Source organism: Phocoena sinus, chromosome 13, assembly GCF_008692025.1.
Source record: "Phocoena sinus isolate mPhoSin1 chromosome 13, mPhoSin1.pri, whole genome shotgun sequence".
NCBI lineage: Eukaryota > Metazoa > Chordata > Mammalia > Artiodactyla > Phocoenidae > Phocoena > Phocoena sinus.
In genome coordinates, this window is record NC_045775.1 from 60,691,547 (window position 1) to 60,810,708 (window position 119,162).

Below are 119,162 nucleotides of genomic sequence, written 5' to 3' on the forward strand. Positions count from 1 at the left end.
AATGTACAGATCAGGGCTTCCCTGGTGGCGCAGTGGTTGAGAGTCCGCCTGCCGCTGCAGGGGACACGGGTTCGTGCCCCGGTCTGGGAAGATCCCACATGCCGCGGAGCGGCTGGGCCCGTGAGCCATGGCCGCTGGGCCTGCGCGTCCGGAGCCTGTGCTCCGCAATGGGAGAGGCCACAACAGTGAGAGGCCCGCGTACGGCAAAAAAAAAACAAAAACAAAAACATAAGATTACAAAGCAAAGAAATTACACTGAAATACAGATATCAAAAAGTTTTTTAGAAAACTGTGTGATATAATAATATATATGTTTCTTTATTAAAGTGTAACATAACCCAATCTAACAGAAAGTCTAATAACTACCTCCCAGTGACATAATAAGAAACATATATTTGGTCTCTGCCCCCAGTTCCTGACACAGAACTCCTAAATTCCTCGGAATTTCCTGGGTGATAGGAGCATCTTCTGTTCTAATGAGGTGACTCTTGGTGGGTCCTGGTTAGCTTCAGTAAGGGGGCTGGTCACCAGATTGGAAGCTTGGAACTGTTTCTTCTTTGGCCACACTGCGTGACTCGTGGGATTTTAGTTCCCCGACCAGGGATCGAGCCTGGGCCATCAGCAGTGAGAGCGAGGATTCCTAATCACTGGACCATCAGGGAATGCCCTAGAAGCTTGGAACTTTCAATCCTACCCTCCATCCTCCAGGTAGGGGAGAGGCACTGGAGATTGACTTAATAATCATGAGGAAGCCTCCATGAAAATCTCGAAACCATAGGGTTCGGAATGGTGAATACATCCACATGCCGGGAGGGTGGTGCACCCCAACTCCACGAGGACGGAAGTTCCCGAGCTCAACCCTTCCAGACCTCACCTCTTCTCTGGCTGTTCATCTGTGTCCTTTATAATATCCTTTACGATAAACTGGTAAACTAAGTAAATATTTCTGAGTTTGGTGAGCCATTGTAGCAAATTATCGAACCTGAGGGGAGGTATGTGGGAACCCCCAATTTTGTAGCCAAGTCAGACAGAAGTATGGTACCACAGGGACCCATGACTGTGACTGGAATCCGAATTGAAGGCAGTGTTGTGGGACTGGGGTCTTAAAGCTGTGGAGTCTGACGATACCTCCAGGTAGATAGTCTCAGAATTGAATAAAATTATAGGACACCCAGGTGGTGCCCAGAGAGTTGGAAAATTGATTGATGTGGGGGGAAAAACCACACATTTGGTGTCAGAAGTGTGGTGAGTAAAGAGACAGTTTTCCTTTACTACCACAATGACAAAGGAGGGATGAGTGTAAATATTTTCAAAATATCTTCAATCATATAAGAAGAGAGAGTCACAGATACTGCCAACTACTGAGTTTGTTGCCTGCATTCATAATGGAAGGAAATGTTAAATTTCAGTTAGACCTTAGTGTAAATAAAGAGGGGAACTTTTTCCCTTCCAACTTTCTAGAGTCCTTCAGTTTGTCTCCCTGAATTTTATATCTGCTGACTTCTTAGGGGTCCCCACACCCCTGGTTAAGAATTTCTGAGGGTTGTGTATAAGGAGAAGTGGGACCTTAAATGACTGTGTGCTTGGACTTCCCTAGCAGTCCAGTGGTTAAGACTCCACACTTCCACTGCAGGGGGTGCAGTGGGTGCGGGTTCAATCCCTGGTCAGAGAAGGGGAAGTTCCTTGTGCCGCCATGCAATGCGGCCAAAAAAAAAAAAAAAGACTGTGTGCTTATTTACAAGGCTCTTCATTACAGCACCGGGAGAGACTGAAAACAACCTAAATGTTCATTATTAGAAAACTGGACAAGTACGTTTTGGTACATTATAAAGCAGAGCCATAAAAAAAATTGAGGATGTTCTTTAGGTACCCATAGAGGAGGATCCTCTTTTGAAAAAAGCAAAAAAATCTGCATAGATATTTCTTCATATGGAATATCCCTGGAAGAGTCCATTAAAAAATGGTAACTTTGCTTGCCTCCTAGGAAGAGAAAGAGTGGGGTTCAAGAGTAAGAGGGCATTTCCTCCATATTCCTTTTTATATCCTTAAAGCATTGAACTATGTAAATGTATTACCTATTCATGAATTAAGTTTAAAATTTAAATGTTTGTAGTATGCTGGACCTGCCAGGATGTCTCAAATTGTCTGTCATGATAATCAGTCCCTTTGTGAGAAAAGCATGTGGCGCCTTACGAGTAAGTCAGCTAACCTTGGATCACGTGACCTGGCCACCCCTGATTGGCCCAATAGGGGAGCTTCATGGTTAGGTCTTTTCTGTCGCGGAGTTTGTATTTGAGACACAGAAGCATCAGTGAGTAGAAGCACAATAAAATCTCAATTCGTCTTAGTTTTTCCTAAACGTTATCCTCCCAAGGAGGAAGGAAAATATAAAAGTATTCTCCCACTCCTCCCCAGAATTGTAGATAAGGGAAACTTGAGGCTGGAAAATGTTAAGGGCATTCAGATGGCTGACCCAGGACTGTTATTCCAGAGCTGGGCATTTTTACTTCCCCACAGTCTCAGAGCCAAAACTGGCCCCAGGTACCAAGGCTGAGAATTCATGTTTCCTCTGGACAGCAGGAAGAAGCCATGATTTCCCAAGAAGGTGGGGCAGGCCTCATGAAGGCTCTTTGGGACCTGTGCTTAGGCAGGAGGTCACCAGGATGAAAAAAAAAACCTCTCTTGAAGGAGGGATGGGGTGAAGCAGAAGGGCTTCCATGCTCAATTCAAGGAACTCAAGAGTGAAAAGATTTGTAGATTCAAAGGTTTGTTGATTTACATATGGACAGACCTCAGTAACTACATACACTCATACCAATGTTACACATACTCCTCTTTTACTGATTCGCAAGCTCATACGTTACCATTTGATTTCCACGTGTGTGGGGATCAGTTCCCATACATCTCAGGATGGTGTTCTAGGGAAACTAGCTCTTTCAGCATCACGTGGATCTCTTCCTCATAAGACAATCATTTCCTTCTGTTTCTTTTTATAGTTTCTGTAAGTGCACTCTAGTGCACGTATAGTGTTCTTACTCTGTGCCAGACACTGTTCTGAGTGATTTGTATGTTTTAACCCATTTAACACTCACATCTAGCATAGAACATAATGCTATTACTGTCTCCATTTCACAGATGAGAAACCGAGGCTCAGAGAGGTTCAATACCTTATCTAAGGTCACACAGCTAGTACTTGGAGGAGCTGGGGTTTGAATCTGGACAGTCTGGCTCCAGACCCACATGGTTTTCTCTGGTCTCTTTAACTAACCTGCTGTCAGGGTGATTCTGCCTGCCTGGTCGTGGGCTGGGCCCCGCTTTATCTCCCTGAAGGCTGTCTGGTCCCCTGGCTCTTCCTTGTATCCCTCTACCTTTATCCTTATAGGAGCTAATGAATACACATCAGGGTTCTGGCTTTGGCCACCTCTGTTCACCTCTGGTCCCCTTCAGCATCCTCCCTAGCTAACCTTCTCACATTCTCACACACTTACACCTTCACTGCACCCAAGGCTGGGGACTGGCTTTAGTTTGTTCTGTGGTCCCAGTGGTTATATGGCCGGGGCCTGAGCATCCCTAGGTGCTCAGAAGGGCGGGGAAGCGTGGAATGAAGAGGCTGGGCAGTGCGGGACCCTGCAGCTCCAGTTCCCCTGACCTGGCTATGTTCGCTGCCGCCCTCTAGTGGCGACCAGAGGACCTGAAGAGGACCAAAGCCAGGGCCGGTTCGAGAGAGCGAGCGCACACGTGCACACTTATACTACACACAGTTGGAGACAGGGTCCCCCTCAGCATCCGGGCCTCTGCTGCCCCTGCCTGGATTGGCTACAGACAATGACTGTTGTGTGAGAGACACCATGGAGTCAGAGACAGGCAGGGACAGGCCCGGAGATCCAGGCCCCTCTTCCGTCCTCTTCCTCTCCTCCCGCTGTGTAGCTCTTGCCCCTCTCCTGGCCAGCTCCCCAGTGCCAACAGAAGCACAGTGTTGGGGTAGGTACCTGTCGCCCCCCTCCCACTCTATCCCTAACACGTACAAAGTCCCCTCTCTAAGGTGCCCACACCGTAGAGGAACACCTTTCCTGTGACAGTCCATGTAAGTCAGCAGGTTTCTCGTTTGCAAGCTCACCTCTTAGGCCTTGGTTCTGCAGCAGGTCGGCCAGAGGAAAATTCTAGGAAGAGACGAACCAGAAACAGTGAAAAACAATGGCCACTCCTATGTCCCCATAATCCACAGGCCTCCCGACCCTGTTTCTCTGCTATGCCTCTGCCCCCACCCAGGCAGCTGCCCTGGTGTTCCTGGCACCCCTCCCCCATCCCTGTCACATGCCTGGGGCCCCAATTCAGGTGGCTGAGTTAAAGAGCTTTCTAGTGACAAGTCCTCAAAAGGCTCTGTTAATTGCCTCAGCTAAGCTGCCGGGCCTGCGAGCTGAGAGGACGGGATTGGGGGTGGGGAAGTGTGTGTGTGTGTGTGTGTGTGTGTGTGTGTGTGTGTGTGTGTGTGTGGCTGGAGAATGACAGGAAAGAACAAGGCAGGGGAAAGCAAGCACTCTGGGATTCGGCACATACCAACTGAGACCCTTGCAGATGTCTCCCTCTCCCTCTCCCTCTCTCTCTCTCTCATGCAAACACACACACACACACACACACACACACACACACACACACAGAGAAGAGCCCCTGAGCAGGGCTGTGGGACCTCCTCTGATGGAAGTCCACCCAGAGCTGGGAGCTCCTCTCCAAGGAGAGGAGGTGGCCCCAGGAGCCCGGACAGCAGCCAGCCATTCACATTCACTCCACCTTTACCCACACAGATAGCTGGAGTGTGTCCCTGTCTTGATTCAAGCAGCTCTGAGTGGTCCCCCGTGATAGGAAATCCTGATTAGAAGAAGAGGGACAGCTCTCTCTGATGATCTAACTCCCCTCGTGGGGGGAAAGAGGAGGCTGAGATGAATATATCAAAGGACTAAGGAGGGTCAGGGCCAGGAGGAAGTTCTACCTCCCACTTCACAAAGCAGGCCCAACATGGGCCTTTATTTGAACACCTTGAAAATTCACTACCCCATGATCTGTGAGGAAATATTTCTTTGTACTGAAGAGAGTGGTCCAGTTTTCCCCTTTGGGACTACCCAGAAAAAGTCTATACACCTGCTATGATATTGTTATTAATGGCTAAGATTTGTTGAACATGTCTTTGTGCCAGGCATCGAGCTAGGTCCTTTATACAAACTCTCTTGTTTAATCCTCAAAGTCTTTAAAGTAGGTATTATTTTTATACCCATTTTACGGAGGAGGAACCCAGGGCACAGAGAGGTTAGGTAACTTTATCAAGGTCACACAGCTAAGAAGCCCCAGATTGGATGGCCAACCATGCTGCTCTGCCCAGGATACAGGACTTTCTGGGCCACAACCAGGAAAGTCACGGGCTAACTGGATTGAGTTGGTCACCCCCAGTCCCTCGTCTTCCTGGCACCGGTACCCACGTGCTTAACCCCAGAACATCTTGTACCCGTAACCAGTGCCAGAGGAGGACTCCAACTATGGGGATCATCACAAAGGTCATCACAGCGTCAGCCACTGGAACAAAAGTCCAAACACTTCTGCCCGCTGTATCTGGGTGTTGGAGTCGCCAAGGAAAACACAGCGCGGTCAAGCACTGAACGGCCCAATGCTTTCTTTACTCATGTGAAGACAGAGCAAGGGCAGCTTCAGCCGTGGGCCTTGGTTCCTCATGGCCAGCAGGTGGCCCTGATGGCAGGTGCAGCCATCGCGGGGCAGCTGGCCTCTGTGCACCCCTCTTGTGCTGAATCAGAAGCATCCCAACCCCTCCTTCCTGGAGTCCGGAATACTGAAAGCTGGGGGCATGCCGGAGGGGCACTGATGTGCACGTATAAGTGGGACAAAGGAGCACACGCTGAGCTTGAAACGGGGAAGGATATTCCCACACAAGGTGATAAGCCCGGCACAGGCTGTATGGGCTCTTTATCTCTTGGGGAGGAAATGTTCCAGGCCCAAGGCCTGTCCTTAGGCCCAGTTAGGGTAGAAAGACTGCGCACAGGAGAATGCCTTTCCCAACAGATACACTGCCTCCGAATATCCACTCTTCAGATATTTCTCACACACACACACACACACACACACACACACTCCCCCCAGCCCTCTCCTTCCAGTCGTTCTCATATGGAACACTTTCGTCTCCTATGCCAGCCTCCTCCGCTTCTGCAGGCTTTTCGTATCACCTCCTGTGATGGGCAGAGTCAGGTGCTTACCATACAAGGGAACGAGGATGTGCAGGCTGAAGGGCTGCTGCCCGATCACCCTCTTTTCCTTTTTCCTTCCTAACAGAACATCTATTTTGCTTAGGGCAGCGATGTGTCCTGCTTTTCAAACAAAACAAAACAAAGCTCTCTGCTATCAACTTCAGCCCAACCATTGGGGGATTGGGTGGTAGCAGTAGGCAGGGGAAATACGGTGCATATCAAACCCAAACTGCACCATAGCGTGCTGCCCTATTAAGGGTCCCTCCTTGCGCAGGCGTTCTCTCTCTCTGTTCACACAGAGTTAAGAGAGTTGGAGGTTCCTTCTCTTTCTGTGGTGTTCTTGTCTGAGACGCAGACTCCCCAGCCTCACCCGTTACACCCTGTCCCACCTTTCCACCTGGCAAACTCCTACTCATTCTTCAAGACCCAGCTCAAATGTTTCCTGAGACGGCGATGAGCGTGTGCTCATTTCCTTGTCCCCAGTGCCCAGCACAGGGCCTGGCACGCAAGAACCATCCTGCCTACAGGGCTGGCCCCTGCAGCAATATTTAGCCAGATCACACTAGGGGTGGATCCTTAAGGACAGCCAGATTCTCTTTCCCAGAAGTGGAAAGGCGGCCTGAGAGAAAGCTGGGCCAGCCTGTGTGTAGCACGTAGCACTTAGCCAATAAGATGTCAACCTGAGAGCCCACTATGTGGGTGACAACGAAGGAAGCTAGGCTGTGGTGAGAAGGCCCCGGGCTGATGTGTGAGAAGATATGGTCAGTGGGGTGTGGCTTAGTCTTTCTGGATCCCAGTTCCAATCCCTTCCCATCCCAGCTTCCTCTTATCGAAGTTTCTGTTTCTTGCAACTCAAGAGTCCTAACTGCCCCAGGGGAAGAGGTTACCAGGGCTCAAAAGACACTGATGCGAAGTTTGCCCACCCCCCCACCGCCTTCTCCGAAGTCAGCTGCATCTACTCCCCCCTCGTTGTTTAACCCTCAGTCAGGGGGTTCTTGGTCCGGCTGCACAGCGTAATGACTTCAGACCAAGTGGGATCAGACTCTGGGCTGGGGCCCCGGCTGCGGCAGTTTTTCAAATGCCCCCTTTGCACCGGATACCCCACTGTTTGCACAGGGCTTCCACAGGGCAGCCAGGATGGGATCCACTGCCCTGGGGGAGAGAAGTACACAGGGCACTAGAGTCTGGAGTATCCACCCCCCTCAGGTAAGACAGCAGTGACGTTGGCCGTGGAGGGGCCTGCCTGTGTGGCCAGCCGTGCCCAGCCTGCTCTTCTTCTCCTTCCCCTTCCTTCCAGCCCCTACTCAGCAAAGGGCAATCCCTGAAGCTTTCCCGGCCCTATGCCGCAGCCCTACACAACACTGAGTCATGGCCCTGGAGCCCTAAAGGACCTTGTTCCTCCTGGCTGCCTGCTCTGCACAGACCCTCCTCGCCCCACTCACAGTGCTCTTCCTGCCCTTTCTCTCTGCCCATCCAGTCCCTACCAGTTTTTCAAGACCCACTTAATATTCCTCCTCCAGGAAGTCTTTCTGAGTGTTCCAGCCCATTCTAGCCCCCATCTTCTCTGGCCTCCTGTTTGCATCCAGAGTCCATGGTCCTCACCGGGCTCATTTACTGCCTCCTGGTGACTTTCCCAGGAGCAGACATTTTGCCTCCGCAGCCAGCGTGTGAGACCCACGCCTGCCCTCCCCCAGTCTGGCCAAACCCCGGGGAAAGCACGTGGACAGGCTCAGAAGCCAGGGCCCTGGTTGCCGCCCCCAGCCCCTCCCTCTCGCCTCCTCACTCCTGAGTTTCAGTGAAGGTCCACCCTTAGGAGGGTCCAGAGAGAGTCAGGTTGGAGGGGAGCACACAAAGATGGAACTGTGCCGCTGCGTGGATACACTGGGAGGGGGCTAGATTCCCTCTGAATTGCCTCCCGAATCTGAAATCTCTGAGCCCCGCCCACCAGCTGTCGTCCAACCAACCCACCTCCTCTCCTCGCCGCCACACTCCGTGCCCCTTCAGGGTCGGCGGTGGCAGTGACGAGAGTCTGAGACCACAGCCAGAGGTCAGTAAGAGGCCACGATCAGTGCGGGACTGGTTTGGGGGCCGCCGGCCTGGCCAGCCATGCAGCGGCGGGCGACAGTGACAGCAAAGGCAGAGCTAGGTGCGGGTCTGTGCCCACCAGCCCAGCACTGCCGCATCCCCCAAGAGCTGCTTGTCTCCCACCACCCAGGCCACCGCCTGGACGAGAACGCAGGAGGCGGTTTCTCCCCGAGAGCTTGGGGGTCATGCTAGGGAGCAGGGTGTTACAGCTTCAGAGGCTGACAGGCGACGTACCGCAAGACCCCTCACACACTCACACCCAGAAAGGTACGTACCCAGAGAGGCCCCCACACAGCCGGCACGTGCGGGGGCCACGGAGGTGCTCACGGGTGCAGAGGCACGGGTACTCGCCCACAGACACACAACCAGGAAGGACCCAGACTGGCCCAGACATGCGATGCGCACCTGTACACACACACACAAACAGACCCGCAGACGCAGCTTCCCAGCAAGACACACGGACACAGGCCCCATGCCTGCCGTCATCCCAAGACACCCCAATCCGTCTGCCCCCCTGGAAGGAAGCCTTTGGCTGGTTTGATGGGGTGACAACAGTTTTCCCGCCTAACAACCTCCCTTTCCTTTCATCCACCCAACGTCTGCCGGAGGCCTTCTGCAGCGGGGCCGCTAAGCTTCCCCTCCTGGGCCTGCGAGGCTCTCTGGCCAGGGCTGCGAGGTTTGGGAAATGGAGGACAAGGTCTGAGAGCAGCTTCTGGAACCTTTGCTGGGGTCTAGAGCCTGCCCTTCCCACGGAGAGGCGGGGTGAGGGGCAGTGAGGCCTCCAGCTTTCCCAAGGCCCAGCCCTGGTTGCTGCACCCGCCAGGCCTCCCAAGGGAAAGTCTGGGCTGAGAGAGCCTGGTCCAGGGTCTCCAGTGTCTCCAGCAGCCTCTTAGCAGTCCCATCATGCCATCTGCTAGTGGGTTCCACACATCAGGGCACCCACAAGCAGCCTTGCCTCTGGTCACTAGGATGCATCTTCAAGGCCAGTTTTGAGCCTGGCTGTGAGAGCCCTGTTCTCTTTCCCTGGGCAGTGGCTTCTCTTGTTGCTGGTCACCATGCAGACACATTGGCAGAGCTGAGGGGCCTACCTGGGGATGGTGCCTCGTTGTGCTGGACAGTGGGATTGGACTTAGGGAGGGTGTCAGAGCTGCCCCTCAGAGCCGAGTCGGGCAGGTAGGTTCTCGCTGACGGAGGTCCCCAGGCCTGGTCATCCCAGACATGCGGTCTCCCTTTTCCTCCCATCCACACCACGCCCACTGGCCACGTGGTGGAATTCCAGCTCCCTCACTCTGGCCCCCCCCCCCCCCCCCCCCCCCCCCCCCGCCCTCTGTCTAAGGCCCTCCTCCAGATATTCACAGGATGTCTCCTCCGCACTAGGTCAAGGTCGTGTCCACAGGGGACCCTCCCTGATCCCAGTGCAAAATAGGAACCCCATCCCATTTCCTGCTTTGCCTCTCCTCGCAGCACTTTCCACTACACGTCAATATAGTAGGTGTTTACTTGGTTCTTTTCGGTCTCTCCCACTAAAATGTAAGCCCCGTGAGGGCCGGGACTTTGGCAGGCTCAGTCCTAGAGTTCCCAGCTTTTGCCAGGTAGGCCCACAAAGCACGCACTAAACATGCTGAAGGAACGTGAGCAGGTGTACACACGCACACTGACACACGAGCCCTGGGTGACGCATGTGTCACACGCACCACGCGCATGTACACACACAGGCAGGGGCACACGTGCTCGTGCATCTCACTTGGCCCAGCTCCTCCGAGCCCCGGAGAAGTGTCATCACCCACGTTCCCCCACGCAGGCAGCCTCCAGCCAGATTCCACTCAGCCCTCCTGGTGCTAACTTGGCCTGACATGCCAGTTGCACGTGGGGCTTCTCGCGGAAGCCGAGGCAAGCCCACTACCACTGTGGTGGCTGCTAATTGGCTCTGTGTTGGGCCCTGGGTCACCGCTCGGTCAGCCATGGCTGATACCTTCTTCCCACTTGTCTCAGGAAAGGCGCTGCTGTCCCCTCTGCTTAGGCCTCAGACAGGCACTGAACCGCACATGCCCGGCCGCGTGGGACTTCTGATGGTGGGCCCTGCCCCTCTCACTCTTGGGAGAGAGCAGAGATGGCTCAGCACACAGGACTGCCCTGGGGAGGGGTGAGGTGTGATGACAAGGGTATGAGGAAGGCCCCGAGCCCAAATGTCTATGTAGGATGACCTGTTAACAGTGACCTGTTACAGGACGTCCAGGGAAGTCCCTCTTCCAGAGTTTTTCAAGCTGGAATTAAGAGAAAATCGGGGGACTTCCCTGGTAGCTCAGTGGTTAAGAATGTGCCTGCCAATGCAGGGGACACGGGTTCGAGCCCTGGTCCAGGAAGATCCCACATGCCGCGTAGAAACTAAGCCCGGGTGCCACAACTACTGAGCCTGCGCTCTAGACCCATGAGCCACAACTACCGAAGCCCGTATATCTAGAGCCCGTCTTCTGCAACAAGAGAAGCCACTGCAGTGAGAGGCCCTACAGCAAGGAAGGGTAGCCCCCGCTCGCCATAACTAGAGAAAGCCCATGTGCAGCGACGAAGACCCAATGCAGCCAAAAATAAATATTTTTTTTTTAAAAAAAGAGAGAGAAAATCTATGTGTGTGTGTGTGTGTGCACGCGCGCGTGTGTTGGCGGGGGCAGATGTATTAGGGGCTTAATACCTCTTGTGAGAAAAGACTCCCTTGGTGCCACCTTGTTTATTGAGCCATTAAACAGGACAAAACAGGTTTCTCTCCTTTGGGGCTTTTCTGAGCCTTAATGTACTGATGGGCAGCCGGACTCTCCAAGAAGGGTGGAGCAGGAAGACTGAAGAGGACTCAGCCCAGGGACCACAGGAACCCTTTGTTCTGGAAGCACCAATTAAACCTTCCAGGAAACACCATTTGGGAAACAATACAGAATTGATCTGTGGAACAATACCTCATTCTGTTATCGGCAGTGACAGGTAAATCCCGCTCCGAAATAATTGGGAGGACAGTTTTATAGAACTGAAAACCAAACACTTCTCCTTCTAAAGACATTTGAGCCATATAACCTGTCATGGGTCATTGGGGCGACTGACAGAGTTGCCCTAGGACTCCTCTCCAGAAATGTTTTTTTTTTTTTTTTTTTTGCGGTACGCGGGCCTCTCACTGATGAGGCCCCTCCCGCTGCGGAGCACAGGCTCCGGACGCGCAGGCTCAGCGGCCATGGCTCACGGGCCCAGCTTCTCCGCGGCACGTGGGATCCTCCCGGACCGGGGAACGAACCCGCGTCCTCTGCATCGGCAGGCGGACTCTCAACCACTGCGCCACCAGGGAAGCCCCCAGAAGTGATTTTTTGATAGAGCAACCAATTCATCCCATTTCTAAAGCTGAAAGTCCCATGTCACAGGAACGCCATCAGTCCTGAGCAAACCAGACCATTGGTCTCCCTATTTCTTAGCAGGTATTGAAATAGGGGGGATTGGCTCCAAGGAGCCCTTTGAGACCTGCAGGGCACCATGAAAGGGACTGCTTTAACTGATTAAGCTGTTGCAGGAAAGAGTGTCAGGGGAGAGAAGACGGTGGTGTCCCAGGTCTCAGGGCCTGGGACGGCCGCCACATGTGAGTTCTTGGCTTCTTGCAGGATAGAATTCAAGAGTGAGCCATAAAGTACAAGAAGTTTTATTCAGGGAGATACACACTCCACAGACAGAGTGTGAGCCATCCCAGAAGGTGAGAGGGGCCCCCCAGATCTGAAGTGGTTAGTTTTTATAGGCTGGGTAATTTCATAGGCTAATGAGTGGGAGGATTATTCCAACTATTTTGGGGAAGGGGTGGAGATTTCCAGGAACTGGGTCACCGCCCACTTTTTGGCCTTTTATGGTCGGCCTCGGAACTGTCATAGCGCCTGTGGATGTGTCATTTAGCGCGCTGATGTATTACAATGAGCGTATACTAAGGTTCAAGATCTAGCGGAAGTCGACTTGTCCACCTTCTTGGACTTAGTTGGTTCTAACCCGTTTATGTCGTGTCCTCAACAGCTATGTCATTCTTTTCAAGGTTGTGCCCGGCCCTCTTCCTGTCTCAAAGCTACCAGCCGGCCCTTCCTCTTCCATCTGTCCAGTCTCCCACCCTGCCGGTCACACTGGCCGGGTCTCCTGGGCAGGTGGAGAAGAAAAGGAAAGCTGCCTGGCTCCACCCCTTGCCCCCACACGTGACACTCTGAGTCATGGCTCTGGAACCCTAAAGGACCTTGCTCCTCCTGGCTCCCTGCCCTGCACAGACCCTCCTCCCCCGACTCACAGTGCTCTTCCTGCCCTTTCTCTCTGCCCAGGCTTTTAAGATCTACTTAACATCCCTCCTCCAGGAAGCCTCCCTGGGTGCTCCAGCCCATTCTAACCACCGTCTTCTCTGGCCTCCTCTTTGTACCTGGAGTCCACAATACTCACTGGACTCCCTGACCACCTCCCTGTGACTTCCTGGTGAAACCAAGCAGGACCATGTGGGGCTCCTGGGCACAAAAGTCTTTCTGTGTCTCCCGTTTCTTGTTTGTAGGAAGTAGGCTTCGTTCGGCCTCCATGACCTTTGCTGAGTTCCAAAGGGCAATTTTAAATGGTTGCTAATCAGGGAAGGGAGGGGATGCAGAGACAAGGGAGGGGCAGTCAACAAACAGTAGTGCAGCCTTGGGGCAGGGTCCTGGTTCCCCCTCAAGGGATCTATACAACTGTATCTTTAAAACCACCTGACTCTGGATGATCTCTGGATTGAAGAAATGCAGGCCCTGCAGGTACCCTGATCCTTATCAGCAACCCATCCCCTTGACTATAAAGCTCCTCACAACGCAAGGAATTCCCTGGTGGTCCAGTGGTTAGGACTTTGCGCTTCCACTGCAGGGGCTGAGGGTTCAATCTCTGGTGGGGGAACTAAGACGCCCCCATGCCGCACAGCACGGCCAAAAAGCAAAACAAAACTCCTCACAACACCTCCCCATATCCCCCTGTCAGGACACACAGTTTTGTTTTAATATTTATTTATTTATTTGGCTGCACCGGGTCTTTGTTGAGGCATGCAGGATCTTCAGTTGAGGCATGCGAGCCCTTAGTTACAGCATGGGGGATCTAGTTCCCTGACCAGGGATCAAATCCGGGCCCCCTGCATTGGGAGCATGGAGTCTTAACCACTGGACCACCAGGGAAGTCTCAGGACACACAGTTTTCTGGGCATTAGCCCCCTGTGGCCCCCTTTGCCTGACAAAGCAATAAAGCTGTTCTCTTCTACTTCACCCAAACTCTGTCTCTGAGATTCAATTCCGTGCTGGTATACAGAGGCCGATTTTCGGTATCACTGGCTTATTGAACTCTCCAGCGGTTGACTCCTTGCCTCCCCAGCCCGTCTGGGAGACCCATGTCTGTCCTCCCCCAGGCCTGGCCAAACCCTGAATGAGGCACCTGGAAAGGCTCAGAAGCCAGTGTCCTGGTTGCCCCTCCCAGCTCCTCTCTCTCACCTCCCCACTCCTGAGTTTCAGTGAGGGTCCACCCTTAGGAGGGTCCAGAGAGAGTCAAGTTGGAGGGGAGCACACAAAGATGGAATTGTGCCACTGGGATGGATAAGTTGGGAAGTGGTTTGCAAGCCCTCAGGATTCTGGGAGGAAGGCACTCAGCCTGGAAGGAGAGTCTTTGGGGCATGTGGTAGGGAGTGGCCAAGCCAGTCAGGACAGCGGTGCCCTGAGCAAGTCTCCCAGCCTCTGATTTCCTCACACACTTTGTCTCCCGCAGGCTCCAGGTCCCTTCTCTCAGCTGGGATCTCCCTGGGGCCCTGACCAGTCCAAGACTCCAGCTGCCTGCGTATACCCAAAGCAGAGACTTAGTGCTTGCTAAGGAAGTCCTAGCCAGGATCAGCTCCAGGAGTTGAGGATAAAGCTTCCGAGGTGTCTCTGCTGATTTCCCACCTCCTCCAGGGAACCCTCCTGGCAGAGGTCTGTCTGATCCTGGCACTGCCTCTGTGCTCATCTTGCCCCTGGTAACAGATGGTGCTGGAACAGGTGGTGACTTGCGCTGAGAAGAGTCTCTGCCCAGCCCCCACCAGCAGCTGTCTGCTCCAGCCTCTTCACACCACAGGTCTGAGCATAAAGGGAGGCCCTACTCTAGGCAGGCACTAGTCTGGCCCCAGGCCTGGTTTGCCTCCTCTTTTCATCCTGAGGCTCTCATCAGCCCCCTCTCCCTGCAGACAGTCCCTCCAGACCCAAGGAGGGATTCTCACATGCAAGGGCTCGAGGGTCGGTACCAAAACAGAGTTTCTCCTCATTTCCCAGGTTCTTCTGTGAGGCTCAAGAGTTTGCAGATAAGGATCCATGACTTTATAACCTTTATGTACATTGCATAGATTTTTGTACTAGTGAAATATTTAACTAAAAGGAAATACAGCAGCACTATTTACAATAGCCAAGACATGGAAGCAACAATAGTGTCCATCAACAGATGAATGGATAAAGAAGATGTGGTGTATATATACAATGGAATATTACTCAACCATGAAAAAGAAATAATGCCATTTGCAGCAACATGAATGGACATAGATACTATCATACAAAGTGAAGTAAGTCAGACAGAGATGACTTACATGATATCACTTATATGTGGAATCTTAAAAAAGGATACAAATGCACTTATTTACACAACGGAAACTGACTCACAGACATTGAAAACAAATTTATGGTTACCAAAAGGGAAAGGAGAGGGGGTAAATTAGGAGTTTGGGAATCAACAGATACACACCACTATATATAAAATAGATAAACAGCAAGGACCTACTGTATAGCACAAGGAACTATTTTAATACCTTGTAATAACCTATAATGGAAAAGAATCTGAAAATATATATGTGTGTGTGTGTGTGTGTGTGTGTGTATATAACTGAATCACTTTGCTGTAGAATCACCTGAAACCAGCACGACATTGTAAATCACCTATACTTCAATTAAAAAATATATAAGAGGGCTTCCCTGGTGGCACAGTGGTTAAGAATCCACCTGCCCATGCAGGGGACACGGGTTCGAGCCCTGGTCCTGGAAGATCCCACATGATGTGAAGCAACCAAGCCCGCGCACCACAAATACTGAGGCTGCGCTCTAGAGCCCGCAAGCCACAACCACTGAGCCCACACGCCACGACTACTGAAGCCCACGTGCCTAGAGCCCATGCTCCGCAACAAGAGAAGCCACCACAATGAGAAGCCTGCGCACCTAGACGAAGAGTAGCCCCCGTTCGCCACAAATAGGGAAAGCCCATGTGCAGCAATGAAGACCCAATGCAGCCAAAAATCAATGAATAAAATAATAAATTTTTAAAAATATATGTATATAACAACAAAAAAGAAATATACAATAGCCACACCATAGAATACTACTCAGCAACGAAAAGGAACTATGGGACATGCCACAGCTTGGATGAACCTCCTGGGAATTACGCTGCATGAGAAAAGGTTGCACACTGTCTGGTTCTATTTACATCCCCTTCTTGAAATGACAACATTTTGAAAATGGAGAACAAATTATTGGTTGCCAGGAGTCAGGGGCGGGGGTGGGGGGAGGGAGGGCAGGTATCCAAGGGTGACTTGAGGCATCCTTTGCAGATGGAACTGTTCTGTCTCATGACTGAGGTGGTAGATACACGAACCTATACATGTGATAAAACTGCAGAACTAAACACACACACAAATACTTGTGAAAATGGGTACAGGTGAAATAGGAGAAATTGGAAAGACTGATGGATGGAATCTGTCAACATGTGGGTTGTGATATTGTACTATAGTTGTGCCAGATGTTACCTTTGAGGGAAAATGGGACCTCTCTGCAGTATTCCTTACAACTTCATGTGAATCTACAATTATCTCAATAAAAACAATTATTTATTTATTAAAAAAGAATCAATTTTATAAAAGGGGAGCTCTGGTTTCCTCACACTTGCTAAGGGGCAAGACAGGAGCCTGGGAGAGATGAGGCTCCTCCTCTACATGTCTGTCCAACCTCCCTTGCAGGGGGACCTCTTCCAGAGGAGGATTCTGGGAGAATCCGGCCTCCGTTCTGGTCCACATAACCCACCCCACCTTGAGTCTTTGGGCCCTCTTTCTTAGGACATAGACTGTTAGTAGCTCAGAAAGTTCTGTGTCCAGGGCTCCAGCTAGGCACCAAAAACAAATCCTGATAAAGGAGCGGGACAGGCTGGGGAGGAGAAGTTGGTGAAACTTACGCCACTGGCTTTACATGTGACAGACTTCCTAGAGGAGGTTCAGCTCACAGCCCTCCCTCCACACACACTTATTTCTGGCATTCCCGTTGTACTGCAGTGTCGGGAGCAGTACCTGCTGCTACAGGGTCAAACGATGGAATTGGGAATTCTATGATTACTTAAGTACCAGTGGCCTAACCCATCATGATCAAAAGCTTGTACCAACTGCCCCTAATCCATGGAGAACTGGGGAAGTCTGGTAGAGTGGAAAAAGCTTTGGAGTCAGAGAGAATTGAGTTCAAATCCTAGCTTGGCCCCTGACCTCTGGGAATTTCAGCCTCTATAAGATTTATCTTATAGGGTACTGTGCTGTGAGGGGATGTGACACTGCTTTTCTTCTTCTGTGACTCCTGGAGGCGGCAGACTGGAGGGAGTTCAGGAAGAGGGAACCATAATCTGCCCTGACACCTGCCAAGACTACAGGTTTCAAAAACAGCAGTGTGCACTGGGAAACTGGATGCTTCACAGGGCCGAGGGAATCGCAGGAGATGTCAGGAGACTGGATGCGAATAAGCAAAGGCCCGGATGGGAAAACCGCACCGTCTCAGCAGATGCCTGGAGCCGCCCCTCCTCACTGCTGCTGCAGCGCCTTTTACGCCTGGCCCTCAGACACAAACACGGGGAACCAAGAGGCGGACGAGTGTTCAATCTAAATTGAACCTGAAATGCCCGAGTTCCCCTGTAAGTGACTAGATTAAGAGCAGAGGGTTGAGACAGAAATTACTTTTAGTTGTGGGAAAATACTTAGTTGCATTTTTGCACCCCTGAGTCTGTGGTCTATAAAAAAATTGGACCCTGGGCTTCCCTGGTGGCGCAGTGGTTGGGAGTCCGCCTGCCAATGCAGGGGACGCGGGATCGTGCCCCGGTCCGGGAGGACCCCGCGTGATGCGGAGCAGCTGGGCCCGTGGGCCGTGGCCGCTGGGCCTGCGCGTCCGGAGCCTGTGCTCCGCAACGGGAGAGGCCACAACAGCGAGAGGCCCAAGTACCGAAAAAAAAAAAAAAAAATTGGACCCATTACACAAGACACGCTTTCGTATACGTACTTCTGCACTGATATACACAGACCACCGACATTCTCACACATGACAAACATCTATCCAGTGTGTGCTTGTAAATGTTTAACAGTCAGATTTCTGGGAAATAAAAATAACAACAACGTGATTGGTACCAGTTGCTGATTTCTGTGGTATCAATACTCACACCGTGGTAAGTTAGAGCTACCAATACCATACCACTGAACAGAAGTTAGAAAGATGTGCACAATTAGCTCTCTGTGAGCTAGTGCAGGCCAGCTCCAGCACAACCTGCAAAGTTACACTTGTACATCTGTGCATCCGCTCAAAGGTGCCTAGATATGCAGGTTGCTTAGGTTCCTTTAAGAGCTGAAATGCTGGTACTTCCTTGGTGGCTCAGTGGTTGGGAATCCGCCTCCCAATGCAGGGGACACAGGTTTGAGCCCCGGTCCGGGAGGATCCCACCTGCCACGGAGCAACTAAGCCCGTGCGCCACAACTACTGAGCCTGCATGCCACAACTACTGAAGCCAGCGCACCTAGAGCCTGTGCTCTGCTACAAGGGAAACCACAGCACTGAGAAGTCGGAGCACCACAACGAAGAGTAGCCAAGTGGCCCCCGTTCGCAGCGACCAGAGAGAGCCCGCGAACAGCAACGAAGACCCAATGTGGCCGAAAGTAAATAAATTTATAAAAAAAAAGAATTGAAATGCTAATTCTAATTCTGTACATACACTAGTAAAAAAGTGCATAAAGATATTATCTCAGGGTCCTCCCTGGTGATCCAGTTGTAAGACTCCACGCTTCCACTGCAGGGGCACGGATTCTATCCCTGGCTGGGGAACTAAGATCCCACATGCCTCCAGGGGTGGCCAAAAAAAAAAAAAAAAAGATATTATCTCAAATCATGCACTTGTAGACACGTGTAGTCACTTAGAAACACATACAAAGACAAGTTCAAATATATAAATAAATGTACACACATCTACATATAGATGACACAAGCCAAAACGTGCTTATAAACACATACATAAACACCCACATGCCCAGTAAGAGGGAGAAAACCAACAGGATTTTCTGGGGTAGCTGCCTTGGCCCAAAGCCCCCCTTTCAGAACCACTTCAGGTCAAGGCAGAGGAGACTTGAAGGGCAGACTGTGTATGGTCAGGTATCCACACCTGCTTCTGTGTGCACCCCGCCCCTTCTGGATTGTTCCTGGGGGACCTGCAGGTCTGGAAGAGCTCTTGCCTTACATCAACCAGCCTCAGAGTCCCACCTCCACCCTTAGCAAGGCAGCCCCTCACCCCTCTCTCTTTCACTGTAAGAAAGCCAACTCCAGCCTCTGTCCCTGCCCTCATCCTAGATCAACAGAGGACGAGGTCAGTATGATCCGCACCCCAACTTCAATCCCTTCCCATGACCTCTGCCCTGTCCCTTATCACTTCCTTGTTCACCTCTTGCCTGGGCCATTGCCCCAGCCTTCTAAATGTCTCCCTGCTCCAGGCTCTTCCCTCCCAGTTGTCCTGCTACAAGGAACCTGCCAGATTAATTATCCTAAAGTGCGGTGCTGAGGTCACACATGTACCGGCAATCTCCCAATGCAGGACAGATTAGGGCTAGATCCCTTTGAGGCCCCCTGACCACTCGTCCAGCTCCCACTTCCCCGACTCGCAGTTTCATTTCTATTTTCTCCAAACGTCTTTCTCTTCCCCAGTCTGTTCTGCAAATTATCTCTGCCGTAGAATCTGCTTGCTTCCTTCTTTAGTTCACAGTAGCATTTACTAGCTCTCACGTTTGTGGTAGAGTGCTTTATAGTTTATAAGTACTCTCAATACCATCCATGGACCTCCTATCTTGTGCCTGATAGTGAGGTTAGCCCTGGAAATACAGCGCTGAGTAAAAACGGATGTGGTTGTGCTTTCATGAACCAAGTCAACACAACCTGTTGAGGACCTTGGGTCACCAAATCCTCTGTCCCAAAATCGTTAAGTGGATTTGGGAGGGGAGATATTTTCCCCTCCTGTCCCTCTTACCTGACCCCTCCATCCCCCAGGAAATAGGGCCTCTCTGGAGTCATGGGGACAAACTAGAGAAGACAGAAAATGAAACCGTGGCTTGCAGATACTCAGAGGACTTTACCAACCTCGTGAGTTTCACAGGAGCAGCTGTCAGGATGCTGCAAGTCCAGTACAAAGGGGCATTAAACTTTTACAAGCTATACGGTGGTGAACACTTGTCTGCCTTGCAATATCTTTATTTCCTTCCCATTACGGGAACTACCCACACACCTTTTAAGCAACATCTCTTATTTGTGTGAACCTAGGCTAATAACTTGGATCTCAGAGTTTCCTCACTTGTAATATGTGGTTAGAAATCTGATATTTTCATGGGGTCGTTAGAATGATCAAATGAGATAAATGTACCTAAAAGAGCTTTATATAGAACTTTAATGTACAACACAAATGTACAGTCATTTATTCAATGCAGTTTTCTTCTTTCAATCAATCATAGTTCATAAACAGGCACTTAATGACCGAAAGATTCTGGCCCAGATGTCTAGGAGACAGGATATAAAATAGCACCGTGCGATAGAAATGTGTGAGCCACGTGTATAATTTTAAAATTTCTAGTAACTGTATTAAAAAAGATAAAAGACTGGCAAAATTGATTTTAATAATATATAATTTTAACCCACTGTCTCCAAAATAATATCATTTCAACATGTAACTTGTATAAAAGTTATTGGAGATATTTGACATTCTGTCTTGGTACGAAATCTTTGCCATCCTGTAATTTACACTCACAGTGCATCTCATTTTGGACCAGCCACATTTCAAGTGCTTGATAGTCACACGTGGCTACTGTGTTGGAGAGCAGACACTGATTAGTAATGCCAATAAAAATTAGTTAAGATCTATGTAGTACTTTACGGTTTTCAAAACTCTTTTGATGGTTAAATCCTGTGTTAGCCTGTGTAGGTGGCTGTGTATCATCTCCATTTTGTAGAGGAGAAGCAGCAGCAATTATGTGTAATTCACCCAAGGTCATCCACTAGTAAATGGTGAAAATTCTTATCTTCACACCTTTCTCTTTTGCTTCCTTTTCTAACAAGAAATACAAAGGGAAACTTTAATATTATCGTACACACAGATCCCAAGGCTCATTGCACTAGTGCATGGAAAGGTACAGCCTTTTCAAAATCCACCTACATCTCCTTTCCTTCAAAAATCCTCCCTGTTTTGGGACTTCCCTGGTGGCGCAGTGGATGGGGCTCCACGCTCCCAGTGAAGGGGGCCCAAGTTCGATCCCCGGTCAGGGAACTAGATCCCACATGCTGCTGCGGCTGAGAGTTAACATGCCACAACTAAGGATCCTGCGAGCCGCAGCTAGGGAGCCCACGTGCCTCAACTAAGGAGCCGGCGAGCTGCAACTAAGGAGTCCACCTGCCGCAACTAAGGAGTCCACCTGCCGCAACTAAGACCCAGTGCAACCAAATAAATAAATAAATAAATATTAAAAAAAAAATCCTGCCAGTTTAATTTCACCAGAATCTATTACTTCCATTATTCTAAAAATATGTGCTTGTTGGATTAAGCACCTTCCAGGTCTGATGTGCTATGGATGTAAATGATACAGGTGGGCATTAAAAAAAAACAATCCTACTCCTCTCTCCAATATTGCCTATGACACAGTGCTTTACTTTTTAATTATTCTTGGGGCTTAAACTGAAGAGTTTCAGTGTCCCAAATATGTAAGAACTGAAAAGAGTCCTCTCTTCTAGTTTAAAAAGTACATATACACCAAATGTTCACACCAAAGCATAACCAGACCCAGCTGGCTATCAGGGGAAGAGGCTCCTAGTGCAGCGTTTCTCTTTAAGAAGATGGCAGTCCCATCCACTGCGCCACCAGGGAAGTCCCCAAACTGGCAGTTTTGAAGGAAAGGAGATATAGGTGGATTTTGAAAAGACTGTACCTTTCCATGCACTAGTGCAATGAGCCTTGGGATCTATGTGTACGACAATATTAAAGTTTCCCTTTGTATTTCTCGTTAGAAAAGGAAGCAAAAGAGAAAGTTGTGAAGTTAAGAATTTTCACCATTTACTAGTGGATGACCTTGGGTGAATTACACATAATTGCTGCTGCTTCTCCTCTACAAAATGGAGATGATACACAGCCACCTACACAGGCTAACACAGGATTTAACTATTAAAAGAGTTTTGAAAACCATAAAGTACTACATAGATCTTAACTAATTTTTATTGGGCAGGTAGATGGGGGTGGGGAGTGGGGACAGGCCAGCTTGAGAATGGCCCTGCGAAGGACCCCTCCCTAGACTGATGTTCCAGAAGAGACACCAAGGGCAGCTGACTGTCCTTCTAGCACGAGTTGCTGCCCTATACGGGCCCAGAACCACCTAGAGGAGCCTGCAGAGGCACGCAGGAGCCCCAGCTTGACTCCCAGACCTGGCATCTCTCCCCTTTGTCCTCCCTTTCCCTGTCACGACCCCGTGTAAGGAAGGAGAGTGCAGTGGTGGCTGGAGGGCAACAAAAGGCTTGTAAAACCTGTCAACAAAAAAGTAATCAGTTGATCTAAGAAAGAAATGGAAAGTTTTATTCCAGCCAAATTTGAGGATTATAACCCAAGAAGAGCATCTCAGAAAGCTCTCAGCACTGTTCCACCTGTTAGAAGTCAAAGCACAGTAATACAAGTTTTTTGAGAAAGATGGCTGTACATTAAGTGATGTATTATTGACAGTTTACATAATCCAGATCTAAGTGCCATGTGACCCCTTATCAAGAAGGAATGTTATCTTTAAGGAGTTGTCTTACCGATGTTAGGAGAACGTTGCTCTTTATGATTAAGCTGGTAATTCTGCCGATGGAGGTTTTGTTTAGGGGAACCACTGACCGAAACCACCCACACTGGCCAGGCTCCAAAGTAACCATTTGCACAAGTAGTTTTATGGCAGGAGGTCCTGGTAAGGAACACGGAAATAACAAGCCACCACCAAACCAAAGAATTTGGTAAAGGTCAAAAAGAGACTCCATATTGTCCTATTGTCCCAATATGGACTCCAGTCCATATTGTCCTACCAAACTTCCAGAATCCTCCTCACTGGAATCCATCTTGGATGAGCGATGTGTGCACCACCACGAAGGACCCTGAGTCAGAATGATGGGCCAGAGACAACCTGGAAACCAATCCCATCACCATAAAACCCGAGACCACAAGCCACGTGGCAGAGCAGTCCTCCTGGGTTCCCTTACCCTCCTGCTCTCCACCTGGGTGCCCCTTCCCAATATAGTCTCTTGCTTTGTCAGCACGTGTGTCTCCTCGAACAATTCATTTCTGAGCGTTAGACAAGAGCCCACTCTCCGGCCCCGGAAGGGGTCCCCCTTCCTGCAAGAGTTTGGGGAGGCTTGGTCGATCCATAATGCAGATACACAATGCACAATAGGGGGGAGAGAGGAGGCCAAAGGGCAGATAAAACTTTTCATGTTTAAATTTTTGTCTTGCCATAAAATATGAATTTTATTTCACAAACTGTATCTGCTAGTTAGCCTGGCAGTCTACAGCCCCCAAATACCCTCTACAAAGAACCCAATTTTCTTTGGAAAGTAGTGAAAGCTGAACTCTTTCATCTCTAGGCTTACAAGGACAGCCTGGGGGGCTTTCTCCTTTCCCAGCCTGCTTCTGGTTACTCCTGGTTACACATATTCACACAAGTCCAGTGTAAAGTCTTAGTGGGTGCTCGTGTGCCCACGGTGTGACTCTGCCATCGCCAGGCAGGTGTTGGGTTGAACAGTGCACTTTTTTAGGACTCCCAGTGGTCCCCTGGCTTCGTGCAGCTCCCCGAACCCACACCCCAGTGGGGGTCTGGCCAGGTGTACCTCACTGTCCTGTTTCACCCAGTCTACGTGGCTCCCACGCATTGCGCACGCGCGAGGCGGAGCTGCCAGCAACTTCCGGGCACTGAGGGGAAAGCAGTGCAACGGGGCTAGGGGGTCCGGCCCAAACACCCCTTCCTGGCTCCTCCGCTTGGGATCCCGTATCCATCTCCAGAAGCAGGACTCAGGAGGCGGGGAGGCGATCTGCAGGAGCCGCTGAGGACCGCACTCACCCAGCCCGGTGCCATAGCCAGACCAGCAGCCCTGAAGCTTGGGGCGGGCCACGGTGCCACGCCTCGCGCACGCGCACTGGGAGTCGGCTGGACCGCACGGACGTTCACGTGACGCCGGGCGGTGCCCAGCGGGCTGGAGGGCCGGGATCGCCGACAGGAGGGAAGCAAACGACGGGATCCGCGGTGGCGGTAGCAGCAGCATGGCCGCGCTCTATGGGGGTGTAGAGGGGTGAGTGCGGTCCGGAGGAGGGAGTCCGGAAGGGGCGGCCTGGACCACTCTCTGGCCCGAGGGCGGGGCGGGAGGAAGGCCGTGGCCAGGTCGGCAGGCTGGTGACCTCCCACCTCAGTCAGGGTCCGGCCACTTTGGGCTTTTGGGCTGCGGGGTCTTGTGGAGGAGGAGTGTGTGCCCGCGCGACGGTGCCCTTGCGCGCGCGGTCGTGTGCTCTGCGGGCACTGTGTGCCACAGCCACACCCCGGGGGAGGTCCTTTGTGTTTAGCGGCGGAACCACAGCCCTTTCTCCCACGAAAGACCCACTCCACAGTGCTCCGCTGGAGAAGCTTCTTTTTTCCATTCCCGCTCCGGAGAGAGTTTTGCAGAACAGGTGTCAGGTGTGAAGTTGCTGGACTGGGGGTCGGGAGCGGGGGTGTGGTGGAATCCCGGACAGTGACCTTTGCCGGAAGGTATCTGGGACCTAAAGCTGGGGGAGACTGAAACCCCTCCATTCTTGGCACTCCAGGCTACTCACTCTAGATCCAACCCTCTGTTATTCTTGCTTATTTCCTGTTCGGAAGCTTGTCTGCAGGACTTTTTGTAATAGCTCTTCCCCTCGGTGTGACTATGGGCAAGAGTTTTGCCCTGTCTGGGCTTCAGTTACCACGTGTGTGAAGTGATAAGAGGGATGAACCGAATGATCGCTAAGTCCCCTGCATGTGGGTGTGGGTCCCCTGGGTGTGTCAAATCAGGGCACAGTAGAGGGTCTGAGCTAGGGCACTTACTTTTGAATCTGACATCGCATTACTTAAGTGGCAGTCACATTTCACTGCTGACTCATGGACCCCAAAGTCTTTTTTTTCACATGCATTGTTATGATTGATCTCCCTTGCCCTGTATTTATTGCACTGTTTTTTTTTTAAAAAAAAACTAGAGAAATTCGCGTTCAGCCCTGTTATATTCATGAGTAACATATGACCCATTTTTCCAGTTTGTCAAGAGGTTCTTTGGGACGATAATCTGCCACCTCATGCATTAACTACCCCTTGAAACTTCTTGTCGTCTTTGAGTTTGATCAGCAGGTCTTCAGTGTCCTTTTGTGATATTCCTGAAAGTACTGATCAATAAAGAAACATACATCACACCACCACAGACCTCCCTCCAAACTACCATTTCTCCCAGTAATAAGCATTTGACCCTTTAGTTGCTTAAGCAGGTATTAACTCTTCCTGTCATCTGGCCAGCATTTCTCACAAGCGTGTCTCGAAAATCTTGGCAGCTGGAGCTGCTAAAGGCAGCCTTTAGCTATTGTGAGAGAAGCAGAGAGACGTGCCATTCTTTTTAGTCACGTTTACTGAGTGTCACCTGTGCCTGGAATGAGGGTAAATAAATGATCCAGAGCTTGACCCAGTGGAACTTGTAGTCTAGTGAGAGGCAGACAGGAAAACAGTTTAACGCACTTCTCATACAGAGGAGTCCATGGGGGCACTGACATGGCTGAACTAATGGAGCTATAGTGGTGGGCCACACATCGGAGGTTTCGAGGACGAGGTGATATATGAGTAGGGTCTTGCAGGATCAGTAGGATACCCTCAAGGGAAGCTGAGCAGGAGCTATGTTTTGGAAGTCCAAGAGCCCAGCAAACACCCAACCGCAGAGGAGGGTTTGAGAATGGTGACTGGGCTTGCTGAAGCTGTCCCCCTCACTCTGGGCTCTGCCTATGACAAGGACTGCACAAGTTGAGCTGTATCTGCAGGTTTTTCTGAGCAAGACTGAGTGCCCCCTTGTGTTCTGTAGGGGAGGCACACGATCCAAGGTCCTTTTACTCTCAGAGGATGGGCAGATCCTGGCAGAAGCGGATGGACTCAGCACAAACCACTGGGTAAAGGCCACACTGAGGGGACCAGTGGGCTTGACTGTGGTTTCATTCTCTGTAACTCCTGTTAAGGTGGGGGTTGGGGGCTCACTCGGAAGCCTGTAGGGGCGACAGAGGTCATGCAGGCCTTTGTAACTCCTCCTTCCCTTGACTGGGGCCAGCTGATCGGGACAGACAAGTGTGTGGAGAGGATCAACGAGATGGTGAACAGGGCCAAACGGAAAGCAGGGGTGGATCCTCTTGTTCCTCTACGAAGCCTGGTGAGTCTGGGTAGAGTTTGGGAATTAGGTCACAGCAACACTGAGACAGCGAGTTTGAACTAGATGAGTCCGATGACTGCAAAGGGAAAGGCCTTGAGGGCTTAGTCTCTGGTCTGGAAACTCACCTGATCACATCCACTCTTGTGGCTGCATTGTCACCTACAAGCCACAAGGATTGGAAGGGCACAGGGCTTTGGAGAGCCATGAGACCTCGGTTTGAATCCCAGCTTTGTCACTCAGCATCTGTGCTGTGTGACCCTAAGCAGGTTACTTACCTGCTCGAAGCCTCAGTTTCCTCGTTTGGAAAATACGGAAAACAGTAGCTACCTCAGAGTTGCTGGGGTGGTAAAATGGCATGATACATCCCAAAGTGGTTTGCACAGAGCCTGACCCATAAGGTCTGATTAAATGTTACCTGTTATTCCTGGCTCAGCTTTCTGCCGAGCTGCTGTAGCTCCGGCTACTTCCTGGACGTATCCTCAGGGAGATGTCCTGCAGGCACAGCCAAACCCCACGCATTCTGAACCAAGCTTACCTCTCCTCGACTGGCTCCTCTGCCTGATTTCTTCTGTTAAGGGCACTGTCGTCCTCCCCAGCTCCTGACCTGGCATTGTTGAATCCTTCATCTTGGCAGGGCTCAGTCCAGGTTCTTCTTGCAGCCGCAGCCTTCGATGAGGCACTGTGTGTGGCCGAGGGAGGACTGGGGCTTCGTGAACAGGGTATGCCCAGTGGTAGCAAGCAGGGAGCAGATGTAGGAGGGGAGGGGGTCGAGAAAGGAGCTGGGTCTGGGGCGCTGCCTGCTTGTTCACCTCCCGCGTGGCCTAGGGCCTATCCCTGAGCGGTGGGGATCAGGAGGACGCGGTGAGGATCCTGATGGAGGAGCTGAGGGACCGATTTCCCTACCTGAGCGAAAGCTACTTAATCACCACTGACGCCGCCGGCTCCATCGCCACAGCTACGCCGGATGGTGAGGAGGTGGAGGGCGGGGTGAGGTTGAGAACCGGTTTTCCTGGGGAAGCCCCTTAGATTTAGCTGGCAGAAGTTGATTAGTAAATACCTGGGAGGCAGCCTTCATCACAGCCCCTGCTCCCTTCATTAGCTGAGGTTTGCCAGAGCAGGCACAGGACAGGAGGGAGGGCAGGAAGGGTGTCCTGATGGGAAGCAAGAAAGGAGTCCATGCAACACGAGACTCTGTTGCAGAGGAGGGAGCCCCTGGGCAGTGCAGCGACGAAGCTGGCTGGAGAAAGCAGCAAGTGCTGAAAAGCCGATGGGAGGAACTCTGTGACGGGAGTATAAGAAGTGATGGTATCGTGAGATTGGCATTTGAATCTCAGCTCCTGTTTTGCCAGCTATACCATCTTGGAGAAGTTATGGAACGCTCTGAGTTTCGATTTCCTTATCTATAAAATGGGGGTAATTGTATTCATAAGGTGGTCTAGGGTACTGAATGAGTATCACCGTGTGAATAGGGTCTGACACAATCCCTGGCGCACGGTAGGGACTCAGTAAAGCAGGTAGTCACTTGAAGGCTGGCTGGGCAAGGAGACCCAGACTCGTGTGCCTCTCTGTTCCCTAGAGAAGGGCACCATGTGATTGGAGTTTCTCTGAGACCCAGGCCCTCCACCTTCAGGCAGGAAACTAGCTGGGCTCGGTTTCCTCTACAAAACTGGGTGGTGATCCCTTTGCTTGGGGCCGGTTTCTGTCCTTTCTTTCCTCAGTCAGAAGCTGTGCGCTCTGTGCAGGGCCTCGGCCGCACTGAGTCTCCTGTGCCCTCTCCCCAGGTGGGATCGTGCTCATCTCTGGGACAGGTTCCAACTGCAGGCTCATCAACCCCGATGGCTCTGACAGCGGCTGTGGTGGCTGGGGCCACATGATGGGAGATGAGGGCTCAGGTGAGCTCACGCCGACTGGGCCTGGCTCAGGGTCCTGGACCGTTCACTTCCTGCAGCTCCCCATCTTCCTCTCCCCTCCCCTCAGCCTGCTGACCCCCTGGGGCTCCCTGGGGAGAGCGCCTGACTCTGAGTCCAAGATAATGACTAAGAGATCTAGAGATGCAAATGCCGGACTACTGGCTGGCCGTGCTCTTCAGCAGTGGTTTGCACCCAGGACTCAGATTCATGCCTCCGCCTGATAGCCGTTGCCTACCCGTGTTGACTTTTGGAGTCCTTAGGAGGGAATTGACACTGTGAAGGTTAAGGCCATAGATGTCAGGAAGTGCCGTACCAGTCTGCTAGTGGGAAGGGGGTCTAGAAGCTCCTCCCACCATCACCTCTTCATAGGTAGCAGGTGGACATTTTCATAAGGGCCCTTAGGGTCCAGCTCCTGGCCGTGACTCTCGTGGTTTGGGTGGCAGCTGACTGACCTGGTCTTTACGTGGGGATGGGAGCTGGTGTGACGCAGCTTCACCTGTTCAGTCTTCCCCCTCCAGCTTTCCCTTACGTGGATCAGTCAGATATGGTTTAATTAGAGGACCCCAGGCTGGGAACTGGGGCACCTACTTCTCTGTAATACTCAACCCTGTGTAGGTGTGAGTTTCCTTCCCTGTGAACTCGGGGAGATTGCCCCATCTTCTTAGCCCTCTCTGCTCTCTGCAGCCTACTGGATTGCACACCAAGCAGTGAAAATAGTGTTTGACTCCATCGACAACCTAGAGGCGGCTCCGCATGACATTGGCTATGTCAAACAGGCCATGTTCAACTATTTCCAGGTACTTCCCCTGCCCCCGGTAAACGTGCATACCTGGGATAGGGCAGCGGGAGACCGAGCAGGAGTGAATTCAGGAGAGGGACTGGGTGGGCCCGGGGAAGTCGGGGTGAATTGTTTGTCAGAGCTGGAGGATGGAGAAGTCGTCTGTGAGGACCGGATTCAGAATGAGGTGGGCATGCATTCCCCGCATGAGGAGAGGGTAGGTTGCGGACAGGCTGGACTTCATCCTTGGGCAGCTAGACTCTGCGGCGAGTTGAAGGCAGACGCCGTTTAGGCTGAAGTGAGAGGTGCGGGGTGAGATCAGGAGACAGTGCACACAGACACAGGGACAGCAGGTGAAGTCTGAACAGGTATGTTGGCCAGTGAGCTGCCTCTGGCTGTATGGGTCAGGGAGGAGAGCCTGTTAAAGAGGGGCAGGGAGAGTTCTTGGGAGGGTACAGCTTCCCACCCAGGGAGGGCATCAGGGATTGACTGCCCTCCTTGTCTGGGCTGTGCTCATTTGTAGCGGGTTAGGAAACAGCTGCCTTTAGCTGCACCAGAGGTGGAGGCCGAGAGAGGAGAAGGCAAGTAAGTTTATTTGAGAGACATCTCTCTGGCTGAGGGCCACTTAGGCGAGCTGACTCAGCAGATGGGTTCTGAACACCACTAATATGTCTACTGCTCCCTCTCTTATTGTTTAGTCATTAAGACATTAGAAAGATTAAATGACAAAGTACGTATGACATGCTTAATACGTTGCCACAGATGCTCAGATTTTAGCCCCCCATGCCCTCTTCCATTTTAGTAACGTATTCTAGGGAATCTCTGGTTCTTGGGACCTTCAGAGGCGTTACAGGTGTGTAAGGTAGTTGAGGTAGAAGATGGACTATATGTGGTGAAATAAATGTGGGAGAAACAAATCAATTTTGACTTCTCAGAGCCTTTGATCTGCGTTGTGACTCTTAAGGGAGAGGTGCAATGAGCAGTAGTGGTTAGATTTCTTCGACCAAAGAAATCTTTTCAAGAGCACCTCAAGGAGCTGCAGAAGACTCTTTGGTGAGCGCACGTCTGTGCTCTGTGTTGCGTCCAGGCTAACCTCTAAAGAGCAGTAGAGGCCATGCTGGGAAAACAAATAACTTTTCTCAAATGAGAAATCTCAAATCCTTGTACTCTAGAGCTTAAACAAATATTATTCCAGCTTTTCAAACAGTAGAGACATCAGGAAGGCCAACTGGGTGGGCAGACTGGGAATTTTCCTTTGCTTCTGATGACTGTCTTGTGCCTTTTCTGTGTCTCTCAGGTGCCAGATCGGCTAGGAATCCTCACCCACCTGTATAGGGACTTTGATAAATGCAGGTTTGCTGGGTTTTGCCGGAAAGTTGCAGAAGGTACTGGAGATGGGTAGGGTTTTATCTGACTTTGTTCTGCAAAGACCTCCCTAATTGGAGGGTGGAGCAGGGTTCAGATGGGGATTGGAAGCCAATTTCCCTTTGACCAAGTGCCATCAGTTTTCTGCCACCATGGGCCTTGGTACTGGTGAGCCTTGAGGTGGAGACAGAAGGACACGCAGGTTGTACTGCCAGTCGTTTTATATTACCTGTTTCTCTTCGTGACAGCTGTCACGGCTTGTGCAGGCTGTATGTCTATTTCTGAGAAATTTATGAAGCAGTTATCCTTTGGGCAGATCTATAACTTTCTTTTTTAACGAGTGATACCCAGAGGCCTAGGGAATCACGGAGCGGTTAGGCGTATTTGGTTGGGTTTCAGGAGGAGCTGAACCATAGGGCTTGTTCGTCTGCACGTTGCTTTTGCTCCAGTGTGCGGTCCATGTTCCCTTACTTTGGATTCCTGAAGCCTCAGGGCATTGTAGGGCCCTCTTAGCTCCTGCTGGTCTGAGGCCCTTTCAGAGCAGAGCTAGGAAGGGGCTGGGCTGACTAACAGCAGACTGTTGGAGGCGGGTGGGCAGCCCCGAGGGGAGTACCAGCCAGCTGTTCAAGTAGGGTCCTGGGTCCCCAGAGCAGAGAGACCTTCGGGGACAGACTGAATAACAGTGTAAGTTGGAGTACAGACCAGGTGCCAGTGTTTTCCCCAGCGGAGCTGCCCTTCTTGAGTGCCTGGAGTGAGCCACCTCTGTCCAGGACACCCTTCCTAGGGTGAAAGTAGCTGGTGGGGGCTGGTGGGTAAGGATGAGAGGCAGCTCTGGAGGCTGGCTTACCCACACGCCGTGAGGTGAGCATCTGTTCCTGGTTGAGACCTCTGCTAGCCATCGTACTCGCACTGCACTGTTGCTGCCCTGCGACAGAGAGAGAAAGAGAGTCGCTGAGGACCGGAGCCTCCCTGGGTATTCACCCACTCCATTCCTTCCTCCCTACGCCAGGTGCTCAGCAGGGAGATCCCCTTTCCCGTTACATCTTCAGGAAGGCTGGGGAGATGCTGGGCAGACACGTTGTGGCAGTGTTGCCTGAGATTGACCCGGTGAGTTGAAGGGGGGAAGTGGAGTCTGGGGAGCTGCTGGGCCAGACTCGGCCCTTTCCCATTAGAATGAGACTGTCCCACCAAACTGTAAACTGGATACGATTTTAAAGGAACTTAGGGTATGAGAAAAATTCTGCAGGAAGTCTATAACACAAAAAAGTTCTTTGGGTCAGTGCCCTCCCTCATCCGTGTTTATATATAGCAGATTGGCTTACTGTGGTATATGTACTGTCCCCTTTCTTTCAGTCCTGCTCCTGTCCATTTCCTTCCCTTCTCTTTTCTTCCTCTGTGTTGCTGCTTAACTCTTTTTTCCCTTCCGTTCTCTACCTTGCCTTTATGAATCTCTCTATTTTTCTCCCTTTTTTTTTCTTTTGAGTCCACCTTCTGGTTCTCAGCTAGAGGGAGAGTGACTGGGATAGGTTGGGCTAGTCTTAACGAACTTCCCCCTCTGGCACTGGAGAGGCTTGGTTGCCCCCAGTATCCATTTCTGCCCTCCTCCAGGTCTTGTTCCAAGGGGAGATTGGCCTCCCCATCCTGTGTGTGGGCTCTGTGTGGAAGAGCTGGGAGCTGCTGAAGGAAGGTGAGTATAGGATGGGAGGCAGATTGAGACAGGCAAGGGCAAAAGATGGGGCTGGAAAGGGGGTGGCCTGGGAAAACAGCCTGCCCTGGGGAGGACTTGGGACCCGGGCCCTGAGGCCTGGACAGGCAGGCCACAGATGTCTCAGACCAAGACCCTCATCCTTCACTCTTCCAGGGAGCCCTTTTACAATGTCCCATCCAGCTTCCTTGCACTCTTAGAAAGACATTCTCTTCCAAAGGATTTATTAAATAGGCACCACCTTTTAAAAATTAAAGACAAATCTGACTTGAAATCGGAGCTTCTGGCCAGCATGTGGTGACATCCCAGTCACCATAATCCTAGCTAGAAGGAAAGAAATGTGCCTTCTGCAACCTTGCAGCTTGTTTCAGGTGGCTGTGTGGTCTCCGTTAGATACTCTGAAGTAGCTCCAGGATCCCTGATGCTACCTAGGAACCCCCGGGAGGCATCGGGGGCTGGGGGCCTCGGGCTCCAGCGCCCCACAGCCGTTACTGGACTCACGCACCCTGGTGCAACCATCTGTTAGGGATTTGGCATGTGGGACCTCCACAGGATGCCTCAGGGCCTGGGCCTCTTCTTTCCCTCCCTCTGTCCCCACCTTCTCCCTGGTCTCTCACCTCCATCCTCTACGTTCTTTCCTCCAGGTTTCCTTTTGGCGCTGACCCAGGGCAGAGAGATCCAGGCTCAGAACTCCTTCTCCAGCTTCACCCTGTTGAAGCTACGGCACTCCTCTGCCCTGGGCGGGGCCAGCCTAGGGGCCAGGCACATCGGGCACCTCCTCCCCATGGACTACAGCGTCAATGCCATTGCCTTCTACTCCTACACCTTCTCCTAGGGGGCTGGCCCTGGCTCCACCCCCTCCAAGCCCAGTGGACATTGGGTGCTGGAAGGCAGGAGGCTTTTTCTCCTTTTCCTTTTCTTTTTTTTGAAAAAGAAACATACAGAAGAAAATAAACGCACTTTACCCACTCCCCAGTTGGATTGTGTTATCAAGTACGTTTGCCGTGTACATCCTCAGCTCACCTGCCAGCAGGTATCCCAGAGGGCTCAGAGATGGTTTTAGCCCAGGGTTTAAAGCCCCACCCCCAGATGCTTGGCCTGTGGTCTGCAATCTGCTCGCCACACAGTTAGGCAGATAACCTGTGTGCTGCCCCTGCCCACCACGTTAGATACTTACGCCATGTGGCTGCCAGTTAACCTGTGATCTCAGTTTTCTCCAGTCAAAGGTAAGGGTCAAGATAGCTGCCTGACCATTTTTAGTGGAACTAAGTGTTGTCCATGGAGAACATCACCAGCAATAACCTTAGCTATATCACACCCTCTCTTGATAGTCCCAGTAGGATTTAGGGGACAGGGTACAATTCTAATCTGGGAGAATTTTTACCTCACTGGATTTGGTACTTACAGGTGAACAGCACATTTTGCAGCTTTTCTGCATGAATGAGCTCTTAAGAAGTTGTGAGGATGGCTGATATCCAAGAAGGCCAACTAGACACAACTAGGCAGCCTACGTGTTCCTGGTGACTGCTGGCCTGGCTCTGGTTACAGGATGACACTGTTGTGTGGCAGCGGGAATGATGAACATCAGTGAGGAGCAGACATGATTTCCTGTCCTCTGGATACTGCAGTTTGATTGGTCAAGACAAGCCCAGAGCTTCCTGTTCTGCCCGTGCTGCTTGGCGAAGACTGAAGCCAGAGTCTCGATCTACAGTGGCTGCCTCTCCAGGTGTCTGGAGTGTAAGCTGTTAGAGGCATGGGTCATGTCCTAAACGTCAGTTCTCAAACTGCTGTGCATCAGTTATTCACGAGCTTGTTTTAAACTCAGGTTTCTATTTTTTCCCCCGTCCATGAGGTGTCTGATTCATTAGGTCAAGGATGAGATGAGATGGGGGATTTTCATTTCTACCAAATACCTTGAGTAATTTCTGCTGCAGAGGTCCAGGATCTGCACTTGAGAGAGCTCTACCCAATAATTTTGGAGCTCTGATTAGGCTCTCAACGGAGTCTTGAATACTTGTTTCCCAAGTCAGATGACACTTATTTCACTGTCTAGAACACAACGGTAGCGGCTCTTGTCCCATCAGCTCTAGCTCAACACAACAATAAGAACTCAAGACAAGTCCCTTCTGAAGGGACAGCCAGCCCTCTTCACATCTAGGTATGGCCCAGACCACTGGGGTCAGCTCTCAGCAAGTCACCAGTACATCATCAGCTAAAAAGCTTGCAAGGAGTCAGGGACACAGCAGAGTGCCTTTGCTCCATCTCAGTCCTGATAACACTTACTGATGAGTGGTGAACTTTGGAGAAGTCTTCACATGATCTCAGGACCAGGATCAAGCAGTACTTCGGATTTATAATCTAAAACTATTGGTGAAGAGTTTAAAAAGAGATATTTATGGGCTTGTGGCACAGTGGTTGAGAGTCCGCCTGCCGATGCAGGGGACGCGAGTTCGTGCCCCGGTCCGGGAGGATCCCACGTGCCATGGAGTGGCTGGGCCCGTGAGTCGTGGCCGCTGAGCCTGCGCGTCCGGAGCCTGTGCTCCGCAACGGGAGAGGCCACAACAGTGAGAGGCCCTCGTACCACAAAAAAAAAAAAAAAAAAAAAAGATATTTATGTTCTTCAGGGTACAGCCATCACTTCCTTACCATTGTCCAGGCTCTACTATTCCAGATGGACAGTGGAGGGCTTAGAGCACAGCTTGACTGACTTTCTAGTGCCAGCTCATAAGTATTCACTAAATATTAGTTGAAAAAATGAAGGCAATGTTAAACTGCACAAGGTCACTTTGTGTTTCTTTTTCCTTTGGTCAAAGGAGATGTGATGGGGTAGCTTATTCTCCAGTTAGGCTCTGTTACACAGAGGTTGCAGTGCAGGTCATAAGTGATTTTTGATGAGGTTCTCCCCCTTTAATTTTAAACTTATAATCTCCTTCACTAATAAGATATCAGGAGCAATTAATGGGATTCTGCACTGCCAAGGCATTAAATATGTATGTATTCATCTCATCTGAGCTTCTAACAGCCAAACAAGAGAGCTGGGAACAAGAACTGGACTTGAAGAGGCCGGCACTGCCTTCATCTACCTGTGTGATCTCGTGGACAGCACGGCCTCATCCGCGCCATCCATTCAGCAAATGTTCACTGAACGTCTTCTAGCTGTGATGAGTGCTCTAAGGATTTTTAATATAAGGATTAAAAATGAGTATACCGTTACACCTTATACCAACAGAAAGTTGGTAAAAATTTATGGACTATACTGCTTACAGTATCTGCACTTCTCTTTAATGTACTTAGTTTAATGAAAATTTTAAGTGAATGAATACACCATTCACGTCTGTAAGGCTGTGAATAGTTAGGCCCTGTATAGACATAACTATCTAAAAAAGCTGTAAATAGGCAAGTTAGCTCAGATTTTTTTAAACCTGATTGTACGAAGGAGGCAAATAAAAGCACTCAAAACAAAACCCATTGGCTGTGGTCTGGTCCCATGATCTTTTTACTGTAAAGCCCCTCGGAGAATCATTGGGAGATTCAAGCTAGGTGTAAACCGAGTAAGAGTTACCAGACTAACCAACCTTCTCAAGAGCAAGGATGATGTCTGCCTGTTAACTCCAGCAGCCCTGGTACCCAGGACAATGCTTGGTACCTAGCAGGTTCTCAAACTTGTTCAGTAGTTGAAAGGCAGATACAGAAGCCCTTTACTTGTTTTCTAGATGAGTCAGTTTTCCCCAGGAACAGGAAAATATCAGCTATCCAATTGCCCTTCAAACCCAAGGATTTCCTGTTACCGCCTCTGTTCAAAGCCACACACATTATTGCCACTATCACTACCATGTATTAAGTGCCTATCATATGCCAGGCAGTATTTTGAAATTAAATTTGGTCTAATTTTCACAATAGCCCCCAGGAGGAAGGTGTCACACCTTTACCAATAAACAGGTTCAGGCCAAAGGCACAAAGTGGTGCAGGTGGGATTCACTCAGGTCTGTGACTTCCAACACAATGCTTGTACTACTTTGTAACACCATTTAGAATGGAAAATTAGGCAACTAAAACTGTGATCCACGTTGAGACAAAATCAAACACATACCACGCATACGGCCCCTTGCAATATGATATAATGACCCAACTGTAGGAAAAAGGGTACCACTGCCAGCAAATGCATTTTATTCTCATTTTAATGAGATTTTCAACAGCTGCCATTTGGTTTGTATAGCAAATTTTTAAAAAAGTAACTTTTTTTCCATTTTTGATATTTTTATGAAAAGTATTTTCTTCACTTTTAAAGTCCTGCCCCTCCCCCAAAGTATTAATAACTACCATGTGATGTGTATTTAGGGAAAAAAAAGGAACAAAAACAGCTTTTAAAACACTTGAGAAATAGGGATAAAGGTCCAAAGTCCAGGCCTGGGCCTGCTGGAGGTGCTGAGCTGCCCTGGCACGCTCGGCGCGTCACCGTCCACAACAGCAGATGCGTGGGCCGTGCACAGACCCGCTGGGATGCACCGCAAAGTCCACTCCCTTTCTCCTCCTGACCGCCTCTGCTGGCTGGCCTCTTTCCTTCCAAATTGGTCTAACAAAGGCAGCACGGTCTTTAACACATGTTCCGCTTTGTAATGGAGACGACGCTATTGAGCAAGTTCTGAGATTCCTCCATTTTGTCGGGGAGGAAAACATATTCAACACAGTATTGATGGTTTCACTTTCTTGTCCACTCAAACACATGCTCATTAACTTATTAAGCTAATTATCAGATGCTTCAGAAGCCCGATGTGTAGACAGCACAGAAGTTTCATGTGAAAAGGAAGTTGCAAAATTATAAAAGTTTCTGCAGCAGGTCAGGCTCCTCGCGGAGCTCCTGATGACGAAGCTGGTTCTGATAGGCCGTCCCTTTGACATGCGCAGCAGTCCCGCCAGGAGCCCTATGTTCTCAGGGTTCCATTTAGACCAGGAGGTTGAAATCCAATTTTAAAAGACCCCCTGGTGACGAAACATATACCCATCGATGGAATATTATTTAGCAATAAAAAAGGAACAAACTACTAACACAAGTTATGTCATGGGTGAACCTCGAAAATATAACTGAAAAAAGCCAGCTACAAGAGACCACATTTTGTGTGATTTCATTGAGATGATGTCCAGAAAAGGCAAATTTATAGCGACAGAAAGATTAGTGATTCCCTAGAGCTAGGAACAGGTATTATCATGTAAATAGGCATGAAGGATCTTATTGAGGGGGATGAAAATGTTCTAAAACTGAGAACTGTATGGCTGTGCCACTGAGGAAAGTTACTAAAATCACTGAATTGTACACTTGAAATGGGTGAATTTTATGTTATGTAAAATATGCCTCAATAAAGTTGTTTAAAAAAAAAAGTCCCTGTCTCGCAAACCACCGGTCAAGCATTAAACATTTCTGAAGGCTCACAATCAACAGGACAGGATTATCAATTAGTGTTGAGTTACAGAGTGAAAACATTGTACTCTTTTATAGTACATAGCCTAGAATGTTTCTTTACTATTTATAATATTAAAAGGTAGCCAGTAAGAAGGTAGGATCGGGGAAGAGAACTCAGCAGACCTCACAAATGAGACTCCTAGTAACAAAATCTAAAGGGGCTTTTTCTTTTAAAATAAAGATGGTGCATCTGTCCCTTTGTAGATTTATCTTCTGTCCCCTGGAGTAGGGTGGTGAATCACTTGGCTAACGCCCCATAGAGATCAGTGTACTCAGCTGTCCTATTTGTATGCACCCCCCTAAAATCTCGACTGGGGACAGCAGTGAGGGCAGAGGCCAAGTAACAAGCAGGAAACTTGAGTGTTTCCTTGGGTCAGCCTCCTATTCCCCTGTCCTTTGTCACTAATTGCAGATTCAAGATGGGAGAAATAAAGACAGAAGATTAAAAACAAATGTGGGGAAAAAAAAACCGTACAAAATTGTGATGAAATTCACAAGGCAGCAGAGCACTGGCTGCAGAAAAGTACTCTGCGTAGTACCCAGGGACCAGGAGAACTAATGATCTTTGAGAGGGGAAACGATTCACATGGGTAACCGTGGGCAGAAGTAGGAGGAGACCAAGGTTCCTGATGCTCACCAGATCCCAGTCAACCCTCCTGTTCTCTCCATCAACTTCCCAAACTAACGAGGTCTACATTTATCCCGGGGGAGAGTGGCTAGGAATACACAGTCTTTCCCAAAAGGTGCCCGTCTCCAAATCTTGGTCAAATTTGTCAGGTCTCTGCCTGAACCCATACATCAGCATAACCTAACCAAGCAACATTATCAACCCGTGATGCCAGGACCCTTATTGAAGAACACTTGCCCCCTCCCATCTCAGGAGTGTAGATTCCTGGGCTCCTGATGTTTCTACATGGGCCTTGCAGCACCACCAATGCAAGAAGATTCAGTCAAGCTGTTTCCTTTGGCTACTTCTTCACACAACTTTCCCGACATATATTAATTTCTACTCTGAAGTCAGAGTGTTTGACTCACCTCCTTACTTCCCAGCATCTTCAAAATCAAGACAGAACTTTGACATTATAGCAATACACAATTTGAAAAATGCTGATTACCTCTAAAAACATTTTAAAGTTATAATTAGCATTGTAACCTTAATTAATGGGACCCCCAGCTGTTTTGACTTTGGAAACTAAAGGTGCTGCAAAGGTCCAGCCTTTTCCTTGCAATCTTTTTGGGTTTGACCTTATGTGATCCCCGAAAGTCAACTGCCGCAGTCAGAAACTGCTCCAAAGACCCAAAGGTGCAGGTGCTCAGGCCTAGGCTGTATCTATCAAGTTTTCTGCTGCAGTTCAAAGGGCAGGAGAAAATAAAAGGTATTTCTTTTGTTTTTTACCCCTTGAAGAGCAGGAGATAAAATCATTTTCATTTTGGAGTTTTAGAGTCCAATAATCACAAAATCAGTCACTAATAAACTAACACTTGGACCAGCCAGAATTGGCAATTGTTGAAAATACATATTCTGTTTCTATACTTAAACTTCTAGTTGCCAATTAAAAAAACTTAGAGTAGTGGCTTAAGTTCAATATCAAAATCATCACTTATAATACCAGCCTCATCCTTAAAAGGTAAAGGTGTCTAGTTTGGCTTGCACCCAGAACCTCTCCTATGAGGAGAAGTCTGAGATAGAGGTTCCCAGCCTTTCCCCAGTGAAGATCCAATAAGACCCACACGCATTTCCTGTTAAGGAGTTGGCAAACTCTGACTATAGCTGGGCCTGTGGTCTGGGTGACAATTGTGCTCCCACCTCACAACATAAAATAGATGGAGAAAAAGGTCACGCTACAAGAGGAACCGCTGGAAGCACAAACCTACACATTAAGAAGGGGGTCACACTGCTAGCTGCTTCCTGATATTGAGTCAGCGCACTGTGTCTGAGTGGGACTGGAACGGCCAGCCCTCAGGTTCCACTGCTTGGCTGGAAGGAAGATTTCTTAGTCCTGACCAAATATGCCTTGTGCAACCACGCTGACATCCTAGATGAAACCCCACAGCAGATGGGAAAACAAGCCCTTTGAACTACACCTAATACCTTAGCCTATCCTGGTGTCAGAAGGGCAAGCCTGCTTCAGGATGAAGAAACGGCTCCATCTGGATCCCTGTAGGACTTCCCAGACCAGGAGCCACACAAGAATCCATGGTGCTCTTTGTGATGGAGACACCACGGTCTAGACAATGGCTCTTTCTGCAATCCCAACACATTTCCAGCAGCCTTCAGAATTCTGAGCTTGGACAAGTTAATGCAGATTGAAGGAGGAAAAGCGGCCCTGGAAGAAAGAGACCTCTATTTCCACACTTCCTAGGTCCTCTCCTTATCAGAGGCAACAATTCCAGCTGAAAGCTGAAGCTGGAATTGAGACATTTCTTTATTTGTAGCCCTGCCTGAAAACGAGTTAAGAGTTCCATTCTCTCGAGGTAGAGACTTTGGGAATTCATGAGCACATCTGACAGTATGAGCTCCCTAAACTACTCTCCTATGACATTGTGACCTAACAAGGAAGGGCATTTTTCAAATGATGCCATCCTAAAGACTCAAACAAGGAAAAGATGTGGGTTCATATTTTCAATCTGACATAAACCTGTGGCTGCTCAAAAAGTCAACAAGGGACCTCATAAGAAAAAGGAGAAATTCTTAAATTTTCCAAACCCTAGTCCGTTCCTTCCAACCTCTGTCCCACATCCACATACTGAATTTACACAGACTTTATTTCAAGTTACATGATGTTTTCCTGACAGGCCTATCACACAAGACAGTGGCAGTCATACAGAAGCCACTGTCCTCCTCAGGCCCCTGCAAGTCCTTGCCCGTCCTGGGAGAACGGCCAGGACTGGACATGCTCTCTTTTAGACCTGACTCTCCCACCGACTCCTCTAGCACACAAAGGCAGCTCCTGGGCCAAGTTTAGTTCCTTATGAGTATCAACAACGACAACAAAAACCCCTGTGACTTGTGGGCAGGAAAAGAACACACCCAGAAAGTCCAACCTAGAAAACTCAAAAACCTGGGTATGTGGGAACAGCAAAATTTTATAACTGCCGCAACTGTCCTGGTGGGTCACACAGTCACAGGGTCAAACGGGACTCGCTCTTCTAGGCTTTTTTGGAGTTCTTCTGCATAATTCTGTAAGGTGGGAAGAAGCATCCAAACTGTGAACTGAGCTCCTTGCTAGTGTCCTGAAAAATACATTGACTTGTGAAAGTGCACAAACCTTTCTAAGGAAAGTAAGGTACCAGGTGGACCAAGTCCTCATGGGGCTGGAAAAAAACTGTCAAAATAAATTTAAGACATAACTAAGAGGATTCAAGGATGACTTCTCCAGGCTGACGCTGATGGCCAGCACCACATGCCTCTCGTACACCTTTGGTAACATTACCTTTTCTCAAAAACAGAGTAGGGTTGGGGTGGAGGGGAGACAGGGGACTAGACACCATGAGACGAAATGGCAAATCCACTCTAGTGCTCTTTTACCTTGTAAATTTTGAGTCTGATGGTAGCTGTAAACAGAGGCTTAAGAGTAGGCCAACAGTAACTGAACGGCTCAGGTGACAATCACCATCCCAGTCCTCTCCTGCTTTACAACTTTCATCAACCAGATGGCTGATGAAAGTTGCTCCTATTGGTTTCCAGTACTTTAAGCCTGTGTTTTCTTGAATGGGGTTCAGGCAGGGAGACATGGGCTCAGCAGGCCACTGGTGATCCCAGCTCATCACAGGAAACTCCCAGGGATCACGGAGCTGTGCATTCTGGTTTACAATACCTGCTTCTTCCACTCATTCCTCTTCCCATCCAGCTTAACAGACTGAGTAAGTAGTGCTCCAGGTGTTCATTGCCCTTGGTAAGTATACAGCAGAGCGGGAAGGGCATTCTTAAACACCCAGATTTTCTTGGTCAGCTTATTTTGTTTAAACACATACAGCAGAACATTCCTGACGGAGGAGGGGGGGGCGGGAATTGCAATTTCCCTAAATCAAAAAGCTAATAATAATAGGAAATTGCTCCAAATGAAAGTCAGTAGAACAAAAGAGAAATACTCAGAGGCTTGTAGAGAAAGACTGAGCACATTAGTTACTCCAATCACAGTGTCGAGTTAAACCACTGTCCCCTTTCCCCGCTGTGCACCCCTTGCCCGTCCCGCCCCCCTCTTCAGCTCCGCCTTTTTGTGCAGCGTTGTCCCCAGATGTGGGGACATACAAGTTCTCCTCAAAGCTTTCTGTCAGCTCAGTACTTCACTCCTGGAATAAATTCCTTGGCATCCGGGTTCAGGTTACTTTTGCTCTGAAATAAGAACCAAGAGATAATAAATGCCAAGGCAAGCTGTACTTTAAAACGTATTTTTCCTTGCTTCCGTTATTACCAGTACCTTCCTCTCAGCCTCAAGGAGAGAAAAAATAGAATTCCTTGCAACTCAAGCTGTTGTTGAGTTGTTTCTTCTGGGCTGCTCTCAATGTTCTGATGTACTAAGCCCTGCTAACCTCATTTTCTCCTTCCTACTTTAGACTCCTGTTTCCTTCATGATGCTTTCATTTAAATTTGACCCCAAAAATACTTTTTCAATTTATTAGTACCTTAACTTGATGAAAATCAGAGTACTCCATCAAAGTAGTTTGGTTACCACAATCCCTATTTTTTTTTTTTTCATCTTTCTGTACTCTCTGGTTATCTACTATCTTGTGAATATCTAAAACCTCATCAAACTGCAGGGCACAATCATTCAGAAAGTGAGTTGTGTGAGAACAATATCACTTACAGAATTCTGACATTAGGTCAACATGGAATGCAAGGAATTAATTTATCTGGGCTTCTAATTATAAGTGGAAGATGGCCTCTTAAGAGTATATTCCTTCCAAAGTGAACAGGCAATTTTTATAACAGCATCATTCAAAATTATAAATACAGATTTGAGGGACAGCAAAAGAAAAGGACAGCAGCAAATGATAATTTGAAACCAAACCTCTTCCATGTTCAAATTTTTATCCTTAATCCCAGTTCTGCTTTGAAAAGCCCATGGGAGAAAATGAAAGTTGGTGATGCTGCAACCATCACATTTGCACAGTGCTTTAAGAGGTGCAGTGCATCTTCAACGCACCCCCTTATTAATGCCCAGGTGATGAGTGAAGAATCAGCGGCTCAGAGGGCTCCAGAGCTCGCCCAGGGTTGTAGGGCCAAAAAGAGAGTCTGTGACTCTAAATCCTACATTCTTTTCACTATGTCACATGTGGAACTACATATGCTCTTACCAAAATATCTTCAGAATCATGACCATCACTGACTGACAGTCCATTTAACTGTTGTTGCAACTGTCCCATGGCCTGAGGCAGGTCTCGCGATGGAATAAACCAGTCCTGGTCTTCCTCATCCAGCATCTCCTGGAAGCAGCGGTCCAAGAATTCTTGCTCCTGCAGCTCCTCTTCCACCTAGCAAGCAAAGGGGAAGAGCTCAGACGTACTGTCCCAGTGGGACTCACACCTTCCAGTTTTCTCTCTTTCTTTCAGAGGTTGTTACTATGCAGTTAAGAATGATCTTGTCGGGGGGCTTCCCTGGTGGCGCAGTGGTTGAGAGCCCGCCTGCCGATGCATGGGACACGGGTTCGTGTCCCGGTCCGGGAAGATCCCACATGCCGTGGAGCGGCTGGGCCCGTGAGCCATGGCCGCTGAGCCTGTGCTCCGCAATGGGAGAGGCCACAACAGTGAGAGGCCCACGTACCGCAAAAAAAAAAAAAAAAAAAAAAGAATGATCTTGTGGACTTCCCTGGTGGCACAGTGGTTAAGAATCCACCTGCCAATTCAGGTGTCACGGGTTCGAGCCCTGGTCCGGGAAGATCCCACATGCCACAGAGCAACTAAGCCCGTGCGCCACAACTACTAAGCCTGTGGGCCACCATTATTGAAGCCCGTGTGCCCAGAGCCCATGCTCTGCAACAAGGGAAGCCACCACAGTGAGAAGCCCGCACACCGCAACGAAGAGTAGCCCCCGCTCGCCGCAACTAGAGAAAGCCCGCGCGCAGCAACGAAGACCCAACGCAGCCAAAAATAAATATTAATTAATTAAAAAAAGAATGATCTTGTATGAGATCTACTAAGAGTTATGATGCTTCTAATGACAGGCTAGAGAAAATATAATTTTTAATTTTTCAACCAAATTCCATCAAAAATAAGGCTGAGGAAATAGTCAAAATAGCAGAAATTCCAGGTATTCACAGATCTTCTAATATATGATACAGATATTTTCCACTCATATGGCACTTACAGAAAATCATTTTAAAGCTTGAAATTCTTTTCTCAATCTTGTTGAGAAGCGATTCTTCTTAAATTTCCCATCTTTCAGATATGAAAAGGGTACAGGAACTATGTAACTAGACCACTACCTGGATAGTGGAGATTAAATCAAAACCAACTCCCAGCTTCTGGCCCACTTTTCTGGTATTGAGGCCCCTACATGAGAAAAAATACTTTCATAACCTTAGAAAGATATAAAGAACACTTTTTTGCATACCAATAGAAAATGATGTCATCAATGTAGTATACTTTCAAAACAAGAAGAAATAATGAGTATTTACACAACTGCATATTTCTTTTTTTAAATTAATTAATATATACTTTTAAACATCTTTATTGGGGTATAATTGCTTTACAATGGTGTGTTAGTTTCTGCTTTATAACAAAGTGAATCAGTTATACATATACATATGTTCCCATATGTCTTCCCTCTTGCGTCTCCCTCCCTCCCACCCTCCCTAGCCCACCCCTCCAGGTGGTCACAAAGCACTGAGCTGATCTCCCTATGCTATGCGGCTGCTTCCCACTAGCTATCTACCTTACATTTGGTAGGGTATATATGTCTCTCTCTCTCTCTCTCTCTTGTTTTGTCACAGCTCACCCTTCCCCCTTCCCATATCCTCAAGTCCGTTCTCCAGTAGGTCTGTGTCTTTATTCCTGTCTTACCCCTAGGGTCTTCATGACATTTTTTTTCTTAAATTCCATATATACATATATATATATATATATATTTTTTTAATTTTTGGCTGAGTTGGGCTTTCATTGCTGCGCACGGGCTTTCTCTAGTTGAGGTGAGTGGGGCTACTCTTCATTGTGAAGTGTGGGCTTCTCATTGCGGTGGCTCTTGTTGTGGACCATGGACTCTAGGTACACGGGCTTCAGTAGCTGTGGCTCACGGGCTCTAGAGCGCAGGTTCAGTAGTTGTGGCAGACAGGCTTAGTTGCTCTGCAGCATGAGGGATCTTCCCAGACCGGGGCTCAAACCTGTGTCCCTTGCACTGGCAGGCGGATTAGTAACCACTGTGCCACTAGGAAGTCCCCAACTGCATGTTTCTTAAAGACTGTCTTAATCTAAAGCAATATATAGCTAGGATATTTTACACTTTTTTGCAGACACTGTTAACTCTTAATAAAGAGTATGCTTCACTCTGGAGATTAAGTGTGATTTTAACAGGCTTCCCGCTTCTTGTTTGGCCATGACTTTCCTGCAGGAAGCCTGGTGACAGATTCACAGTTCACTTGAGCCACCACCAGAGGGCCGGTCAAGCAAAAATAATCACCCAAGCCAGCCAATATAGTTAACCTCATGAATTCAAAGGAAAAGTCACTGGTAGCAAGACTTAAACATACTATTTCAACATTACAATTAGCCACACTTTTTCTTTTTTTAAATATCAAGTACTTAAAATAACAGCTAGAAAATATTTCCAAGCTACAAGATTTAACATGACTGCTCAAGATGTGCCCTTCCTCTCTCCAAGAGCATAACAACATGCTCCCTGGTATTAAATCTACCCTTATTCACAGGCACAACCCACAAAAATGGTTACCTGGGCCCAGAGGTGTGACAGGAAGCATGGTCTATGTACGATTCACACAGATCATACCACAATGGGCCACATGGGGTGGTAACTCCTGGCTGCCCCCCTAAACTTGTTTCCTTCTCCCCAAAGCACCAGGCTATTCAGTTAAAATCACATTTCCTGTCTCTCATGCTGGATATGGCCATGTAACTATTAATCATGTAATGTCCCCAGAAGGGGTGTGAGCATTTTGGCATCACTTGGTTAAAAAGAGATCTTTGCTTTGACATTTGGCTCTCTGCCTTTCCTTGTGGCTTGACTTCCAGTTATCCTGCATCTGATAAAATGCCCTGGGCGTGGCAGAGCAACATCATGGAGGGCACCGTGCAGTTTGCAGAGTCACCTGTCTACCTGGAATGCTTACCTTGGGCTGTTAACGCCACAGAGATATAAGACAATGAATTATTGCTGGATCTTTGTGGAAGCAGTCTAGCCTTCCCCCACCTAATACACTCCCTATCTCAGACTTGCATTCTGCCAGTCTCTGAGTTCCTATGTGTGGCATGCCAAGCTGGCCTGTCTGCACACAGCTGCTGCTTCCCAGAAGTCTACACCAGAACACCACGGTATTTGATCCTCTTTTAATTAGCATGGTAGAAACATTTCAATATCATCCTCCAAGGTATCTTCAATCTGATCTCAGCAGCTGAAGTTGCTTCTTGGTCAGCCAAGACCAGGCTTCTACATATTTTCAATTTGTTCTAAAGCCAATGAACCCATTTCTCTTGTAACAGACTGACGGTAAAATACTATAGCTGTTGAATTACACATCTCATTAGCCTTTCACTTCTTTACCTGTCTGTTGAAATCCTCTTCATTCTCCATCCACATGTACTCTGCAAATGGGTTTTCCTTCTCATCATGCCCATTTAACCCTTGGTCCTCTTTGGATTTTATATTGGGTGAAGTATTCGCCACACTGGATCCATTCATTATGATAGAACCTAAACAGGAGCAAAAGAAAGGATAAAATGATCCAAAAAGCAAAAAAAAGGATAAAAAGGATAAAAGGATCAAGGAAATGAAAAGATTCTTCCAGATGCTTTTGAAGTTCTAAATCAAAGTTATTAACTATAGATGAATAGAAACTGCTAGTCTATAACTGTTACAAAACTAGCCATATCCTCTTACCAACTATACAGATGTACGACTCTTTAAGAGTTAAAAGAAAAAAAACATCTAGGCTCAGTTAGCCTTTCTAGGCAAGTGGGTTGGGGGCCGGGGGTGGGGAGTATTTTTTCAAGCCAAATTTCTGTAGGTTCTAGAACGTAACCAAGATCACACAGCTTCCTTATTAACATTTAACTAGGTAGAGAAAATGCATTCTTAATAAACACTGTAAACAACTGCCCCTTATTCTGATTCTTAAGATGTGTTTTTCTTTAAAACATATTTCAAAAATAATACATGTTAATTGTATTGAAAAGCAAAAAGGAGAAAAGTTAAGGTCACCAGTCGTCTAACCATCCAGAGTTAAAAATGTTTAACAATATGGTGGATATAAGCTTCCTGACTTCCCCTACGTGTGTACATATACACACAACCATTCTCCAAGGATCCATTCGTACAGTAACAGCATGATGCGCCATCATTTTCTTTTTCTTATTTCTATGTTAATACAGCCACACTGTCATTTGGTGTATATCCTGTATTTCTGTATTATAAAGGTTGGATGAACTTCTTGTGTTCATTTTTTCTAATGATTTCCTTAGGATAACTCCTAGAAATAGAACTGCTGTATAGGAAAGGTTTGTTTTTTTTAAGGCTCTTGATCTATTGCCATGCTGCCATAAGAATTTAAATTCCCACTGGTATTATGTAAATGCCTGTTTCTCTGCACTCATGAGTATTATTATTTTTTAAACTATTGCCAATTTCATACAAGAAAACTTGCACGTTATTGTTTACATTTACATTTCTTTGATTTTTACTGAGGCTAAGTATTTTGAGATAAGCTTACTAGCCATTTATATTTCTTATATTGTAATTTTTCTGCTAAAGTACTTCACCCATTTTTCTCTCAGGGTACATATACCATTCCCTTGCCTTTTGTAAGAATTTTTATTACATTTGTCATAATTTTTATTTTTCATAAACTAATTTATAAATAAAAATTATTTTTCGATTAATTTTTTGGTGGCAGTTTTTACTGGCTTTAATTTTTGTCTGCAGTTTGTGTGAGTGTCTGTCTATGGCTTTTCAAATATGTACATATTTTTAAAAATTGTTTACTTTGGCTTCCAAATCCATTTTGATGTGTTCACTATCATCTGAAATACGTCTTTTTTCTGTACTTTATTTAAATCCTAACGACTCTTTAAAAACCACTGCAGTCTTTACTCACTCTATACCACCTCCCCTAAGCTCTTGTATGTAATGAGCATGGTGTTAATACTACTTAATTGTTCTGTTTCATATGTTTAATTTTTCTCTTTCCAATTATAAACTCATGAAACACAAGATGTAGGTTTCTATATTTTGCAACCTACCTCAGCATTAGGAACTCCATATCTACTGTGGATCATCGTGTTTAGGCAACTTTTCCTTTCCAGCCTGTCTCCTTCCAGTCTCAACTCAATCCCCTCCCAACCATCCCTGAGGCATTTTTAAGTTTTAACAGATTATTTCCTCACTCATTTCTATCTTGGCAACACTCATGAAAAAGTCCTTCTCTGCTTCTGGGTACACTAAAAAAAATATTGCTTACTCTCCTTTAAAATTTTTGCAATTTTCTAACCTGTTATGAACATTAGAAAATCTCATCTTCTTAAAAGACCAAGTATAATTGTGAAGAGTAATAAGAATAGATGGAAAAACAACTCAGTGATAGCTCAAAAAGAATTTAAGACAGAACCCATTTAATTCACTGTTGGTTTAAATAGGGCACCTAGTATGAAATATATCAGTTTAACATATTTCAGATAGAGACAAACGAAATCAATGATTATTCCAAATACTGCTCCAGAATAATTCCATAAGGCTATAAAAGGGAGGAAACCAGCTCTTGACTTTCACCACTTCCATTTGCAGCATAACAATGATAGAATTAAGTCTGCTCTAAATGCCAGGGCAACTGCATAAGTAAGTATTCCTAGTCAGAGACCTTTTTTTTCTTTTTGGCTGCGTTGGGTCTTCGTTGCCGTGCATAGGCTTTCTCTAGTTGCTGCAGGGGGGGTTACTCTTCTTTGCGGTGCATGGGCTTCTCATTGCAGTGGCTTCTCTTGTTGCTGAGCATGGGCTCTAGGCGCACCAGCTTCAGTAGTTGCAGCATGCAGGCTCAGGAGTTGCGGCGCGCAGGCCCTAGAGAGTGCGGGCTTCAGTAGTTGTAGCGCGTGGGCTCAGTAGTTACAGCATGTGGGCTCTAGGGCACGCGGGCTTCAGTAGTTGTGGTGTGCGGGCTCAGTAGTTGTGCTGCACGGGCTTAGTTGCTCTACAGCATGTGGAATCTTCCCAGACCAGGGACCAAACCTGTGTACCCTGCATTGGCAGGTGGATTCTTAACCACTGCGCCACCAGGGAACACTTGGCAGTTGTTTACCACCAACACTGATTTTTCCCCACATTATGGAAATCACCCACAGAGAATCAGAGTTCAGTTTTCTAAAACATCTGCCTTTGCCCAAAAAATAAATCCTGAGTGCACATGACCATAAGGAAAAAGGGAAGACAGAGGAAGAAAGAACAGAATAACCCTGCTAATTCAAGAGCAAGGCAGAGCACAGAGAACAAACTGCAGGATACACCTTCATGAGAAAGGGAATGGAAAATTACCACAAACTCAACATGGGGATTATCCAATTTAACACAAACACTTTAGAGAAGTTGAAGGCACTGAGATATGAGACTGTCAGTACTAGGAAAGTGGTTCTCTCCACAGTAGGTTATACAGTATTGATTCGTATTTTATACCATTCCACCTGTGTTTTCCACACAATTGGGAAGTTTGTTTTCTCTAAATAGCAGCAATCCAACAACTTAATTTGTGCAGCATTTTAACAATTTATAAAGTACTTTCATATCTATGCTGTAAATTAAGGCATCATCTGTCCAACCTCACTTTTAAAAAACCACCCAGACAGTGCTAAAGTAAGACCAAAGAAGGTACTGGTTCAGGGGTTAAGCAAACTGGGTTGCTGGGTTAGTTCAATAACAACACTGGTTTGTGGGCCTTCTGGGTGACAGTGAATTGGTGCCCCTCGACTTTAGAAGTGGGGTGGGAATGGGGAGATTTTGCTGGAGAACGGGAACTCCTAGGTAAGACACTTGGGGAATGCCTTCCAACTTGAGGAAGACACCAGGTAAGATACCACCATTGCCTGTAACTTCCCTGACTTTCCTGCTTCCGAAGTTGCATGTTAACGTTCTCTGTTTCCAGCCCCTCTCCAGCTCACCATCCATCATGCATGCCCTCCAACAGCACAGTGTTTCTCTAATCATCTTATTTTGACTTTTTACGTTCATTATTTCACTTGATCCTCCCACACCAAAGCATATCCTTGTGAAATTCTAGTGTAGTGGAGACAAAGAAAATACCCCCAAAGCATCCAGAGATGGGGGGAAATGCTTGGTTACACAGGCAGATCACAAATCAGAATAGCTGCTACGTTGTCAGCTACACTACGGAGAAGCGCATGTGAAAAGGAGTTGGATCTTATTAACAACCATGTGATTGAACTTAGAAGTTCATCTTTCCCGAGTCAAGCCCTCAGATGAGGCAGCCATTCCAGTTGACAGCTTGACTGTAACTTCATGAGAGACTCGGAGATAGAGGCACCCAGCTAAGCTGTTCCCAGATTCCTGACCCACAGGAACTGTGAGATAATAAATGTTTGTTGTTTTAACCTGCTAATCTTTGGGGTAAGTTGTTATATAGTAATAAATAACTAACACGGGTATTCAATGAACACTGACAACTATCTCTGCCACATAGCCCACCAGTTGCCACATCTTTCCAATTATCTATCAAGAAGTCAAATGTGCAGTCTGAAGTAGGTCATTACTTGAGAAGTTCTTCAAGAATTAGACCTCAGCAGTACATAAAGGAGTTGGTGTCTGGTCTGTGTCTATACTGCATTATGAAATCTAAGAACTACTTGAAACTTCTTCCCCCTGTATCTCACTTTCCCTCTTATAGACACGGCAAACATGCTGAAAATGGAAAATAACGATTGTCATTTGGCTGAAGATGGGAAAGCATGTAGCCCTGTTCATAGTCAAAAACAGGAGTGCTAAGCTCCTGCCAAGCATTTGATTTAGCACTTTACCATGGTCAAGGGTTTGTGTTTAAGATATCTGGCTTGAAACAGAGGCCTTGGCTCTCAGCCACAAAGAACGTCAGGGCTTTTAATATATCTAGGATATTTCTAGAATACATACTTAATCAGTTCAACACTTTGAAAAACCACAAATTTCAGATACAACATGCTCACACAAAAAACTGACTGTTTTTTTAAACCTAAATGAGATTTTTTCAGAAGCTATAAACCTAGATCGTGCCCAGGATAACAGTCTGACTGTCAAGAACACTTGGAACTTTTGACTCAATTACTGGGAAAAAGTCAATTGAGTAGCTGATATAAAAACTGATCTCGGGCTTCCCTGATGGCGCAGTGGTTGAGAGTCCGCCTGCCGATGCAGGGGACGCGGGTTCGTGCCCCGGTCCAGGAGGATCCCACGTATCGCAGAGCAGGTGGGCCTGTGAGCCATGGCCGCTGAGCCTGCGCATCCGGAGCCTGTGCTCTGCAACGGGAGAGGCCACAACAGTGAGAGGCCCGCGTACCGCAAAAAAAAAAAAAAAAAACTGGTCTCTACTATTCTGTTTCCTACAGTTTTGTTAACTTCATTCAGTCTGGTTAATACTGGTTAATAAAAATTAAACATTATGGACAACAATTTTACATTTTACTTCAAATATGCTGCCACTAGATTCAGGTTTTGTCTTTTCCCAGTTACTCCTTAGCAGCTCAGGTAATTAGATGCACTCACTCACTAATATCTGCGTGCCTATCTACCCTTGGCACTGTGCTTGACTGCTGCTTTGACAGGGGACACAGTCCTTTCCCTGTTGGTATTTACATTCGCTCAGGAGACAAGCAAATAATTAAGAATAATTACTATTAAATTAAAAGGAGAAGTAAAAGCGAGTATGAGAAGACAACAGGAAGACCCAATCTAGTCCAGGAGTGGGGGATGGTTCGGAAAGGTTTCCCTGAACAAGCAACATTTAGACTGATACCTGAAGAACTTAAGTTAGCTAGCAATAGGGAGGAGAGGGTAAAGCATGTGCAAAGAGTCAGAGGCAGGAGGGGACTTTCAGGAACTACAAGCAGGTAGGTATGTATACAGTTGGAAGGTCAAAGGAGAACCAGGGGGGAGAACTGCCAAGGAAGAGAGATGAGGTTGCAGAGGCGGATGGGGCCAGATCATGCAGGACATCAGAGGCTACATGAAGGATTTTGGATATCATCCCTAAAAGCAATAAAAGACATTAAAGAGTGTTCTCAGTAGCAGAGTGACGACTCAATTCATATTTTGAGATCACTCAGGCTGCCACATGGAAAATGGATTGGAGAGACTGAGAGTGGATAATTGGAGACCAGTAAGGCAGCTAATGCACTAATCCAGAAGAAAAAAAAAAAAAAAAAGAGGTAGCTACTTGGACTAAAATAATGGCAGTAAGAAGAGAGTAGGTAGATTCCAAAATTATTTTAGGTTGTTCTGGTGAGGAACTGGATGTGGGGAGACAGGGTGAGGGAAATATCAAGGATAACTTTGGCACAAGCAACTGGGTGGGTGGTAATGTTACTCACTGAGCTAAGGAACTCTGTGGGAAGGGCAAATTTTTCTTGGGTGGTTATGGGGAGTCGAGGTATAAAGGGCGATGAGTTCTATTTTGGACACATTAAATGTGTAATGCCTCTGAAACACTCAAATGGTGACACAGGTAGGTTGTTTATATGCATCAGTAGGTGAGGTATGGCTAAATATAGAAATTTGGACTAGTTGTTTACATAAATGATAACAGAAGTCATGGGACCAGAAGATATTGCCTAGGGAAAAAGGGCAAAGTGAGATGAGAAGAGGGTCCAAGACCCAGACCTGACAAGTGTGAATATTTTAAAAAGTCAGTTATAGGAGGAGATAGTATAGAAAAGGAGACAGAGAAGGAAACCAGAAGAGTGTGCCATCACAGAAATCAAGGGAGGACAGAACCCCCGTGTAGTGAGTTGAATGGTAGCTCCCCAAAAGATATGTTCATATCCTAATCCCTAGAACCTGTGAAGGCTACATTGTTTAGAATAGGGGTCTTTGCGGATGCAACTAAATTAAGGACCTTGAGATAAGTAGATCATTCTGGATTATCCCAGAAGGCCCTAAATCCAATGATGTGTCCTTATAAGAGAAAAGCAGAGGGAGATTTGAGACAGAGAGAAGGTGGCAGTGTGACCAGGGAGGCAGAGATTGGAGTGATGTGGCCACAAGCCAAGGAATGCCTATAGGCACCAGAAGTTAAAGAGGCAAAGAACAGATTCTCCCCGACAGCCTCCAGAGAGAGAGCCCAGCCCTCCCAACACCTTGGTTTTTGACTTCTGGGCTCCAGAACTGCAAGAGAATAAATTTATGATGTTTTAAGCCACCAGTTTGTGGTAATCTGTTACACAGGGGACTGACACACCCAGTAAGGCAGGTGTGTTGAAGGCTGATGCAAGGTCAAAAGGAAGGCTGAAGAGTGTTCACAGAATTTAGGACCATGGAGGTCTCTGATGACCTTAATGAAAGCAGTATCCATAAAGAGAAATGAGGGAGAAAGTCAAATGGATGAGGTATGAATTACAGGGACAGAAAGTATTAGATACTCTCTCAAGGAGGCCAGCTGCCAAGGAAAGGAATAGGAATGAACAGGAACTGGAGGGGTGAGAGGTCCCTGGAAACTTTAAAGACTGGACAGTCTAGAACATGTTTAAATGTTCACAGAAAGAAGCTAGTAGAGACAGAGAGGCTACAAATAAAGGAGAAGGAAGGAATAACTGATAGTCTAGGGCATCGGAAGGTAGGAAGGGATACTTCCCTACCTTATTTTATCCTTCCAAAACTCTTGAGAGGTAAATAGGCCGTAGCAAAAGCACTGAGTTCACTGAAACACTTCAAGGTTGAATTAACTGTTTGTGATCACACGATCAATAAATGGTGATGCAGGGAATTCAACACACATCTTCTCTGTCCTCCTTTCCTCCTTCCCTCCTTCCCACTTGCTGACTCTATTCCAGCCACATTATTTACTAACTCTTCCCTGAGGACACTGGCATCCTTCCTCTGGGCCTTGCAGAGGTTATTCCCATGATCTGGAATGCTTTTCCCTCAGATGTCTGACTCATCTGCCTCCCTCTAGACTGTTCAAATTCCACCTTCCCAGTAAGACTTATCCTGTCTACCGTTTAAGTTGAAAGACTTGCTTCTCTCTGCCCACAATCTCAACTCACCATATACTGCTTAATCTCCACAGCATTTATTACTGGCTAACCTACCAGATAATTTACATGGGTTTCTGTTCTCCCCTCCAACTGGAAGACAGGCTGCATAGACTCAGGAATTTTGCCATTATTAAACCTAGTGGAGGCCCAGCAGAACTCTAGGGTCAGCCAGAACTGGGCACAATTATAACTCTTGTGATTTGATATTTCAGCGGTTTAGCTCAGAGCCAAGCCGGTTATTAAAGAGGATCTTTTCTGCTATTTTAAGCAGCATGGTAAATTTGAGGTAAACTTAAATTTTCAATAATTACAGAGCAGGTATGAACTCTTCCTTTGTTTCTCCAGACACATGAACCTGGATGCCAAATCCATCCTCTCTGGGTGGAGTGGGAATGTATGAAGATGACTGGCCTAAGTCTCAACTGAATAAAAAGATGCCCCGAAAGACATTTAAACATTTTCAAAAACTAAAATCTTAAAGTGTGGTTCCTTATCACACATCAGGGATTATCTAGCCTCCAGTGTGGTCGGAGTGGTGAGGGGACAGAGAGACATATAGAGAAGCCAGGGTGAGTCACCCCATCTCTCCCTCCTCTGGACCTTAGTTCCTCCTGATTGTCACTTGTTACACTGAGAACAGATTTCAGGACTCAAGCATATGCAGCCATAACGTGTGCCTAATTCCACATCCCAGTCACTGGGACACAAAATTTGGGGGCCTTAAGTCTGGCTCACACATCAACACTCACATATGTCAGTTCTTCCTCTACAGCTGAGTCAGTGAGTAAAAACACATAAACAGAAGCAGATTAATACGAACAAGATTTTATTGACATATATATACATATGTACATAAAGCTGGGAAAGAGAAGGGCCCACTGGGGCAAATGCATAGGGGGAGAGAAAGCATCTGAAAGCAGCAGTGGGCATCCTGCCAGTTCCAAGTCTAGGGAAAACTGGCTGGGAGCTTGGGCGGCTAAGTTAACAGTCAAACCAGGGATGGCACAGTGGATGATACAGGCAGCTCTCTTCCATTCTCCTAACTGGAACTTCTCAAGTCTGGTGTAGTCCTGAAGTAGGCTCATATGCTCCTCACCCTCCAACACACGCACGCACACACACACACACGCACGCAGGTACACACGCGCGCGCGCGCACACACACACACGCCACACCCCTGAGGTGTGGTCCTCTGGCTTGCTGTAGGAAGAGAAGAGGTTAAGTTTCACCTAAAGGGGCTGAGCCGCTTTCCAGTGAGGCAAAGTCCATTCATGGTTACACAGTTTGCAGAATAAGATCTGCTCTTCATTTGTTGAGTTTCTTCACAGAAGAAAGGAATTAGCTGATGGCTCCTATGAAGCCCTGGGCAGGTTATGAGGCTGCCAGACTCCTATGAGCACAGGCACAGCTGCCCTGACCAGGAGCCTCCAAACACAATGCTGGCTCGTCTAAGTCAGAGGGCTGTCCTGACTTGGGGACCCCAGTGTTCTGAGAGTAGAGGTTCCTCTCTAAATATGGATGGTGCTATACCCCACGGCGCCACCTGGGTTTTGGCTGGGGGGGGGGCAGGTGCTTTGTATGAATGTGGCACCAGAAGTGTATCCAGTCACAGCAGGTGTGGTACTGTCCCCCATCGCCCACCCCATTCTCTGCACAGATGGGTTCCAAGTCTGATGGCAGTTATTGACACAGGGCCTCCGGGCACCCGTGAGATGTGCCCTCCATCCTCACCACCTGTGTATTGGCCAGGTGGGCCCCAGTTGTAAGCGGGAATACCAGGTCCTCCAATCATGGGCATGATGTTGTGCCCTCCTAGACGACCACCACCTGGATTGTGGGCAGGTGGGCCCCTTGTGCTCGGAAATAAGGTAGAACTAGAAGTGTGTTGAAACCCATGGGTGGTACCCACACTTGCAACTCCAACAGATGTGGTGTGTTCTGATGGAAGGTGGAAACTGACACGTCCCTTGACACAGATTTCTTCTCCTTGGTGATGGAACTTTTAAATGTAGATTTTCTACATCCAGATGGGCCCTGGGTGCAGTGATGGAAAGTGGCCTCCAGTCGTGCAGATGGTGTTATCCCCTGCCATCACCATACCATCTGTATTCCGCCCAGGTAGGCCCCAGGTATTTGGACTTAAGGTGGAATCAGGTATGCTCCCAAATGCTGGGATGGTGTCTGTCCCTCCTACTGCAGCAGCCTTGCCGTGGTCAGGTAGATCGCAGGTTGTCTGGCCCAAAGGAGGAACAGAAGCAGTGCTGGGTGCCCCACTTAGTCCTGCCCCAAAGTTAAGTGGTCTGGATGCCTCTGAATGAGCGAGGCCTGGGGCTGACACACTGACTCCAAGGCTCCCACCAGCTGTAGGGGCTGCAGGTCCCATGAACAGTAGGCCCGGTGTGGTATCGGCAAAGAGCGAGCTACTGTCCCCAGTACTGGGCATCCTGGTGGCAACTCCAAAGCCAGCAGTAATGGATACAGCCCTGGGGAGAATGCCTGGGTTGTCGCCAAAGGCCGGCTGCGTGTTGCTGGTGGTGGCGAATAGGGAAGCTGGCAAAGCTGACTGCATGATGCTGACTCGCAGTGGCTGGGCTGTGGGAGAGGTTAGGACTTTATCTTGTGCTGGGTTTACTGGGTTTCCCAATAGAAAATAATCGTTAGGCCTCTGCCCATCGTTGGCCCCAAATGTGGCCTGAGACGGGAGACCTGGGTCCAAGAGAAGCTTGAAGTGTTGGTCTGTCTGTTGGCCGATGCTGCAGGTAAATGAGTCAAGGCTTGGGCTGAGGCATTGCTACCACTGGGTGGTGTGTTCTCCGCAATAGGAACAGCCGTGTGAAATGCGTATTGGTTCTACCTGGAGACAGGGGCACACTGGAAAATGACAGCCTAAGAAGGAGGTGTGGTGTCCATAGTTTCGGTGTCAGAGGTGCTGCCTGCTGAAGCACCGATCTCTGCTGCCCATAGAGGTCCCAAATATGGGCTGAGGGTTGGTTTGGGGGCCAAAGGGATGGTTAAAAATTGAGGTGGCGCAGGGGACCATCGGCACAGGTCGGGTGATGGACACTGGTACCCCTGCAGGGTGCCTCTGCTCCACCCTGAAACCTGGGAGAGACCTAAAAATGACAGCTTGGGAAGGGGCAGTAGTGTCCATGTCAGTGACATCAGGGTCTACAGTAGGCTGGAAGGTCAAACTTCTAGATGCCGTGACCATGCTGGTGGAAGGGATTGCCAGAGAAGTCATGGGCTGCCCAGTTAAAACAGGGGCATTGATGGTAGGGACTGGAAGAGAAGGGGTAGAATCTACAAAACTGGGTGTTGGGGGTTCCTTTTCATGGGACGGTGGCTGAACCTTCCTTATATTATTCAGGATATTGTTCCACTGACACTCAGTGTTCTTCTCCAAGGTGCCTGGGTTTTCGGCAAGAGCTAAGCACGGAAGCTTAGGAGGAGGGGGTCACTCACCTTGATCCCTTGTCAGTGGTAGGGGCGACCTCAGCCCTGGTGGGGGCGACCTCAGCCCCAGCATCAGCAGAAAAAACGGCAGGGGAATCTTCCACTTGCAGGGCCTACTGCTGGTAGATACCAGGGAAGGGGAGCTTCTTGATGGGACGTCTGAAGATTTTTCACGCTGCAGCTCCTTCCCAGACATCAGTGAGCCTGGTGAGCTGGGCCGGTGGTCTTCACCCAGCACTTCTTTTGTTGGCCTCTCCAGCAGCAGGGAGCAGCGTGCGGCTGGGACAGAGGACACCATGGCATGGGACTCAGGCTTCCAAGGAGGCAGGACATCTCCAGGATCTCCATCTGAGCAGATGACATGGCTTTCTGAGGAGAAGCTCACTGGAGACATCTGGGCGTTCTCACTCAAGTTGTCTTCTGGGTGCTCGGGAAGGAGGTCCAGAGGCTCAGGATCGCACTTGAGGGAAGTGAGGACTCCACTGGTCTCCTGGGGCCTAGATGTCAATGGTATATCCCCATTGTTACGGTGGCCCCTCTTCCGATCGTCCTCTCCTTCGGTCTCTGGGTGATCCTCCATCTTTGCCATGCCTCTTCGGGGTTCTTCTTGGACCTTCACCTTACTCTCCTTTGGGCAAGGAAGTGGAAGGTGACTGGATGGTACCTAGCCATCTGGATGGCTTCCTAACCTTGACTACCTGCTCAGGTGGTGAATGCAGGAGGGTAAATTTGCGCCCCAGTGGAGGAATCTTGATGGCTGAGTGGCCGAACCTGATGGAATTATGAGCAGACAACACGGGCTTCTTCGGCAAGTCCCTCCAGTTCACCAAGGGAAGAATCCCCAGACAGGAGTACCTGGCCTGCTGGATGGGATACTGCCTTTTTGGTGCGATGTAAAAGCCAGGCGATAAAGGCACTTGGTCCTGTGGGACAGCCTGCGACCAGGGCAGAAGGCAGGCACTGGAGCAGGGTGGTCCCGGTCAGATATGGCTGCCTCCTGGGAGGGCAAAACCAGCGGGTGACAGCCCACCGGGGCCCGCAGAGGGGCCAGCGGCGGTGGAGCCAGGTACGAAATGTACAAATTGCCCATGTAGAAGCGGTTGTGCGCCAAGCAATCCGAGAATAGAGTGTGAAACTCGGAGAGCTTCTCCCTAGCTTCTTACTCCTCTCGATGTCTAGCATGCACTGGACGCTGGATGGCTCAACCTGGCGCTGTGACATGTCCATTTTACCTGTCACAGAGAAAGGGCGGGTGGGGCAGGGGTGGGGCGGGGGTGCGCACGCAAGCCCAGCCCGTGGAGAAACCCAGCCCAAGGGCAAAAAGCGGGGCCCCAGAGCCCGACCCCTTCTGGACTTTCTAGCGGCTGGGACTTCTCGCTGTGGGTGGCAGGGGTTTGGCACCGGATGGGCCACCATGCGGAGACTGTTCAGGACTGTGGAAGCCTTCTCCTCCAGAGCTCACCCTGCCTGGGCACCAGCTCTGCAGGCCCCTCAACCCTGCCTATGTATCGGCCAGCCCTTCCCCGCAACGGGGCCCAGAGGCCAGAGCCTGCTCAGAGCTGAGTGCAGGAGGCACCCAGAGCTTGCCAGGCTGTGGCCTGCCTCCTCCAGGGACCTCCCCAGCTTCTCTGAGAGGCCTGGAGACAGGAGCGCCTTCTCCAGGCTGCTGAGCTGCCAGCATCACCATGAGCCAGGCAGTGAAGGCTTCTGAGCAGGGGATGCAGAGCCCTGACCCGACTGGATGCTGCACCCCACGATGTCCCTTCCTGGCAGATAGGTTCTTTCTTCTTTATCGAAATTTGGTAAAACATTTAAACCTTCAACTGTTTTTCAGCGTATACAGATGGCAGTGGCTTAGCCGGGATTTGAACCAAGCCTGTGTGATTCCAGAGCTCGTGCTCTGGACTGTGGTGCCTCCTTATCATACATGCCTCATGTGTTACTTTTTTTTTTTTCCTTGTAGTCCTTATGGTACTTGGCCCTAAGTGCCATACCTGTAATGAACACATACACTGCAACAAGAGAAGCCACCACAATGAGAAGCCCACACACCGCAATGAAGAGTAGTCCCCACTTGCTGCAACCAGAGAAAAGCCTGTGCGCAGCAACAAAGACCCAAGGCAGCCATAAATAAATAAAATACATTAAAAAAAATAAAAGCAGCAAGGGCAAAGCAATGAGTTACATACAAGGGAACTCCCATAAGGATGTCAGCTGACTTTTCAGCAGAAACTCTACAGACCAGAAAGGAGTGGCACAATATATTTAAAGTGATGAAAGGGAAAAACCTACAACCAAGAATACATCACCTGGCAAGGCTTTCACTTGATGGAGAGATCAAAAGTTTCACAGAGAAGCAAAAGCTAAAAGATTTCAGCACCACCAAACCAGCTTTACAAGAAATGTTAAAGGGACTTCTCTAAGCAAAAAAGATCACAACTAGAAGCATAAAAATTATGAAAGGAAAAAGCTCATTGATAAAGTTAAATATACAGTAAAGGTAGTAAATTAACCACACACAGAGCTAGTAGGAAGATTAAAAAACAAAATTAGTAAAAGTATCTATATCTGCAATAAGCAGTTAAAGGATTCACAAAACAAAAGATGTAAAATATGATGACAAAAACAGTAATTGTGAGGGGAAGGGAGTAAAAATGCAGAGTTGTTAAAATGCGTTTGAAATTAAGAGATCAACAGCTTAAAATAAATATATAGGGCTTCCCTGGTGGCACAGTGGTTGAGAGTCTGCCTGCCGATGCAGGGGACATGGGTTCATGCCCCAGTCGGGGAAGATCCCACATGCCGTGGATAAGCTAGGCCTGTGAGCCATGGCCGCTGAGCCTGCGTGTCCGGAGCCTGTGCTCCACAACGGGAGAGGCCACAACAGTGAGAGGCCCGCATACCGAAAATAAATAAATAAATAAATAAATAAATATTGCTATAGATAAACCTCATTGTAACCACACCCAAAAACCTATCATTGTAACCACAACGCCAAAACCTATAATAGATACACACACAAGAAAGAGAAAGACTCCAAATATAACACTAAAGATCGTCATCAAATCACAAGGGAAGAGAACAATACAGGAATAAAAAAGAACTACAAAAACAATTAACAAAATGACAACGAATACATACCTATCAATAATTACTTTAAATGTAAAGAGACTATAGGCGCCAATCAAAAGACACAGAGTGGCTGAATGGATACAAAAACAAGACCTATATTTATGCTGCCTACAAGAGACTCACTTCGCATCTAAAGAGACACACAGACTGAAAGGAAAGGGATGGAAAAAGGTATTCCATGCAAATGGAAATAAGAAAGCTGGGGTAGCAATACTTATACCAGACAAAACAGACTTTAAAACAAAGACTGTAACAAGAGACAAAGAAGGATATTACACAGTGATCAAGGGATCAATCCAAGAAGAAGATATAACAAATATAAATATATATGTACCCAACATAGGAGCACCTAAATACATACAGCAAATATTAACAGATATAAAGGGAGAAATCAACAGTAATGCAATAAGAGTAGGGGACTTCACCACCCCACTTACATCAATGGACAGATCACCCAGAGAGAAAACCAATAAGGAAACATTGGCCATAAATGACACATTAGATCAACTGGACTTATTAACAGATATACATAGAACATTCCATCCAAAAGCAGCAGAATACACATTCTTTTCAAGTGCACAGGGAACATCCTCCAGGATAGATCACATGCTAAGTCACGAAACAAGCCTCAGTAAAATCAAGAAAATTGAAATTATATCAAGCATTTTTCCAACCACAACGCTATGAGACCAGTAAGTCAACTACAAGAAAAAAACTGCATAAAACACAAACATGTGGAGGATAAATAATATGCTACTAAACAACCAATGGATCACTGAAAAAATCAAAGAAGAAATTTAAAAAATACCTGGAGACAAATGAAAACAAGAACACAATGATCCAGAATCTATGGGATGCAGCACAAACAGGTAAGTTTATAGTGATATAAGCCAACCTCAGGAAATAAGAAAAAAATCTCAAATAAACAACCTAAACTTACACTAGAGGAACTAGAAAAAGAAGAACAAAATCCAAAGTTAGTAGAAGGAAAGACATCATAAAGATCAGAGTAGAAATAAATGAAATAGAGACAAAAAAAGAAAAGAAAAAGAAAAAAAAAGAAAAGATCAAGGAAACTAAGAACTGGTTCTTTGAAAAGATAAATAAAATCAATAAACCTTTAGCCAGACTCATCACGAAAAAAAAGAGGGCCCAAATAAATAAAATCAGAAATGGAAAAGGAGAAGTTACTACCAACACCACAGAAATATAAAGGATCATAAGAGATTACCACAAGCAACTGTATGCAAATAAAATGGTCAACCTAGAAGAAATGGACAAATTCCTAGAGATATACAATCTCCCAAGACTGAACAAGGAAGAAATGGAAAACATGAACAGACTGATTACCAGTACTGAAATTAAATCAGTAACAAAAAAACTCCCAAGCAACAGAAGTCCAGGACTAGACGACTTCACAGGTGATTTCTACCACACATTTACAGAAGAGTTAACACCTTTCCTTCTCAAACTATTCCAAAAAATTGCAGAGGAAGAAATGCTTGCAAACTCCTTCTATGAACCAGCATCGCCCTAATACCAAGAAACCAACAAAGGTACCACAAAAAAATAAAATTACAGGCCAATATCACTGATAAACATAGAGGCAAAAATCCTCAATAAAATATTAGCAAACTGAATCCAACAAAACATTAAAGGGATCATACACCATGATCAAGTGGGATCTATCCCACAGATACAAGGATGGTTCAATATCTGCAAATCAATCAATGTGGTACACCACATTAATTAATAAATTGAAAATAAAAATCATCTGATCATCTCACTAGATGCAGAGAAAGCTTTTGACAAAATTCAACATCCATGTTTAATAAAAACTCTCCACAAAGTGGGTATAGAGGGAACATACTTCAACATAATAAAGGCCACATATAATAAGCCCACAGCTAACACCATATTCAATGGTGAAAAGCTGAAAGCATTTCCTCTAAGATCAGGAACAAGACAGGGATGCCCACTCTTGCCACTTTTATTCAACATAGTATTGGAAGTTCTAGCCATAGCAATTAGATAAAAGGAATCCAAACTGAAAAGGAAGAAGTAAAACTGTCACTATCTTCAGATGACATGATACTATACATAAATAAATCCTAAAGATGTCACCAAAAAACTACCAGAGCTCATCAATGAATTTGGTAAAGTTGGAGAATACAAAATTAATATACAGAAATCTGGTCCATTTCCATACACTAACAACAAACTATCAGAAAGAGAAATTAAGGAAGCAATCTCATTTACAATTGCTTCCAAAAGAATAAAATACCTATGAATAAATCTAAAGGTAAAAGGCTTGTACTTGGAAAACTATAAGACACCAGTGAAAGAAGTTAAAGATGACACAAACAGATGGAAACACATTCCATGTTCATGGATCGGAAGAATTAATATTGTTAAAATGACCATACCATCCAAGGCAATCTATAGATTCAATGCAATCCCTATGAAAATACCAAGAGCATTTTTCACAGAACTAGAATAATTCTAAAATTTGTATGGAAACACAAGAGACCCCAAATAGCCAAAACAATCTTGAGAAAGAAGAGAGCAAGAGGTATCATGCTCTGTGACTTCAGACTATACTACAAAGTCACAGTAATCAAAACAGTATGATACAGGCACAAAAACAGACACATAGATCAATGGAACAGAATGGAGAGCCCCAAAATAAACCCACACACTTATAGTCAATTAATCTATGACAAAGGAGATATGAATACACAATGGGGAAAAGACAGTCTTTTCAATAAGTGGTGCTGGGAAAGCTGTACAGCTACATGTAAAAGAATGAAATTAGGACATTTTCTCATACCATATACAAAAATAAATTCAAAATGGATTAAAGACCTAAATGTAAGACCAGAAAGCATAAGATTGCTAGGAGAAAACATAGGCAGAACACTCTTTGTTGCTGTTGTTGGTTTTTGTTTTGTTTTTTTTGGCCGTGCCACATGGCTGTGGGATTAGTTCCCTGACCAGGGATCGAACCCATGCCTCCTGCGATGGAAACGCGGAGTCTGAACAACTGGACCTCCAGGGAAGTCCTGGCAGAACACTCTTTAACGTAAATTGTAGAAATATTTTTTTGGATCTGTATATAATGGATATATATGGTGGAATACTATTCAGCCATAAAAAAGAATGAAATTTTGCCATTTGCAACAACATGGATGGAGCTGGAGGGCATTATGCTTGGTGAAATAAATCAGACAGAGAAAGATGAATACTGTATGTTATTATTTATATATATGGAATCTAAAAAATAAAACAAATGACTACAACAAAGTAGAAACAGACTCACAGATATAGAGAAGAACTAGTGGTTACCACTGGGGAGAGGGAAGGACGGAGGGGCAAGATAGGGGTAGAGGATTAAGAGGTACAAACCACTATGTATAAAATTGTATAAAATAAATAAGCTACAAGAATATATTTTGCAATACAGGGAATATAGCAACTCTTTTATAATAACTTTAAATAGAGTATAATCTATTAAAATTTTGATTCACTATGTTATATACCTGAAACTAATATAATATTGTTAAGTCAACTACACCTCAATTTTAAAAAATTAAGTGTTCAGAACAGTGCCTTGTATATCGTAAGTAATCAGTGTTAACTTTTATTTGATTGTAATTAATAGTCCCGATTTTACTATTTAACAGCTCACCTCCATAATTATGCATACATGTTTGCCTTTAATCGTGATTGTTGCTAAATTACCCTGTTACTGCTACTTAATGGAGCGCCCAGTTCTCTTCTATTGACTCCAGAGATTTCTCTACTATTCCAATAAGATCGATGTCTGCATTACATTTGTTACCTGTAGATTAATAAAAGAATATTATAGGCTTCACTTTGGAAACAAAGTTGCCTGGTGAGAACTGTGACTGAGTCTGACACTAATCAGAAAATATTTGTCCTTAAGGCACAAGTTGTTTCAGGGTAGGGGTCCGGTAAGTAGATAGACTGTTACAGTTATTTTAGGGCAAGGGTCTAATAAGTATCCTGAGTTTCTGGCAGATGTTCTGGATGACTTCATCAGGTCAAAAGGTCAGATTCCATCCAGGCTGAGATGACACTTCACTAATGGCCTCCCAGCTCCATTTTAAAGAGCTCTCTTAGCAATACTGACTCCATTTTGATTTTCTTTCCACAATGTGGAACATATTTTGCACTAAAGTAATTTATCTGTCTCCTTGTTTTACAAAGTCTTCTTTTTTTTTTTTTTTTTTTTGGCGGTACGCAGGCCTCTCGCTGCTGTGGCCTCTCCCGTTGTGGAGCACAGGCTCTGGACGCACAGGCTCATGGGTCCAGCCACTCCACGGCATGTGGGATCTTCCCGGACGGGGGCACGAACCCACATCCCCTGCATCGGCAGGCGGACTCTCAACCACTGCGCCACCAGGAAAGCCCTACAAAGTCTTCTTTTACTGAGTAAATAAACCCAGCAAATTTTCTCCATCATTTGGTGGAAGATCAAGGTGCAAAGGAGGCAGAATGAGTAGCTCAACATTTTTGGGAGTTGGGGAAAGTACAGGGAGAACAGGTAGGATATGTATATGGAGATTTTAAAAACAAGTTCTGGGTCAGTCTCCAATTAGAATGACCTTATCCCCTGTTTCCACTTCATTTGTTCTCGGAGAAGCTGCACTGCCTTTAAAAGAAAACAAGGAAGTAATCACTCTGCTAAGCATTCCTATACTGACCTCAATACACAAATGTTCCATCCTTTCATTGGATGCAAGAAAAGGGCTTGCAAATAGAATGTTAACACGCTTGTTAAGCAATATGACTTGTTAGGCCTGAGCCAGGGCCCAAAATCTGTATTTTTGCCTATTAACTGCTATAGGTGATTCTGATATACAGAAAGACTAAAGACTGAGAACAATTCCTCTAATACAGTGGCAAACACTACGTGGAATAGTACAAATCCCAATTTCCCTAATTCTTACATCAGTACAGTAGTTCGCAAATTGGTGTTTTACAAAACATCAGTCTTGTGAATGCCCTTTGCAAAAAATTGAAAAAACAAACAAAAAAAAACGGTGGTTTCCAGTGGTTAGGGCTCTGTGCTTCCACTGCAGGGGGCACAGGTTTGATCCCTGGTCAGGGAACTAAGATCCCACATGCCGCAGGGGCATGGCCAAAAAAAAGAATCCATGGCCAAGTAAATTAACTGCTCTGAGAAGTCTTAACTACCAAGCATTTTCCTAATTAATTAATTGCCTTATTTATCTATTCATTACATTTTTATTCTAACAACTCACAAACTTTTAGAAACAATGCCTAGAATGTTGTGTGATATTACTATTATCCTACTGGAAATGTACAAAACAGACATAAAATGCTCTCCATAAAGCATTTAAAGGGACTTTCAAAGGTAGAATCAACACTTCACTACAGTCAGTGGCAAGTTCTACTTCCCCAGGTAAAGTCCATCAATTGTCCTCCCAGGATAACATCAAGTGGTGGTTATCATAGGGACCTTGACTTCTCCATATACAGCTCCAACAAGATATTATATACTATTAACAGAGAAAATATTGCAAACTGAATCTTTAGCAGATAACATTAAAACATTCCTATGGGCAAATTATTACATATGAAATATGTGTAACTTTTCTGAATAACAAAGGAAAGGCTTTTAAATGTCTTAGACTGATCTGAGGACAGTTTAGCTTGTTTTTTAAATGCGTAATAGTATTAGAAATGCCATGGGACTTCCCTGGTAGCACAGTGGTTAAGACTCCGCGCTCCCAATGCAGGGGCCCTGGGTTCGATCCCCGGTCCGGGAACTAGATCCTACATGCACGCTGCAACAAAGGAGCCAGCAAGCCACAATTAAGGACCCCTTGAGCCACAACTAAGGAGCTCACCTGCTGCAACTAAGACCCAATGCAACCAAATAAATAAATATTTTTTAAAAAATTTTTAATTAAGAAAAAAAAAGAAATGCCACTATAGTAACCTAAATACAATCTCTACCTACGGTCTACCCCACCTCCATCACCATTTCACATTTGATTATACCTACATTCGAGTGAGCATTACTTGTTATTTGTTTTGGGAACAGTCCATTTATAACCTTAGACGTTTCTCGAGGACAAGAATCAAGTCTTTTACACTTTCTAATATGCTTTTATGTGCCCACTAGGTCTTCAATAAATAATTTGCTGACAAACTGCCATTTCTAGAATGCTGTATGCTAAATCTCGTTTGCTAGGAAGGGAAGTCCATGCCTTCAGGGGCCTGGATATAGGCTGAGCATTCTTCACTGAGTATCAACAATTATTCCCCACAGCCAGTGACAATATCACTCAGGAATCTGTTTTTGACAGGTTAAATTACTCTTGAGGGGAAAAAAAATTCTAATTCTATTCTTCAAAAATACTTTACATGTTCTTATTTACTACTTGAGTGTTTAATAACACCAGGTGGCTACAACATTCTCTTCACGAGCTGCAGGCTAGGTATAAGATCTTGCCATAGAGGATTATGTAAACTGGAAGAAATCCATACCATGGATCTCAACAAAAGTCACCAAAAAGGACCACATGCTCATTTTATTTGATATATTTCTAGAGAAAAGAATTGTCTTCCACAGCAAAGTGGGGAAAAAGGAGCTAAGTAGTCCAAATACATGTGTAATAAGGTAGAGAAAACTGTATTCACCGGAAGTCTTTTTAGGAAAGGTACCATTCAGGGTGGTAGAAACTCCTTGAAAATTAATTTGGGGTAGAAGGTGAGTCCTTGAGGGGCCAGGGTAAGAGCAGAATTGTTTCATGGGAGAAAGGGAAAGGTTTCCCTGGTTAGTGGGAGCACAGTACTGGAACAAAGTAAAGATGAAAAAAATAAGAGTGATACATTTCAGGTAGTGAAAGGCCTCATACTGTGTAATGTGGACTCTACCCTAAGACATTCAAATTTTGGTAAAACTACTAGGCCCATATAAAGCTTAGGAGCTTGTGGATTTTTTGGTGTGGAAATCATTGATGAGGCAGGATTTGAAGTTTCAGTTGCAACAATGGAACAGAAGCAGATCATGAATTGGGAAAAGGTTTGAAGCAAGCTTATCCAGAACCTCTAAGGCAGTGGTCCCCAACCTTTCTGGCACCAGGGTTTCATGGAAGACAATTTTTTCACGGACTGGGGCGTGTGGTGGGGGGTATGGTCAGGCGGTGATGCGAGCAAATGGGGAGCGGCAGATGAAGCTTCCCCCGCTCACCCTCCGCTCACCTCCTGCTGTGCGGCCTGCTTCCTAACAGGCCGCGGACCGGTACCAGTCTGCCGTCCGGGGTTGGGGACCCCTGCTCTAAGGGAAAGAGAGGCTACCATGGGACAATTAAGTTACACAGAGGAAGCAAGTAATCTACCCAAATACCAGGGGAAAAAGATGAGGATAGAATAACAGCTCTTCCAAGTACTTCACTGACATTCTCTCTTAACCTTCACAGCAATCCTGTTGATATAAATGCTATTATTATCCTGGTTTTTCAGATAAATTCTCTGACATTCAGATATTTGTTAAAGCAAGGTACAACCTAGTGAGTGCCAGAATTGGGGCTTAAGGTTAGGTCTTTCTGTCTCCAAAGCCCATGTTCTTAGCCACTACCCTACACTCTCACTCTTCCCACTTTAGTTCTAGAATGGCTCTGATATAAAACTCTGAATTTTCTCAAATACTACAAATGGGAGTAGGGGAAGCAGGCTGAAGAAAAACGCTATTCAACAAAGGACTAGGTCTTTGGAAGGAAAATACAAATAAGAATACATCACACACTAGTGTGTTAAATCAAAATAAATTATTCCCTACCATAAACATACAAAGCTCCATTTAATTTGAAGCTTGCTGGCACTTTTAGGATGAGAAAGCAGACCTCAAATAGGTCTATCCTATCCCTTATGTACAATTCCAAAATCCAAAAAGCTCTAAAAACTAAAAATTTTCCATACACTTCATGTCAAAACTCAATTGACAGTAAAACTTGGCCTGAACTGATGTGAAGCTATATATCGCCTTAATTTACCTTACTTAGTGTGAACACTCTTGTTTTGCTCAGAAATATTAATGTGTGCAACTAAGGGTTCTGCACCAGACCCCCTCAGGCATTACATATCATACAGAGAAAGGATCTCTCTAAAATCTGAAAATTTCTGAATTCTAAAACTTATCTAGGGCTTCCCTGGTGGTGCAGTGGTTAAGAATCCCCTGCCAATGCAGGGGACACAGGTTCGAGCCCTGGTCCGGGACGATCCCACATGCCATAGAGCAACTAAGCCTGTGCGTTACAACTACTGAGCCTGCGCCCTAGAGCCCGCGAGCCACAACTACTGAAGCCCACGCTGCGCAACAAGATAAGCCAGCACACCACAACAAAAAGTAGCCCCCGCTCGCCGCAACTAGAGAAAGCCTGAGCACAGCAACGAAGACCCAACGCAGCCAAAAATAAATAAAAAATTAAATTAAATTAAAAAAAAAACTTATCTAGCCAAAGATTTTGGACCCTCTACGGACCTGTATTCCAAAGCATTTTAAAAAACAATTTCCAAAAATGAGATCAGAGATACTCAATCTTTAGGATTTCACAGACTAGGAAATTTTCACAAGTATTTTGTGGAGAACATAAGATTGCAATTTGTTTTAACTAAATAAGGGTAATAGAAAACATCCTTATCAACATAATTTTACAAAGGGATATTGTAACATCCAAAAACATAGGAAGGCCTTAATTCAATGCAAAAAACAATTCTTTGTATTAATAAATGCAATTTTATGAAAAACACTATGTGGTCCTAATTTTTTTACTTTTACCATGGCTGGTGAAAATTCACCTAGGACCAGCACTGGTCTGGTCTGAGGCATGGAGCCCAGCTGGCTACATAAAATTACTTCAGGCAGTTGTTAAAAATGCAGCCCCCAGGCTCTGTTCTAGCAGATCATGATTCAGAAGGTCTCAGGGTGGGGCCCCCAAATCTATATTGTGCATTAGAACGCTAGTGGCTTGTTTCTGCTGTGCAACAAGCTTCAGAACCACTGGCCTGGTCTGTAGGCTCTAGTCCTACTCTCCTTTTTCTCCTCCTAATTCTCCTCCGTGGGGGTGGGAGCAAAACAGGAATGTTTCCAATTAGGGAGTCTGCCCAACCTGCTGTGTATGACACCAGTTATTCCTCCAACAGTTGATGTTGAACCAGCTGGTTAACTTTAAAACCCAGGGTGTCAGCAGTGGAACAAAAGAAATTAGGTAGCAGACAAGTGAGAGAAACTTGTTGAAGCAAAATTCCTTCATGAAAAGCTGTGGCTTCCAGAGCTGAGGCCTAAGTTCAGCACAGGTATCTTTGTCTTAGTTAAAATAGTAACAATAATAACCATTAAAAATATATATATGTGTATGTATGTCTATTTTATGTGTGTGTGTGTGTGTGTGTGTAAATGTGTGTGTATATCTATCTATTCCTTCATAGCTGTCTCCTGTATCCAGCTTCTGTGCCAGCTATGATTTTGGCCTTCATTTTTCATCTTCAGAGGGATTATAAGAATTACTAGTATTACCTCAAATGATATGATGACAAATCACTAAAAAAAAAAAAGAAAACCCATAGCATGCTTGATGTTTTATGAAGCAGACGATATTCTCCGACATATAAAATAATTTCAGTGAGTTATCTCTTTTTTAAAAAGTTTCTCTTATTCTCTTAAATTACTGTTTAAAAAATGTTAAGACTAAATAGCTAATATCTTAAAAAACACAAAAACTTTCAATTTAATAGGCACTCAAAGTTCTTTCCCAGTTAAAAAAAAAATATCAGGCCCTTCTAAAGCAAGGCTAAATGTTAAGTGGGAAAGACAAAAGAGACATATAAATAACCCCCATTCTCATGGGATTAATCACTTAATCCTATTTGACCAGAATCTCTTGGTCTCTAAGCTCTGCAAATGAAACAAAATTTCTCACTTGATATTTGGCTAGGACTTCCAATCAGGAAACAAGAATTGTGTCATATCCCTGTATACGGCTCATTACCTGAACTCAAACACTTTGCTAAGCAGCAGTAGAGAGTTAAATCTTTCATGATCTGCCCCATAACCTGTGCACTTCTTATACTCCCAGATTTCTAGAATTTACAGTTAGTATACAGCAACTGGTCACAAAATTTAGTCCCTGGCCTAGCAGCATCAATTATCACCTGGCAACTTGTTAGAAATGCAAATTATCAGGCCCCAGCCCAGACCTGTGGAATCAGAAACTCTGGGTGGGGCCCAGCAATGTGATTGTGAAGCACCACTGGTCTACAGCAAGTAGAAAAACGTGTTTCCTTCTATAGGTCCAAAGCCAGGGGTACTGTATATCCTATCTTGATATGAAATAAAGACATCCGATTAAAAGACATACTCTCCTCACAACTCCCACCCTCAACCCAATGTGTATTATTTTAAATGAGTTAGATAACAACACAAGCAGCAATCAGAGATTGAGTCTGAAATAGATACTAACCAGGCATCAGTTCCCACCCAGCCTGATTTCATGCAATACCATTTACACCCTCTTACACCTAAAGTTCTAAAACAGGATCTTCAAATATGCGCCTAATACACTTCAGTGATTCTATAATAAAACATCAACTAGGTCTGAAGATATCAAACTTACTAAAGAAGAAAAGTGGAATTATTTGCTACGTATTAGAACTGCATTCAACAGGGAGTTAAAATTCAGGATTTTTTTCACCTTTATATTTCCAAAGTTAATAGAATTAAACCAGAATGCCCCAATCTTCAAAATCTCCTAGCTACGTAGATTTTTACTGCATTACTTCTTGCTTTCTGTGGGGATAAAGCAGAGCCCTGGTAGGCACATTTAGTATATGTGCAACACCTCAGAACTAGAGTCACATCTGGTAAACCCTCAGATGGTGAGTGTAACCTCAGCACTAGCCTTGGTAGCAAAGAGACACGGAGAACACCACTATCAAACAAAAGTTCTCATTAGATAATTACACTGTTTTGCTTCTGTTTACACTGCAATCACTATGTTAAAACTTCACTTCCCCTGATTTTAATGCATTTTATTTTACGTATTTATTTTTGACTGCGCCACGCGACTTTCGGGATATCTTAGTTCCCCGACCAGGGATAGAACCTGTGCCCCCTGCAGTGGAAGCATGGAGTCCTAACCAGTGGACAGCTAGAGAATTCCCTTAATGCATTTTAAAGGGTGGGCAAGACCAGTCTACAGCCCACAAAGTACCTACTTTCAGAAAGCAGGTAATCCCCATGCAACTGTTTCAGAACACAGACAAATGGAGACCCTTCTAATGATTAGTATACAGGTAGCTCAACACATTAAACAGAACAAAAATAACACAAAAGAAAATCACAGGCCAATTTCCACGTTACAAACATATAATTTCAAATAAAGTCAAGCAATTTATTTTAAGATTTATTTAAAAGTAAACAAAAAAGTTCTGATCAAATAGGGTTCAGCCCAGAAACGCAAGGATGGTCTAAAATTAAGAAATATGAAAATGTATTTTACCATATTAACAGGCAAAGGAAAAAAAACTACATGAGCATCTCAATAGTTGGGAGAAATATATATATAATTTTAAAAAAATTTTATATGCATAAAAAAGGTCCAAAAAGCAGAAAATAGAATGTTTTGGGTGGAAGATATTTTTCTTTATATTTTGTTTTCTGAATTATTATAAAAAAAGTGTTTTCTTTTATAATCAAGGAGAAATGCTATTTTCATTGATACATATTCAAATCTTTTCCTTTTCTTATTTTTCCTCATGTATGTATGTCACATATAAACTAGAGGGTGTGAATTTCCTGCCCCTTGAGGTACATTAGACCACTTTGGGGACGTGCACTAGATAAAACTGCCCTACCTTCATTTTTTTTAAAGGTCCTCCTATAGCAACATGGAAAAAATACAATCAGATAAGTTTAGAAATATTAAAAGTGTAAATACAATTAAAAATAATATGTATGCATATGAAAAAATACTATAAGTGAACACGAAAAAGAAAGCAATGCAGCTATTGAAGCAATGGGTACTGCCATTTGACAGTTTCAAATCATTTCATTGTTCTCAAAATATTTTTTAAATATACAAAACTGAGTAAAAGAAGAAAAACAAGGCTGCCACTCCTTCCTAGGGCCTCTCTTCCAATCTCTTCTACTGTTGCTATGTATTCACCTAGTATCAAAGAGATGGGCAGCAGCTCAGATCCCTTTTTCTTCTTTTTATTAACTCCATTTCATTCATTCATTCACTCATTTTTTGAAAAGGTAATACAAAAACATGACTCAAATTTTTTTTTAATATATAAAATATAAATGAAGGCATATGGCAAAATACCATTCTCACTATTTCTTTCATTGGTTTCTTATATATCATTTCAGAATTTCTTTTGCAATTATAAGCAATGTATATTCTTATTCTACCCTTCTTCTCTCTTCCTCATTCTTTTCACAACTATACAACATTCCATGATTTGGATGTTTCAAGGTTTATTTAACCAGCTCCTGTTGACACACTGGAGTCATCCTTTTCATGCTATTACAAACAATACCAAGCATAACTGTACATACATCAAGTTCATTTCTGAATGTGCCTTGCATGAAGCTTCTGAAGTGGTGCAGGATATTAGATTACCACAAGGTCCTACGTTCACCAGCCTGAGAAGTCAGCTCCTTTTCTTATTATAGTTCTCATTATATACAGCAATATGTAGCAAAAGACTTAACAATTCTTTGAACCAAGAAAATGTACTCTTAGGGGACTTATAAAAGTGACTAAACAAAACACCCAGGATGAACCCATTTCTTTTAAATAATGCAGACACACACATCCATCAAATATATCCATCGAAATGTTAATCATCTCAGTATGGTAGATCTGTGAAGTGCTTTGTAGCTTTTCCCTCCTTTTGCCTATCAATGCTTTCTAATTTTACAATGGTAAATACGTATTATTTCTATAATACAAAATTAAAAACTAAAAATAAAATGTTAATGAAAATTAAGTTGGATACATTCCATTCCTTCAGTCTGTCTTTTATTTGCATAGTGCCGCAGAGTTCATAAGGTATGTTTATATGCATCATTTAATTCTTATACTAACCCTACGTACTTTCATTTTGTCAAAACGGGAAAGGAAGAAAAAAGTAAAAGGAGGCCACAGATGGTTAGACAGCTATGCCCAAGGTCATTCAAATAGAAAGTTGGCAGTGACAAATCTCAAACATAGATCTTCTGACTTCAAATTCAGTGTGCTATCAAAAACGTGATCATTGTTTCCTTAATTTTAACAATACCTTGGGAGTTAATTACATAATGAGAATTTGACAGATGAATTAAAATTATACAGCAGGGTCATTAATTAATGCTCATATAACCAAATCTTACTGAAAAGAGAACATTGGCATACAACCCCCAAAATTCCAGAGTCAGAAGAGGGTGTGGATTTTCAGTATCCTCTTAAATAAATTACCCATCTGGCAAAATGCATCTAACATGGCCTAAAATGAATGCATAATAAAAGAAGCATTCTCTCAAGGTGGAAGAGTACCACTTCCAAAACGACCTCTGCCTCTGCCACCACCATGGACTCCTGCTCTACTTCTGCAACGCCCCAGGGTGTCTCTGATCACCTTAGAGAATTTTAAAATATGAATAAGCCATACTTTTCAAGGGAGGGTGTGATCATATAACAATGTTTTTTAAGTTTGGGACTTATTGACCAAGATGATGATATTTTGGCTAAAATGTATTCTTTCTCTCCAAATGTCTCTCCTTCTTTTCTATATTATAGAATTATACATTATTTTACAGTGGACACGGAGACTACCAATAAATCTTGGTTTGGTAAAAATATATTTTAATTCATCATTCCTCAAACTATGCCTCATGTAATCCTGTTCCAAAAGATGTATAGGTATGCTGCAGGGGTGGGGATGGGGAGAGAAGCCATGGTTAAATACAACGTAGCCCTTTTGGAGAGCCATGCTTCACAAAAGACATTAATATAATAAAGGCTCTAGAGATGTCCTGCATTTCAGAAACCTTTGTTTAACCCATATTACTTCACTTACCTAATAAATCAGTTCATCCATCTGTCTCCTTGTTAGCTTGTGAGCTGCTTGAGAATAAGTTTGATTACATTTTCAGCACCTTGAACAGTGCAGGACATATATGAACTTCATGCTGAAGTAAACAATTTCACTCACTGTAATAGTTCCCAAAAGTCAATATTTGTATTTTTAAACTGTTACTGATACCCTGCCAACAACTTGAGAATATTACACTTTCTCCCTAAAATTTGCATCCATTACTGAGCAACTGTGGTCATAGTTAATTCAGGTGTGACAGGTCTTCTGGCCAAGCCCACTGATAAGTTTTTTCCTGAGGTGATTTTTGTTTGTTTGCTTTTTGTTTGTTGTCTTAATCTACCAGGAGCATATAGTAAACTTCATTATCTTTTTATATCTCTGCCTTCGCACCTGCTAGTCCCTACTTGGATTGCTGCCTCAAGGTTTTATTCACCTGGAAAACATTCCTACTCATTCTTTAAGAATGAGCTTAAACAATACCTTCTCTGGGAAGCTTTCCTATCCTTCCATTCTTTTAGGAAGAGTGAGGGAATTCCTCAAGTTAGACATTTGTACATTTATTACCATGTATCAGGCACTGAACTAAGTGCCAAAGATAGAGGATGAAGATGTTAACCCTCCCTGGTGGAGCACAGTCTAGTAAGGAAGACAGCCATGTGAACAAATAACCACACTATAATAATGTTAAATGCAATACCAAAAGGAATATCTATGCAATATTTGACATATGTCAGGTACTTTGTTAGGTGCTTTATTAGACACTGTCTACGACCATGTTAGATAGGTACCTGAATTGGACAGAAGTCCATGAAAAACTCTAAGGACCACTCTATATTCAGTTGTTTTCTGAAGAAACTGTCTCCAAGGGGTTCTTTTTGTATATGCTACAGTCTGTGTCATAGATAATACGTGAAACTAATCCTACTCCTTTGGTCACAAACTCCTGGATCAGACTCAGAGCTCTAACTAAGAACAATCTACAGGTTGAAATTGAGGGAGATCACCTAGGCCATGGCCTGGTTCAAAATTCTTCTCAACAGGGGTTCTCCATTTTAGAAGGTGACAAATCAATCCAATCAGATACTCTCTCTTAGGAAACACAAATGTTGGGTGAACAAAGTAAAAGAAGGTAGGTCTCCAGAACTTAAAACCTATCCTAAATACTGCTAAGTTATTGTCCTATAAGGTTGTGAAAGCACTAGGGCCAAGGGACAATATGGTGGCTAAGATGATATCCCATTCTAGTTTACATTAAACTCTCATCATCAAAGGTAATATGTGTGTCTCTTCCTTGCAACCCACAAGGGCCTAGCACATCAGATCACCACTTCTGAAATTAGGAAACAGGCTTTAAAAGTTCAACAGCTTGACTAAAGTCACTCAGTTGGTAGGTGGCAAAGGCAGAAATTAAAGACCAGATCAGTATGATTCTTCTAGAATATCCTGCCAGTTACGTGGGTAAATGGCCTCAAAATCAACTAATAACAAGTAGAGAGGCTCAAAAGAGTGTATGCACAGAGTAGAACAGAAATGTTCTGGAAATCAGTATGCTAGGGGATGTGAAGTGGGAGGGACCATAAAGGGTTTCACCTTGGTCAAGTTAATCTCTAATTCCAAACTAGACCTCTCTCCTGAGCTCCAGACTGTTAGCTGTCTGTCTTTCTTATTCAAACTTAACATCTGTAAGGGCAGCAGCTTTTTTTTAAAAAAATATTTATTTATTTATTTGGCTGCGTCAGGTCTTAGTTGCAGCACGCGGGATCTTCGTTGCCGGTGCGGGATCTTTAGTTGTGGCACGTGGAACCTTTAGTTGCGGCACGTGGGATCTTTAGTTGTAGCATGTGGGATCCAGTTCCCTGAACAGGGATCCAACCCAGGTCCCCTGCATTGGGAGTGTGGAGTCTTAGCCACTGGACTAGCAGAGAAGTCCCAGGCAGCAGCTTAATCTCTAGTTTGTTCACCACAGTCTAAAACAGAGTCTGGCTTATAGTAAATGCTTAATAAATATTTGTTGAACAAATGAATAAGAGAATGAATTCTCAAAGAAGCTAAAGGCACATTCTACAGTGGATTGCAGGGAAAGTTACCAAGAAATAGATTCCAGGGCTTATTTACAAGTACAGCTGATACTCATTATTTGTGGATCCTGTACTTGCGAATTTGCCTACTTGCTAAAATTTATTTGTAACCCCCAAATCAGTACTGATGATGCTTTCGCAGTCACTCATGGACATGCACAAAGTGTCAAAAATTTTGAGTCACTCCTGAGCACGTTCCCAGCTAAGGTCGAACTAGGCAGTGCTCTGCTTTTTAGTTTCAGCTCTCATGGGGATGACTGAGGACACAGACAGTAGGGGGCAGTGCAGTGTAGTGCAGGAAGCTCTGGCTCGTGGGCCAGTAGGGTCTGAATCCTAACTCTGGCACTTATTAGGGGTTGGCCTCAGCAAGTCACTTAACACTTCTGCACCTCATTTTCTCTTTTGTAAAATGAAGAAATAGAATCTACCAGGATGAGTTGTATTTAGGATTTAAGATTAAATCTATGTGAGAAATGTACATATTTTCCCTAGGAGCAATGGTTCAATATTCACTAATTTAGTGTTCTGCCTGATTTTATAGATCATAATCACCATGAATAATGAGAATCAACTGTAATTACTTATAACAAGGTAACAAAAAAATATAGAAAATAATTATTTGGATGGAGGGTAGGCAGTGGGAGGCTTCAAGAAGATTTTGAAATAGAACCTCACCAGGCACATAAGACGTGGAAGAGGCTTTCAAGAAGAGAGAACAGTACCTACAGAGAAAGGCCCAGGTATGTGAAATAAACAGGTAGTTTGGGAAATGGCACTTTAGAAAGTCTAGAGCAGTAGGAGATGAGGACAGGACACCAGACCACAGTGCTTCCCTTTGCCCTGTACACACCTTATACTGCAGAAGCTCTCCCTCTGCATTTAATTTTTGGTTTACAGGTCTCTCTTCCACCAAACTATGAGCTCCTTAAAGACAAGGTCTCTAGAAGAAATCATAACTATAGTACTCTACATTTGCAAATGAGTAATTACTAAGCACAAACACACCTGAAAAGATTGACCTTTGGTTTTCAACTGCAGCCTTATACCAACACACAATAGTGACCAACTCATAGGACTTCTAGTTGATGACTGCTAATAATTCTGTCATAATTTTTTTGTTGTTGTTCTAGACATCTGGACATTTGTTAGTTTTAAGATCTTCCTCTTTTCAGTGAGATTTTCTGTATTAACAGGGCTCAAACATATGGTCCTTTAGACAATGCTGCCTCTTCAGAGTAAAGACTCCTTTTAATTCACTCTATTAGACTTATTTCTTTATATACAAGATACAGTCTTAACATAGTAAAATACAAGGAGGCATATTGATATATATGTCACAAATAGGATAAGGAAAACAATAAGAATTTTTCACAAAAGCTTGCAAAATTCTGGCCAAAACACAGTGGATGTGATATTAAACTCACTGCTTACATTTCCCCACTAAGAAGTAGGAAAAACAACTGCGATTTATGTAAAGTCATGAAACTAAGCACAGTTAGAATCTACTAGGCTTTGTACACGTGTGTTTTCTTTCTTCCCTCTTCCCCCCCTGCACACAGGGTAAAGGACCTGTCAGGCTTATCCCAGTACTTCCATTTCCTCCATCCCCTCAAACAAAATCCTCACTGTCCAACATCTCAATTCATATTTTCAAAACTTTAAGTCTCAATCAAAACTGAATATGTTACTTTTTCCCCATAAAATTCTTGGCATATTTTATTTAGGCACAACATAATTTATACTTTTATCTAGAAACATATGGCTACAACCAACACTATTGGAACCCAAACTGATATACTATGAAGGTGAATACAAATTCTCTGTGAAAGGGGAATAGAGAGTACTGTTTTTAAACAGATTTAATGCTATATTATCCACAGGCTGGGTGTGATCAAATCACATAGCACCATACAGCTACTTGACAAAGTAGGGTGGTCAAGCCCTTACCTACATTGCTCACTCTCGGACACCCCAGTTAAGTTGTTTAAAGTATAATCCAATTCTATCTACTTAAAAAATAATAATGATACATTTTAAAATTTCTTGCTTCCAGTAAACCCTTCTCATTTGCATTTTCAAAAATTATCACCAAAACAACTATAATGGGACAGATTCTGGAAAAGATATAATGATCAATGCCATTTTCAGGAAGGGAAGAATGGGTTACCATTAACAAAACCGATTAAAGTCCCCAACCTTGAAAAGCTCCCTGTACAGTGTATTCTGCCTCTCTTGCGTTCACCTTCCAGGAGTCTGGAAGGGGCAAGTAGAAAATGTTAGTTTCCATGAGAGATGAAGATGAAATGTAAGGGATGGGAGGGAGTAAAGGGCTCACTTGCTTAAGGGAAGGATGAAGACAAGTGGCCAAGGTCCCTAACTCAAATCAGGTGTTGGTGGGAATGTAAATTGATACAGCCACTATGGAGAACAGTATGGAGGTTCCTTAAAAAACTACAAATAGAACTACCATATGCCCCAGCAATCCCACTACTGGGCATATACCCTGAGAAAACCATAATTCAAAAAGAGTTGTGGGGGGCTTCCCTGGTGGCGCGGTGGTTGAGAGTCTGCCTGCTGATGCAGGGGACAGGGGTTCGTGCCCCGGTCCGGGAGGATCCCACGTGTTGCGGAGCGGCTGGGCCCGTGGGCCATGACTGCTGGGCCTGCGTGTCCGGAGCCTGTGCTCCGCAACGGGAGAGGCCACAACAGTGAGAGGCCCGCGTACCACAAAAAAAAAAAAAAAAAAAGAGTTGTGTACCAATATGTTCACTGCAGCTCTATTTACAATAGCCAGGACATGGAAGCAATCTAAGTGTCCATCAACAGATGAATGGATAAAGAAAATGTGACACATATATACAATGGAATATTACTCACCCATGAAAAGAAACGAAATTGAGTTATTTGTGGTGAGGTGGATGGACCTAGAGTCTGTCGTACAGAGTGAAGTCAGAAAGAGAAAAACAAATACCGTATGCTAACACATATATATGGAATCTAAGAAAAAAAAAAGTCATGAAGAACCTAGGGGTAAGACGGGAATAAAGACACAGACCTACTAGAGCATAGACTTGAGGATATGGGGAGGGGGAAGGGTAAGCTGTGACAAAGTGAGAGAGTGGCATGTACATATATACACTACCAAACGTAAAATAGATAGCTAGTGGGAAGCAGCCGCATAGCACAGGGAGATCAGCTCGGTGGTTTGTGACCATCTAGAGCGGTGGGATAGGGAGGGTGGGAGGGAGGGAGACTCAAGAGGAAAGAGATATGGGAACATATGTATATGTGTAACTGATTCACTTTGTTATAAAGCAGAAGCTAACACACCACTGTAAAGCAATTACACTCCAATAAACGTTAAAAAAAAAAAAGACAGCCAAAAAAATAAAAAGAATGAAGGTTTGAGTAACGCGGGAACGCAGGGAGTTTAAGAAACGCAAATAATGCAGGGGGACCCGCGAATGGGGGAGGGGCGAAAATGCGCAACTCCTACCCCTTCCCATCTCCGGGAGAGGGACGGCAGGAGGCAGCACTCGTCAATTTGCCTGGCAGTGTCGCACCCGGGCAGTAAAGGGACTCGCAAGCCAGAGACTTCAGTCCGAGTATTAGAAGGGGGCTGAGTCGGGGGGTTCAGGGAAGTTGGGGGCGGGGGAAGAATAGCGCGCCGGCGCGGGGAGAAAGGGACTAAAGACCGCCTAGCACCCCCGAGGGGCAGGGACTGACGCCGGCGGATGCCCCTTCTCGCCGAGGGCCACGATGTGGGACCTGCCGGCTTACCCTCCTCACAGGAGCTCGGGAAGGCGCGCCCCGCCCCTCACAGCCCCGACGGCAGCGGAAAGGGAGGCGCAGTGTGCCCCCCGAGCCGGGAGAGCGGCGCTTCCCGCGCGTCCCCTCCCCGGCAGCCCGGGCGCCCGAGCCCACCTGGGCTGACCAGAAGCCCCTCCTCCAGACCGTACTCTGCTACTCCTCCGAGAACCTGAGCCGTCGCCGCAGAGGTCGCCGTCGCCAGAACAGTCTCGGCCTGTAGTACCAAAGCGTGAGCCACAGCACCCAAGGAGCGCCGCTATCACTCGCTAGGTTACCTCTTACTGCACACTGGTCCTCGCCCCGCCCCCGAACCCAAGCCATTGGTTGTTGGGCACCGCCCCATTCGTCTATTGGACCAAAGAGGATGCCGCTCAGTCACCTAGAAGGGCACGTGTGCTTCTTACTGGTCTAAATGTGAAGCAGTTCCCGCCCACTCCCTCAGAAGTTCCAGCTTCTGATTGGTGTTAATGCCTGTCTTTTCGCTCCCTGAGTTCTTTCCCTCGGGGTGGAGCACCTCCTTGAGAGAGCTCAGATTGGCTGAAAGGACTCGACGTTAGTCCAGTATAGGCATTGGGCCAAGGATCCTTCGGGTCCCCACGTGGGGGAGGAGCCCAAGGCGCAGCACCTCTGGGTTTGTTTACACAGGCCCTTGCTCCCGTTTCCTTCCATTGGCTGAGCCAGCAGCCCCTCCCACTGGGTTGCGCCACTCAGTCTAGCACGGAGGGGCGTGGAGGCGGGCCTCAGTGGGTTTCCCCCCAGCTGTCAATTACCAAGGGAGGAGCTTTGAGCGAGGCTGACTGGGACTTGGTGCGGCCCTCCATTGAGGAAATTTGGGGAGTTGGGCTCCTTGGAGGAGCTGGAGGGAAGCAGAGGCACTCTTCACATTTCTAGAGACAAATCTAGCTTTCTGAATGTTAAAAAATATATAAAACCTTACTATCCCTTTGGATTTACGGCGTCCAATCTTTGCTTGCGAAGGACTTTGAATTTTATCCTTCAGGAAGTGGGGATTTCTTTATGGAAATCCTTACACATCTTTGTCTCTCCCCACCTCTCCTGTTAACTGTGTACATAACACAAAGTAGAGGCTTAGTAAGTGATTGCAAAATGAATGGATACATGATAAAAATGACAAGAACAGCTAAGTAAGCTCATTAAATAATACAGTAATTAGATAAATATATAAGTAATATATTAAATATAATAATTAAGTAAATACATAAATAATTAAATAAATTCTTTCATTTAACAAACATTATTGAACATATGCTACGATGTTCCAGGCTGTAAGCTCTGGGTATATGATATGAACAAGACAATGAAGATGCACCCAGGGTGCTTATTCTCTAGCTGAGGAAACTGACAATAAACAAGTAACCAATAAATAATAAAATGTCCCAGTCAGAATGACTATCATCAAAAAGTCTACAAACAATAAATGCTGGAGAGGGTGTGGAGAAAAGGGAACCCTCCTACACTCTTGGTGGGAATGTAAATTGGTACAGCCACTATGGAGAACAGTATGGAGGTTCCTTTAAAAAATAAAAATAGAGCTACCATATGAACCAGCAATCCCACTCCTGGGCATATACCCTGAGAAAAACATAATTCAAAAAGATACATGCACCTGAATGTTCACTGCAGCACTGTTTACAATAGCCAAGACATGGAAGCAACCTAAATGTTCATCGACAGAGGAATGGATAAAGAAGATGTGGTACATATATACAATGGAATGTTACTCAGCCATAAAAAAGAGTGCAATAATGCCATTTGCAGCAACATGGATAGACCTAGAGATTATCATACTGAGTGAAGTAAGTCAGACAAGGACAAATATCATATGATATTACTATATGTGGAATCTAAAAAAATGGTATAAATGAACTATTTACAAAACAGACTCACAGATTAAGAAAACAAACTTACGGTTACCAAAGTGGAAAGGTGTTGGGGGGGTGTAAATTAGGAGTTTGGGATTAACATGTACACACTACTATATATAAAATATATGATCAACAAAGACCTACTGTATAGTAGAGGGAATTCTACTCAATATTCTGTAATAACCTAAATAGGAAAAGAATTTGAAAAAGAATAGATATATGTATATGATGTATAACTGAATCACTATGCTGTACACCTGAAACTAACACAACGTTGTAAATCAATTATACTCCAATATAAAATTTAAAGATTTTTTTAAACAATAAAATATGCTTTGACTAAGCACCACCACCACAAAGAAAAATAAAGCAGGGTTAAGAAATGGTTAAGGGAATGCCTGTTTTAGGTTTAATAGTTTAAGAGCTGTTTGAGGAAGGAGCATTGAACAGAGACACGAATAATGTGAAGAATGGGAAGAGGGTACCATTCCCAGGGCCATTAGGCTGCACAACTCTAGAATCACTAGTCATATTGCTTCTTGCATTTCCAACTTGGGTTATTAGGTATATATCATTTTAGGATTGTCTACTCTGGTTTTAAGCTTCATCTGATTAAATAAATAGATCTTACAAGAAACACGTCTCTTTTAGAAAAGAAATCTGTCTCCAAGATGACTTCCCCATACCCTCCACTGCTTATTTTCCTAAGGCGGCTTCAGGTGTATAGTGAGCGAGGGACTTACATGATCCACAGCTTTGAAAAACAGAGTCTTCAGGTCAGTATGGTGTCCTTGCACAATCAGAAATACTCTTCAAGGATGAAGATTTATTGCCAGGATAGCAATGGGATGTGGGGAAGAGTTGGTGGGCTCTTGTTGCTTCCCTCCATACTACTGACACTGTCTCTTATAACTTCGTGACTGGATATCACTAATGATAGAGAGAAAGTCTTAAAAGCAGTTAGAGCAAAAAGGTACATCACATGGTGGAGGTGAGGAGGGGGAGACAAGAACTACATCAGACTTATCAGAAACTATGGAAGCCAAAAGACAAGGGGGGAGGTAGCTTTGTGGATATTTGGTGGTAGTATACAGACTAGATAGGAGTCCATAGGGACAGAAAGGAGACAATAACCAGTCATGTAGTTATAGGGGATGGTGTCAGCTGGAGAAAGGGAGACAACAGGAGTCCACCAACCCTTCACCACATCCCACTGCTGTCCTAGTGATAAATCTTCATTCTTTAAGGGTATTTCTTTTATTTTTACTGTGGTAAAATACACATAACAAATTTTTTACTATTTTAACCATTTTAAGACTTCCCTGGTGGCGCAGTGGTTAAGAATCCGCCTGCCAACAGAGGGAACATGGGTTCGATCCCTAGTCCAGGAAGATTCCTCATGCTGCAGAACAACTAAGCCCGTGCACCACAACTACTGAGCCTGCACTCTAGAGCCCACAAACCACAGCTACTGAGCCCACGCGCTGCAACTACTGAAGCCCTCGCGCCTAGAGCTCCTGCTCCGCAACAAGAGAAGCCACCGCAATGAAAAGCCCACGCACCGCAACAAAGAGTATTCCCTGCTCACCGCAACTAGAGAAAGCCCGTGTGCAGCAATGAAGACCCAATGCAGCCAAAAATAAAATAAATAAAAATTTTTAAAGTATACAGTTCAGTGGCATTAAGTATATTCACATTGTTGTGAAACCATCGCCACTGTCCATCTTCAGAATGATTTCATCATCCCAAATTGAAATTCTGTACCCATTGACCACTAATTTCCCATCCTCCCCTTCCCTCATTTCCTGGAAATCACCATTCTATTTTCTGCTCTATGAATTTGACTACTATGGATACCTCATGTAAGCGGAATCAAACAATATCTGTCCTTTTGTGTCTGGCTTATTTCAGTAGGCATAATGTCTTCAAGGTTCACCCATGTTGTATAGCATTATAGCATGCATCAGAATTTCATCCTTTTTAAAACTAAATAGTATCTGATTGCATATATAGATATGCAACCTTTTGTTGATCCATTCATCTGCCAATAGAATTTGAGTATTGTGAGTAATGCTAATATGATTGTACAAATATCTGTTCAAGTCCTTTCATTCTTTAAATTCTTTTGGGTATATACTCAGAAGCAGAATTGTTGGATCATATGATAATTCTATGTTTACTTTTTGGAGGAACTGCTGTTTTCCACAGAGGTTACTCCATTTTACATTCCCACCAGCCGTGCAAAAGGGTTCCAATTTCTCCACATCCTTGCCAGCACTTTCTATTTTCTGTTTTTTTTCATATAATAGCTATCCTAATGAATGTGAAGTGGTATCTCATTGTGGTTTTGGCTTGCATTGTCCTAATTATTAGTGATGTTGAGCATCTTTTCATGTGCTTTTTGGACATTTGTATACCTTTGGAGAAATATCTATACAAGTTCTTTGCACATTTTAAAGTTAGGTTTGTTTTGTTGTTGTTTGCTTTTGAATTGTACGAGTTCTGTATGTATCTGGACAGTAATCTGTTATCAGATATATGATCTGCAAATATTTTCTTCCATTCTGTGGGTTGCCTTTTCTCTGTTGATAGTGTTCTTTCAATGCTTGAAAGCGTGTTTCTGGAGGGTACGGTGGAGGCTAGTATGCAGACAAGTAACTTTTTTCTGAAGAAGCTAAGCATTCCTTGTAGGCTCTGTTTAAATTACTTAATCAGACGAAGCTTTAAACCAGAGAGGTTTAAACTACTCTGAAGCCTGTGCGCCTAGAGCCCGTGCTCCGCAACAAGAGAAGCCACGACAATGAGAAACCCACGCACCGCAACAAAGAGTAGCCTCTACTTACAGCAACTAGAGAAAGCCCGCGCACAGCAACGAAGACCCAACACAGCCATAAATAAATAAATAACATAATAAGAAGAAGAAAGAGGAAGACACAAAACCAAGGAAAGCGGGAGATCTAACAGAAGAGAAAAATGAAGGGAATCCCCAGAAAGACAATGAAGGGGCAGTAGCTGTGCAACAGTCCTAGAGAGCAACCTGCTTGCAGTGGAGAAGAGAACTTGGGACTCCAGGAGTGATGTCTCCCAGAAAAAAATGGAATGGATATGTCAGCTATATGTATGGCCATATCAACAGGCAATTTTATAGCTGCGGGTTAGTGATAAATTCATAGAAGACTAAGAGGGAATTATAAGTGTGAGAAAAAGACAAAAGAAAAGGCACATAATTATACTACTCTTGGTGGCTTAGCTACAAACGATAATAGCAAATACACACATAGCGCTTACTACGTGCCAGGCACTATTCTAAATATTTTACATTTATTAACTCATTTAATCCTCACAGTAGCTCATTCTGCTGATCAGAAATCTTTTGACAAAGAGGTTAAATACCTTGTCACACAGTGTGTTCATTTCCTCTTGTTGCTGTAACAAATTACCACAAACTTAATTGTTTAAAACAGTACACATTTATTATCTTACAGTTCTGGAGTCTAGAAGTCCAACATAAGTTTCAATGAGCTAAAATCAAGGTGTCTGCAGGCTGCGTTCTATCTGGAGGCTCTAAGGGAGAGCCCATGTCCTTGCTTTTTCCATCTTCTGGAGGCCACCTACATTCCTTGGCTTGTGGACCCTTCCTCCATCTTCAAAGCCAGCAGTGTAGCATTTTCTCTCCCTCTGACTTCTGCTTCCATCCTCACCTCTTCTCTCTGACTCTGATTCTTCTGCCTTCCTCTTAATAAGACCCTGGTGATTACACTGGGCCCACCTGGTAATCCAGGATAATTGCTCCATCTCAAAATCCTTAACTTAATCACAACTGCAAAGTCCCTTTTACCATGTAAAGTAAAATATTCACAGATTCTGGAAATTAGAGCATTAGCATCTTTGAGGAGACATTATTTAGCCTATCACACACAGCTAAAGGTGGAGGCAGGATTCAAATCCAGATACTGTTATCTCCAGAGTTCTTACTCTTATTATGCCCTGCTGCCTCTATGACAATATTTGCATAGTCAGAATCATGTTGGCACTGAATATGGATTCACACTGGGAAGACAGGGAGAGGGAAAGTATGTAGTGAGTGGCATAAGAGAGCTAATTCCCCTTATTTCACAGTGGAAAGGCATTAGATAGACTAAATAGATAGGCTAAAAAAATCCAAGAATAAATATATAACCAAATTATTAATACATGAGGATACATCAAAAGAAAATGTAGTGGTTGAGAGTGGTCAACCTCGTGGCGCAGTGGTTGAGAGTCTGCCTGCCGATGCAGGGGACACGGGTTCGTGTCCTGGTCCGGGAGGATCCCACATGCCGTGGAGAGGCTGGGCCCGTGAGCCATGGCTGCTGAGCCTGCGCGTCCGGAGCCTGTGCTCCGCAACGGGAGAGGCCACAACAGTGAGAGGCCCGCGTACCGCAAAAAAAAGAAAAAAAAAAAAAGGTTATCAAAAGAAAAGGTAAAAAGGTTGAAAAAGTTGCCTCAGGGATGGAGGAGGGGACTGGTGATTTTCACTGGAAGCCTTGGAAAACCAACTGATTTTGTAAAACATGCATAGGCATTAGTTTGATTAAAGAGATTTAATTAGAAAACCATAAAGTGTGAAGATGGGACCCTGTTTACGGAGTTTCTATTTTCAGCGTTCACCCTGCTGGTTTTTGCTCTCATGTTCCCCGGCTCCCTGACCTTGTCTCAGGATCCTGTTTCTTGGCTCTGGCTCCTTGCATGATGGCTAGATTTGGCCAAGTTCCTCAGCCCTGGCACCCTTCCTTGGACACAGCTTTGGTATTTGTCCTCTAGCTGCAAGTCTGGGCCTCTGAGTATCTAAACCTCCACTATCAGAAGGGGGACAGACAAGGACTAATCTAGCTTTGGTGGGTTCCAGGCATGACATGTGGGCAGAGCAAGTCTTTCTGATTTTTATGTGGGCTGAAGCCAAAAGGTAGAGACCAGAATGAGAGGCAAAAGTAGGGATCCTATACCTGGGAGCTCATTTTAGGGGAAACGCAGAGAGCAGGAGCCAGGTTGTAGAGCCAATGTAGGATGAGTGAATAGGGGTGAAAGAATGGAAATTTCTTCCAAGAACAAAGAGAGACAGAGGGGCCTGGGGCACTGGATGGGCACTGACTAGGGGTGACAACTAAATGGGCCATAGCAAATAGGTCCTGGGCCTCTCGTTAAGATCATTAACAAATACTCCAGTCGTTTTTTCTAGACTCATGGTAGACTGTACTTTTCCTTCCCTTTTAAAGTTAGGCATGAACATGTGATTTGCTTTGGCCAATGAAATGTAAATGGGAGCAATATGTGTTATTTCTGGACAGGCCAGGTGCAAGGCCTCTGCATGTGGCACCCTCTGAGCAAGTGAAACTAGACTAACCAAAAAGGCAAAGAAAAAGGTTGCCTAAAGTCGTACTAAGCTCACAGCCACCCTGAAACACACCTCTTGACATTGCCCTGCCCACCAGAGAGACAAGACTCAGCTCCACCTACCAGAGGGCAGGCATCAGCCCCTCCCACCAGGAAGCCTACACAAGCCCTTGGACCCACCAGGGGACAGACACTAGAATCAAGAGGAACTGTGATCCTGCAGCCTGTGGAAAGGAGAGCACAAACACAGTAAGTGAGACAAAATGAGATGACAGAGAAATATGTTGCAGATGAAGGAGCAAGATAAAAACCTACAAGAACAACGAAACGAAGAGGAGATAGGCAATCTACCTGAAAAAGAATTCAGAGTAATGATAGTAAGGATGATCCAAAATCTCAGAGAAAGAATGGAGGCACAGGGCTTCCCTGGTGGCGCGGTGGTTGAGAGTCCGCCTGCCGATGCAGGGTACACGGGTTCATGCCTTGGTCCGGGAAGATCCCACATGCCGCAGAGTGGCTGGGCCTGTGAGCCATGGCCGCTGAGCCTGCACATCCGGAGCCTGTGCTCCGCAACGGGAGAGGCCACAACAGTGAGAGGCCCGCATACTGCAAAAAAAAGAAAAAAAAAGAAAGAAAAAAAAGAAGGCTAAAACATTAGCTTTTATAAATGGATCAATCAGAAATTAAAATACAACTATGTAATAAATGATTATACTAATGAGAAATCAAGACTATGTGGGTGAACATGTTATCAATTATCAGTGTTGACCAGAAACTTTTGGCCACAGGTCTTTAACATAAAGAGACTTTGCAGAATAAACTTGAGGTTAGAGCTGGCTGATAAAATATTGATAGTTTCCGAATTTCTCCACAAGTTTCTTAGGTCTATACTGATTTCAATGATCTAAATATTCATTTGCAAATTCATCTATTTTTTTTTTTTTTTTTTTTTTTTTTTTTGCTTTACACGGGCCTCTCACCGTTGTGGCCTCTCCCGTCACGGAGCACAGGCTCAGCGGCCGTGGCTCACGGGCCCAGCTGCTCCGCGGCATGTGGGATCTTCCCGGACCGGGGCACGAACCCATGTCCCCTGCATCGGCAGGCGGACTCTCAACCACTGCGCCACCAGGGAAGCCCTGCAAATTCATCTATTTTAAGGACATTGGGAGTAATGGTTTTTTTCTTCTCCTTAGTGCTTGCATCTATTATGTGATCCTTATTCTTTGCCTGGCATTTTTAATTACATGTTGTGACTGCCTGATTTATTCCTCAATAAAATTGCCACCTCTTTAATGGTCATGTTTTAGAATTCTTGATTTCTTTACCTCACATGCACATGTCCAGCAAGTATCTATTTATGGATGAACTTTAAAGATTCATGTTGTGAATATGAGCCCATAAACACCACCACTACCCAATTTATCTTTCACAAGCCTTTATGTTTATATAGGAACTTGCATTCTGAAAGCAAAGTTCGTCCACTTTCCCAATGATCAGAAGGGTTCCACTGTACTTTGTGAACCAAAATTCCAAGAATGCCCTCAGGTTCCAAATTTACCCCTCCTGTAATAGAAAATCCAAGGCTGACCTCTTCTGCTGAGGTGGTAGTTTCTGATTACACAATATCGTGTTCCCTTCCTGGGGTTGCAGGAGCCCAAATACTCTTTTGAGAACCTCTCGCCTACATAGAAACACAGACTGTTCATTTAGCAATTATAGCTGTCAGCACAGCAAGCTGGCAAGAGAGAGAGCAGCTTCTGGCCCTGGGCAGGGAGCCCTTGGCAGAGCCAGGACTTCAGGGCCTAGGGAAATAGGTAGGACAAGTGACTCTAATTTGTTACTTCCCCAGCACTTATTTGCATCTTGTATCCTGGCAAACAACATATATATTACGCACACTTATATGGTAGAGAGGAAAGTTAAACAGGAAATGTACGAAGGAGGTAAGAATAGGAATGGCCTGTGGGTCTCCAAGAGCTCAGATCTAGGCGATGCTGCCTCATCCATTCATCCCTCCGTTCAACACCTACCTACTGACCATTTATTCTATACCAGCTACAAACTTGATGCTGGGGACTCACTGGTGAATGTGACCTGGTTCTTGTCTTTGAAGAGCACACAGTGAGTGGAAAAGACCACAATATAAATAAGAACAACAGGTTTCAGACTTTATGGGGCATAGAGAAGACATACAAATAGGAATGGAATAAACTGTGGTTTCCACAATTTCCACCTGTCCCTTTGCCCAAAGGAGCAAAATTTCCTGTTTCAGCTAATGCTAATGCTGAAAAAAAAAAAAAAAAAAAAAAAAAAGCTAATGCTCTCCAAGACTCTCCTTTGAGGTTTTCCATCATCTGAACAGGAAATCCTGAAATTCCTCAAATTTTTACGGTACATGCTACCAGGTGTATTTTATTTTGGCCTGTAAATTGTGTTGAGCCTGGGATGGCTACTTAGGTATTACATGTGTATAAATCTTGTCACCCTGAGATCCCTTACTTGACGGTGGTGATTATCTTGTACTCTCACATAATGGCAAGCCTAACACTAATTATATAATAGCTACTCAGTATGTATTTTGAATTGACTAGTTACTGAATTATCAGAAGGCCCCTCATCTCTCTTTCTAACTCTCAGATACTCCATATGAAATATTAAGAGAATTGCCCCTCCCTGTTTACCCCCTCCTAAAATTGATGATCAAGGGCTCTGAAGGATGATTGTATTTTCTCTGGATAAGGGTGAATAATTAGCGTTCTCCCTTTCACAGAATTCAAGATATAGACATCAGCGAAGGATCAAGGGTAGTGCCCTTTGCTAGTCAAGACTCTTTAGATGCAACTGACAGAAACCCAGCTCGAAATTCCCTTAAGCAAAAAGGGAATTTATTGGTTCATCTTACTGAAAAGCCTCAGGATTATTATTAGAATCAGCACGGCTGGATCTAGGTGTTCAAACGTCGTTAGGCCCTATTTCTCTTTCTCTTTCTCTCTCTCCACACTGCTCTCTTCTGTGGTAGTTTCATTGTTAAGCAGGTTCTCTAACTCTGGTAGGAAAGATGGACACATGCAGCTTTTGACTTTATGATTCTCGTAACATTCAGTTCCAGAAAAGGACAGAGCCTTGCTCCCCAGCCATGATCCTAGCACATCTCATGTAGTGACTCCGAACGGCTATAATTCTGTCACATGCACACTCATTTGACTGACTACTGGGAACAGTAGGAGGAAGCACCACAATTGTCTAGGCCTAGGTCACCTTTCCACCCCTGCACCAGGAGGTAGGTAAGGCACCAAGATCGATAATGTTGCTAGAACCATTAAGGATGGGGAAGGGAAAGTTCTCCAATAGAAAAAGGGATATTGGGCAGGTGAAAAACAGATATCCACAGGCTCATTGATTATTCTTACCTAACCCAGAAGCCGGGAGAATTCAAGTGTATGTAGGGCAGTGGAACATACTGAGGGACCATTATTTATCCTTTGGAGGATGACTGCATCTTGACTTCCCTTTCAAACACTGGTGGCATCTAACTGATAGAAAGGGAGCTAACTGCTCGAACTTGCTCCTTACAAGTTCTCCTTTCCCATGCACAGTAGATGAGGTAAGTGGGCTCCAAGTAGGCTGTACTCATTTTCCCAACTTGTGCGAAGTTGTGGTTTATTTTATAGGTGGATCAAGGTCCCACATGGCCAGGTCACCCCAGAGCAAAGAACAAGGTGAGAAGTATGAAACAGATAGCACAATCCAGTGTACTTGGAGCTGTAGTGCACGGTGCCCTTCTCAAAGCCCAGTCATAGATTGGGCCCATCATGGATGCAATTTGATGGGCACATGGGTTCAATTCAGGGGCTTATCAGAGACCAACCCTATGAACAAAATAAATGCCACCTCAACAACTGGTGGGCTGGGGCTATTAATAATTTCTTGGCCCTCCTAACTATGCCATCTCCTCACTAGGAAAGAGAAAGTACTGTTAATCGTATTGTAAAACGTTAATTGGGTCCTGTTCCTTAGTGATCAAAGTCATGGTGGGTTGGAAGATGCTCACTCACATGGCTGGTAGCTGATGCAGGCTCAGCTGGGGCTAGCAGCTGAAGTGTTTTGGCTCTATTCCACATGACTTCTCCATGTGGCTTGTGTTTCTTTCAGCATAGTAACTGGACTCAGAGAAGACGTACTCGCAAAAAGGGAAGCAGAAGTTACTCATTCTATTAGGCTTTGTTTCAGAAGTCCCAGAAACATCATATCCACCTCATTCTATTGAAAAAAGCAGTCACAGGCCAGCCCAAATTCAGTAGGGGAGAAAGTAAACTTCACCTCTTGATGTGAGGAGCACCATGCATAGAGGGAAAGGAGGAATTTTATTTTTGTTGGAGGCCATCTTTGGACACAAGCTACCACACAGTTTGGGCTTTACTGTAATACAATAACATCACATATTTTTTCAATATTTTATTTCTATGCCTTATTTTTCATTAAAACTGATGTTCTCTCCAGAAAAAAATGGATACATGAAGATTATGACATATTTGTTACGGTTATCAAAATATGAATAGCAATAATATTTAGCAGTGCATAAGGATATTACTTTTAAATGTTTATTTGGGATGAGGGGGGTAGAAATAACATGTTCTTTATAAGTTGTAGACATCATGTAATTTATGGCATTGGATTGTGGGTGATCTGTGTCATAGTATTAGAACATTTTGTTTATAGATAATAAAATATACACAGGGATGCTAGAAACAGAGGCCAGTTCTGCTATGGCGGAATCCCTATACAGACCATTCCTCCCACTGCCTACAATAAAAACTCTGAACCAAATAATAATACAAAATAATAATAGCTATTTGAGGACTCTCTGCAGGGGAATCAGTTTTGGAGAGGTGACTTGCAAGGGGAAATAAAGGCCAAATTAAGACATTCCGTGATTAAAGAAATCTAAGAAGTCCTTTTATTTTGCTTTGTTTTGTTTATTACCAGACACAGTCTAGATGAAGGGCTATAAAGAAAATTCCTTAGGCTGCAGGGAAATTACACCAGATGGAAATTCAGATCCTCAGAAGGAAATGAAGTGTTAACAACAATAATAGTAAATAACTAGATAAATGTAACATATTATTTTCACATTTAGATTGTTTAAAATATGCTTGACTGTTTAAAGCTCAAGTTATAAAAGTGTCTGGTGACCTTTTCAACACATGTAGATGCAATTTATATGACAACTTAGACAAACATCATCTGGGGAAGGGATTAAAGTGCCTATATGATTACAAGTAACATCACATATTTTTAATCTTTAAAAAATTTCCCATTTGATAGCCAAACAATGTTATCTTATTTAAATTTACATATCCTTAATTACTAGTGAGGTTCTGAGATACATACATACACATATATGTTTTTAGGCCACTTATATTTTTTTTCTAGGAACAGTCTTTGCATCTTTGGTCATTTTCTCCCTCATGATATCTTATTGATTTATAGGAGCTGTTTATACGTCATGGATGTTAATCCTTTGATATTTGTTGCAAATATTTCCTTCCTATTTGTCTTTTAACTTTATTCTTTTTGCTATTTGCTATTTCAAAAATTTTTTGTAGTCAAATCTACCAATGTTTTTCTTTGGGTATTCTGGGTTTAATGTACTCCTTGGGAAAGCCTTCCCTATCTTAATATCATAAAACTACTTTCCAGAATTGAGGTGTTGGTGCAGCCATTTCACACTAGTAACTCGCGTCTTAAGTGCCAGGTGCAAGGCCTCTGCATGTGGTGCCCTCTGAGCAAGTGAAACTAGACTAACCGCAAAGGCAAAGAAAAAGGCTGCCTAAAGTCGTACTAAGCTCACAGCCACCCTGAAACACACCTCTTGACATTGCCCTGTCCACCAGAGGGACAAGACTCAGCTCCACCTACCAGAGGGCAGGCATCAGCCCCTCCCACCAGGAAGCCTACACAAGCCCCTGGACCCACCAGGGGACAGACACCAGAATCAAGGGGAACTGTGATCCTGCAGTTTGTGGAAAGGAGAACACAAACACAGTAAGTGAGACAAAATGAGATGACAGAGAAATATGTTGCAGATGAAGGAGCAAGATAAAAACCTACAAGAACAACTAAACGAAGAGGAGATAGGCAATCTATCTGAAAAAGAATTCAGAGTAATGATAGTAAGGATGATCCAAAATCTCGGAAAAATAATGGAGGCACAAACCAAGAAGGTGCAAGAAATGTTTAACAAAGAGGTACAGGATAAGCCCAAGTAGGAACAGGCTGAGACACATATTAATCAAACTAACACAAATTAAATACAAAGAAAATATATTAAAAGCAACAAGGGGAAAGCAATAAATAACATACAAGGGAATCCCCATAAGGTTATCAGCTGCTTTTTCAGCAGAAACTCTGCAGGCCAGAAGAGAGTGGAAAGATATATTTAAAGTGATGAAAGAAAAATGCCTACATCAAGAATACTCTGCTAGAGAAGGCTCTCATTCAGTTTGATGGAGAAATCAAAAGCTCTACAGACAAGCTAAAGCTAAGAGAATTCAGCACCACCAAACCAGCTTTGAATCAAATGCTAAAGACACTTCTCAAGGTGGTGGGGGTGGGGGGTGCACAGCTAGAAACAAGAAAATCACAAATGGGTAAGCTCACTAGTAAAGGCAAACTTAGAGTAAAAGTAGGAAATCAATCAGACACAAATTTGATATCAAAACCAGCAACCAGGAGAAGAGGAGAGTACAAATGCGGGAAATAGGAATTGCATTTGAAATTAAGAGGCCAGCAACTTAAAACAACCGTGTGTGTGTGTGTGTGTGTGTGTGTGTGTGTGTATATATATATATATATAGTTAGTTATATATTGTTATGTCAAAACCACATGGGAAATGCAAACCAAAAAACTACAATAAATACACACACAGAAAAGAGAAAGCAACCCAAACACAACACTAAGGATAGTCATCAAGCCTAAGGAGAAGAGAACAAAAGAAGAAGTGAAACCCTACAAAAACAAACCCAAAACAATTAAGAAAATGGCAATAGGAACATACATATTGATAATTACCTTAAATATAAATGGATTAAATGCTCCAACCAAAAGACATAGACTGGCTGAATGGATACAAAAAGAAGACCCACATATATGCTGTCTACAAAAGACCTACTTCAGACCTAGGGACACGACAAATTGAAAGTGAGGGGAAGGAAAAAGATACTCCATAGAAATGGAAACCAAGAGAAAGCTGGAGTAGCAATACTTATATCAGACAAAATAGCCTTTAAAATAAAGACAGTTTAAAAAAAAGACAGTTACGAGAGACAAGGAAGGACACTACATAATGATCAAGGGATCAATCCAAGAAGATATAAAATTGTAAGTATATATGCACCCAACATAGGAGCACCTCAATATGTAAGGCAAGTGCTAACAGCCATAAAAGGGGAAATCAACAGTAACACAATAATAGTGGGGGACTTTAATGCCTCACTTACACCAATGGACAGATCATCCAGACAGAAAACCAATAAGGAAACACAAACCTTTAATGACACATTAGAACAGACAGACTTAATTGATATTTATAGGACATTCCATCCAAAAGCAGCAAAATACTCTTTTTTCTTAAGAGCACATGGATGATTCTCCAGGATACATCACATGTTGGGCCACAAATCAAGCCTTAGTAAATTTAAGAAAATTGAAATCATATCAAGCATCTTTTCTGACCACAACAATATGAGATTAGAAATCAATTACAGGAAAAAAAAACTGTAAAAAACACAAACACATGGAGCCTAAATAATATGTTACTAAACAACAAATGGATCACTGAAGAAATCAAAGAGGAAATCGAAAATTACATAGAGGCAAATGACAATGAAAACACGACAGTCCAAAACCTATGGGATGCAGCAAAAGCAGCTCTAATAGGGAAGTTTATAGCAGTACAATCTTACCTCAGGAAACAAGAAAAATCTCAGATAAACAACCTACCTGCATTCTACAAAACCACCATCATCCTGATGCCAAAATTAGACAAGGATATCACTAAAAAAGATAATTACAGGCCAATATCACTGATGAACATGGATGCAAAAATCCTCAACAAGATACTAGCAAACAAAATCCAAGAATACATTAAAAGGATCATACACCATGATCAAGTGGGATTTATCCCAGGGATGCAAGGATTCTTCAATATACGCAAATCAATCAATGTGATACACCACATTAACAAACTGAAGAATAAAAACCACATGATCATCTCAGTAAATGCAGAAAAACCTTTTGACAAAATTTAACACCGATTTATAATAAAGCTCTCCAGAAAGTGGGCAAAGAGGGAACCTACCTCAACATAATAAAGGTCATATATGACAAACCCACAGCCAACATCATTCTCAACTGTGAAAAACTGCAAGTATTTCCTCTAAGATCAGGAACAAGACAAGGATGTCCACTCTCACTGCTTTTATTCAACATAGTTTTGGAAGTCCTAGCCATGGCAATCAGAGAAGAAAAAGAAATAAAAGAATCCAAATTGGAAAAGAACAAGTAAAACTGTCACTGTTTGCAGATGACATGATACTGTACATAGAACATCCTAAAGATGCTACCAGAAAACTACTAGAGCTCATCAGTGAATTCAGTAAAATTTCAGGATACAAAATTAATGCACAGAAATCTCTTGCATTCCCATACACTAACAATGAAAGATCAGAAAGAGAAATTAAGGAGACAATCCCATTTACCATCACAACAAAAAGCATAAAATATCTAGGAATAAACCTACCTAAGGAGTAAAAGACTGTATGCAGAAAACTATAAGATACTAATGAAAGAAATCAAAGATGACACAAACAGATGGAGATATATACCATGTTCTTGGATTGGAAGAATCAATATTGTCAAAATGACTATACCACCCAAAGCAATCTGCAGATTCAATGCAATCCCTATCAAATTACCAATGGCATTTTTCACAGAATTAGAACAAAATAATTTACAATTTGTATGGAAACACAAAAGACAATGAATAGCCAAGACAATCTTGAGAAATAAAAACAGAGCTGGAGGAATCAGGCTCCCTGACTTCAGAATATACTACAAAGCTACAATAATCAAAACAGTATGCTGTTTTGATTAGTGTAGGTACAAAAAACAGGCACAAAAAACAGAAATATAGATCAATGGAACAGGATAGAAAGTCCAGAGATAAACCCACACACCTCTGGTCACCTAATCTATGACAAAGAGGCAAGAATATACAATGGTGAATAGACAGTCTCTTCAATAAGTGATGCTGGGAAAACTGACAGCTACATGTAAAAGAATGAAATTAGAACACTCCCTAACACCATACACAAAAGTAAACTCAAAATGGATTAAAGACCTAAATGTAAGGCCGGATACTATAAAACTCTTAGAGTAAAACATAGGCAGAACACTCTCTGATATAAATTGCAGCAAGATCTTTTTTGATCACCTCCTAGAGTAATGAAAATAAAAACGAGAATAAACAAATAATACCTAATGAAACTTAAAAGCTTTTGCACAGCAAACGAAATCAGAAACAAAATGAAAAGACAACACTCAGAATGAGAGAAAATATTTGCAAATGAAGCGACCGACAAGGGATTAATCTCCAAAATATACAAACAGCTCAGGACTCCCCTGGTGGCGCAGTGGTTAAGAATCCACCTGCTGGACTTCCCTGGTGGCACAGTGGTTAAGAGTCCACATGCCAACGCGGGGGACACGGGTTCGATCCCTGGTCTGGGAAGATCCCATGTGCCGCGGAGCAACTAAGCCCGTGTGCCACAACTACTGAGCCTGCGCTCTAGAGCCTGTGAGCCACAACTACTGAGCCCGCGTGCCACAACTACTGAAGCCCAGTGCTTAGAGCCTGTGCTCCGCAACAAGAGAAGCCACTGCAATGAGAAGGCCCCGCTTGCTGCAACTAGAGAAAGCCCACGTGCAGCAACAAAGACCCAACACAGCCAAAAGTAAATAAATAAATTAAAAAAAAAAAAAAAAGAATCCACCTGCCAATGCAGGGGACACAGGTTCTATCCCTGGTTCGGGAAGATCTCACATGCTGCAGAGCAACTAAGCCTGTGGGCCGCAACTACTGAGCCTGCACTCTAGAGCCCATAAGCCACAACTACTGAGCCCACATGCCACAACTACTGAAGTGTGCATGTCCTAGAGCCTGTGTGCTGCAACTAAGCCCATGCACCGCAACTACTGAAGCCCCAGAGCTCTAGGGCCCGTGTCCCGCAACTACTGAGCCCACGTGCCGCAACTACTGAAGCCTGCGTGCTTAGAGCCCGTGTTCCGCAACAAGAGAAGCCACCACAATGAGAAGCCCATGCACCGCAATGAAGAGTAGCCCCCACTTGCCGCAACTAGAGAAAGCCCGAGTGCAGCAACAAAGACCCAACGCAGCCAAAAATAAATAATTTTTAAAAATATACAAACAGCTCATACAGCTCAATATCAAAAAAACAAACAAACAAAAAAACTGGGCAGAAGATCTAAATAGAAATTTCTCCAAAGAAGACATACACATGGCCAAAAATCACATGAAAATATGCACAGCAACACTAATTATTAGAGAAGTGCAAATCAAAACTACAATGAGGTATCATCTTACACCGGTCAGAATGGCCATCATCAAAAAATCTACAAATAGGGACTTCCCTGGTGGTGCAGTGGTTAAGAATCCACCTGCCAATGCAGGGGACACGCGTTTGAGCCCTGATCGGGGACGATCCCACGTGCCGTGGAGCAACTAAACCCGCGTGCCACAACTACTGAGCCTGTGCTCTAGAGTCCGCGAGCCACAACTACTGAGCCCACGTGCCACAACTACTGAAGCCCGCGTGCCTATAGCCCGTGCCCCACAACAAGAGAAGCCACCGCAATGAGAAGCCTGTACATCGCAACAAAGAGCAGCCCCCACTCACTGCAACTAGGGAAAGCCCGCGTGCAACAATGAAGACCCAATGCAGCCAAAACTAAATAAGTAAAATTTTAAAAATCTACAAATAATGAATGCTTGAGAGGGTGTGGAGAAAAGGCAACTACACTGTTGGTGGGAATGTAAATTTGTAGAGCCACTATGGAGAACACTATGGAGGTTCCTTAAAAAACTAAAAATAGAGCTACAATATGATCCAGCAATCCCACTCCTGGGCATATATCCAGAGAAAATCATAATTTGAAAAGATACATGCACCCCAGTGTTCATTTCAGCACTATTTTTTAAAATAAATTTATTTATTTTATTTATTTAGTTTTGGCTGCATTGGGTCTTTGTTGCTGTCCGCGGGCTTTCTCTAGTTGTGGCAAGTGGGGACTACTCTTCCTTGCAATGCGCGGGCCTGTCATTGCAGTGGCTTCTCTTGTTGCAGAGCACGGGCTCTAAGCGTGCAGGCTTCATTAGTTGTGACACGTGGGCTCAGTAGTTGTGGCTTGCGGGCTCTAGCGTGCAGCCTCAGTAACTATGGCACACGGGCTTTGTTGCTCTGCGGCATGTGGGATCTTCCTGGACCAGGGATTGAACCGTGTCCCCTGCACTGACAGGTGGATTCTTAACCACTGCGCCACCAGGGAAGTCCCTGAAGCACTATTTACAATAGCCAAGACATGGAAGCAACCTAAATGTCCATCGACAGAGGAATGGATAGAGAAGGTGTGGTGCATATATATACAATGGAATATTACTCAGCCATAAAAAAGAATGAAATAATGCCATTTGCAGTAACATGGATGGACCTAGAGATTGTCATACTGAGCGAAGTAAGTCAGACAGAGAAAGACAAATATTATATGATATCGCTTATATGTGGAATCAAAAAAATGGTACAAAGGGAATTATTTACAAAACAGAAATAGAGTCACAGATGTAGAAAACAAACTTATGGTTACCGGGGGGGAAGGGGAGGAGGGATAAATTGGGAGACTGGGATTGACATATACTCACTACTATACTATATACTACATATACTACTACTATAAAATAGTCAACTAATAAGGACCTACTGTATAGCACAGGGAACTCCACTCAATACGCTGCAATGGCTTATATGGGAAAATAATAAAAAAGAGTGGATATATGTATACGTATAACTGATTCACTTTGCTGTATACCTGAAACAAACACAACATTGTAAATCAACTGTACTCCAATAAAAATTAAAAAAAATATTTCCTTCATCTTTTCACTGTGTATAGTTTTTAAAATATTTATCTATAGAGGTGTTAAGGTTTTGATGTATTTAATATATACCCAGTGATATGATTGGTGTACATATTAACTCCTTATTAGTCATATTTGCTACACATATATTTCAAGTACAGCAATTTAGTAATATCATTCTACACTGAGTGAAAATTTTTTAATTTCATAGAGTTGATTGGCTGGCCAGATTTATTCTATTGCATCAATGCTTACAAGGATTTTCCTTCCAGGATCTGATGCTAATTTCTCTTTTATTTCATTGCTTTTTGATACATTTTACTACTTTTTTGTATTTCACTCTCATTCATCTGGAAGTTACTCGAGGCTATAAACCACTTACCATGATAACATTTATTAAGCAATCCTCATTCAGTTATTTCAGTGATGTCTCTTTTTGTTATGTACTAAATTTTGACATACTTCTGTTCCATTCATCACAGTCCAATTTACAGAAGGATACTGTGTTATTTTGACTATAGCTGCTCTATTGTACATTTTAACATTTAGTAGGGTTAGACTCCCTTTTGTGCTATTCTCTATGTTTTATTTTTATTGTTTCTTTTTTTTTTTTTTTTTTGCGGTACGCGGGCCTCTCACTGCTGTGGCCTCTCCCATTGCAGAGCACAGGCTCTGGATGCACAGGCTCAGTGGCCATGGCTCACGGGCCTAGCCACTCCGCAGCATGTGGGATCTTCCCGGACCAGGGCACGAACCCGTGTCCCCTGCATCGGCAGGAGGACTCTCAACCACTGCGCCACCAGGGAAGCCGTGTTTTTATTGTTTTGAATTTTATTTTATTCTTTTATACAGAAGGTTCTTATTAGTTATCTATTTTATACATATTAGTGTATGTATGTCAATCCCAATCTCCCAGTTCATCCTGCCACCACCCCACCCCACGCCCCTCCCCGCTTTCCCCCATTGGTGTCCATATGTTTGTTCCCTACATCTGTGTCTCTATTTCTGCCTTGCAAACTGGTTCATCTGTATCATTTTTCTAGATTCCACATATATGCATTAATATACTACATTTGTTTTTCTCTTTCTGATTACTTCACTCTGTATGACAGTCTCTAGTTCCATCAACGTCTCTACAAATGATCCAATTTTGTTCCTTTTTATGGCTGAGTAATATTCTCTATGTTTTAGAATAATTTGTTTCTTTCACCCAATTATTCTTTCTGATGCAAAAATTGGGCAGTATGCCCTGAGTCCAGCCAACTGGGGTTTTCAGAATGGCTCTAGTTATGGGGCAGGAAATTATGTAGTTCTACCAGAAGAAACAAGATGCAACACAGTGGCCCAAACTTACAAGTGTGTGTTTGGGAGGGTGGGGGTGGGCAGCATGGGTTCAAGGTAGAGAACGAGAAAAGTGAAGGGAGTGCTACGTTTCTCGGGCTATATGAAATCCTGGGTAGACAGGAATGAGATATATTTAATTATTTTTTAATTAATGAAAATATTATTTTAATATTTTTCAAATTTTAAAAACTGTTACTGAGAAAATTGTATGTTATGTTAATAAACATCCAATGATTCAGAAAACTAAGAAAATGAAGCCAAATGTATCCAGAAATACCAAGGATAAACGCTATTAATAGTTCCTTCCAAATACCTCTCTCTTAGTTTAACTACATGCACACTTACACACACACACACACACACACACACACACACACACACACACACAGATGGGACCACTGTACACATGATGTTCTCTAATTTCCTTTTTTCATTTGAAAAAGTATTGTGGGCATCTTTTCACGTTAATATAGCTAGACTAACATCATCTTTAATATATGTGTTTGTATGTATGTCATAATTTACTTAATCAGTTCCCTATTAATGAACTTTTGTGTGTTATTTCTGATATAAAAATACTGGTATTAACACTCTTGCAAATATATCTTTAGAAATTTGTATTGTTCATTCCAAAGGATAATTTATAGAAACAAAGTTGCTGGGAAACTTTCTCCCCAAAGGTAATCATCATATAGAATTTTGTGCTAATCATTCTCTTATTTTACTTTATAATCTACCTCACCTGTATTTATTCCTAAATGCCCACATAGAAGCTTTTTAAATTCCAGTGTAAGTCAAACGTATCTATTCTCCTTTATGATTTATGACTTTTGCTGTATGCTTAGAAACATCTCTCTCATCTATATATTCACTGTATTTTCTTTTTTACTAGTTTCAATTTTTTACATTTAAGTGCAAAAATAACCTGGAATTTATCCATTTGATTTAGGAATAGAGGTAGGAAATCCAACAAATTTTTTTTCCAGATGGCTTACCAGTTGACCCAATAGCATGGTTTAGAATAATCTTGTTTCTTAGCAAGGATAATACAACCCCTTTTCCTGCTCCTTTGTAGAAACCAAAGAAGATGTGGTGGGGTTTTTTGGGGGAGGGCGGGTTGTTTGTTTTTTTTTTTGCGGTACGCGGGCCTCTCACTGTTGTGGCCTCTTCCATTGCGGAGCACAGGCTCTGGATGCGCAGGCTCAGCTGCCATGCCTCACGGGCCCAGCCGCTCCGCGGCACGTGGGATCTTCCCGGACCAGGGCACGAACCCGTGTGCCCTGCATCGGCAGGTGGACTCTCAACCACTGCGCCACCAGGGAAGCCCGAAGATGTGGGTTTTTTTGTTTGTTTGTTTTTGTTTTTCGAAGATGTGGTTTTGAGTTAAGAATATAATTCAATTATTAAGAGTGTTAGAGTAATCTCCACAGCCTTAGTCAAGGCTTTGTGCAACTGAGGAAAGGCCATAAAGAGGCACCAGGCTTCTTTTTCTCAGCAAGCCAGAATGAGCACAATCTGTAAGCCAAATAAGGGGAGAGAAACCAACAGAGCTCTGCATAATAATGGGAGGCCCTGACACCATGAGAAGGTGCTCTAGATGAAGTTAAGAATTGGCCCTTCCTCCTTAAGGATATATACTGAATTAGGAGTCATACGTGTCTGATTTAATAGTTTGTTCTTTTGTTCATTCATCCATTTATTCAACAAATATTTATTGAGTGCCTCCTGTATATCATGTACTGAGGCTGGATTTTAGGACCTATTTGTCCCTTTGGCCAGAGTCCAACTATATGCAGTGGCTCTGGACAGGGAGGTTATCACTCGAAAGGTGACATGAGCAAATATCTGAAGGAAGTGAAAGATAATTGGGGGGAGAGCATTCTCACTAGGAGGAACAGAAAGTGCAAAAGTCCTGAGGACCTAAGAGGAAACCAAAGCACGAGGCAAGGCTGGACTTAGATGCTCTAGTCATCAGTCCTAATCTTCTACCCCAGCCCAAGCACCATACACGTGAATGAATGAGCCCAGTCACTGCCCATGGAGACACCCCCAGGTAAGGCCCTAGACATCAAGGAGCAGAGACAAACTGTTCCTCCTTTCCAAAATCTCTGACCCACAGAATCCACAAGTCTAACAAAATGGTTATTGTTTTACACCAGTAAGTTTAATAACTAGACACTGTCGGGGTTTGGGCTTTAATCTGAAGGCGACAGGGAATCATGGAAGTGGTTTCAGGCTATTGAGTAACATGGTCACACCTGGGATTTAGAAGGCACATTCCAACGGTATCGCGTACAAAGCCTCAGGGCTGCACAGCTCCAGCCAGCCCCAATAATAGAGCTTGCAATGGAGTGATGGTACCTAGAGCCACGTGGAGCAGCAACTCTGGCTGCTGTGGATGAACTGCCCACAGCAGAACTAGAAGAAAGTGACCGACTAGTGAGGTCAGTATAATTATCCAGGAGGGAGAAGAGGAGGGCCTGGGCTAGAACGTTTCAGAATTGTTTCAGGACCTACTGGACCCTGAGGTAGATCCTAAGGGTGAGGTAAAAGAAGATTTTCAAAAATAAAAAAGAATGCCACTCTTCTCACTTATTTTTGTTGTGTTGTGGAAAATATAGTTAATTTTCATAAAAATATGCTACTTATGTTAATATATTTTTATTGTCATTTTAGATCATTTGGCTCACGGAAGATGGTGGTGTTAATTCCCCAGGTCGGAGACCACAGGGGAAGCAGCCAGTTTGAAGGGAGAGATAATGGTTAGGATTTGGATGGGTTAAGTTTGAGATGTCTGAGGAATGTCTAGGCATCATTTGGACATATGACAGAGGGCTGGGCTGTAAATAATGTCTTTGGGTGTCAACAGTATATATTTAGTAATTAAAGCCATGGAGGTGAATGAGGTGGCAGTTGGAGAAGTTATACAATGAGAAGAAAGAAGGGCCTAGGACCAAACACTGAGGAATGAAGATATTTACAGTTCAGGTCAAGAAAGAGGACCTTGTAAAGAATATTTTTAAAAATTCTTTATTAGATAAGTGGTAAAAGAAATAGAAGTGTCTGGTGTCAGAGTAACCAATAGAGGGGAACATTTTAATATAAAAGAAAATGGTCAATAATATCCCAGGGCTTCCCTGGTGGCGCATTGGTTGAGAGTCCGCCTGCCGATGCAGGGGACACAGGTTCGTGCCCCGGTCCGGGAAGATCCCACATGCCGCGGAGTGGCTGGGCCCGTGAGCCCCGCTGAGCCTGCGCGTCCGGAGCCTGTGCTCCGCAATGGGAGAGGCCACAACAGTGAGAGGCCCGCGTATCGCAAATAAATAAATAAATAAATAAAAATAAATAATAAAATAATATCCCATATCTTAAAGAGCAAGGAGGATGAAGACTGAAAATTGGCCACTGAATCTGGTAATTATAAGGTCGATGGTACCTCAAGAGAGAGCAGTTTCTGTGGAGTTGTGGGAATAATGAACAACAGGCAATGGATAAGGACTTACTGCAGAATGAAAAGAAACAAGAGTTCCCTAAACAGGCAGGGAAAGAGAAAAGAGCATTGAAATTGAAAATGGCAGGGAGAGGAGGGAGAAGGGGTGTATGAATGGGATGACTCAACCCTTTGTCATTTCACTGCAGGCCTTTGTCCGTTACAGAGGCAGGATTGTGCAGTGGTTAGGGTAGGCTTTGGAGCCAGGGCTGCCTGCATTTGTATCCCAGCTTCACCACCATTTACTAGCTATATAAACTTGGGCAAGTTACATAACTTCTTTGCCCTTAGTTTCCATATGTGGAAAGTATCATCGTAACCACTTCTTAGGTTTTTGTGAGTGCTTAGAATAACACATAGTAAGCACCCAATAAATGTTAGCTATCAGTAATATTACTATTATCATCATTATTCCTATATTTGTAAATTCTGGCTTTTTCTCTCAGGAAAAGCTCTAGGGTAGTGATTTTCAAAGTGTGGTCCAGGGACCTCTGTGGGTCCCTCAAACTCTTTCAAAGAGTCTGGGAGATCAAAACTATTTTCATAATACAAAAACATGATTTGCCTTTTTCACTCTCATTCTCTCACAGTTTTCCAGAGACAATGTGATGTGTGATATTGTAACAGATTGATGCAGAAACAAATATGAAAACCAAGCTGTCATCTATTAAGCCAGACATTAAAAAGATATTCAAAAATAAAAAAGAATGCCACTCTTCTCACTTGTTTTTGTAGTGTTATGGAAAATATAGTTAATTTTCATAAAAATATGCTACTTATGTTAACATATTTTTATGTTATTTTAGATAATTTCAAACTAAACACTTAAAAATTTATCCATTTAAATTTCTAATACAGTAAATATTCAAAAGGTGTTATCCACATAGACAAAAGCTCTTTGAAGTCACCAATAATTGTTTTTTTAGCCATGCCATGCAGCATGAAGGATCTTAGTTCCTCGACCAGGGATCGAACCCACACCCCCTGCAGTGGAAGCCAGAGTCTTAACCACTGGACTGCTGGGGAAGTCCCCAAGGTCACCAATAATTTTTGAGTGTAAAGGGAAACTGACACAAAAAGTTTGAGAATCATTGCTCTAGGGACTAAATCAGAATCAGAGTAGGAAATATTAACTAGTTTGTACTCCTGTCCTGTCACACAAGATTACTTGCTTTCCCCTAAGAAATGATTTATGTTCAGAGCTCTGAATTGTTCCTTGTGCTGTTCTCTCAGTTTAGAATGTCTGTTTACTTTTCTTTGCCTGTCAGAACTCTGCTCGACCTTTAAGACATCTATAACCCAAATTTCACTGGCTTAAGGTGATACAGGTCCTCAGCTGCCCTTCTCAGAAGCTGCCCAGAATCAAGTGTGCTTATACTCCTTCCCCAGTCTCTCTCTCTCTCTTTTTTTTTAAGAAGATGTTGGGGGTAAGAGTTTATTAATTTTTATTTATTTATTTTTGCTGTGTTGGGTCTTCATTTCTGTGCAAGGGCTTTCTCTAGTTGTGGCAAGTGGGGGCCCCGCTTCGTCGCGGTGCACGGGCCTCTCACTATCGCGGCCTCTCTTGTTGCGGAGCACAGGCTCCAGACGCGCAGGCTCAGTAGTTGTGGCTCACAGGCCTAGTTGCTCCGTGGCATGTGGCATCCTCCCAGACCAGGGCCCAAGCCCGTGTCCCCTGCATTAGCAGGCAGATTCTCAACCACTGCGCCACCAGGGAAGCCCCCAGTCTCTTTCTCATTGTTCACAAACACAGAAATAGCTATGCACCAATCTCAGCAGAGGTTGGAGGGCCTTGTCACCTCCACTGTGGCCAGTGTCCTCCATGAGAACACTTCCTGCCTGCCAAGGGTGCTGCTCCGCCATGCTCCCAAGGCAGGAAATCCTTGAGTCAGACAACTGCACTATCCCTTCAGTTCTCACTTTACAGCTGGAGCCGCAGTCCAATCTAAGCAGAAGCAGGAGAATGACCCTCTCCGCAATTCTTTGCTAAACTGTGTCACCTGGGCCCCCAAGCACCATTTCTTGTTTGCCCACTCCCACAAACCTGCCATTTTAGTTTTTTCACAAGCCCCTTTCTCTCAGAGTCAGACATAGTCTGGGTCTGAATGAGAAACATGATACCCTGATCTCCATACCTTTCATCTCTCTTGTACTCCTCAGGGGCTCAAGCACTAAAAATAATCTTCACATTAGTAGCATTCCCGTCAGGTTCTGAATCTTCATTTCAGCTCAGTTTGGATCCCCTCTTGTCGTCATCATCATCATCATCATTTGTGATAACAAATTACCCCAAAAACTTAGTGGCTTTAAACAACATTTATTGTCTCATAGTTTTTGTGGGTTAGGAATCTGGGCTGGCTTAGCTGAGTCCCCTGCTTCACAGGCTGCAGTGAAGGAATCGAATAGGGCTACGTCATCACAAGCCTCAAGAGGGAAATGATTTGCTTCCAGGCTGACTCACGTGGTTGTTGGCTGGATTTAGTTCCTCACTGGCTTTTGGCTGGAGGCCTTCCTTAGTTCTCTGCCACGTGGGGCTCTCTGACATGGAAGCTTGGCTTCATTAAAGCATGCAAGCTAAGGAGGCAATAGAGAAAAATCCAGTAAGACGAGAGTCTGATTTTTGAATCCCCATCATGGAAAAAAAATTTTGCGGTATTCTATTTGTTAGAAGCAAGTCACTAGGTCCAGCTTTCATTCAAGAGAAGCAGATACACAAGGGCATGAATAGCAGGATCACTGAGGGCCATCTTCAAACACAGCTGCCTCACTCATTTTCCCAGATAATGCAACTGAAACTCAATGAGGTTCAATAACAATAATCAAGGTCACTCAGTTCGTAAATGGCAGAGCTGGATGTGAACTTAAGTCTTTCCGACCCCACAGCTTACCTCTAGCACTTATCTCATATATTCTTTTCTTCTTCTTCTTCTTTTCAGGCAGCCCCTGCTGCAGCAGTGGGGAGCGAGAACAAACAACAGGTTCCCTTGCTTGCTTGCTCCCTGAGGCGGGGGTGGGGTGGGGGGGGTGAGCTTATTCCTTACATGGGGTGAGGGTAGGGGTGTGTCCAGGGGTCAGGCCGGAGGGGTGGCTTAGGTGTTTTCCCCACCTCTTAGGTGGTGGTGTGCGCAGGGGGCACGCCGAGTTCCCTGCTTTTTCTCCCGGCTCTTCAAAAGCAGTAGTTGGGATTTTGATCTCTTTGTAACTTTTGTCCAGAATTTGCTCCAACTGCGCGTGCATGCAGGTGTTTTTAGTCCCATACAGTTTCTTTGTATTCTGTTGCTCGAGGACAGCACGTGCAAGCATTGCAGCACTGCAGCAAAGGGTCCCGGGTCCCAGCCTGTCTCACTCCCTGCTGAGAGGCTCTACACGCTTATTGTTTTTCTTTTAAAGTATTTATTTATTTATTTGTCTATTGATTTATTTATTATTTGGCTGTACCGGGTCTTAGTTGTGGCATGGGGGATCTAGCTCCCTGACCAGGGATCGAACCCAGGCCCCCTGCCTTGGGAGCGTGGAGTCTTAACCACTGGACCACCAGGGAAGTCCCTACACACTTATTCTTTTGTTTTTTTTTTAACATCTTTATTGGAGTATAATTGTTTTACAATGATGTGTTAGTTTCTGCTTTATAACAAAGTGAATCAGTTACACATATACATATGTCCACATATCCCCTCCCTCTTGCATCTCCCTTCCACCCTCCATATCCCACCCCTCTAGGTGGTCACAAAGCACCGAGCTGATCTCCTTGTGCTATGCAGCTGCTTCCCACTAGCTATCTATTTTACGTTTGGTAGTATATATATGTCCATGCCACTCTCTCACTTTGTCACAGTTTACCCTTCCCCCTCCCTGTATCCTCAAGTCCATTCTCTAGTAGGTCTGTGTCTTTATTCCGGTCACATTTATTCTTAAGGGGTAAAGGCTGAAGGTCTCTTCTGAAACTTCTTCCTGCTGGACAGGGGCCACAGATCCTAGCCTACCCTGGAGGTGTAGAAGTCTCTTGCTGACTGTTCCAAGGACCTGTAGGGACCTGGGTTGAACTCCTTGAGCCATCACGAGCCTTACTTCAAACTGTTGGAGTCTAAAAGACACGAACTTAATCAAAAGGTTAAACAAACAGGGGCTAAAACGGAGAACAACAACAATAGCTATTAAAGGGCCTAGAAAGGGAAGCAACCAGGTTAACTCTGGGAGGGCTTCCTTAACTGTTGACCAGACAGGGGGCGATGTTGCCCCTGCCAAAAAGCCATTCTGCTTGGGTGTATATTTTTGTTAACCTCGGGGCTAAAGTTTCACATGTTTCTCAATTTTTAGAATGGACGGTCTAGACCTGTTGGTCCCAGGTCTCCTTCTTGGACCGAAAAGTCTTACTCACAGGTTTACAACAGTAGGAAAGACAGCGGAGTACTAGGTGAAATATGGCATAAATCAGTATGACTGAAAAGAAAAGGGTTAGAAGAAAATGAAAACCTCCTGCCAGAAAGTTTTTTATACCTTGTGGTATCCAAGAGAACAAACTAGAGAACGAGTTTTCAATTTCCCCGCCCGTATTGAATAGCAAGAATTGGTGGCTACTTGTCTGCTGAAGCCAAGTGGCTTGCTGTCGAATTTTCTCAATGTTGGTTTCTACTTGGTATGGGCATAAGGCCTGCTTTCTTTACCTCCCGATCTGCCCTGTTGTTCCCTTGGGTAATTTGAGAATTTTCCTTTTGATGCCCGTGGTAGTAAATGACTGCTACTAGTTTTGGTTTTTGAGCCGCTTCTATGGGATGTAAACTCTTAGCCCCATATTTTACAGGGGACTTTTTTGGATTTAAAAGTCCTCTTTCTGGGCTTCCCTGGTAGCGCAGTGGTTGAGAGTCTGCCTGCCGATGCAGGGGACACGGGTTTGTGCCCCGGTCCGGGAAGATCCCACATGCCGCGGAGCGGCTGGGCCCGTGAGCCATGGCCGCTGAGCCTGCGTGTCCGGACCTTGTGCTCCGCAACGGGAGAGGCCACAACAGTGAGAGGCCCGCGTACCGCAAAAAAAAAAAAAAAAAAAAAAAAAAAAAGAGGGCTGGATTTTCTTTTTCTTCTTGGGTCACTCCTTTAACCTTTTCATAGTTAACCGGCTTTTTGATACACTTTCTCATCCCTTCTAATACACATTGGATCATGTGCTTCCTGAATTCTGTTCCCTCGCAGGAATTATAATTCCAACAGGGCTTCTGATTTGGGACTGCATCTCCACCCATAACAAAATGTTGGGATTGGTCCCTGGCAAGCTGGTCCCATATAATTATATATATAGTTTCCCAAACAATTTAACATACCAAATGAACCCAATTAGGTTAGGGTCTCTCTTTGGGATATTCCAGGGGCCCCTTGAAGCACCCCAAATTTAACTGGAAGTCAAAAGAATTTCAATTAGAATTTGATATTTGGGAAGTCTGTCAAAAAGTTTTAAAACACCTGGTCAGATAGAATCATAAGTCGCTGTGAAGCAATTATTCCTTGAGCTGAGGTGAAAAAAAAAAAAGATTTCAAAAATAAAAACAGATCACTTAAAGGCACAGAAACTCATACAATCTGATATCAAAAGCGGAATTCCAGGAAAACTTTGTTCTCTTATGAGAGAGAGAAACCAAATCCAGTCTTGCATCAGCCTACTCTTAATAAAATCCATTTACCTAATTAAATTTAATCCAACCTTAGAAAATCCTGACCACATACAAAATTCATATACAAAATTTCTCAGTGTTCCTTTTCTGCAAACGTTCTGCAAATTTCTGTAGCCATACTTTATCCCTCATTCTTTCCATTTAGAAACAGCCAGCTTTAGGACAAAATCACCTTTTTTTTCCCTTCAACAAAATATATTTCCATTCCTCATACCTTCTTTTCTGACACATCCTATTTTCCTTAAGCAACCATGAACTGTCTTTTTCATTAGCATTCTATAGATTGGTAGAGAACATCTCAAGGTGGCACCAAAGAGCTTTAGTTTCCCTCTCACAAGAAGACAAAAGTAGGTAAATTTAGACCTGTTTAGCAATTAATGTTCTCAACATTTTATCTTATTTGAAATGGTCTGGATATTCAATGACTTCCTATCATTTAACTTAATTTAAAGTTACAAAAATTTGGAGGGACTGTTTTAGATGGACATTTCCAAAACATAATTATTCCTATAGAGTTTACCAAAAAGTTCTTATCCCAGTTACATTTACTTAATAAGTTAATCATATCAGGTGATTTTCCCTTTTGACAAATTTCATAACAAAAACAATATGTACTTACTGACTTCAGTAACCCTAGGTACAATAAAAGTATTATACTTAATGTTGATGGCTCTAAAGACAGGTCTGTATTAATTAAACCCACAAGCTTAAGTTAGCTTTAATACCAGGTATTAATTCAATATTGAGTATTTCCCAGATCACATGAGCCCGAAATGTATTCTGGTGAGCCTCTTTTATATTTCTGAGAATGTATACAAGTGCTTGATTTCCTTTAAGCAAATTAAATACAGCTCATTTACAAGTTAATTTTTATACGAAGACAGACAGAACCAGAGACCTCATAGTTTTCCTGCTTGAATTTAAAATGGCTCTTATTTTTTTTCTTCAGTCTGGGGACTACAGATGAATCAGGTAGCTCCTGAGAGCCCAGGCAGAATAGTTACCCTGCAAAGGCAGAGAAGAGAGATGCAAGCTCTTCCAACCCAGGCACAATAGTTACATTGCAAAAGCAGAGGAGAGAGATGCAAGCTCCTCGAGCCCAGGTAGCATAGTTACATTGCAAAAGCAGAGGAGGGAAAAATGCAAGCTCCTGTCTTTTTTTTTTTTTTTTTTCCTGTACGCGGACCTCTCACTGTTGTGGCCTTTCCCGTGGCGGAGAACAGCCTCCGGATGCGCAGGCTCAGCGGCCATGGCTCACGGGCCCAGCCGCTCCGCGGCATGTAGAGATCTACCCAGACCGGGGCACGAACCCACGTCTCCTGCATCGGCAGGCAGACTCTCAACCACTGCGCCATCAGGAAAGCCCTTGTTTGTTCTTTAAAATCCCACCAAGTGACTCAAGGTTGGAGCTTCAGGCAGTGTGGGCTACATTTATATTTCAAGGTTTAAATACTCCACCACGCCCACAATTTTGGCAGAGACTTGCAGGAACAGTTGGACAGACAAAACTACATAAGACAAAGATACCAATCACAAAAACTTAAAGACACAAACAAGAAGTTTTCAGGATAAAGGGGACGGCAGTGCAGGTATAAGGATCAAGGGAGGGCTTCCCTGGTGGCTCAGTGATTAAGAATCCTCCTGCCAAGGCAGGGGCCATGGGTTCGAGCCCTGGTCCTGGAAGATCCCACATGCTGTAGAGCAACTAAGCCCGTGTGCCACAACTACTGAGCCTGCGCTCTAGAGCCCGCGAGCCACAACAACTGACTCCACGTGCCATAACTACTGAAGCCCACGTGCCTAGAGCCCGTGCTCCACAACAAGAGAAGCCACTGCAATGAGAAGCCCGCGCACTGCAACGAAGAGTAGCCCTGCTCACTGCAACCAGAGAAAGCCCGCACACAGCAACGAAGATCCAACACAGCCAAAAATAAAAATAAAAAAAAAAAATAAAAATTTTTAAAAAAAGGATCAAGGGAGAGGTAAAGGGAGGAGGGACAGATAAGACTGAAAAAGAGAAAGAGACAGCAGGAAAATAAAGGTGAGGCTACTGGGACGATAGGACTTCCAGCCACTACAAGATATGAGGTTTAAACCTCTATCACTCTCATAAATCTCCTATCCGGGAGATCCTGCTGGACCAGGGTCTGCACAGTATGAGGCGAGCCTCTCCCACCTCTGCTTGTCACCCGTCAAGGTGAGCCATTGCTGGCCAGAGGGAGCATGGTCTCACAAGCTGAGAGGAGTGATGCTGTAGCTGCATGATGTCCACTCTCCCGGAAGGAGAGGACAGAAGTAGGAGAGGATAGAGAGAGGAGAAGCAGAGAGATATCAGGAGAGGGAAAAGGACAAAGGGGAGGGGAAAAGCATTGCCTGAATGAGGGTACTGAGGCCCCCAGGGGCCAGGAAGGCAGACTTACCAAACGCGGTGATGCTGAAACAAGAGGTTCAGGTTGCCACTTGTCAACCTTGGGGAAGCTGCATTCAGTGGTCCTGGAGATGCCCAGATCCTCTCCCCAAAAGGGGACAACAGCCCCACATTAGGCGCCATAAATCTGATACCGACCAGGGTTCTTGGCCTTCCCCAATCAATAGAAATTGACCGGAGGCCAGACAAGAAATTCAGGCAAGGCTTTATTGGGGCCCCTGCTGCAGCAGCGGGGAGCGAGAACAAACAACAGGTTCCCTTGGTTGCTCGGTCCATTTCACATATTCTTACCTTGTCACTTGGCTATCTCCCTTATTCAACTGAAGCTTTTTTAAGGGCAGGGAATGCTTATGCTCCTTAAAGTGACAAAACTGTTGGTGAATAGATGGATGGATGAATACATGAATCAATTAAAATAGTCCATATGTTGGAACTGTGCAGACAGAAATTGCTGAACCAGGGTTCAAAATAAAACAGGACTGTAAAACAGAGCATGGGTCAAAGTGGGAAGGGAGGAGTGGAAATGAGCAGAGGAGCAACCCAGACACACTGCTGACCCCTTGGAGTTTCTCACGTTTTTTACCTTCTTTGTGAAACATAGCCTATGTTTTGGTGAACAGAGGCAAACCCTGAATATTGCCAGAATTCAGACAGAATGGCTGAGAATGCTCAAAAGGCATTCTGAATTAAGCTAGATCTACTTCCCACCCCAAATGTACTTAACCTGTGTATTTATATGTATTTAACTCAGAAGTGTCCTAACCTATGTCACTGTGCTGCTTAAAAGGGGAAAAAATGGTAGCAGCCAAAATATTTATGCTAAAAGAGGCTGAAGGAGCAAAAAACTTCATGCAAATCTGAATGTTTGGATTATTTCTTCACCTCACAATAATTGAGTTATTAACCTATTAATAAAATATTGCCTGCAAAAGGTAACATTTCTAATAACCCTGATTTTATTGGTGGATATTTTGATATATATTTTATCCATATAGTTCCATTGTTCCTGCTTTTTATGGAGCCTCTGTAAGATGCTTTCAAATATGATGCTATGCCATTGAAAGGGGATTGGCTTCCGCCACGCTTACCAGTGAAGTGAGAACTCTCTGAGAAATAGTTGCTGGACCTATCACTTCCTTTCTTCTACTGTACACTGCGATTTTATGTTTCTTCTGGTCAGGGTCTTGTAGAAGGTACAACTGAAGAACTGAGCAGAAGCAGTAATAGTGCAGCCTCTTATATGAAGGGGAAGAAACTAGCAGTCAAGAAATCCATAGTCTGGGACTGTTTGTGACATTGGCACTTAGAGCTGGACCGAAAGTATTAACCCACTTTACACAGCAATCATCACAAAGAACTCTTTCTGAAAAGTGGGAGTGGGATTAACAACACTCCTGAAACATAAATTTTTGAAGTTTTCTGGTGACTAGATCAGTGCAATATAAGAATCTACCCTAGAGAACAGTCACCTAACCAGTGGTACTAGCTTTTGTTGTTTGCCTAGAAATAGGAGCATAGCAGCTAGCTGAGCAATTCCTCCATGGCCTGAGTACCTAGAGACATAAATTTAATGGCTGAGCCCCGGAGCTCTAACTATCTGACTGTCCCATTCTAATTTCCAGTTCTGTTAAATCAGTAAGGAAACTTACAGAAAGTTATCTGTCTCCAGAAAATCCTACGCTTATGAAAACGTTTACACACTTTCGCAAGATCCTGTAAGCTTGCTGGTATTACAGGGTTGAAAGTCGTTATTTGGAAGTTTAGTCTTGAGAGGAGGATCAAAGGTGACGATCTCAGCAGTTTAAGCATTGTACAAGTAGCGGCTTCCTGATAGTGGAGCTGTGCGTTTAAAAAATTTTGCAATCGTCAGACAGAAAAAAATTTTTTTTTCCTGAAACTTTTGCTTAAGTGCTCAGGTTGTTACTGTTTATAGGATTAGGTAGGTCATTCACCATTGTCAAGTTACATTTGCAATTGTTGGGCAAGACTCCTTTAGCCATAAAACTATGCTAACCTCGCCAGGACATTCATTCCTTAACTCTTTGCTGACAGTACACAGGTTATCATATAGCCTGCATGGGAGCGTGAGGTACAGTTTTATTTTCAGCTCACCCTCTGGCTTGCTCTATAACCTTGGCAAAATCACTTCTAGGCCTTGTGCCACAGACCTGCCAACTATCTGTCAATTGGGGCTGGTTAGTAACCCTCCTCTGGCTAAGTCAGTGGAAACGATGAATTCTGGAGTTGGGCAATTAAGAACTTCAATGTGCTCACAGAGAGTCATTTACAATATTAATTCTTTTCTCTGTGAACTTTCCTCACAGACCAGTTCTTGAACATTTTATCATGTTTTTGCTCTAATAACACTTCAACAAACACACAGAACAATTTGTCTAAAATTGGACAGCCCAACTACATTCCTTCCAGTCCTGCTGCCAAGAGAGAATGGATGTTAATTTTTCCATCTTACCTGTTCATTTCCATTCCCCCCAGCCGTTATTCACAGTGTACCTGAACGTCACTTCCACTGGATTTTGCTGTGCCAGGGGCTTAGCCATGATCCATTCATTCTGTTTTAGTCAGTGGCTGAGGATCAATATTGTGAGAACAGACGAGAATTTTTTCTTTTTAAATTCATACATTTAAGCCTCTCCTAAACGTAAAACACCTACATTTACTTCATGTTATCTTCTCATCCTTATGTAAGGCACATGTCAGGTAGAGCTTCCCTTCCCTCTGTGATCTAAATAAGGTCTTCCCAAACATCCAATCTGGGCATGTAGAGCCATTCCCAAGATTACCGATAATTTCTGAGAGACTCACTTTCTTCTATCTTCCCTGGCCCTGAGCCCCTGTATCCAACGGTGCTGTCCTTTCACTATTCCAACTGCCTCAACTTCAGTCTCTTCCTCAGTTTCTACAAAACTCCATTCACACAGAGCTTTAGTGAGGTTTTCAGATTTGAGAAAACAACTTAAAATTTATATATTAGACACTCCTATTCCTTTAAAAGTCCCATTTCCCACCCAGTCACCAGAGACTTCCCACCAACCTTTAGTCAATGCAGCAACCCAGACTTTTCCTCCTCTCAAATCCTCTCTCCCATCCCTCCCTTGCTTGGCCCATCTCTTCTCCCTCCTCTCTCGCTCTCTCACAGGCACAAAAATAAATCCCCCCCCCCCCGTGTTTCCATGCAGAGCAGCTTCTCTTGTGTTGCTAGGGCTTCTGCCCATACCCATGTTTTCAGAGTCTCACCTTATACCAGAAACAGCTTATCAGGATATTTTCCTAAACACAGTTTTGGTTTTTTTTTTTCCTAAGAATTCTGGTCCCATTTATTACTAAATTTCCTCCTCTTTATACTCAACAGTGTACATGTATTTATGTACAGTCATTAGAGTTTAGAAACTACTTTGCATTCTACTTTCTCATTATTTTGCATGTACTTTTCCCCATTTATTAATGCAGTCCATGTTTGCTACTTTACTAAACACCCTTCCAATTATCATGTATTTGAGTTATTTCCAGTTTTATTTTGTCTTGCATCATGAATAGTATTGCTATAAACATTTAGTGAAAATTGATTTTTCTCATTTGGATTATTTTGAGGTATCCCTAAATGTGGATTATGGAACAAATATGAATAATTTCATAGGTCTTGTGTTTTGCCTCAGTACTTTCAAAAACAGTTGTCCTAGTAAATAATTTTATCAGTTTAGGAGTTTAGCCATTTTTCTTAGCTCTGCCGATATTCTCCTTTGTATTTTCAATTAGCCTTGCAGTAAGGCTAATCATTTCCCCAAGATTAACTTCTCTGAGTTTCTTCATGTATGAAATATTTGGTCACATACTGTGACCTCTTGTTTAGTGAAGTCTGTGTATTGGTTCTGTTTTTAACACTTTTTTTGAGATATAATTCACATACCGTATAATTCATCCATTCGAAGTATATAATTCAATGAATTTTAGTATATTCAAATAGAGCTATGAAACCATCAACACAATAAATTTTGGAACATTTCATTACCCCACAAAGAAACCCTGCACCTCTGGCCATTACCCCCAATCCCTTCCTCCACCTCCGGTCCTGCACAACCACTAATCTTTCTGTTTCTACAGATTTGCCTATTTTTGGATATTTCATATATATGGAATCATACAATATGTGGTCCTTAGTGACTGGCTTCTTTCACTTAACATAATGTTCTCACGGTGTTTCCATGTTGTAGCATGTATTAGTCCTTCATTTACCAAAGAATAATATTCCATTACATGAACATATCATTTTTCTTTATCCATTCACCAATTGACAGGCATGTGGGTTGTCTCTACTTTTTGTCTACTATGAATAATGTTGCTATAAACATTCATGTACAAGTTTTTGTGCATACATTTATTTGGGAGTATATACATAGGGGTGCAATTGCTGGTAACTCTATGTTTAACTCTTTGACTGTTTTCCAAAGTGGATGCACCATTTTACATTCCCACCAGCAGTGTAAAAAGGTTCTAGGGAACTTCCCTGGTGCCGCAGTGGTTAAGAAACCGCCTGCCAATGCAGGGGACACGGGTTCGAGCCCTGGTCCGGGAAGATCCCACATGCTGCAGAGCAACTAAGCCCGTGCGCCACAACTACTGAGCCTGTGCTCTAGAACCCATGAGCCACAACTACTGAGCCCACGTACCACAACTACTGTAGCCCGTGCGCCTAGAGCCTGTGCTCCACAACAAGAGAAGCCACCGCAGTGAGAAGCCAGTGCACTGCAGCGAAGAGTAGCCCCCGCTCACCACAACTAGAGAAAGCCCGCACACAGCAACGAAGACCCAACGCAGCCAAAAAAAAAAAAAAAAAAATCAAATCCAGTATGTGTAAAAAAAAAATAAATTAAAAATAAATAAATAAAAGGGTTCTAGTTTCTCCACATTCTTGCTGTATTAGTTTACTAGGGCTGCCAAAACAAAATATCACAGACAGGATGGCTGAAACAACAGAAACTTACTTTCTCACAGTCTGGAGGCTGGAAGTCCCAGAACAAGGTATCAGCAGGTTTGGTTTATCCTGTAGTCTCTCTCCTTGGCTTGGAAATGGTCACATTCTTGCTGTGTCCTCACATGACCTTTTCTGTTTACATGCATATCCCTGGTGTCTCCTCCTCTTTTTACAAGGACACAGGGGTTTGGTTAGGTTAGGTCCCCACCCTCATGACCTCATGTCACCTTAGTTACCTCTCTAAAGGTCCTATCTACAAATATATATATTTCCAACAATTAAGAAAAAAGACTAACATTATTGAATAGAAAAACGGGCAAAGGATACAAACAGAATGTTTACCGAAAGGAAATTTCAAAAAATTAAGTTTGGTAAATACTGTACAAAGAGATGTGATGAAACAGGTGCCCTGATAAATTGCTGTAGGAGCATAATTGAAACAACAATTTGATGGAATACTGTGCAATCATTAAAAACAATGAAAGTTGTCCAAGATATAGTGGTAAGTGAAGAAAAAGCAAGGTGGCAAAACTGTGAAGAGTACAGCATGTGTGTGTATGTGTGTGTGTGAGAGAGAGAGAGAGAGGGAGAGAGACTGAGGGAAGAGTAATGAGTATATGTATATATATATATATATATATATATCTATCACAGAGTGTCTCTGAAAAGATGTAAACTTTCCTTTCATTGCATATCATATATTTTTGACGCTATTGAAAAATTAACTGTCACATATACTATCTAGTCGTCTTTAAGGAATAAAGAAAAAGAAAATGATGCGTGGACTGTTCTCCACTGTGAATCATGGCCACTAGAATTCCAGGGTATCATGCCCTTTAGCTCTCACCTGGCCTAAATCTTCCCATGCTCTCCTCTCTTCCACTGCAAAACACGACTTTTGATATTGGAATGCACCCCATGCGGGCTCCCCTAGTTGCCTGTTTCCTTCTGCACCCGACTGCCTGGGAGACCCTCTAAAGTAGGGGCTGTTTCCCATTGTCATGCGTCCGCAAGCACTGGGGCTGGGCCTCGACAGGTGTTCTATAAACAGCACACGAAGAAATGTTTGTCTAAAAAGGGAAAGAAAGAGACCCCGCAAAATCAGAAATGTGTCCCGCACTTCTTAGACATTCACATATCTAAAACCCACTATTCCAAGCCGGGTCAAGTGGAGACCTGGACGCCTCTTGGCCGGCAGGGGAAGACCTCGGAGCCCGCGGTGTCGCTGGGAAGCCTGGTCCGCTCTGCCCCGCCCCTGGCTTCCTGCGCTCCGCGCCCATTGGCCGCCCTCGGGGGTGAGCGGCTCCGCGGCGCGGTTCCCTGCGCCCTGTGGCCGAAGGGGAGGCGTGCGCAGAGCGCGGAGAGCTGCGCGGACGCTGCAGGAGCGCCTCAGGCAATGCCCCGGCACCGTGTTCCTGCCGGGGCTACAACCCGGGCGGTAGCTGGGGACGCGGTGCCCAGCGACGTCTCCGC

The 119,162-nt window shown here is 44.5% G+C and overlaps 2 protein-coding genes across 12 annotated transcripts; one reads left to right on the plus strand and one right to left on the minus strand.

Moving 5' to 3' along the window:
• The first annotated feature begins 23,580 nt into the window (after positions 1-23,580).
• On the plus strand, positions 23,581-32,825 carry NAGK (N-acetylglucosamine kinase). Of its 9 annotated transcripts, none has more exons than XM_032652438.1 (11): positions 23,809-23,974; positions 25,754-25,838; positions 25,994-26,092; positions 26,918-27,059; positions 27,293-27,460; positions 27,874-27,984; positions 28,687-28,799; positions 30,078-30,165; positions 31,155-31,252; positions 31,754-31,832; positions 32,495-32,825. In XM_032652438.1, the coding sequence occupies exons 1-11, from the start codon at positions 23,946-23,948 to the stop codon at positions 32,683-32,685; spliced, it is 1,203 nt and encodes a 400-aa protein (XP_032508329.1). In that variant the 5' UTR covers positions 23,809-23,945; the 3' UTR covers positions 32,686-32,825. The 9 variants fall into 9 exon arrangements, with proteins under 9 accessions (XP_032508334.1, XP_032508329.1, XP_032508332.1 ...); XM_032652441.1 differs by having other exon boundaries at positions 27,293-27,397; XM_032652443.1 differs by lacking the exon at positions 27,293-27,460 and having other exon boundaries at positions 23,581-23,974.
• A 1,810-nt stretch (positions 32,826-34,635) lies between these two features.
• PAIP2B (poly(A) binding protein interacting protein 2B) lies at positions 34,636-80,550 on the minus strand. 3 transcript variants are annotated; one of them, XM_032652448.1, is made up of 4 exons: positions 80,418-80,550; positions 46,022-46,170; positions 42,607-42,783; positions 34,636-41,644 (listed from the first exon to the last, which is right to left on the minus strand). In XM_032652448.1, exons 2-4 carry the CDS (start codon positions 46,157-46,159, stop codon positions 41,588-41,590), a joined length of 372 nt encoding a protein of 123 aa, XP_032508339.1. In that variant the 5' UTR covers positions 46,160-46,170; positions 80,418-80,550; the 3' UTR covers positions 34,636-41,587. The 3 variants fall into 3 exon arrangements, with proteins under 3 accessions (XP_032508339.1, XP_032508340.1, XP_032508338.1); XM_032652449.1 differs by having other exon boundaries at positions 80,453-80,538; XM_032652447.1 differs by lacking the exons at positions 34,636-41,644; positions 42,607-42,783; positions 46,022-46,170 and adding an exon at positions 57,120-57,778.
• Positions 80,551-119,162: the final 38,612 nt, after the last annotated feature.

Bases quoted from the DNA above. Each gene is read 5' to 3' on its own strand.
- NAGK (XM_032652437.1), top strand. From the start codon at position 23,946: ATGGCCGCGCTCTATGGGGGTGTAGAGGG. The intron at 30,166-31,154 runs GTACTGGAGATG...TCCCTACGCCAG, and splicing joins TTGCCGGAAAGTTGCAGAAG to GTGCTCAGCAGGGAGATCCC. The intron at 31,253-31,753 runs GTGAGTTGAAGG...GCCCTCCTCCAG, and splicing joins TGTTGCCTGAGATTGACCCG to GTCTTGTTCCAAGGGGAGAT.
- PAIP2B (XM_032652447.1), bottom strand. From the start codon at position 57,739: ATGGCAAAGATGGAGGATCACCCAGAGACCGAAGGAGAGGACGATCGG.